The sequence below is a fragment of the Dendrobates tinctorius genome, unplaced genomic scaffold (genome assembly GCF_039654945.1).
Source record: "Dendrobates tinctorius isolate UK_male_01 unplaced genomic scaffold, ASM3965494v1 ptg000093l, whole genome shotgun sequence".
NCBI lineage: Eukaryota > Metazoa > Chordata > Amphibia > Anura > Dendrobatidae > Dendrobates > Dendrobates tinctorius.
In genome coordinates, this window is record NW_027361761.1 from 13440274 (window position 1) to 13578445 (window position 138172).

The 138172-nt window shown below is 45.0% G+C and overlaps 2 protein-coding genes across 6 annotated transcripts in view; one reads left to right on the top strand and one right to left on the bottom strand.

The window, feature by feature from the left end:
• LOC141098559 (cytochrome P450 2K1-like) overlaps positions 1-44919 on the top strand; it is a 111729-nt gene extending 66810 nt beyond the window's left edge. For all 5 annotated transcript variants that reach the window (XM_073586454.1, XM_073586453.1, XM_073586455.1 and 2 more), the window contains exons 5-10: positions 4287-4447; positions 12077-12253; positions 23044-23185; positions 32308-32492; positions 32862-33003; positions 44348-44919. In XM_073586454.1, coding sequence (XP_073442555.1) covers positions 4287-4447; positions 12077-12253; positions 23044-23185; positions 32308-32492; positions 32862-33003; positions 44348-44523 — 983 coding nt within the window. In that variant the 3' untranslated portion in view covers positions 44524-44919. The remainder of the gene's footprint in view (positions 1-4286; positions 4448-12076; positions 12254-23043; positions 23186-32307; positions 32493-32861; positions 33004-44347) is intronic.
• Positions 44920-60623: 15704 nt separating this feature from the next.
• LOC141098560 (cytochrome P450 2K4-like) lies at positions 60624-121277 on the bottom strand. The gene is made up of 10 exons (XM_073586457.1): positions 121217-121277; positions 90206-90393; positions 87659-87821; positions 78536-78685; positions 78226-78386; positions 77846-78022; positions 69527-69668; positions 67125-67309; positions 63730-63871; positions 60624-60945 (listed from the first exon to the last, which is right to left on the bottom strand). The coding sequence occupies exons 2-10, from the start codon at positions 90377-90379 to the stop codon at positions 60767-60769; spliced, it is 1473 nt and encodes a 490-aa protein (XP_073442558.1). The 5' UTR covers positions 90380-90393; positions 121217-121277; the 3' UTR covers positions 60624-60766.
• Positions 121278-138172: the final 16895 nt, after the last annotated feature.

Genomic DNA, 138172 nt, shown 5'->3' on the forward strand with positions numbered 1-138172 from the left:
CATGCTACATATATACTACATTCATACAACATACATACTACATACATACTACATTCATACAACATACATACATACTACATACATACTTCATATATACTACATCCATACAACATACATATATACTACATACTACATACATGCAACATATATACTACATTCATACAACATACATACATACTACATACATGCTACATATATACTACATTCATACAACATACATACATACATACTACATACATGCTACATTCATACAACATACATACATACTACATACATACTACATACATGCTACATTCATACAACAAACATACTACATACATACTACATTCATACAACATACATACTACATACATACTTCATATATGCTACATTCATACAACATACATACATACATGCATACAACATGCTACAGACATACAACATACATACATACATACTACATACTGCATACATACGACATACATACTGCATACAATACATTCATACATTCATACAATACATACATATAGACATACAGTACATATAACATAGAGTACATACTCACCATCACTTGTCACTTTGATCCCCGAAGCCAGTGTCATCTAAGAATAAATATGAAAATAACAAACAAGCCATATACTCCCTGATCCGCAGAAATCCACGAGAGTCCCACGCTGATCTCTCGTGGAGAACAGCAGCATCAGCTGATGCGACCGCTCTCTACGGGGCTCCAGGAATCCAGTGACGGGAGGTAGGTATCCTTCCACACTGTATTCCTCTGCCACTGTAAAAAAATAGTCCCTAGTCTCACTTTTGTCATTGCTATGTGAGAAAGTTCCCACACAGCTTTTGCCATAAAGTGAGACCAGGGACTATTTTTTTTACAGTGGCGGAGGAATACAGTGCGGAAGGATACCTATCTCCCGTCACTGGATTCCTGGTGCCCCGTAGAGCGGTTGCATCAGCTGATGCTGCTGTTCTCCACGAGAGATCAGCGTGGGACTCTCGTGGATTTCTGCGGATCAGGGAGTATATGGCTTGTTTGTTATTTTCATATTTTTTCCTAGATGACACTGGCTTCGGGGAACAATGTGACAAGTGATGGTGAGTATGTACTCTATGTTATATGTACTGTATGTCTATATGTATGTATTGTATGAATGTATTGTATGGAGTATGTATGTAGTATGTATGCAGTATGTAGTATGTATGTATGTATGTTGTATGAATGTAGTATATGTGTAGTGTGTATGTAGTATGCAGTATGTATGTATGTTGTATGAATGTAGTGTATATGTAGCATGTATGTAGTATGTATGTATGTTGTATGAATGTAGTATATATGTAGCATGTATGTAGTATGTATGTATGTTGTATGAATGTAGTATATATGTAGCATGTATGTAGTATGCAGTATGTATGTATGTTGTATGAATGTAGCATATATGTAGCATGTATGTAGTATGTATGTATGCTGTGTGAATGTAGTATATATGTAGCATGTATGTAGTATATATGTATGTTGTATGAATGTAGTATATATGTAGCACGTATGTAGTATGCAGTATGTATGTATGTTGTATGAATGTAGCATATATGTAGCATGTATGTAGTATATATGTATGTTGTATGAATGTAGTATATATGTAGCATGTATGTAGTATGCAGTATGTATGTATGTTGTATGAATGTAGTATATATGTAGCATGTATGTAGTATGAAGTATGTATGTATGTTGTATGAATGTAGTATATATGTAGCATGTATGCAGTATGTAGTATGTATGTTGTATGAATGTAGTATATATGTAGCATGTATGTAGTATATATGTATGTTGTATGAATGTAGTATATATGTAGCATGTATGTAGTATGCAGTATGTATGTATGTTGTATGAATGTAGCATGTATGTAGTATGTATGTTGTATGAATGTAGTATATGTAGCATGTATGTAATATGTATGTATGTTGTATGAATGTAGTATATATGTAGCATGTATGTAGTATGTATGTATGTTGTATGAATGTAGTATATATGCAGCATGTATGTAGTATATATGTATGTTGTATGAATGCAGTATATATGTAGTATGTATGTATGTATGTTGTATGAATGTAGTATATATGTAGCATGTATGTAGTATGTATGTTGTATGAATGTAGTATATGTAGCATGTATGTAGTATGTATGTATGCATGTTGTATGAATGTAGTATATATGTATGTTGTATGAATGTAGTATATATGTAGCATGTATGTAGTATGTATGCTGTATGAATGTAGTATATATGTAGTATGTATGTAGTATGTATGTATGCTGTATGAATGTAGTATGTATGTAGTATGTATGAAGTATGTATATATATTTTTTTACATTCAACACATTAGCTGGATGATGGGACTACTACTGTCCCTTCATTGGCTAATGTGTCAATCACTGTCATTGTAGCAGGCACACACACACACAAGACCCCCGGCATGCCCGCACAGACCACCGGCAGCCGGCACAGACCACCGGCAGCCGGCACAGGCCTCCTGCAGCTGGCACAGACCACCAACAGCCGGCACAGGCCCCCGAGAGGCCCGTACAAACCACTGACAGCCGGCACAGGTCCCCGACAGGCCTGTACAGACCCCCGAGGCCCGCACAGACCACCGGCAGCCGGCACAGGCCCCCGACAGTCGGCACAGACCCCGCCCGCACACACAAACATGCACAGTGTCCGCCCACGCACCGCCCACACTCTTCCCCCCTCCCGAACAGGATGTACAAGGCAAGAAAGGGTTTTTTTAATTCCCATATTTCTGTCCCATTGACTTGAATGGGACTTCCGGGATCGGAATCGGCGATACCCGATTCTTTTTTCATATCGGCCAATCCAATCCGATCCAATATTTTTCAATATCAGGTGGTATCGCTCAACATTAATAATGACCCCAACCTTCTGACTTTCGTCCCCAGAGGAACATGGCCTCAAACTAAAGAAGAGTTTGCACCCCTCCATGAAGACCCTGAACTCCTTTTTGTTCCCAGAAATGAAATCAGGCAGTTTAGCAGGTGGTTCTGGGGACACCAAAACAACATCACTCCCCCCAGCCCCCAGAGACCCAGCAGCTAAAGTCCACCGCACTGTCTCAGAAACCTGCTGCTGAGAACGAGCCAGAGCTTGCTGCTCCAGAGATAAACCCTGAAACATCTGACTGTATGGGATCCATATTTCTCAGCAGAGAAAGAAAAAAAATCCCCAAAAACTTAATAGTCAGTTATAATGTCAGGATCCTGTCAGCGCCGGCATGCAGCCTCCGCTGAGCAGGGACTCACCCGCACTGTAGGGGGGCCCGAGGTCAGGTACAGCCAGAAAGTACAGATACACAGGACCTGTGGACGCTGAAGTTTAGCAAGCAGTCACAGGACCTACGGTCCTGTGACTGCAAGGGGGTGGGGCTTAGCATCCTGCTTTCAGAGGTGGCAGGATACAATACAGAAATACTCAGTCAGACAAAGAGGAGGTCATACACAGAGATATCAGTAAAGTAACAGGGATGAGACAGAGCGGATAGTCAGGGCCAAGCAGAAGTCAAAACCAAACAGACATAGAAGGTACCAAGCAGAATCTAAAGCAATATCCAGAGAACAGACCAAGTCGTACACAGAGAATCAAGCAACCAGAACACAGCACAAACACACTCAAGGGTCACCACACAATGCCAAGGGCGAAAGTATAACTGATAGGGATGGGAGCGTCCTGAGGCTATAAGAAGCCTCTCCCAGAACCAGGGAGAGGCCACCATCATAGCTCCTGGTGTGCAGGTAAGCCTGCACTGGGATCACAACTTTTAACCCCAGAAATGCCAGTCATCAGCACTGGTTCCAGACATTAACCCCACCTGTGAGAGTCAAACTCGCACTGAGATCATGACAGTATGTATGTGCATTATAGTGGCCATAAAGTTTTGTAACGGCCGTACTGGAGCGGGGATCCAAAATTGGACAGGTGAGTGCTGGGTGAGTAATATTATTATTAGAGATTTTTGAAAACAAATGTTTATTATGTTCTGGGACATTAGAGAATACTTATTTCATGTAATTTAATGCAAATTAATTTAGTAAAAATCATGTAATGCGGTTTTCTGGATTTTTTTTATAAGATTCTGTCCCTCACAGTTGAAGTGTAGCTACGATAAAAATAAGAGACCTCTCTATTCTTTGCAAAATCGACAGGGTATCAATTGACAGGGTGTCACATACTTATTTTCCAAACTGTATGTCCTATTTTATCTTACAATATCTCATCTTCTATTTTTAGGAAAACCTTTCAATAACCATAAAAATGTGAATTCTGCTGTAGCCAATATAATTGTGTCCATACTGCTCAGTGAGAGATTTGATTATGAAGATCCCACCATACTAAAGCTTATAGATCTAATTAATGAAAATATGAGACTCTCCGCGAGCCCCCTGGTGCGGGTAAGAGCCAAGATTTGTATTCACCAAATTGTGTTGGAAATATGATTCATAGGGCAGTTATTAGATGAAAATTCTTAATCAGCTCTGGAGTCATGTACAGTGCCTTCCGAAAGTATTCTGCCCGCTAGAACTTTTCAACCTTTTCCCACATATCATGCTTCAAACATAAACATACCAAATGTTAATTTTTGGTGAAGAATCAACAACAAGTGGGACACAATTGTGAAGTTGAATGAAATTTATTGGCTATTTTAAATTTTTGTGGAAATTAAAAAACTGAAAAGTGGGGCGTGCAATATTATTCGGCCCCTTTATTTTCAGTGCAGCAAACTCACTCCAGAAGTTCATTGTGGATCTCTGAATGATCCAATGTTGTCCTAAATGACTAATGATGATAAATATAATCCACCTGTGTGAAATCAAGTGTATAAATGCACCTGCTCTGTGATAGTCTCAGGGTTCTGTTTGAAGCACAGAGAGCATCATGAAGACCAAGGAACACAACAGGCAGGTCCGTGATACTGTTGTGGAGAAGTTTAAATCCGGATTTGGATACAAAATGATTTCCAAAACTTTAAACATCCCAAGGAGCACTGTGCAAGTGATCATATTGAATTGGAAGGAGTATCATACCACTGCAAATCTACCAAGACCCGGCCGTCCCTCTAAACTTTCATCTCAAACAAGGAGAAGACTGATTAGAGATCTAGCCAAGAGGCCCATGATCACTCTGGATGAACTGCAGAGGTCTACAGCTGAGGTGGGACAGTCTTGACCATAGGACAACAATCAGTCGTACACGGCACAAATCTGGCCTTTATGGAAGAATGGCAATAAGATTACCATTTCACAAAGATATCCATAAAAAGTGTAATTTAAAGTTTGCAACATGCCACCTGGGAGACATACCAAAAATGTGGAAGAAGGTGCTCTGGTCAGATGAAACCAAAATCGAACTTTTTGGCAACAATGCCAAACAATATGTTTGGCGTAAAGGCAACACAGCATCACCCTGAACACACCATCCCCACTGTCAAACATGGTGGTGGCAGCATCATGGTTTGGGCCTGCTTTTCTCCAGCAGGGACAGGGAAGATGGTTAAAATTGATGGGAAGATGGATAGAGCCAAATACAGGACCATTCTTGAAGAAAACCTGTTGGAGTCTAGAAAAGACCAGAGACTGGGACAGAGATTTGTCTTCCAACAAGACAATGATCCCAAACATAAAGCAAAATCTACAATGGAATGGTTCACAAATAAATGTATCCAGGTGTTAGAATGGCCAAGTCACAGTCCAGACCTGAATCCAATCGAGAATCTGTGGAAAGAGCTGAAAACTGCTGTTCACAAACGATCTCCATCCAACCTCACTGAGCTCGAGCTGTTTGCCAAGGAAGAATGGGCAAGAATTTCAGTCTCTCAATGTACAAAACTGATAGAGACATACCCCAAGCGACTTGCAGCTGTAATCGCAGCAAAAGGTGGCGCAACAAAGTATTTGGGATTTGGGAATGTTTACTTTGCAAAAGAGAAGACTGAGAGGAGACTTAATAGCTGTCTACAAATATCTAAAGGGCTGTCACATTGTAGAAGGATCATCTTTATTCTCATTTGCACAAGGAAAGACTAGAAGCAATGGGATGAAACTGAATGGGAGGAGACACAGATTAGATATTAGAAAAAACTTTTTGACAGTTAGAGTGATCAATGAGTGGAACAGGCTGCCACGAGAAGTGGTGAGTTCTCCTTCAATGGAAGTCTTCAAACAGAGGCTTGACAGACATCTGACTGGGATGATTTAGCAAAGCCTGCTTTGAGCAGGGGGTTGGACCAGATGGCCCAGGAGGTCCCTTCCAACTCTACGATTCTATGATTCTATGATTAAATTAAAGGGGCCGAATAATATTGCACACCCCACTTTTCAGTTTTTGAATTTCCACAAAAATTTAAAATAACCAATAAATTTCGTTCAACTTCACAATTGTGTCCCACTTGTTGTTGATTATTCACCAAAAATCTACATTTGATATCTTTATGCTTGAAGCATGATATCTGGGAAAAAGTTGAAAAGTTCCAGGGAGCCGAATACTTTCACAAGGCACTGTATATAACATGAAAAAAAGACCTTAATTCTCAAATCATTGCTCACCTGTTCTGCCATCCCCACAGCCCGCCATCTGTTCTTCTGCACATATTTTTTTTCTTTTTTCCATGTCACATGCATTCTCTTCACCCTAGGCCATGGCTTCCATCACAACTAGGCGTTAGATATTACTTCCCACTATTCCGTCAAGGAGGCAATGCGTGTCCTAATGTCACAACATCACAAAATGCGCCACAAATGTATGACATGCAATGATGTCAGAGAACAAGTCGTGCAGTGAGCGATGGCCTGAAGCCAAGAGGTTGAAGATGTTTGCAACAGGGGAAAGGAAAAAGCTGAGGCACAGAGATCAGGATGGCTAGCTATGAGAAAAGTGGGATAAATAAGATTTTATCTAATATATAAAGCCCAATGTGGATGTGTATGTATGTCCGGGATTGGCATCCGCACCGTCGCAGCTACAGCCACAAAATTTGGCACAGTCACACGTCTGGACCCCGAGAGCGTCATAGGCTATATTGTGAGGCGAAATTTTAACCCCGCGCATTCCAATTCACCAAACAATTTTACCCCTATCTACATAATGGGGAAAAAGTGAAAGGGAAAGTGTTGGAGGTAAATTGACAGCTGCCAGATGTGAACAAGGGGGACTGAAAGAATGAGAGCGATGGCGCCAAAGAGTATATACCGTACAGCTGCTAAGGTGGGGCCCTGACATGGGATACTCACCACACACGGGGATATGAACACACAAAATGCGCCACACACTACCACGTGCTTCACCACATATACCACCCTCAGCACACATTTCACCACACATACACCAACCTCGCCACATAAAAGTCCAAACACAAAAGTCGCCACTCAAAACTCGCCACGCTGTCCCTGAGCTGTTTAAAAGATGAAAGCTGAGCTGTGATTGGTTGCTATCAGCAACAGTTTTCTTTGTAGACAGTTGTGTTAACTGAGGCCTCTTATTCTTATCATTTCTATGGTGTTATCGTCCTTCTGTAAAGCTGGAAATAACACGATTCATTAGCGTGCCAACACAGACCACCCTCTGACACAGACTGCAGGGGGAGCCCAGTATCACACAGGATAGGATTAGATACACGGCTCAGCAGTCAGTATCACACAGGATAGGATTAGATACACAGCTCAGCAGTCAGTATCACACAGGAGAGGATTAGATACACAGCTCAGCAGTCAGTATCACACAGGAGAGGATTAGATACACAGCTCAGCAGTCAGTATCACACAGGATAGGATTAGATACACAGCTCAGCAGTCAGTATCACACAGGAGAGGATTAGATACACGGCTCAGCAGTCAGCATCACACAGGATAGGATTAGATACACAGCCCAGTATCACACAGGATAGGATTAGATACACAGCTCAGCAGTCAGTATCACACAGGATAGGATTAGATACACAGCTCAGCAGTCAGTATCACACAGGATAGGATTAGATACACAGCTCAGCAGTCAGTATCACACAGGATAGGATTAGATACACAGCTCAGCAGTCAGTATCACACAGGAGAGGATTAGATACACGGCTGAGCAGTCAGTATCACACAGGATAGGATTAGATACACAGCTCAGCAGTCAGTATCACAAAGGATAGGATTAGATACACAGCTCAGCAGACAGTATCACACAGGATAGGATTCGATACACAGCTCAGCAGTCAGTATCACAAGGATAGGATTAGATACACAGCTAAGCAGTCAGTATCACACAGAATAGGATTAGATACACAGCTCAGCAGTCAGTATCACACAGAATAGGATTAGATACACGACTCAGCAGTCAGTATCACACAGGATAGGATTAGATACACGGCTCAGCAGTCAGTATCACATAAGATAGGATTAGATGCACAGCTCAGCAGTCAGTATCACACAGGAGAGGTTTAGATACACAGCTCAGCAGTCAGTATCTCACAGGAGAGGATAAGATACACGGCTGAGCAGTCAATATCACACAGGATAGGATTAGATACACAGTTGAGCAGTCAGTATCACACAGGATAGGATTAGATACACAGCTCAGCAGTCAGTATCACACAGGATAGGATTAGATACACGGCTCAGCAGTCAGTATCACACAGGAGAGGATTAGATACACGGCTGAGCAGTCAGTATCACACAGGATAGGATTAGATACACAGCTCAGCAGTCAGTATCACAAAGGAGAGGATTAGATACACAGCTCAGCAGACAGTATCACACAGGATAGGATTCGATACACAGCTCAGCAGTCAGTATCACAAAGGAGAGGATTAGATACACAGCTCAGCAGACAGTATCACACAGGATAGGATTCGATACACAGCTCAGCAGTCAGTATCACAAGGATAGGATTAGATACACAGCTAAGCAGTCAGTATCACACAGAATAGGATTAGATACACAGCTCAGCAGTCAGTATCACACAGAATAGGATTAGATACACGACTCAGCAGTCAGTATCACACAGGATAGGATTAGATACACGGCTCAGCAGTCAGTATCACATAAGATAGGATTAGATACACAGCTCAGCAGTCAGTATCACACAGGAGAGGTTTAGATACACAGCTCAGCAGTCAGTATCACACAGGAGAGGATTAGATACACGGCTGAGCAGTCAATATCACACAGGATAGGATTAGATACACAGTTGAGCAGTCAGTATCACACAGAATAGGATTAGATATACAGCTCAGCAGTCAGTATCACACAGGATAGGATTAGATACACAGCTCAGCAGTCAGTATCACACATGATAGGATTAGATACATGGCTCAGCAGACAGTATCACACAGGAGAGGATTAGATACACGGCTGAGCAGTCAGTATCACACAGGATAGGATTAGTTACACGGCTGAGCAGTCAGTATCACACAGGATAGGATTAGATACACAGCTCAGAAGTCAGTATCACACAGGATAGGATTAGATACACGGCTGAGCAGTCAGTATCACACAGGATAGGATTAGATACACAGCTCAGCAGTCAGTATTACACATGATAGGATTAGATACATGGCTCAGCAGACAGTATCACACAGGAGAGGATTAGATACACGGCTGAGCAGTCAGTATCTCACAGGATAGGATTAGATACACAGCTCAGCAGTCAGTATCACAAAGGAGAGGATTAGATACACAGCTCAGCAGACAGTATCACACAGGATAGGATTCGATACACAGCTCAGCAGTCAGTATCACAAAGGAGAGGATTAGATACACAGCTCAGCAGACAGTATCACACAGGATAGGATTCGATACACAGCTCAGCAGTCAGTATCACAAGGATAGGATTAGATACACAGCTAAGCAGTCAGTATCACACAGAATAGGATTAGATACACAGCTCAGCAGTCAGTATCACACAGAATAGGATTAGATACACGACTCAGCAGTCAGTATCACACAGGATAGGATTAGATACACGGCTCAGCAGTCAGTATCACATAAGATAGGATTAGATACACAGCTCAGCAGTCAGTATCACACAGGAGAGGTTTAGATACACAGCTCAGCAGTCAGTATCACACAGGAGAGGATTAGATACACGGCTGAGCAGTCAATATCACACAGGATAGGATTAGATACACAGTTGAGCAGTCAGTATCACACAGAATAGGATTAGATATACAGCTCAGCAGTCAGTATCACACAGGATAGGATTAGATACACAGCTCAGCAGTCAGTATCACACATGATAGGATTAGATACATGGCTCAGCAGACAGTATCACACAGGAGAGGATTAGATACACGGCTGAGCAGTCAGTATCACACAGGATAGGATTAGTTACACGGCTGAGCAGTCAGTATCACACAGGATAGGATTAGATACACAGCTCAGAAGTCAGTATCACACAGGATAGGATTAGATACACGGCTGAGCAGTCAGTATCACACAGGATAGGATTAGATACACAGCTCAGCAGTCAGTATTACACATGATAGGATTAGATACATGGCTCAGCAGACAGTATCACACAGGAGAGGATTAGATACACGGCTGAGCAGTCAGTATCACACATGATAGGATTAGATACACGGCTGAGCAGTCAGTATCACACAGGATAGGATTAGATACACAGCTCAGCAGTCAGTATTACACATGATAGGATTAGATACATGGCTCAGCAGACAGTATCACACAGGAGAGGATTAGATACACGGCTGAGCAGTCAGTATCTCACAGGATAGGATTAGATACACAGCTCAGCAGTCAGTATCACAAAGGAGAGGATTAGATACACAGCTCAGCAGACAGTATCACACAGGATAGGATTCGATACACAGCTCAGCAGTCAGTATCACAAAGGAGAGGATTAGATACACAGCTCAGCAGACAGTATCACACAGGATAGGATTCGATACACAGCTCAGCAGTCAGTATCACAAGGATAGGATTAGATACACAGCTAAGCAGTCAGTATCACACAGAATAGGATTAGATACACAGCTCAGCAGTCAGTATCACACAGAATAGGATTAGATACACGACTCAGCAGTCAGTATCACACAGGATAGGATTAGATACACGGCTCAGCAGTCAGTATCACATAAGATAGGATTAGATACACAGCTCAGCAGTCAGTATCACACAGGAGAGGTTTAGATACACAGCTCAGCAGTCAGTATCACACAGGAGAGGATTAGATACACGGCTGAGCAGTCAATATCACACAGGATAGGATTAGATACACAGTTGAGCAGTCAGTATCACACAGAATAGGATTAGATATACAGCTCAGCAGTCAGTATCACACAGGATAGGATTAGATACACAGCTCAGCAGTCAGTATCACACATGATAGGATTAGATACATGGCTCAGCAGACAGTATCACACAGGAGAGGATTAGATACACGGCTGAGCAGTCAGTATCACACAGGATAGGATTAGTTACACGGCTGAGCAGTCAGTATCACACAGGATAGGATTAGATACACAGCTCAGAAGTCAGTATCACACAGGATAGGATTAGATACACGGCTGAGCAGTCAGTATCACACAGGATAGGATTAGATACACAGCTCAGCAGTCAGTATTACACATGATAGGATTAGATACATGGCTCAGCAGACAGTATCACACAGGAGAGGATTAGATACACGGCTGAGCAGTCAGTATCACACATGATAGGATTAGATACACGGCTGAGCAGTCAGTATCACACAGGATAGGATTAGATACACAGCTCAGAAGTCAGTATCGCACAGGAGAGGATTAGATACATGGCTGAGCAGTCAGTCGTCACAGGTAGTAATGTAACAAAATAAGTAATAAACCCAGGTGGTGAATAGTTTCGCAAGCCACTGTATTTGTAGTTAGGTGGTCGAATGTTCTTTTTTGTAGCTTTATATTATTTTCCTTTACTAAAATATTATTATTATTTATGCATTTAAATAATCATTAATTAAATATTAATTACCGTATTATTAATTAAATGTTTGGGTTTTATATGCATCTAATTATATTATTTATTTTTGTATTACTTTTTTTTTCCATCTTAAAGCTGTATAACACTTTTCCCCGGCTGATACACTGGCTTCCAGGAGCTCACCACAAAATTTTTTCAAACTTCAGAGAGTTTCACGCCTTTTTAGAGTCAACATTTACTAAACAGAGAAAAGAACTGGATGTGAATGACCAGCGCAATCTAATCGATGCCTACCTAACCAAGCAGCAAGAGGTATTTTAATCGATCAACTCTTAATTAGTGTTGAGCATTCCGATACTGAGTTCTGATACTTTTAGTATATTTCGAATACCGGAATCGGAAGTTCCCATAATGCAATGAGGCAGTTTGATTTTATTCAGCCAATGAGGATCCTAAGAAGTGTGGGCACATCCTGTTAGAGCATGTTAGGCATGTTAACTACTGGCATGGCTGTGATTGGCTGCTGAAATGATGTCATGATGCACTATAAAAGCCCCCGCCGCCATTTTGGGTTCATTCTGCTGTGAATTCAGTTAGGGATAGGACGCTGCTGTTCTGAGGGACAGTGTGACCTAGCGATTTGCTATATAATATTGTGCATTACCCAGGCTACTTTATCAACTGCTGTAGCTTCCTTTGCTTTGCAGCGCTGTTCACGGTTGTCTGCGAGGTCTCTGTGTGTGAGTGCAGCTCACGCTGTAGTGTGTTCCGCAGCCAGCCACCTCCGGTTGTAGTCCGCTCAGCGTGCGTCACTGCCTCATACATTGTCCTTTTTTGCATTAGTGCAGTTCATTTTTCTAGATTTCTCCTATTAGTGTGGTTCCATCTGTATCCAGCTAGATTGCTTGAAAACACTATATAGGAGTAGATAGAGGAGCTTTTCTGCAGACTTGCACTGCTGTTCACGGCTGTCTGCGAGGTCTCTGTGTGTGAGTGCAGCCACCTCTGGTTGTAGTCCCCTCAGCGTGCGTCACTGCCTCATACATTGTCCTTTTTTGCATTAGTGCTGCTCATTTTTCCAGATTTCTCCTATTAGTGTGGTTAGATCTGTATCCAGCTAGAATATTTGCAAACACTACATAGAGTAGATAGAGGAGCCTTTTTTTCTGGCTTGTGCCCTGCAGCCCCAGCCAGATTAGTATTAGCCTATTTTTTGGAGCCTCATCTATTGCATTGTAGGTTACCTTCCTGCATTGTAATAGCTACAAAAAGTTTGTGATACTATCGGTTTTACATCTTTGGGCACATCCAATGTCTTTTTGTGAAAAAAAAAAAAAGTTAATAAAGTTCACCAAGCTCTCCACTTTACAGTTGTGTAGGCCACATTAGCTCATATTAAAGTCTAGTCCACACTTTATAAAATTAGTGCTTCTTATACTTGTTAGCAGCTGTTCAGGAGTAAGCACACTAAGCCCTTAGTACTTTTCTGCCTATCTTTATCAGTCTACCAAGATGAAGAAGGCAGGGAGTAAGACATGTGGTCGTGGGCGTGGAGTTTCTGCAGGGAGAGGACGTGGGGATTCTGTGCCTGCTGTGGGCACCAGTGACTTAGCATCCCCCAGTTTTACCAGGGAACAGTCCTTTATGCGCAGCTTTGTAGGAGCTCGCCGTACCCCACTGCTGCGGGACGATCAAATTGAAGCCGTTGCCGGATGGATGGCAGCTAACGCATCAACTTCAATTAGTTCCAGGTCCTCCTAGGTCCAGAGCACTGAAGGACATCCATCTGTCTCTTCACCACCTGCCAAATTGCCCAGGCAGTCAGAGAGCCCTGGACAGGAGCCATCTCTACTTCTGTTCTCTGAATCTGTTAGCTTGGAAAGAGGGGGCCAGCCTAGCAGCATTCGAGAATTTGAAGAAGAGGTAGTATGCAGCAATGCACAACAGCTTTGTCTCTCTGAATCTGAAGAGGCGGGTGGGCCAGTGCCTATGGTCAGCACACCTCAGTATGCATCTGATGATGAGACTCAGGTGCCACTTTCTGGTGCGTTCTGTGCTGTCGAGACTACCCAGGAGAAGCAGTCGTTTGAAGAGGGTAGTGTAGATGATGAGGTCCTTGACCCATCATGGCGTGAGGTACAGAAAGGTGGTGGGAGCAGCTCTGAGGAAGAGATTCTCCGATCGGCCAAAAAAGGAGGGAGAGGGAGGGGGCAGACTCGGTTGCCTGTAGCCTCCACTTCGGCACCCATGAGGAGCATGCCTCTTCCAAAACCCAAAACGGGCGCTCCCAAGACTTGCAGTGCCTAGTCTTTTTGACACAGTTGCAGATGACATTTGCTTTGTCAAATGCAAGCTGTGTAATCAGAAAGTGAAAAGATGGAAAAGTGTCAGCAACATCAATACCACAAATATGTGGAAACATGTGCGGACCAAGCACGTGATGGAGTTACAAAGACACACTGAAGACCTAGGCCAACCTACAGCGCCACCTACCACCTCTTCAGCTCGTGTTGTAGCCTCTTCCTCCAGCTCACACACAGCTGGTTCAGCTTCCTCACAGGATCACCATGGAAGAACCTCTGGCACTGTTGTACAGAGACACAGTGTCATTCCACCCACAGCACCACGTTCCCTGTCATCCTCACACTCCCAGGCCAGTCTACAGCCATCGGTAGCACAGGCATGGGAGAAAAGGCAACATACGTATAAATCCAGGTCACCAGGCGAAGCATTCCAACATCGGCGCACGAGACCGCTGTGTCCAAGTGTCCAATCCAAGGTAATAAAGATAAATGTCCAGCTCCACGATATAGTGAAAATGCAATTCTTTATTCACTTAGTCCATACACAATGTGTATGGACTAAGTGAATAAAGAATTGCATTTTCACTATATCGTGGAGCTGGACATTTATCTTTATTAAATGGGAGAAAAGGCGCCTATACTCGGCAAACCACCCCCGAGCACAGGCTCTGAATGCTGGCATTGCAAAACTACTGTCCCTTGAAATGCTCTCATTCAGGCTGGTGGAGACTGACACCTTCCGTAACTTCATGGCATTGGCAGTCCCACAATACAACGTGCCCAGCCGCTTTTATTTCAGCAGGCAAGCTGTCCCTGCCCTGCAAAAGCATGTGGAGGGAAAAATTAAACATGCGCTACTAAACACCGTCAGCAGCAAGGTCCACCTGACCACCGATGCGTGGACCAGTAACCATGGACAGGGACAATATCTTTCCCTCACTGCCCATTGGGTAAATGTTGTGGAGCCGGGTACAGATCTGGAGAGTGGCGCTGTACGTGTTCTGCCAACTCCAAGGATTGCAAGAATCCAGTCTGTACACATAGACTCCTCCTCCTACTCAAGTTCCTCTGAATCAGCGCTGCAGGAGCCGTCACAGTCTACCTCCACGTGGACCCGTGAACGCTTACCTGTTACGACAGATATGAGCACAGCCGTGGCCAAACGTCAACAGGCTGTATTGAAATTAATTTCTTTGGGGAATCGAAGCCACACAGCGCAGGAGCTCTGGAATGCCATCAAGCAGGAGAGCGACGTGTGGTTTTTGCCAGCGAATCTCCAGCCAGGCATGGTAGTGTGTGACAAGGGCCGAAATCTGGTGGCAGCTCTGGGCCTAGGCAACCTCACTCACATCCCATGTCTGGCACATGTGCTCAGCTTGGTTGTGCTGTGTTTTTTGAGGGAAAATCCGGATCTTGATGCACTGCTGCACAAGGTCCGCTTAGAGTGCGCTCACTTGCCGCATTCCAGCATGGCAAGATTGCGCATTGCTGCTCTGCAGCGCCGATTCCGCCTTCCGGAACATCGCATCATATGTGACCTACCCACCAGGTGGAATTCAACGTTACATATGTTGGAGAGGTTGCATGAGCAGCAGGCAGCAGTAATGGAGTACCAGCTGCATCAGGCGCAATCAAGTCTCTCTTCACCACCACTGAGTGGGCCTCTATGAAGGACATCTGCCACGTTTTGTGTGCCTTCGATGATTCCACGCGGATAGCGAGTGCAGATGATGCACTAGTCAGCATGACAGTCCCCCTTATCTGCCTGCTTCAAAAAACACTGCAAGCACTAATGGAGGAGGTTGTGGAAGAGGTGGAGGATGAGGAGTCACAAATGTCATCTGCTTCTTGACAGTCTGCGCAACGTGGTTCCTCATAAAGGCCTAGGCAGGGGACACTTTGTGAGGAGGATGAGGGGGAGTCAATGGAGGAGGAAGACATCTGTCCAGAGGAGGGAGGTACACAATGCTCTAGTAGTCAGCATGTAGAGCGAGGGTGGCGTGATGCAGAGCAGGCAGAGATGACTCCTCAAGCAGGGGACAGCGTTTTTTGGCCAGTTGGCAGTCCGCAGCACATGGTTGATTTCATGCTGCAGTGCCTGAGAAATGACCGCCGCATTACCCGCATTCTCAACACGGCTGATTATTGGGAGTACACCCTCCTAGATCCTCGCTACCGGGACAACTTACAAAGCTTCATAACACCGTTGCATCGAGAGCTTAAATTGCGAGAGTACCAAGACACATTGGTGCATTCCATCATGTTCTCCATTCCACCCGAGAGCAGTGCTGCTAGTGCTTTACAAAGCAGCTCAGAGCGTTGAGGCAGTGGAGGAAGCTCTGCGCAAAGAGGGAGCAGAAGCAGCACCTCAGCACAAGGCAAGACCAGTATGGCCCAAGTGTGGCAAAGTTTTGTGTCCCCGCCACAAATGTCTACACCATCACAGACGGCTCCAGTCAGCAGGAGGCAACTTTTCCGTCAGATGGTGACAGACTACATGTCTTGCCCTCTCAGTGTTCTCCTACACGGCTCTTCCCCCTTCAAGTTTTGGGTCTCTATGCTGGATACATGGCCAGAGCTTAGCCTGTATGCATTGGAGGTGCTGGCTTGCCCTGCTGCTAGTGTATTATCTGCATTGTTGGGTCTGGTGTCTCTCATCTTCCTCTTGACAATACCCCATAGATTCTGTATGGGGTTACGGTCAGACAATGATTGTTTATGGAATACATATCTTCTGCTGGTGTAGGTCCACTGTGTTTTATCAAGACCAAAGTCAGCGCAGCCGTCTCCCAGGAAATTTTAGAGCACTTCATGCTTCCCTCTGCTAACAAGCTTTTTGGAAATGGGAATTTAATTCTCCAGCAGGAATTGACACCTGTCCACACTGCCAAACTATAGTATCACTGTGTTTGATTGGCCAGCAAACTCACCAATAGAGAATCTATGGGATATTGTCAAGAGGAAGATGAGAGATAATCATTGCTAACTCCACGATAACCCCACACTCTTTGCTGCCACCAACAATTATGTTTTTTAAAAAATGTATAAATATAGGCCCATTGGACTCCATTCATCTTTGGAGCTCCACAACATCCTCTCTCCCTCTGAGTAGCTGTCATATACCATCCCTCAGACTCACCCACTCACTACCTTAACCACTTTTCTGCCTTGCTGTCACACTTTCTGTCCTCTGAATTGCCAACCCTTATCCTGGGAGACTTCAACATCCTCACCTCCCCAACTGCATCCCAGCTTCTATCTTTAGACATATCTCGTGGCCTCTCACAACTTTCAACCTCTGAGACATGCAAAAATGGTAGCACCCCTGATCTGGTCTTTTTTCACCTCTTACCCTTTCTCCCCCATGAAATTAGGAGTATAACCACAACTTACACATTTTTCGGTGCTCCCTAAAAACACATGTGTTTAGGGCAGTCTATCACATTTCCTAATCAAAGTCGTTTTTATATGTAGCCTATTCTCTACTTCTCTGAACATAATTTGCCATCAAACACAACTGTGCCCAAAAGCCTAATGCAGCCTTTATCTATCCACCTTTCCCTCAAGATGATTGGACCATCATTGTAAATAAGCACCTGTGCTTTGTGTCACCCCCACCTCATTGTAGATTGTAAGCTCTGAAGAGCAGGGCCATCATTAATTTAGCTTTGTTTGATTATTGTAAACTTAGTAACTTTTGACTGTTTTAGGGGCAGCACGGTGGCTCAATGGATAGCACTGCAGCCTTGCAGCACTGGAGTCCTGGGTTTGAATCCCACCAAGGACAACATCTGCAAGGAGTTTGTATGTTCTCCCCGTGTTTGCGTGGGTTTCCTCCGGGTACACCGGTTTCTTCCCACATTCCAAAGACATACTGATAGGGAATTTAGATTGTAAGCCCCATCGGGGACAGTGATGAAAATGTGTGCAAACTGTAAAGCGCTGCAAAATATGTTAGCGCTATATAAACATAAAGATTAGTATAAAGATTATTAACTGCTGACTTGTAAAGTACTGCGGAATCTGTTAGTGCTCTATAAATAAAGGTTGTTATTATTATTAGTAAATTGAAGATGGCGAAATTCAAGTTCTTAGCTTTGCCATGTGTAGAAGGAAACAATCTTTTATGTGAGCACAACTGCACAAACGAGGGATGGCTGCTGTGCTGACACAGGTGAAAATCGACAAGGTGAAATCGACAAGCTGTTGGACTGTGAGAGAGAGATGTAGGAAGAGATGTTACGGTGGATTGAGAAAGATGGGTTGTGCTTGTTATCTAAAATCAGTAAACAAACAGCAGGAACGGCCACTTCTGCATCAGATGACAGGCTCTCACTCACCCCGACTGTAGCGCGTAAACAAGTGGAGGTTCTGCAGCCAGAGACCTATGTGATATCACTTGCAACGATGAATGAGGGAGGAGGAAGAATCGGAAGATGCAGTTGATGGCATTTACAGTGTTTGGTGAGGCACGCTAGTCTGCATTTGAGTTTCCCAGATTAACACATGTTGATTGCACATGTGCCAGTTCATGTATGCAGTAGTCAAATTATTCTATTTTTTCACTGTACTCTGTCGTTTTTAACAAAGTTGGCAGATAACGTAATTTTTGTTGGTCTGAAAAAAATACTCAAGCTGGCTAACTGTAGACTCAAAAACACTGAAGGCCACTGATAGAGTTGGGGCTGAGGATGCTTGCTTGTCGTGGTTGCATAACTGTCTTCGGGAGGCTGCAACGTAACCTCCTCGTTTTCCTCCTCCTCCTCTGCTGAGCTACTCATCTGCATGCCACTGCGTTTACACAAAGTGTGATCTACTACCTCATCGTCATCCTCTCTGTTCTGTCACTCCTTGCCATGAGAGTCATCCTTCTCCTATTCCTGCCCTGACAGCACAGAACAGTCCGTGTGAGCCTCAAGTATCTAAGTCTTATCAGGAATGGATCACCTCCACCCCACTACGTCGTCCGGCCGTGGATCAAACTGTAAAAAAAAATTTGGGCATCAGTGCAGAAGATTTCCTCCTCTTGACTCTGTGAAACTTTGGAGTACACTTCCGATAGCCAAGGCATAAAATGTGTGAACAGATCTGCAAACTCAGCCATCTGTGGTTTCCAACAGTCAGTTGGGTAATTGAAGAGTTGTTGAAGTAGGGGGAAAACAAGGGTAATTGGGGTGCCACCTCTGAGGACTGTACTGTGTGTGATGTTAAGGTGGAGGAAGAGGAGCAGATGACACTTGATGCAGTGCTTGTCTTCTACTGGAGCACATGTTCTTTCTGGCCCTCATCTACAAAGAGTACCAGCCCGTCCAGTAGCAGAAGTTGTAAAAATGCTGCTCAATAGCTCACTGCATCAAAACAAACCTGCTTCTCATCTATCATATCATACCTGTCTCATAACCCTAAACAGCTTTTCAGTACTTTCAATTCTCTCCTCCATCCACCAGCTCCCCCTCCCTCTCCTGTCATCCCAGCTGAAGATTTTGCCTCACCACCTGTGAACTTGATCCAATACTGTCCCACCTCATTCCAAACCTTACCACAGTCTCCATCGCAAGTCTAACCCATCTCTTCAACCTGTCACTAACAACTGTTGTCTTCCCTTCCTGATTGAAACATACCTCAATCACACCCATCCTCAAAAAGTCCTCCCTTGACCTATTCTCTGTGTCTAGTTATCGCTCCATCTCATTTCTCCCCTATGCCTCCAAACTACTGGAACAACACGTCCATTTTGAAGGGACCTCCTATTTTTCCTCTTGCTCCCTTTTTGACTGCTTGTAATATGGCTTCTGACCACACCATTCCACTGAAACTACTCTGCTTAAAGTCACCAATGACCTACTAACCACCAAATCAAAGCGAGACTTGTTTGTCCGCTTACTTCTCCTGGATCTGGCATCTGCCTTTGACACAGTGGGCCATTCCTTCTTACTACATACTTTCTGATCTCTTGTCATTACAGACTTCGCCCTTTGTTGGACCTCCTCGTACCTAACAGACAGGACATTTAGTGTCTCCCACTCACATCTCACCCCTATTTGCTGGTGTCCCCCAAGTTTCAGTTGCACTATGTTTAAGGTGCGCATGCTCCCTCCCTATTAAAGGGACTGCCCACATTGACCTAAGGCGTTCCCAGGAAATAGCTGGGCAACACCTTCTATTTAAGGCTCATCCTCCGATATGGAGGTGATTCACCTAGGCAATCTTGCCTTGCATGCCTGCTAGTTGTCAGGTTCCCCAGATCTGCCAGTCTGCTTGTCTACCCTGTACTCGTCTGCTCGTACCTGTCTGTGCTCTTCTGCCCATCAGCAGGTCCAGATCGCACCTGCCATTTCCCATCTGTCTAACACTCGGTCCAGCCCTCACCTGCCAGTGCTTTTCTGTTCCTCAGCTGGCCCCATCTGCACCCGTGCTTCCAGTGTCCTTATAGTGCCTGCCTACATTCTTCATCACTCCTTCGGGCTGTAGCAGCCTACCCGCTCTAGGGTGTCAGCTGCAACCCTCTGTAGGTCAGCCCTGAAGTAGCACCTGGTGCCACCTCCTTGTCTCTCTTTGGGTCAGAATTTTCACCTGCTGCCACTTATCCGAATTGGGATTTGGTAGGTCACCTAGTTATGCCCCTCCAGGCTTTTCAAGAGATATGGCACAGTAGTACCACCACCTTGCCCGTTACAGTCTCCATCTGCTGGGTTGACTGTAGTAAAAAAAGGGGGAGACAGAAGCGCACAATAGGGTCTTATCCAATGATATAAACGTTTCACAGATATGGATCCACTCACCTGGTTCAGTTGTGTGGAACACAACAACCATAAGCACAAATGGGTAGGATCCGATGAACTGCAGCAATCAGCCGGTCACTAGAATTGCATATATAGGAAGAAGAGAAGTCCGGCTTTCAGGGTTGACTGTAGTGGAAGAGATGTTGGTCCCCATTGTACTAGTTCTACTCTGTTGCAGCAGTCTACAAAATTGATATTTGTGCCACCTGAGTGTGGCTGAGCATCTGATGCATGTAGTATCAGGGCTCCTAGCACAGCAGGCCTACCCCAATCCCTCACCCACCTTGTCTTACTTTAACAATCAATTCAAAGCTGTAAATGCTGGCTCAGACCCCAATACCTCATGCATTGTTGATTGCTGCCTGGTCATGCTACAATTTGTACTGTGGGTGAATTGAGGCCACTTTCCTGGTGTCTGTCCCATTTGATGTGTTTTGGCAGCTTTTGAGCCCATTTGAAGGTATGTGTATGCTTTGTATTTTTGCCTCTCAATGACTTTAATGGCGTTCGGTTATATATGACGAATATTCAGCAAGCAAATTCGGCGATCGTAATCAAAACCGATCATTGAAATATTCGCTCATCTCTACAAATGAATACCACTTCAGGAAACACGCCTTCTAAGGGAAGTTTTTGCAGGAGGTTTTCATTTCCTGAAGCAGTTTTAGGCTGTGTGCCCACGATGCTATTTTTAAGCGTTTTTGCCGCGATTTTCGGCACGAAAACGCTGCGAAAACGTTTAAAAATCGTGTACAGAACGCCCCCCATGCATTCCTATGGCATTCCGCATATGCTGTGCTAATGCTGCGCTTTTTTCCGCGGCGGAATCGCATCGCGGAAAAAATCGCAGCATGATCATTCTTTTGTGCGGAATCGCAAAGAATTGCCGCGATTCCGCACCCATAGGAATGCATGAGAATCGCTTACTTCCCGCATGTAGCTATGCCCACCATGCGGGAAGTTAAGCGTCTCATGTGCGGTTGGTACCCACGGTGTGCAGGAGAGGAGACTGTCCTCCAGGCCCTGGGTACCATACCCCTGTAAAAAAAAGAATAAAAAATAAAAAATCGGGGTATATTTACCTTCCAACATCCCGCGCTGCCATCCCGGGCCTCAGCGTTCCCAGTAATGCCTTGCGGCAATGTCCTGTGATGACTTAGTCTCGCGTGACTCTAGTGGTCTCACGAGATCGCTATAGTAACGCGAGACCAACGTCATCACAGGTCTCGCAAGGCATTACTGGGAACGCTGAGGCCCGGGATGGCAGCGCGGGACATCGGAAGGTATACACCGATTTTTTATTTTTAACATTTTATCTTTTACTATTGAGGCCGCATAGGCGGCCTCAATAGTAAAAAGCTGTTCACACTTGTCAAACACTATGTATGACGAGTGTGACCAACCTGTCAATCACTTTCCAAGCGATGCTTCAAATCGCTTGGAAAGTGCTTGAGAAAATCGCGGCAAAATCGCAAACAGAATCGCGGTGAATTCGCGCGGAAAAAAACGCGCGATTTCTGGGAAGGAGTCCGGTTTTCATTGTGGGTTTTAGAATGCTACGTGGGCCCATAGCCTTAAAGATTTTTTTTGCAGCCTTCTGAAAGATATTTTTTTCCTGGAGTGTTTTTTGACACCTTTTGATTGGACAATGCTGAGTTTAGCATAGATTCAATCTGGAAATTCTGCAAAGATTTGTCATGCACTTTATTTTTCCCAATAAGCAATTTTCATAAGCTAAAGAGGAAAAAAATACTTTCAAACTTCTCATTTGAGCAGAAAAAGTGATTAACATTGAAATGAAGAGGAGGAGCCTTTCACGTGTTTTTCAAGATATTTTTATGATGGTTTTTGGAGAAAATCTGTGCAAAATATCTTGGTTTGCAAATAGTCTTAGACCTCTCCTTGGTTTAGCTAGCGCCAATCATATTAAGACATACAGGTTCTATCAACATCCATGCCCTGACCTACTTTATTTATACCATTTGCACTAAGGTAATGACTTGATCATCATTTATAGGGAAAACCGGAGTCAACTCAATATTACCACAACGGGAATCTGATTGCTCTGGTGGCCGATCTGTTCATTGCTGGAATGGAAACCACATCAACCACATTGAGATGGGGTCTTCTGCTCATGATGAAATATCCAGAAGTTCAAGGTAAGATGAGAGGCCACACCAGTCATCAAATCAAGGGTTTATTGAGTAACTTTTTCGGTGTGTCGAAACTCAAGATCTGATTTAGAATCATTACTAATCTCTCTTTTTTTGTGTTTTTTTAGAATCATGTATTTTACACAAAACTTTCTTAAAAAAATATTATCATTTGTTTATATTTTAGTAAAATATTAAAAATAATTTTAAAAGGTATGATATTTCCACTATTAAACACCAGGGGGAGCAGCTACTGAAATTTGACAAAATCCTAGTGTACAACTAGCTCACATTACTGCCCTGCAGTAAATATGGGCTGAGTCTGCTGACATGGGTGTGTTGTCCCTCCTCTCCTCCCCTTCTGGGTGTTTGCTAAGGGATAAGAGAGCATGAGATTTAGGAACACAGTGAGCAGCCATTTTGCTGGTGACTGCAAAGTTATACTGACAAGTAGACAGTCACCGAGGATGGCAGGCATCAAGGATTCTGGGAGCTATATGGTGGAGGGAGCTGAGTGATGGTAGCACAGAGTATTTCAAGAGAGCAGTGTGCTGGTCTATGGGGGGCACCCTATTCGGTGAGCAGAGCAGCCAGGGATTGTACATAGAGCGCTGTGTTTTATACACATGGATGGACTGTCTGCTTGTCTGCTCCACAGAAATCCAGGAAACATTTCTGCTGATTGATGGCCTGTTCTGATCCAGACTTTGCCTGCAAAGACCCCATTCCCCTCCTCAGATCCTGTCTTCTCCATCCTGTCCTGGTGATGTGTGAAAGCGAGGTGACAAGTGCAGTCCGGGGTGATGCTGGGAAGCAGGCTGGGGGAAATGTAGCTTTATAGTAACGATAAAAATGAGACCTTTCTCTTCAGCTGCCTCACCAGCCCTCCCCTGACTGCACCTAACTGGATGGCATGCTGCCTCCTCTATTACCCCAGAACAGTGTGCAGGTGCTTAGCCAGAACCCAATGGGTTCCCTTTCTACAGATAATACTGCATAGTGTTCCCACATAATACCACCATATAGATTACAAATAATACCGTCATATAGTTCTCATATAATACGACCATATAGATCACACATAATGCTGCCCAAGTGTTCTCACATAATACCACCATACAGATCACACATAATACCGTCATATAGTTCTTACATAATACCACCATATAGATAACACATAATGCCACCATACAGATCACACATAATAACGCCATATAGATCACACAACACAGCCATATAGATCACACACAATACCACTATATAGATCTCACATAATACTGTCATATAGATAACACATAATACCACCATGGATCTTCGAGGTGCCTATAATCTGATCCGTATACGCACCGGAGATGAGTGGAAGACCGCCTTTAACACACGGGACAGACATTATAAATACCTGGTCATGCCCTTTGGTCTCTGCAATGCTCCGGCGGTGTTTCAGGAGTTTGTTAATTAAATCTTCCAGGACCTTCTATACTCTTGTGTCGTGGTGTATTTGGATGACATCCTCGTCTTCCCTTCAGACCTTCCTTCCCATAGAAGAAGTGTTCGCCTGGTACTGCAGAGTTTACGGGAGAGTCGACTTTATGCCAAGACTGAAAAGAGTTTTTTTGAACAAACCTCGTTGCCTTTCTTGGGGTATATTATCTCTGACACTGGATTGAAGATGGATCCTGAGAAATTGTCCGCTATTCTCAAATGGCCTCATCCCATAGGGGTCAGGTCCATCCAGCAGTTCCTTGGCTTTGCTAACTACCACAGGCAGTTTATTCCTTGTTTCTCCTCGCTGACCAAGCCTATCTCTGCTCTTACCCGAAAGGGAGCTAACCCCAATACTTGGACTTCGACTTGGACTTCGGAGGTCGAAGATGCATTTCTAACTCTAAAACGGGCATTTGCAAAAGCTTCGGTCTTCCATCGTCCAGAGGTTAGCTGGCCCTTCATTCTCGATTGGAGACCGGGAATTGTTGACTATAAAGCTAGCGCTGGAGGAATGGCAATATCTTCTGGAAGGGGCTGTTCACCCCATTATAATCATCACCGACCATAAAAATCTGGGTTATATCCATTCAGCCCAGAGACTTAACCCCCGGCAGGCCAGATGGTCCCTGTTTTTTGCCCGCTTTGACTTTGAGCTCCACTTCCGACCCGGTAACAAGAACATCAAGGCTGATGCACTGTCCAGGTCCCCTCAGTCAACTGAGGCGGAGGAGGTCCCTAGACACATTATTGACTCTGCCAAAATCCTCACAGTGCCTCTCGTGAATCTTGTTACTCCACGAGGGGGATGTAATGTATAATAATTAGATCTGTCTCTTTAAGCAAGCCAGACTTATGGGACTTGGGGGGGTGGAGACAAGAGGGATGAGAAGGGAAGTTTCAGTTTCACTTCTGGTAGCATGGGAATGAAACTGTTATGCTGTGTGCTGGAGGACGAAGAATAAAACATATCTAAAGTTTAATACCTTGAATTCTTCTAACGTGTGGATATTACAACTGGCGACGAGGATGGGATATAATCACCTACTGCTGTGAGTACAGACTATATTTTACCGCTTCACACGCCAGCACCACTGAGAGACTCTATCATGGCTGACTACTTGCACACATTCCCACAATTTGATATGACTGATGTCATTAATCTCTCCCATAACTGGAGAAAATGGCTAAACAGATTTGAGAATTTCCTAGAAGCCATGGACATAATGGAGGAGAAACGAAAGAGAGCTTTGCTCCTACATTGTGCAGGCACAGGAGTTTATGACATATACAGTACGTTACCTGCAGCAGAAACAGACACATACAGCAACTGCACTAAAGCTCTCACTGGCTACTTCAACCCCAAACAGAACATCAGATATGAAAGATATAAATTCAGGATTGCCAAGCAGCTTCCAGAAGAGTCCATAGACACTTATGTCACACGGCTGAAAGAGTTAGCACATGGATGTGCCTTTACAGATGTAGATGATGAAATCCTAACTCAAATAATTGTCACCTGCTCGTCTAATAACCTAAGGCGTAAGGCTCTGCAGCAGGATATCTCTCTACATGATTTGCTCAAAATGGCCCGTGCTATAGAAATAGCAGATCATCAGGCTACTGTAATGGAGAATGAGGATAAATTACATGTGCATAATCTCAAACAGAAAAATTTACCAGACAAACAAGCCCAGAAACAAAAGAAATGTTATAGATGTGGACAGGATTTCCCTCACCACCAGAACAAATGTCCAGCTATGGGACAAACCTGCAGTAAATGTGGAAAAGGGAATCATTTTGCAGCTGTTTGCAAATCAGCGCACTACAAGCCTCCGCTGCCTATGACAAAATCTGCAGATGTAAATGTAATAAATCAGGACACAGAAGAAATGTCTGCGACTGAGAACTATGTGTTCACTACCTCTGTCACTGGTTCAGTACAGTCTCCCTGTGTTACACTCTCAATCTGCAACACTGACATTACCTTTACAATAGATACAGGAGCTTCAGTGGATATCATAGATGGCACTACATATGAACAATTGAAAACAAGGCCAGTCTTACAACAAGTGCAGACTAAAATCTTTCCTTATGGATCTAAAACACCTCTAGCTATAATGGGACAATTTGATGCTGAAATTAGATATAAAGAAAACAGGCAGAAAACCACTTTCCACACATTACAAGGATCGGGAGGCTGTCTTCTCAGCTATCACACTGCCTTGGAGCTAGGGCTCATCCAGATTATTCATACCATAACTGACCCTGCGGATATGGATGTACAAACTATGGTGAACAGCTTTCCCTCCCTATTTAGTGGTTTGGGAAAACTAAAGGACTCTCAAGTACACCTTCATGTGGATGACAATGTTCGTCCAGTAGCCCAGCCTCACAGGCGTATTCCATTTCACCTGAGACAGAAGGTAGAAAAGGAACTCCAATTGCTCATGGATGAGGACGTTATTGAAACTGTTACTGGTCCCACTCCGTGGGTCTCTCCACTTGTGGTAGTTCCAAAACCAAAGACTCCTGATCAAGTGAGACTGTGTGTTGACATGTGCCTGCCCAACACCGCTATCCAGAGGGAAAGACATATCTCACCTACGATTGATGACATCATTCATTTATTAAATGGAGCCACCGTCTTCTCAAAGCTCGACCTCAATAAGGGATATCATCAATTAGAACTGAGTCCAGAGTCCCGATACTTGACCACATTTTCCACCCATGTGGGCCTCAGAAGATACAAAAGATTGACTTTTGGAGTCTGCTCAGCAGCAGAAATTTTTCAGGATGCAATAAGGAGTGTCATTCAACACATCCCAAATGCCTTTAATTACAGTGATGACATATTGGTTTTTTGTAAAACTCAAGCTGAGCATAATCGTGCTCTATATGCTATCTTCGAATGTCTGCTTTCTGCTGGACTCACTTTAAACAAAGAGAAGTGCGAGTTTGACAAGGGTTCATTAGAATTCTATGGTCACATCTTCTCGGCAAAAGGAGTACAACCAGACCCCAAGAAAGTGGAAGCTATCAGAACAGCCTCAATTCCACAGGATGCCAGTGAAGTGCGTTCTTTCCTTGGAATGGCAAGTTACTGTGCTAGATATATTCCGAATTTTTAAACAATCAGCAATCCACTACGGGAACTTACAAAACAAAGTTGTATTTTTCAATGGTCCCAAGACTGTCAGACCTCTTTTGAAACAATTAAAAATGAACTCTGCTCGACAACTACTATGGCTTATTTTGATCCAGCTCTTCGAACTGAACTGATTGTGGACGCCAGTCCCGTGGGACTGGGTGCTATTCTAGCGCAGTACAAGGATAACAATCAAAATCCTCACATCATTTCTTATGCAATTAAGAGTTTAACAAGCACTGAAAGAAAATATTCTCAACCTGAAAAAGAAAGCTTGGCAGTTGTCTGGGGATGTGAACACTTTCACTTATTTCTCTATGGAGCTCCCTTCACCATTGTCACAGATCATCAAGCACTTCTTACAATTTTTGGAAATCCCAGAGCTAAAGTGCCTGCACGAATTGAACGATGGGGCCTACGTCTACAGGACTACAACTATAACATTGTTCGCAAACCTGGAAAATACAGCAATCCGGCTGATTATCTTTCAAGACATCCTACTAATGATGATATACCTGTGCATTCCTCCATTGAAGAATACCTATGTTTTGTTACAGATCATGCCGTGCCAAAAGCACTTTCTCTTGATCAATTTATAAATGAAACAACAAAAGACAAGACACTCTGTGACCTAATACAAATCATCCAAAATCGAAGGTGGCATGAAATTCAAAAGGAAAAATTTCCTGATTCTGAGATTGATCTGAAAGAGTTAAAACTATTCTCAAACGTACGTGAGGAATTATCAGTCACTGAAGAACACCTCATTCTTCGAGGTACCAAACTAGTTGTACCTAAGACTTTGCGTAACTTAGTCATACAGATAGCACATGAATGTCATTTAGGAATTGTTGGCACAAAGAAGTTACTCAGAGAAAAAGTGTGGTTCCCAAATATGGATCATTTGGTGGAAGAAAAGATTAGACGCTGTTCTACTTGTCAATTAATCACTCCATCATCAACCTTAGAGCCATTACAAATGTCTCCGCTACCCACTGCTGTCTGGGAGGAAGTGGCAGTCGATATATATGGACCATTGCCAAATGGCCAATACATTCTCGTAACAATTGATGAATATTCTCGATACCCTGTCATTTAATTTATCTCTTCAACATCTGCTAATAATGTTATACCAGAGCTGGATGACATTTTCTCGGCATATGGTATTCCAAGAGTGGTCAAAACAGACAATGGACCTCCATTCAATGGACATGTGTTTACACAATTTTCTGAATACTTGGGATTCAATCACAGGAAAATCACACCTTGCTGGCCGCAAGCCAATGGAATTGTGGAATGTTTTATGCGCACTTTGGGGAAACGTATCAGGGCAGCGAGTCTGGAGCACATCCCACTGAAACAGTCATTATACAAATTCATGCGTAATTACCGCAATACGCCACACTCCACTACTAATGCTGCTCCAGCTCATTTAATGTTCAGCAGAACCCTGCGTATACGTCTCCCTGATGTGGCCAGCCATCCCCGACCTAGTGACTCCTCAGTGAGATCCACAGATTTCTCCAACAAACAAGCCATGAAACGTTATGCAGACAGAAGGCGAAGGACACAGTCAAGTGCCATCGAAAGAGGGGATGTCGTGGTGGTACGTCAAAGATCAACCAACAAGACCTCACCAGTATATGGTCCTGCAAAATATTATGTTACTAAAAGGAAAGGCAGCATGATCACAGCTGAACGAGATGGACACTCCATAACGCGAAATTCTTCATATTTTAAAGTCATACCGCAGAATGATGACAATGAACTCTCTTTGGTGGAAGATTTGGTATCCAATGGTGGAGAGGACCAACAAGAGGTAGCTGGTCCATCAATAATGAACCCTCTCAATGAACCCAGACGTTATCCTACACGAGAGAGAAGAGCTCCATCGAGGCTTATTGAAGAAGTGTAATTACAGTTTTGTTGTGTTTTTTTTTTTGTTTGTTTTCTCTGGTTTTGGAATTGAACAAATAAGACAAAACGGACATATGATTTCTTTGGACGTTTTCATGTTGTTGCATTTATCAGTAATATGGGTTATTTATAGAAAAAAAAAAAAAAAAAAAAAGGGGGATGATGTAATGTATAATAATTAGATCTGTCTCTTTAAGCAAGCCAGACTTATGGGACTTGGGGGGTGGAGACAAGAGGGATGACAAGGGAAGTTTCAGTTTCACTTCTGGTAGCATGGGAATGCAAGTGTTATGCTGTGTGCTGGAGGACGAAGAATAAAACATATCTAAAGTTTAATACCTTGAATTCTTCATAACGTGTGGATATTACAGGGGACTTTCGTGTTTGAAGGGGATAGAGGAGAGGTGTTACGTTGGGGACACTCCTCCAAAATTGCTGGACACGCCGAGACTAAAAAGACTCTCACCCTCACCTCTCACTATTATTGGTGGCCATACCTCCATTGAAATGTGGTAGACTTTGTGGCTTCCTGCCCTTCATGTGCCAAGGACAAGGTCCCAAGACGGTTACCCTCCGGTCTTCTACTTCCTTTGCCAGTTCCTTGGCAACACATTACCATGGACTTCATCACTGACCTGCCTCGTTCCTCTTGGTGTATGGCTATCCTGGTGGTTGTGGAACGTTTCTCCAAAATGGCTCATTTTGCTCCCCTACCCAGGCTACTGTCGGCTCCTGAGTTAGCCAAGATCTTTATTCATCCAATTTTCAGACTCAGTGGATTCTCTCAGTGCATCATGTCTGAGTGAGATGTTCAGCTTACCTCCCGGCTCTCGAGAGCTCTTTGCAAGCTCATGGACATGTCTCTGGACTTCTCTTCTGCTTACCATCTGCAGACCAATGGGCAGGTGAAACAAACTAACCAGGTTTAGACATCTTACCTGCATCGTTTTTCCAACGCGCATCAAGACGACTGGGTCAGCCTTCTTCCCTGGGCAGAATTTGCTTATAACAACCATCCCAGTGAGTCTTCAACCAATTCTCCATCTTTTGTTGTCTTTGGACAGCACCCTGGTGAACCCCTCCCAGTGACCTCAGGCGTGCCTGCAGCAGATGCCATATCTGTGGAGATCTCTGAAATCTGGAAGGAGACCAAGGAAGTACTCAAGAGAGCTGGGGGTGGGATGAAGAGACATGCTGATAAGAGGCGGCTGGATCTCCCACCATATTGGCCTGGCGATAAGGTCTGGCTCTCGTCTAAATATATTCTACTTAAGATCCCTTCGTACAAGCTGGGTTCCCGGTACATTGGTCCCTTTGAGATCATTGGACGTATCAATGATGCGGCCTATTAATTGAAGTTGTCTGCATTGCTCCTGATCCCAAACACCTTCTATGTCTCTCTCCTAAAACCAGTAGTACTTAATCGGTTTCATTCTGCACTCGCCTCTGCCTCCCAGGCGGTTAGTACTGACAATGTCTTTGAGGTAAGAGATATACTGACCATGAAGAGAGTCAGGGGGAAGACATTCTTTCCTATTGAGTGGGAGGGTTTTGGGCCTGAGGAGAGATTATGGGAGCCATGGGAGAACATTGATGCACACTATATTCTAGGGAAATTTTTGGCCAATCTCAGGAGGGGGAGGCTTAAGGGGGGGCGTACTGTTATGACCGCGGCCTCCCCGCTACCCGATACTCACCTCTCCCCTCCGGTACCTCGGTGTCTCGCTGGTCAGGGGTCGCGGCATGTCCCTGTTGGTCTTGCGGCTGGCAGCGGATCTGCATCCTGCACACATGCACCTTAGGCTGCGGCCACACGCTTTGCCGGCTCTTTAACCATTTGCGGTGCCTGACGCGGAAGCGCCGCTGGCTAGTGGGCTTCTATTGCCGGGTATATCAGGCCACCCTTCCTTAGCGGAGGAGCCTGATTATTGTGTTGCTTTTATGTATCTATTCTTAGGCTCCTCTTTCTGTACATATCTGCCTGTTATTTGTGTTAACCCCTTACCTGTTTGTGTCTTTCTCAGTCCCAGGTCTCATCTTCCTGGCCTCTGGGCTCCTAGATCCTGTCCCGCTCTGCTGGTTCCATGACTCCGGTTCCTGCTCTGTGCTCCATGTCCCACTTCAGTCCTGGTGCCATTTCCCGGTGCCTAACGGTTCTTCTCCCTGCTTCTCCTGTCTGATCCTCTGTTCAAGCGCAGCATTCCTGGTTCCAGTTTCATTGTGCCCAGCCTGCGGTTGTCCTTTTGGCACTATCTCGGTCCTGTCTCTGTTTGTTTCTCTCCAACGACTTCACTAGGAGCCACCCCTCTTGGTACCAGCTGTCGGGGTATCTGAATCCCCTAGGGCTGCCCCTAAAGATCCCTGTATAGGGGTCGGGTTCACCTGGTTACCTTACCCAGGGAGGGTTCAGCGCCATGACCCAGAGGGTCCAGTCCAGGAAGCTCGCCTCTCCTAGTCATCACAGTACAAAAGTACATAATTGAGCTTGGGTCCATTAGGATCTTGTGGTTTCCTTCAATCTGCTTATGTAGGAAGTCCATCTCATGTGCAAAGAACCTTTTTGTTTTTCCTTCTCTAACAGAAAAAGTCCAAAAAGAAATTGAGCAAGTGATCGGATCAGCTCAACCTCATGTAGAACATAGGAAACAAATGCCGTATACGGATGCCGTCATTCATGAGATTCAGAGGTTTGGTGATATTTTGCCGCGCAATGTCCCTCATGTTGCTTCTGAAGATGTCAGATTTAGAGGGTATTTTATACCAAAGGTGAGACTTAGATATACTAACATTTAAATTGTGCTCATCAATATACCATGTGTCCGGGTTTTGCCTTTTAAAGGTTCTATTCAAATATGATTTCATAGTCACCGCTATAGTTTCTGGCAAGCATTATGCATCATATAGTGTAGTGTTATTCCTGCCATCACAATGATTTTACCTAAAGTGGCACCATTGAGGTCAATGGATGGGGTCTCCAGATGAGAATTTGGATCCATCTTACTGATACCGAAATTCCCTGCTGGTCTTCTGAGTAAGACTTGGATTTCCATGGTGCTACATTTGTTTTAAAAGACATTGCAATGTTGAAGTTGTAAATTCATTTTCTCTGATATATTGCATGACTTTTCCTCACAGGGCACTATTGTTATCCCATTACTGCATTCCGTACTGAAAGATAAAACTTGTTTTGAGAAAGCTGATGAGTTTTATCCAGAACACTTTCTTGACTCCAGTGGAAACTTTCTGAAGAATGAGGCCTTCATACCATTCTCACTAGGTAAGGTAGGACAATCCGAGGTCAGGATGATAAATACATTTAAATCAATTTAGGGACTTTTGCTGTGTGAAGCTGCAATAGATGGGAGACAGTTAGGGATGAGCGAGCATATTCGTGGGTACTCGGTGAGTAATGCTGTACTCGCGGTACTCGGAACATCGCGAGTATTTCACTACTCTCCTGGCTATTCGGTTCTCCCGCCCAGCAGTTGCCAATCACAGTAATGGCGCACCCTTCTTGGTTGTGGGCGACATTACTATGATTGGCTGGCCGCCCAGCATCCTATGAGTCATCATAGCCTGGCACTAAGCCCTGCCTCCACCATTTTCTGCACATTGCAGGCAGAACACAGCTAGTGTAGGGAGAGTGTGAGCAGCTGCTAGAGAGAGTTGTGTTTTTTGGTGCAAATCACCCAGAAATCCTCTGTAAAACCCAAAAAAAGCTCTTTTCCCCAACATCTGCATCTGAACATCTGCAACTATGGCAGAAAAATCCAAAATTCCTAAAAAGGCTGTTGTGAAGGGACAGGGACGTGGACGTTGGACGTGGGGTCATTGGTGCCCAACAAGGCACAGAGTCTGGGAGACTGAAGAAGGTTGATGCATCTAGGTTCCTGGCGAAATTTCCCCGTCTGGAACATAAACGGGCCTGGAAGCCAGAAGAACAAGAGCAGATACTGTCTTGGATGGCTGATAAGGCCTCAACGAAATGTTCTAGCAGCACCCAATTGTCCATGACAAAACAGTCTACTGTCCATACAGATAACGCTGGGTCATCCTATTCTCAACCTATTCCTAGTTCATTACCCAGTCAGGAGTCACAGGAAACATTTTTCCACGACCTTGGTCACTCCGAGGATCTGTTTGATCCATTTCCTTGCATTGCCACTGGCCTCTCACCACACGACATTGAAGAGGAACTTGAGGGGGATCGTCTGTGTTAGGAGTCAGATTTCTGCCTCTCCTATGCTGAAATCTAGATCCTCACATTCTGCAGTCTCCTGATCTTCAGCTGCTGCAGAGGAGATTGCAGAGGAGATTGCCATGCGGCAACTTTCTCCAGAGGCTGTTCTTTATTCCTGCATCTGAGCATGCTCATGGGACGAACTCCCATTGGAGTTCGGGAGTCAGGTGTGCAGGTCCTGTGTCGGATCCCATTGGCTCCTCTTGCAGACCTGGAGATTTCCGGAAGGTCCCATTTGCTATAAAAAGCGCGCATGGCTGTTCCGCCATGCGCTAGTATAGTCATACTGCTGCTCTATGTTTGTTGATGGATGCATGGACTGGTGAATGACTCATTGGAAACCCCTACCCTCTGATACTACGTCTGTGAGAGTGTTTGAGTTAGTGCCAGTATCAGCACCAGCGCGCTATTGCACCATTACCACAGCAGCTTAGCGTCAGCATTGCGCCTGCTAGTTAGCAGTGTCTTTGCAGCGGCTCTGTTCTCGCCGCGCTGCAGTTGCAGCTCTATTTGCATTCGCGGTTGCGACGCTCTACACCCGATCCTCTTCGGTAGGTCTAGACGGAGTAAGTACCGCCATCTAGTGCTACTCCTGTGATCATGTACCGCGGGTGTACCGCTGACTGTCTGTGCTCATAACAGACTCAGCGTTTTTGTGTTTTGTGTTCTGTGACTCTGTGAGTTCAACAGAGTCTGTGCAGTGCACTTTGGGTGCAGTTAAACCCTGTGCACACTACCGCCAGATAGTTCTGTCTTCATCTAGCTGCGGTTTTTCCATCCTCCGCACGGTGGACCCCGAGTGGCGAAGGCACTTTATTTATATTTTTATTTAGTGCCTTCTGCCACTCCTAACATTATACTAGTGCCAGGGTCTGGCTGGTGATGGCAGATCAGCAGCAACTCATGCAGTGCATATGGCAGCTTGAGAACTGCTTAGTTACTCTTGAGAAGGTTCTCGCCGCTGCACAAGCTACTGATGCTGCTGTACAGGCTCTAACTGATGCGGTAGGCCGTATGTCCGTGTCCACCCTCGCACCGACAGTCACCCGCCTCCCGTTACCCGATAAGTTTTCCGGGAATGGCGCCTCCTGTAGGGGCTTCATCAGCCAGTGCTCAATCCACCTGGAGCTGCTGGCCGCGCAATTCCCTACGGAACGGGCCAAGGTGGCATTCGTTATTTCCCTACTGTCGGGCAAAGGCCTTGGAATGGGCTACGCCTTTGTGGGAGCGCGGTGATCCTGATATTCGGACCGCAGGGCACCTGTTAATGGCCATCAAGCAGGTTTTCCTCGGCCCACGGGTCACGCACAATACGTCTCTGCAGTTACTCGCACTTACTCAGGGATCCCTCTCGGTTAGCCAGTATGCCGTCCTTTTTCAGACACTGGCATCCGAGTTGGAATGGTCTGATAAGGCCCTTATTCCCGTTTTTTGGCGAGGTCTAGCGGAGCATGTCAAGGATGCTCTCTCTACTAGAGAGATCCCCACTAGCTTGGAGGAGCTAATTTCTGTCTCCTCACGTATTGACCTCCGTTTTTCGGAGCGCGGTATGGAGCGTGCTCACTCCAAGCGGAGAGCTAGTCCGGCTCTCAAATTTTTTGAGCCTCTTGAGCTGCCTGAGCCAGAGGTTCTACCCCCCTGAGCCCATGGAGGTGTCTTGCACCAGTTTTGATACAGCTCCGGCTCCAGTGTCCATTTGCGGTTGTCATCATCTGTGTACTGCTTCTCAGGAAGCCAGCTCCCCGTAATGGCCGGAATCTGAGCCGGTCGGCGAGACCTTTGTCCCTCCTCATCTTAGGGCTCAGGTTCTCGCCTGGGCACATGCGCCCAATGCGCACAACCATCGGGGCTATATGCAAACCACGAAGCTGTTGGCCGGAGCGTATTGGTGGCCCCACAGGGCTCGGGACATCAAAAAATGTATTCAGGCCTGCACCTCATGTGCTCAGGATAGCCTTCCAAGCGGAGAGTGGTGACGACCGCCGACTCACGGTGGCGCTCTGTAGCATCGTCCACTCCCGCTATTTCCCAGGTGTCCCTTCTGAAACCTGGCGACCTGGCCTCCACTGACGCCTTCCATGTGTCCCGGTTTACTGTATCACCTACCAGGACACCAAGCTCGCCTTTGGGCGAGTTTTAGCCCTATGCCACTGTAGGGCACGGGCTGATGGTCCGGAAGGCTCAGGGAGGAGGGGGCCCTAGGAGGGGGGGTAATGTTAGGAGTCAGATTTCTGCCTCTCCTATGCTGAAATCTAGATCCTCACATTCTGCAGTCTCCTGCTCTTCAGCTGCTGCAGAGGAGATTGCAGAGGAGATTGCTCTGCGGCAACTTTCTCCAGAGGCTGTCCTTTACTCCTGCATCTGAGCATGCTCATGGGACGAACTCCCATTGGAGTTCGGGAGTCAGGTGTGCAGGTCCTGTGTCGGATCCCTTTGGCTTCTCTTGGAGACCTGGAGATTTCCGGAAGGTCCCGTTTGCTATAAAAAGCATGCATGGCTGTTCCGCCATGCGCTAGTATAGTCATACTGCTGCTGTATGTTTGTTGATGGATGCATGGACTGGTGAATGACTCATTGGAAACCCCTACCCTCTGATACTACGTCTGTGAGAGTGTTTGAGTTAGTGCCAGTATAGCGCCAGCTATTGCACCATTACCACAGCAGCTTAGCGTCAGCATTGCGCCTGCTAGTTAGCAGTGTCTTTGCAGCGGCTCTGTTCTCGCTGCGCTGCAGTTGCAGCTCTATTTGCGTTCGCGGTTGCAACACTCTACACCCGATCCTCTTCGGTAGGTCTAAAAGGAGTAAGTACCGCCATCTAGTGCTACTCCTGTGATCATATACCGCGGGTGTACCGCTGACTGTCTGTGCTCATAACAGACTCTAGACGCTAGATAGCTCTGTCTTCACCTAGCTGCGGTTTTTCCATCCTCCGCACGGTGGACCCCGAGTGGCGAAGGCACTTTATTTATATTTTTATTTAGTGCCTTCCGCCACTCCTAACGGTCTGTTGAAGATGGCCAAATATTTGAAACCCCACGTCTAGAAGAAAGTCACTTTCATCCACGTGATATATGGGGTGAAGAGGTGGAGGCTGATAGTGATGACACACAGTTGCCATCTGTCCAGTCGTCAATATCAACACGGAAGGAGGATGACATGGACAACGAGGTGGTCGATGATGAGACCACCGATCCGACTTGGGCCGTTGGCACGCATAGCCAGCACAGCAGCACAGAGGATGAAGGTGGATACGTAGCACCAACAAAGGCACCAAGGGCTATTGGTTTGAGCAGAATGCGAAGTGTGTCAACTGTTGCCAAGAGCAATCCCTCTGTGCCCCAAGTCAAGGCAAGGGTGCGTTCAGCCGCTGTCTGGAAAAATTTTTCCGATAGTCCTTCTGAACCAAATGTTGTCATCTGTAGCATCTGCCATAGGAAGCTGAGCAGAGGCCAGGGCAAAGGCAACCAAAGCACCACCAGTATGTGGAAACACATGGCAGCCATGTAAGGGGGGCAAGGACTTTGCTCTGCGAATGTTGATGTTGTTGTGTGCAGTGTACATGTTGTGTGTGTTAGATAAGTTTGGTGTAGTATTAGCAAAGGGCCACTATATGGGGGCACTGAGCTCAACTAGTGAGGAGACGTTAAAAGGGTTATCATAGGGGAGTGGCTAGACAGGGAGAAAGGAGATAGATTTCCCTCCAAGTGTTAGCTGAGCTGGGGGTAGCGAACAGTACAGGACAAGAGTGAAGAACAGCGGAGTGCCTACAGCAGTAGCCAGCACGTAGTGGTGCTGGAGGCCTTGCAGTCAGAGACTGGGGACTGTAAGGGACAGAAGGAGTCTCGTCAGTAAGTCAACTAGCAAGGAAGAGCTGAAGTGACAACCCAAGCCAGTCTATTGAGTCCAGCCCGTGTCTGGAGAATTGCAAGCCAGGGAGGTCCGTGGAAGAGTCCCTGTGGGAGTAACAGCTGGAGTACAGGAGCTTTGTGAAGTGTTTAGTGAGCTGTGAATCTAGAACACGAACAGGAGCAACAGTGCCTTAAGGGGGTGAGCTTTAACGGAAAAGTCTGGTACCTTCGTGGGCCGAAGTCGGGCTCTGGAAGAAGAGAAGTGTTCCGTGTTCATCGTGCTCCGTGTGACGTGTCACCTTGCCTGTGTGGTGCATATATGTGAAGTGAAGGAAGAAGTGACGTACTGCAGTAGATGAAGATGTATTGCTGTTACCAAGTAAAGAGTCCTGTTACTGTATTGGACGTGCTGTGCCCTGAAGAGAATAAGCTGAGTTTTTAAAGTTGATTCTAGCCTCTGTCTGCAGTCAATTGGGTCCCCAAAGTGAACAACATATGGGTGATAAAACAGCCTCCAGCACTTTGAGTACTGGAGCGGCCGCACAAGCTACCCCCCGGCGGCCATGGTATTACAGCCAAGCACCCTAGTTGGTGGGCTGACCAACAGGGTACCAAATCAGTGTCTACGACCACGGGTCAAACCACTGCCATGTCGCCTGTGATACGTCCTTTCCAATCTGCTGGGCAGGAAGCAGGTGATCATCATACCTCTTGCTCACAAGCTGCAATTGCGCAGACACAGGCCACAACAAGCTCATCCACTTGTTTGTCCCAGGAAAGCGTCCAATTGTCCGTGCCCCAGATGTATGAAAGGACGCGGAAATACCAAGCCACACACCCACAGGCACAAATACTGAACACGCACATTGCCAAGTTGCTAGCCATGGAGATGTTGCCGTTTAGGCTTGTGGGGACACAGTCTTTCCATGATCTTTTGGTTGAGGCTGCCCCACGATACTCGATTCCCAGCCGGCACTATTTTTCCCGGTGTGCCGTCCCCGCGTTACACCAGCACATCTTAAAAAATCTAAAGCATGCTCTCACTAACACTGTAACCGATAAGGTCCATCTTACAACAGACACGTGTACTTGTGGCCAGGGACAATATACTTCTGTCATGGCACACTGGCTCAACCTGGTGGAGGGTGGGACAAAGTCTCAAACTGGACCATCAACATATATCCTACCCACACCACTAATAGCGAGCCCAACCTCAATCAGGATTTACACCTCATCATATGCGTCCAGTCTCCCCTCTTCCTCCTCCTCCACCTTGTCATCCTATGCTGAATTACACTCCACATCACTCCCAAGTTGGGAGCTGTGCAACAGCGAATCTTCAAGGCGGCAAAACATTCTGCTGAAGCTGATCTGCTTAGGTGAAACACCACACACTGCAGCAGAGCTGTGGCAAGGAATTAAGCAACAGACCGATCAGTGGCTCTCCCCACTGCAACTCCAACCTGGTCTGGTTGTCTGCGACAATGTACGTAAACTGGTGGCGGCTTTAAAGCTCTGTAAGCTGGTACACGTGCCATGCATGGCTCATGTGCTGAACCTGGTGGTGCAGAAAGTTATAAAAACATACCCTGACTTGCAGTACCTACTTGAGAAGGTGCGTCGTATTTGCACCCATTTCCGCCCCTCCTCAACCACTGTTGACGGTCTTGCAGTGCTTCAAAAGCAATTTAATTTGCCAAACCACAGACTCATTTGCGACCTGCCAACACGATGGAACTCAACATATCATATGTTGGCAAGGGTAAGTGAACAGCAGCGGGCACTTTCTGAATACCAGCTTAAACATGCCCATCACACTGAGACTCAGCCAAGACACATAACAACTGTCAAGTGGGTGTGGATCGCTGATATTTGTGAGGTGCTTGATAACTTTCAGTACTGCACCAAGCTTGTGACCGGTGATCAGGCTATTATCAGCATAACCATCCCTATGCTATGTCTGCTGAAAAAATTGCTGCAGAATCAAAAAATGGAATCTTTGCATGCCCAGCAGCTGGGTATGGAGCAAGATTTCACAATTGGTGATCCTACCCAGCCCAGCCAATATCATCAGGTAACATTGAGGGATGAAGATGATGAGGAAAATGAGGAGGGAGAGGATTTCTTTCTTAGTGGTACCGAGGTGAAACCTCAAGCTACAGAGGGGAATCCCAACCCCAGCTTGATGTCTGTCCAGCATGAGTGGGCTGAAGAGGAGGAGGTGGAGGAGGAGAGTCAGTGTCAGGAGAGGATGGGTATTGTTCCTCCCTCAGGGGTCACAGAACATTTGCCTCTTTGCAGCTTGGCACACATGACACACTTCATATCTGACTGTCTGTGCCAAGACCCTCACGTAATCCACATTTTCAAGAGCAACCTATACTGGTTGGCCACCTTTCTAGACCCACGGTACAAGGACAAATTTCCTTCGCTACTGTTGCAGTCACCAAGAGGTTTCACAATGGAATTCTTCAAGAAGGCCGTTTTCGATCATTTGATGGCAACAGCACCCTCAGACACCACTGCTAGCAGAGATACCAGCTCTGTGCAACAGCATGCATTAATGGGGAGAGATACGCCAAGCAGGTCCAAAAGAGGTGGTGGTAAAATGCCCACAAACTGGGCCATCTTCAATAAACCGGCTCATCACCAAGGACTAGCTGGAACAGTAGCAATGTCAAGGAGGGAGAAGTTGAATAAGATGGTCAACGACTATCTAAGTGACCATACCTGCGTCCTTCCTGAAGCTTCTGTACCGTTTAATTACTGAGTATCCAAGCTGCATAGTTGGCCCGACCTCTCCTTCTATGCCTTGGAGGTGCTGGCCTGCCCTGCTGCTAGTGTGATGTCAGAGCGTGTTTTCAGTGCCGCTGGGGCAATCATCACAGATACAGGCACACAGTTGACTACAGAGAATGCAGACAGGCTGACTCTGATAAAATTTAACAAGGACTGGATTTCGCAACAGTATTTAAGCCCTCCAGATGACAGTATCCCAACCTAAAGTCACCCAACATGTTTTTTTTTTAAATTGGTGATCACATCCATTCCTTCCCATACAAGCCCCTTTTTTTCTTCTTCTTACATATGTTTTCAAAACCTGCTTCTGACACATGCACCTCATGTTACGTTAATTAATATTTCCCATCGGAGGCACTTATGATGAGAGTGAGAACCTTCATCCTTCATCAACCATATTTTTGGAGACACTATGGCTATGCCTGGACACTGGGCACAGCCACCTCTATGCAAGTAGTCCTGGCTTTATCATAATTGTTTGGCCCTTCAGACCTGCCTTGCTTCCTTCATCAACCATGATACAGCCCCTAGGGCTAATGTTTTGAAGACACTATGTCTATGCCTACACATTGGGCAGTGGCACAACAAGGACAGTCCAAGCTTTATTATTGTGAATCCCTTGTGATGATGATGATGGGTGGCTTCTTCCTGCGTTAACCATAACACAGCCCCTAGGGCAGATTGCTCCCCTTACACCACTTACACACTTAGCTGTCAGATCGCCTCCATCATCACTCGCTCTTACGGCACTTCTGATATATCACTGGCACTGCGTAAGTGGCGTACGAGTCCCACTCTGCCGGCAAAAAAACACAGGACTTCAAATAGTGTTTGTACATTCTAGTGAAGCAGTGGTGTAAAAACAATCATGCAGCCCCTGACCAGGTGCCCCCATGTTATATACATTTGTTTACAGAACACATTTTTTTTAACATTTACACATTTTTTAGCCTTTTCCTCAACCCCCAGACAGCAGACAATTACTCGCATTTTCCATTGACTATCATTGGACTCACTATTCGTACCAAATACCCGAGTATAAGGGTATACTCGGTACGAGTATGGCGAGTTCGAATACTTCAGTACTCGCTCATCCCTAGAGACAGTCATTAGATAAATGTCATGGACTTTTCCACCAGATATTAATGGAGTGCAGTCTCTGCTCCCTGAGACTGGGAGAGCTGCATGCTGAGCTTTATCTGTGTGTAAGGTCCTTCTGCACAGGTTAATCAACAAAAATTACTTACTTGACATCTTATGGCCTTTATTATGCAGTCTAAATGTTCTGTCCTCACTAAATAAGCCAGACTTTATTTGCAGCTTATACAGGTAGCTAAACCGCTCTACCGGAGTCCAATAAGGAGACTGTAGGTTGAGTCTGTGCTTTTATTGAACTTGATATATTGGCGCGGTGAAACTACAATACAAACATAATATACAATACAATCAGTACAGGGGCATAGTAGAAGTACACGTTATACATAGCATACGTTATGAATGAACATTTGCACACTAATAGCTGACCGGGGCGCAGGACTGATTAAACCATGCTAAATAAGACATGTTACAGAAAGCATGAGTACATATCGGTGATGCAATCACAAGGGGAGATGAAAGATGAGATGCTTCCAGGATGCAGGCTGAGAGAAAATGGGGGAAAGTGGAGGGAGATGGAGGCTGAGCTAACCATAATGCTTTGCAAACTACCATCATGCATTGCAAAAGGAGGGAAAAGATTCAGACATGAAAGTGAAAGAAAAACCGATAAGACTGCGGTTATGGCTCTGGTCACTAGAGGGAGCCAAAACACTGCAAACAAATACAGTCTATTTACATGTAAATTTCTCCATATTCTCACCAGTAAAATATTGCAAATATTTACAAACAAATAATCAGAGATTAGATGTCGGAGACAGAACACTATACTGTACATCATCATTTTCAGCAGCACATTTTCCCACTTAAAGAGGGGATATGCTGCCAACAAAGTTAAAGATTATTAAGAATGAGTAAATTAATACTAAGGATTGTTCGATCCCCATAGAGTATCTATTGGTCTGAGGGCCTCTAGTGAGGGTTGGTTGACTTTTTTTTCCATAATATCCATGTAAACTTGCCTTAACAATACTGCTTTAACTAGATCTCAAGCAGTATGATAACTCTGTTATTAGCTTGCGTACTCTCTAAGGATATTAATGACTCTGCTCTTCCTGTTCCATTCTACACAGCAAAGCTGATAATTGAGCTACAGAAAACAGGAAACAACAGTTAATTTGAAATGAATTTGGGCAAGCAAGTTCCAGAATAGGGGGGAAGCAGGGGATATATCTTGTATCTACTGTGGGTAGAGGAGATAACGGGAGACTAGAGAAGGAGATCTTGTGAGGATCTTGTGAGGATATTGATGTAAGTACCGGGAGCCTAAGTCACAGATGTATGGAGAAGACAGGCTGTGGATAGCTTTGTATGCCATGGTTAGGGTTTCGAACTTTGTTGCAAATAAGTTTTGTGTAACTGCATATAACTCTCTATTGATGCTCATATTAGAAGATAATTCTCTGCCATATGAATCAATACAATGGCATTTGCAGTTTCACATCACTAGTCTCTAAGCATCAACAAACACAGCTCAACTAATCTCAGTCTCTGTATACAGTCCTCTCTTGCATGGAGCATATCTCTCCACTCAGCCCCCTGTATACAGAACACGAACTTGAAGTATATCTCTCCACTCAGCCCCTAAATACAGATTCCCACCCTATATCTCTTTTTTCAGCCCTCTGTATGCAGAGTCTCATTCTGCAGTATATCTTTCTTCTCAGATCTCGGCATACAGAGCTCCATCCTGCAGTATATCTCTCCTCTCGTCCCCCTGTATACAGAGCTCCATCCTGCAGTATATCTCTCCTCTCATCCCCCTGTATACAGAGGCTCATCCTGCAGTATTTTGCTCGTCCCAGCTTCCTGTATACAGTCACCTCCTCTTAATTACCAGCACACCCACACACTACTGCATACTGCTATGAGGTCTCTGCACTGTAATGAAGGAGGCATCTCTCCTTTCCATGACCTTATCGCTCACATTAAAAGATTTGATCTAGACAAATCCTGAAGCAGAGCTATGCTGTCAGGAAGCCAGCTGAGAAACACTGCACTTATGCATGATCGTCCAGGGCCACAAGAAATACTGTGCAAAAGTGTCAGTGGCAACTGGAGAGTAAGGAGAGCATGGAGCATCATACATAGGGGGTGATATATAGAAAGGGTAGATTTAAAAATGTCTTATATTGGCAAAAATGAATATATAAGTACATTATTTTAACTCTTTAAAGAATGAGTCAGATTCTATGGAAATAAAAGAATATGGTAAAACAGTATTAGAAATTATGGGCTGTTTGTAAAAACAATGTAAAAATACCAAAAAATTGTGTTACATTTTGTCTAAGCAACATAGATTTCCTCCAAGAGGAGGATATCTCTAATATATCCGAGTTCACAATTTTTATGTAACTCAGACTGTTGAGTTTATCTCAAGAGACTCATGGCTGACCCACACATCGCACTCCATACACGGACTGAAACCAGCCTAAGTTAGTGCTATCTGCTAGAATTCCACAAGAAAGATCATTTCTTTCCAAGATCTAAATTTTGAGGCCTCCTTAAAAATTTATTTTTTTTTATTTCAAAAACAATGTTATTCTCTCTAAACATTTTCTTCTTTTATCTATTTCTAGGAAAGAGAAGTTGTGCTGGAGAAACATTGGCTAAAATGGAGCTCTTCCTCTTCTTCACAACGTTATTGCAAAACTTTACTTTCCAGGCCCCGGCTGGGGCAATATTGGACCTCACACCTTGGCAGGGGACTACAAACGCTCCTCAAACACATGAAATCTGTGCCATACCTCGTTGATACATTTTCCTTATTAAACAGTTTGTCTCAGTAATTTCAAAATTTATAAAATCTTCCTCCGCTGCATCGAAGCCGAAGGAAACAACCAACAGTGATGATTTGTCCTTGGGATAATCCATCACTGTTGGAAATTGGGGTCTGTCATCTGGCAAATTCACATTTCAGTAGAATGTATCTAATGTCTTTGTGCCAACCCCTCCTTTGTTCTTGGATGAACACTACAGGAGCCAATGGAGCACAATCGCCTATTTGTTCTGTTACTCGACATGGTCCCAGGTCTTGTAACCCCATCAATTGTAGACGGACGGCTCATCTTCCCAGATATCGCTTAAATTGTTTAATGGCAATGTGAACATGGCAAATTACCTATGGAATAAAGCAGATTTTTGCACCTTTCACTTTTATGTGTTTGAAATATGTGCTGAAAATAGTTTTGGCTATGAAGTGGCCGGGTCTTTTCTAAAGATCGTATGATTATCTCCATGTGATACAAAATTCACTTTTAGGGTATGTTCACACTAGGCATTTTTGCTGCTTTTTTTATGCTAATTTTCAGCTGCTTTTTAGTACCAGCAAAGCCTGTGAGATTTCAGAAATCTCATGCACACACTTTGGTTTTTTTTGGACATAGAGCCTGTTCACTTCTTTCAGCAATTTGCAGCATTTTTCACCCATTGGTTTGAATAGCTGTTGAAAAACGCTGCAAAAACACTGCAAAAACTCAGGTATCATTATTTGCAGCGTTTTTGCTGCTGAAAAGTCAAGGACATTAGCATGAAGAAAGAGAGAAAAAAAACGCACCAAATCTGCACCAAAAAACGCACCAAGAACGCACCTAAACCTGTGTTTTTGCCGCAGCTTCTTTCCTGCCAAGGTCAGGTTTTTACTGCAGAAAAAAAGCAGCAAAAATACCCTGTGTGAACTCACCTTAAAGGACTATCCTTAGGATGTCCATCAATAAGGAATTGGTGACTGAGGATCTGAGATCCATCATCCCTGCTGACCAGCTACACAAGGGAGCCCATGGATCTTTTACCCTTTCCAAGCTCTATATATACTCTTGTGGTTGTGTCGAGTACTATAAATGACCACTGATTAGTGATGAGCGATTATACTCGTTGATTGGGTTTTCCAGAGCATGCTCGGGTGATCTCTGAGTATTTTAGTGTGCTCAGAGATTTAGTGTTTGTCAACTGCAGCTGCATTATTTGCGGCTGCCAGACAGCCTGAATACATGTGTGGAATTACTAATAAACAGTCATTCCTCACTTGTATTGAGACTGTTCAGCAGCCACAAATCATGCAGCTGTTTCGACAAACACTAAATCTTCGAGCACGCCAAAATACTTGGAGATCACCTGAGCATGCTCAGGAAATCCCGAGCAATGAGTATACTCGCTCATCACTGTGGGACCCCAGGAGTTCGGTTGCCACAGTGGCATTGCCTCTCTCACAGGGAGGAATGTCACGCCTGGAAGCAAGGAGGGGTCCCCTTACCAGGTGTCAGTAGGAGTGAAGTCAAGCAGAACTTGGGGAGTGGAGCTGTGATTAAATTTGCCCCAGAGCTGAGTGCTAGGAACCGGATACCAGAGTCCGTGGTTGCGTGGGTACTGAAGTCCCGACAGCTAAATCCGGAGGGCAGGGGACTGCAGGTCTCCTGGCCCGATCTACTGTAATACCTTGTGGCACAGCAGCATACCAGAGCCTGGAGACGACACAAAGGAGCGGCACCTGTAATAGGCTCGAGCTGCCTGCCATGTGGGCAACAGTTTGTTTTTAAAACAGAAAGAGACAGTTGGCAGCAGAAGGGTGAGCTATTAGGTAGCAAGGAAAGAGGGAGGAAAGCGCAGAAGGAAGGCCTCCGTACCTACCTTGCCGGGTGTATCCAAAATTGCTTCCAGGCTGCCCGGCTCTCCATTACAATCTATTACCAGTGCACTGGTCTGTACTATCAACCATCAAGTAAAGGAAAAGAAAACTACAGCCCTTGTGTCCTCTAGTAATCTCTTGCGCCCTGAGTCCTGCACCACAAGGTACATGAAGCCTGACATATATGGAGCTGGTAGCCCTGGGGTCCTGCTCCACCTGTGGGGGGCAGAACCATCCCAGCTGCGTCACCATCAGCCCCAGCGGTCTCCTTTAGCAGCGTCGGTCATCCGTTGCCAAACACCCCAGGTGGCGTCTTGTTAAATCCCATATACATATTCCCCATTTACGGCAGAGCCAGGGCCACGGAGTCGGGTCATGGCCCCGTGACTTCCCCCAAAGAACTGTTTGACCCGGTTCTGAGTACCCCACGGCCCTGGTGGGCGTTTCACCACTACCACTGATACATCCCATTTGTATGCACACACCTGTGAAGCAATTTGAGACACAGCCACATTGTTATGCATGGTGCTGTCTGGGGGTGAAAAATGATGGAGGTCCTTCATTCCATTGATCATCTGGGACTTTAACTGGTAAAACTCCCACAAAGCAAACAGTGATGGTCTATCATAAGAATAAAACAGCACATGAGTGACTCAATTCACACCAAATCAAATTCATTAGAAATTTACCCCAAAATTTAGATTTGCATTAATCTGATTTGAGTAGCACAAATTCCAGTAAAATAGGGGACAGCCAGTAAGGGTTGGAAAGGAGTAAAAATATATCTTATATACATGTCTCCTAAGCTCTCTGCACACCTGCCCCGCTGCTACCCAACCTTTGATCAGCTCCTGAATCTTCTCTTTTTTATCTTCTTCTGTTTCTGTGCCTCCAGTGCTGATGTTCTTCACTAGACCCTACTTGATCATGCAGGATGTGCAACAACAGCATGCATTTCACAACATGTGGGGCACAATATGTCATTGATATTAATAATATACTGTACATCACACCCTGCATGATGACATGCAGCCTAGTGAAGAATGACAACATTCGAGGTTGGGAATCAGAACAAGAGAGAAGACAATAGAGATTAGAAAGGAGACGATTAGAGGACCAGTGAAAGAGATAGGTGATAATGAGGGTCATATTGGCAAAGGAAATAATAACCTCATATATGGTATTTTCGTTTGCTTGTCGGTTGGTTTCACATCTATCTTTTAGGTGCACCATAGTGACCTAAATTAATGTATTCTGTAAGTTATTAGCTAGTATCATTACTTAAAAATTGCTTTAACATGGGATTGTCTCTTTGGAGCTTTCACGTTTCAGTATGTGGCCCCAGAGCCAGGGAACTAATTCCATTTGTTTCTGCTTACGGCAACCCCAAGCAGAGTAGGACTTAATCTTGGTCCATGATGTTCATTTACTTTTTGAAAGTGAAGTTATTAGCGCCAGTTACTTAAAGCGCCACTCCAGTGTTTTCTTGATTTTTTTTTTTATTTTACCACTGGAGTGGTGCCACTAAATTAAGATCTCTGTCCCTAGTGTTACATTAACCAGCTGCCATCTTTATCTGTTCTCAGCACTGCTCTGGTCATCTCCAGCAGTTTATGACCTGTTGTATTAATGCAGTGTCTGCTGGGCCAGCTGGAAGTCATAACTTAATGTAAGACTATGAGAGCCAGAAGAAGGCCAGAACAAGGCTCTCGTAGACTTACATTGAGAGCTTGTGACCATTACCTCTGGCTTCTGGTCAGTCAGAACCTGCAGTCACAAGATGTTGGATTGGGACTAGAGTGGTACTGAAAATTGGTGAACACAGAGGCTGGTAAATATAAGTGCTCAGTCACATTTGTGATTTTCACATTTGAGTGCTATCTGTGGTTTTCACTTATAGAACTCGATCCTGGGATAGTGCATGGAGCTATTTACATTGCCATGCTTCTTTTGTGGACTGAGAGATCTGCCGAAAATCACAGAAACATTTCCAATTTTGATCCAAGAGTTGGATCAAAGTCATCAACGCAAGTCAATTGGTCCACAGAAAAATTCGGACCGCCCTCGGATGACATCGATTTTGACGGGCTGTCAGAATGGACAGAATAGAGATGGTGAAGAAACTTTTTTTCAACTTGTTCAAGTAGGACAAGAACAGAGGACACTCTCACCAAACTGTGATTAAAGTCTGATAGGAATAATACGTCCATTTTTCTTGTACGTGGAAAAATTGGACCTATGAATGAGCCTTAATACTATGAGCAGGGAACTTACATTAGCTTCATTACTCCAGTGCTAAAATCTAAAAAAAACAATCTGGAGTGTTGCCTTGAAGGGTAGCATATTACAGAGACAGCTCTGTAGTGAAAATGGCACAAACAATTTTGTGTCCTTTGGCTCAAAGGAAAACTGAATTATTACAGCAGATTGATAGTTTCTGTACAAGTCCCATGGATGACCATGAGAAGAATGCTCCACCTGTCACTCCTGCCTTTTCCCTTTGCTCATGGCTCATTGAGTCATTGATAAGCAGAGGTACGTATTTTTACTTTTGTTGTCTTGCAGCCCGTGGACATGCTGTGTTTAACGGGGGGGTATGTGGCGCCTTTGAGGCTTCAGTCGCCACAGAGGTACTGCACCTTCTCCTAAGGTGTGATGCCCCACCATCCAGGTAAGGTGGCAACTCCTTGCTACACTCCAACACCTGCATCCCACACACAGGATAGTTCAGTAGGGCCGCATTGCAGCTATAGGCTCAGGGTGTAGCAGAAGCACCTTTCATGGAACCCTGCTTCGTAACATGAGATGTGCTGGGAGGTGGGTGGAGTTAGTATAAAAGAAGGAGAAAGGCAGGAAGCAAGTCAGGTTAGTCTCAGAGGAGGCTGGGAGAGGAAGACAGACAGTCAGTCAGGAGAGTCTGAGGACTGGTCTGAGGAGAAGGAGGGCTGCAGCTGCCTCGGTGATCGGAGTCAGCTGGCACGGGAAGAAAGAGAGAAGGAGAGAGAGACGTAGACGGTGACCTGCATTTCCATAAGAGAGAAGTAAAGTACGGAACGAAGGAGAAGAGAACAGAGAGGAGAAGTGGGTTGAGAGAGTACCCTGCCTATAGGTTCTCAGCGCAAGGCCGGGGCCCGGTCCCCGAGGTTGTATGGACACTTATGGTTCTACAGCAGACACCTGTGGAGTAGTTGGCTGTAAATGCACTACTCCCACCCAAGACTTCGGACACAACAGCAACTGAATAGAGAGCCGGGATCCAGGAGGTCCCCGAGCAGGCTACAGCTGTCTGTCATACAAGTAGAGACTAGGAACACCTAGAGAGAGGCATTCCAGGGTAACTAAGTACTGGAGTGCTTCGCACCTAAAGGCGCATTGGAGGAGTCGTTCAGGAAGGTACATGTTGGCGGAGTGTTGGAGGGGAGAATCCCATCTTGCCTGGAGGTTGGCTGGAGCCCGGACCTGGAGAGCACGGCGTGGAGGCAGGCATTTGTGTGAACTGCAAACAGTGAGTACAGCTTTGGAACCGCACACTCTGGTGTCCTCCAGTTATTCCAGCACCGCTACACCTGGGTACCTGCACCTACACCATCTGCGCCTCCCCGCCATTGCTTCGCCTACACTGCCCTGGCACTACAGCTCTGCTTGTGGAGAGCTTTACCATCTATGCTTCACACACCATCAGTCCCAGAGGATCTGCATGCAGCGTTGGCCTAACATCATATTTGCCGAACACCACAGGTGGCGTCACGAATAGAGTTGAGCGACTTTTGTTTTTTTATGGTCGCGTTTCGTTTCGTGAACCCGACTTTTCCAAAAGTCGGGTCGAGCAAGATCGTCCGATTATAGGGAAAAGTCGGGGTCGTCCCGAAACACGAAACCCAATGTAAGTCAATGGGGAATAAAAGTCGGCAGTGAGAGGAGGACAGGAAACACACCTACAGTGCCCATTTGAATGCCAAAAGCATCAATTCTTCTTACTTATGCTTGTCAACCTTAATTAACTTCATAATACAAGTTATGCACTGAAAAATGAGGGTTATTTGGCTAAAGTTGTGGGGGGGGGGAGGGCTGGCTGCAGGTTTTCATGTGCCCTGGGCGAAAGAGCGCCCCTTTAACACATACCACAACTCATCATGCTCCGGCAGAGAAATAGCAGTATAGTACAATGAAAAATACCTCACTTTTTACATCTCATGATGAGGCCCATCTATTTCTCCACACAGAATCATTGGTCCCATATAATGTTTGAAACAGTATATGATGAGCTCCACATAATGCTACAGTATATGTTGGTCCCCATGGATGAAGCCCCACTGTCTTATGGGCCCAAATAATGCTCCAAACATAATGGGCCCCATTTCTAATGCTCTAGTGTATAATGGGCCCTGTAAATGCTGCTCCAGTGTCTGATGTCCACCTTTGGAATGTTCCAGTGTATGGTGGGCCCCATCTATCATTCTCCAGAGTATAGTGCTCCCCAAAAATTGCTGTCCCAACATTGAAAACAATCAAATAAGTCTCCTCGCTAGGGAATCCCTGTACTTGTCTGGATTCCTCGTCGTCCCCATCTTCCATCTCACTGCACAGTATTTCAACTTTGCAAGTGCTGTGATCCTGAGCAAGCAGGTGGGGCCCACTCGTTGGCGACGGCACTGGCACAGGGCCCCTGATAGTACGGTGGTGTGTCTGATGGCGGGTGGGCCGAACCTGCACTTTCATCTGCAGCTTCCTCTTTGTCACCGTGTAAGATGGAACTGTATATGGGAAGGGTAACCTGAGTTTCATCAGGGTCAGATTCAGGTCGTGTAGCGTGTGAGGGGAATGTAGTGGTCTGGGTCAATGTACCAGCAGATTCATCGAGCAGTGGCTGGGCATCAGTGCACTTGTGTCGCCCCCAGGAGTACGGTCGCCACAGTGGCATTACCTTCTTCCTAGGGAGTGTGATGTCATGCTTGGGAGCAACGAACGATCTCTCTAGCAGGTTAACTGATTGGGCGGCGTTATTCCCACGAGTCATGACCCTCCAAACAGCGTTCATGAAGGCAAAGTGTTTGTTTTACGTGGGCAGTATGGTTGCAAAGCTGAACCTTAAAGGAATGTCCAGAAGGGCACCACCAGTAGTGGAGCCTACGGTTAAATTCGACTCCACCTGGGAAACCTCAACCATGCCAGCTACAGAACAGATGCACACATTGCAAGCTTAATTCCGTTAACGAACGAGACTCCGTCATGCCCCGCGGTCCGAGTCCGGCTTACTAGAGAGACACGTAAGGCTCTGGCACATGAGATTGGCCAATAACTGGTGTGTCATGCCCTTACATGTCCGTGGCTGCATGTGCGCTACACTGAAAAGGCCAGCGTTTGTCGCTTACAGGTGCAGATAACTCGCTGAACAACGTTAGTGATGGGGATCACTGATTACAATTATTACCCGCGAACAATGATTTCCCAGTAAGTGCAGGTCAACCGCAGTTCCGGAATTAGGCCTAACCGTCATTCCTGAAAAAATGAAAAACTTACGTGTGCAAACCACAGGTGCTGTAGCTTGCTTAACAGCTCGCCAGCCGTTCTCACGCCCAGTATGGATTACACGTGATTGCACAAAGGTGAGAAAGGGTACCGTATCCCCAGATAACATGTATGGATAGCGTACACATTCAAAATATATGTCTATACATCAGGAGGCAGGCTCAGACGGTGTTAGGCCCAGTATGGATTGCACGTGATTGCACAAAGGTTAGAAAGGGTACCGTATCCCCAGATAACATGTATGGATAACGTACACATTCAAAACATATGTATATACATCAGGAGGCAGGCTCAGACGGTGTTAGGCCCAGTATGGATTGCACGTGATTGCACAAAGGTTAGAAAGGGTACCGTTTCCCCGGATAACATGTATGGATAGCGTACACATTCAAAATATATGTCTATACATCAGGAGGCAGGCTCAGACGGTGTTAGGCCCAGTATGGATTGCACGTGATTGCACAAAGGTTAGAAAGGGTACCGTATCCCCAGATAACATGTATGGATAGCGTACACATTCAAAATATATGTCTATACATCAGGAGGCAGGCTCAGACGGTGTCAGGCACAGTATGGATTTGACGGCCCAGACTACACAGCGGAGGAGCAGGGAGATGTAAAGATTGCAAATGCTGGGGCCCTGCCCAAGCAAGGGGGGCCCACTCATGGGTGTCGGTACTGGCACTGGGCCCCTCAGAGTACGGCGGTGTGTCTGACGGCGGGTGTGCACCACCACCGTCAGAGACACTTGATTGCACTGTGAAGGACCCTGTACCAGTGCCCGCGCCCAAGAGTCGGCCTACCCACCTGTCCAGGGCAACGGCACTTGCACGGTGTCGTGCGCTAGGTGGTGACCCCGGCCATGGGGGGGGGAGGCAGCACAGTTAGGGAGTTTTAGAAAGTGGCATATGTTGATGTTGGACATTCAGCTGATGCAAAAGGTGAAATAGGTCAAGTCCCAGGAAGAGGTGGACCAAAGCAAGCCATTTTTCTGTCACCCTATGTGTCATCAGGGGAAGGTGGGACAAAATCCTTGGAAACCCATGCGTGGTTCATTTTAATGAAGGTTAGATCATCCACATTTTGGGTTGATAGACAGGTCCTTTTTTCTGTCAGGATTGATCCAGCTGCACTGAAGACTCTTTCCGATAGCACACTTGCAGCTGGGCAAGCGAGCTCCTGTAAGGCATATTGTGCCAATTCAGGCCAGGTGTCCAGTTTAGCGGCCCAATAGTCAAAGGGGAATGACCTGTGTGGGAGAACATTGATATGGGAGGAAAAGTAGTTTGTAACTTTCCATCGATGCAGTATTACCAGTTGTGTGAGCGGTACTTGAAAAATCAGTCCACAACATTGTCATGAAACCCCTGTCTCCAACGCCACTTCTGCTGTGTGCACCACGAACACCTCTGCCAAGCTGCCCCTGGCCCGTGCGGCTCGTGTGAGAACCATCACCGCTGCTGTGTGCTGGGAATGCCTCAAGCAACCGATTTACCAGAGTTGCTTGTTTATTAGCCAATATTAGGTCAAGGTTCTCCTGTGGCATGATGTTTTGTAATTTGCCTTTATAGCGTGGATCCAGGATGCTGGCCAACCAGTAGTCGTCATCGTTCATCATTTTGGCAATGCGTGGGTCCCTTTTTAGGATCTGCAAGGCATAATCTGACATGTGGGCCAATGTTCCCGGTGTCAATGATGCACTGCGAGTGCTGGTTGGAGGAGCACTTTCTGGCAAATCCACATCCCTCCAGTCACGCACAAACCCTGTACCAGACCTTGCCACGCCAACATTTTCACTTGCCCCACGAGATGCATCCTCCTCCCCTAAGTAATCATCCCCATCATCCTCCTCCTCCTCCTCTTCTTCCTCCACCTCGTCCAGGAGAGGTCCCTGAGCAGACAATGGCTGAATGTCATCAAGGATTCCCTCCTCCTCTTCCTCCTCATCAACATTGGCTGCAGACGCCTGCTCCTTAAGGTGCGTCAAAGTTTGCATGAGCAGACGCATAAGTGGGATGCTCATGCTTAGGATGGCGTCGTCTGCGCTTACCAGCCGTGTGCATTCCTCAAAACACTGAAGGACTTTACAGAGGTCTTTCAGCTTCGACCACTGCACACCTGTCAACTCCATGTCTGCTCTCAAAGTGCCTGGCCGTGTATCCTCCCTCAAATGCATTATGGCCTGCCTCTGCTCGCACAGCCGCTCCACCATGTGCAGGGTGGAGTTCCACCTTGTTGCAATGTCGATAATGAGGCGGTGGTTGGGAAGGTGGAGCAATCGCTGCAGCTTCTGCATACGAACGGAGTGTACAGGCGACCGGCGGATGTGCGCGCACAGTCTTCGCACCTTCTGGAGCAGGGCTGTTAACTCCGGATAATTTTTGAGGAAGCACTGCACCACCAGGTTCAAGGTGTGAGCCAAGCAAGGTATATGGCTGAGTTTTGAAAGGGCTATGGCTGCCACAAAATTACGGCCGTTATCACAAACTACCTTGCCTGCCTCAAGATGTACACTGCCCAGCCATGACTCAGTTTGTCGCTTCAAGTACTCGGCCAGCACCTCGGCGGTGTGTCTGTTGCCCAAACACATCATCTGCAACACAGCCTGCTGACGCTTTCCACTAGCTGCTCGATAGGGGGACACATCGTGTGCAACAGTGGCAGCTGCAGATGGAGTGCTCGTACGACTGCGCTCTGTGGACGAGCTTTCGCTTCAGGAGGAGGAGGAGGAGGGTCGAACGCCTACAGCCAACTGTTTCCTATACCGTGGGCTAGGCAGCACTGTCCCACCACCACTGTCCCCTGTGGACCCTGCATCCACCACATTAACCCAGTGCGCAGTGATGGACACGTAACGGCCCTGGCCATGCCGACTGGACCATGCATCAGTTGTGAGGTGCACCTTTCCGCTCACTGACTGCTTGAGTGCATGGACAATGCGGTCTTTCACATGATGGTGGAGGGCTGGGATGGCTTTGCGAGAGAAGAAGTGGCGACTGGGTAGGTCATAGCGTGGTACTGCAAAGGCCATGAGTTCGCGGAAAGCTGTGCTTTCCACCAACCGAAAGGGCATCATCTCAAACGAGATTAGTTTGGCAATGTGGGCGTTCAAACCCAGTGTACGCGGATGAGAGACTGAGTACTTTCTTGACCTACTCATAGTGTCTGGGAGGGTGAGCTGGACTTGAGAGCTGCATATGGTGGAAGTAGCGGTGGACAGGGCGGACTGAGAGAGGGTTGATGATGGTGATGGAGTTGGTGTTCTTTCTGATGGCCTAGAATCAGTCTTTCGTTGATATAACAGTGGGATTCCCTGACTGCTGTGGCCTTGCAACGACACCTCAACATTTGCTGCTGTGCTAACCGGTGGGCTTACAGTGGGGGAAACAATGTAGCGTTGCTGACTACCTTCGTTGTGATCAGTTGCACATGTGGCACTTGAGGTTTGGTGTTGTGTCCACGCTTGCAAGTGCATGCTGGTTAAATGTCTAAGCATGGAACTGGTATTCAAATTTTTCAGATTTTTCCCTCGGCTAAAGGTCTTTGCGCACTTCTTACAGATAACCTTGGCCTGATCATGAGGATTTTGGTCAAAAAAGTGAGACACTGCACTCTTCCTACTTTGGCAGACATTTTGCGGCCTAGCACGCTGTGATCTTTTGACCCTCTGGACAAGCTGTCCAGCAACTCTTTTGATGTTTGGAACCTGTCTTTGGAGTGCTCCGGGCCTGCCAGATAACAGCTGTTGCGATGTCGATGTCTGCTGTGGATGCTCCTCATCTGAGCTATTGGAAGCAGCACCCTCTTCCCCCAATGGATGCCAATCTGGGTCAACAACTGGGTCATCCATCACCTCCTCTTCTATGTCATGTGCACCTTCCTCTGTGTCACCGTGTATGGTGGTATAGTGTGCGGGAAGGGGCACCTGAGTCTCATCAGGGTCAGAATCTGGCTCTGTACACTGCGAGGACAATGTAGTGCTCTGAGTGAATGTACCAGCAGAATCATCCATCAGCGGCTGTGCATCAGTGCACTCCATGTCAGATTCATCTTGGCCTGGGTAATTCACCATTTGACTTGATAATCCAGGCATGGTATGTGAAAACAGCTCCATGGAGTAATCAGTAGTATGGCCTGCGTCATCCTTCAATCTTAGTTGGGGTGAAGGACACAAGGAAAGGTGTGGTTCATGAACATGAGCCTCCAATGACGACTCAGTGCTTTTACTTTTTACAACTGAAGAAGAGGAGGCGATAGAGCTGGAGGCTGAGTCAGCAATGTAAGACAAAACTTTTTCCTGATGATCTGGCTTTTAAAGCGGTTTGCCAACTCCTAGAAAACTAAGCGTTCGAGGCCTTATGTAGCCAGACGATGACGCAGGCTCAACACCTCCTGCATTCGGTTCTATTTTGCTCTTGCCACTACCATCAGATCCACCACCAACACCATCATTACCAGCTGCCAACCCCCGCCCAATTCCACGGCCTCTTCCACCAGCCTTCCTCATTTTTGGTAGAAATGTAGACAAAATCCAACAAACTATATAGTAATGTAAAACAAGGTACAAGGTGTCTATAGGACAGGGGAGATTTTGAATTTCTGCAGACACTTGTGGACACTGGACACTTTTGGATTGTGTGAGGCACACTGATATCTGAGCGCTATGTCACAGGCTCGATGGCACAGCTCTGACAAAAGTGACGAGAGGATAAGGGAGATTTTGAATTTTTTCAGACACTTGTGGACACTGGACACTTTTGGATTGTGTGAGGGCCACTGATATCTGAGCGCTATGTCACAGGCTCGATGGCACAGCTGTGACAAAAGTGACGAGAGGATAAGGGAGATTTTGAATTTCTGCACACACTTGTGGACACTGGACACTTTTGGATTGTTTGAGACCCAATGAATATCTGAGCGCTATGTGACAGGCTCGATGGCACAGCTGTGACCAAAGTGACTAGAGGATAAGGTAGATTTTGAATTTCTGCACACACTTGTGGACACTGGACACTTTTGGATTGTGTGAGGCCCAAGGAATATCTGAGCGCTATGTGACAGGCTCGATGGCACAGCTGTGACCAAAGTGACTAGAGGATAAGGGATATTTTGAATTTCTGCACACACTTGTGGACACTGGACACTTTTGGATTGTGTGAGGCCCAATGAATATCTGAGCGCTATGTGACAGGCTCGATGGCACAGCTGTGACCAAAGTGACTAGAGGATAAGGGAGATTTTGAATTTCTGCAGACACTTGTGGACACTGGACACTTTTGGATTGTGTGAGGCCCAATGAATATCTGAGCGCTATGTGACAGGCTCGATGGCACAGCTGTGACCAAAGTGACTAGAGGATAAGGGAGATTTTGAATTTCTGCACACACTTGTGGACACTGGACACTTTTGGATTGTGTGAGGCCCAATGAATATCTGAGCGCTATGTGACAGGCTCGATGGCACAGCTGTGACCAAAGTGACTAGAGGATAAGGGAGATTTTGAATTTCTGCACACACTTGTGGACACTGGACACTTTTGGATTGTGTGAGGCCCAATGAATATCTGAGCGCTATGTGACAGGCTCGATGGCACAGCTGTGACCAAAGTGACTAGAGGATAAGGGAGATTTTGAATTTCTGCAGACACTTCTGGACACTTTTGGATTGTGTGAGGGCCACTGATATCTGAGCGCTATGTGACAGGCTCGATGGCACAGCTGTGACAAAAGTGACTAGAGGATAAGGGAGATTGGATTGCTTTTAAAAAAGCAGTTTGCAGAGCAGTGGGTAAACAGCAATGCCAGCCTGTCAGGAAGCCTTAAAAGGCAGCCCAACAACCAACACCACTGATACACCACAATATAGCCTCCCCTTGCACTGCACACACAGTGACTGGTGTGTTGTGCAGGCCAAATTGCTATCAGCAGCAGAAGCAGTTTTTTTTTCTTCTTCCCTGCCGAACGCTCTCCCTAAAGAATCAGCAGCAACCTCTCCCTATACTGAGATCGGCAGAAGTAAGATGGCGGTCGGCGTGCACGCCCTTTTATACCCCCTGTGATGACCACCAAAGCAAGCCAATCACTTGCATGCCCTTCTGAAAGATGGTGGTGACCCCTGCCTATGTCATTACGTTGCCCACAGTGTCCGTGGATCCTGATTGGCTGAAAAAGAGCGCAAAACAAACTTTTGAAACGCGACTTTGGCGCGTAAGTCGCCGACCTCGTGGCCGACCTCATCCTAGGGTCGGGTTTCGTTTCATGAAACCCGACTTTGCCAAAAGTCGGCGACTTTTGAAATTTTTCGACCCGTTTCGCTCAACTCTAGTCACGAACTAACCCTATAAACTACATTATAAATCACCATTGATTTGGGCGCCCAGGGCCATGGACTGGGTCACCGCTGCTGTGACACATCCATCTGACACCGGCCCGTTACAGAGTACCCCACAGCCCTGGGAGGGTGACCCAATTTTGGAGTCACGAACAGATGACGAGACCCGATGCCATCGGGTTCTGTGTGCCTTGGATTTACAATTTTTGAAAATGTGCAAAAGACCAAATTTAATAGACTGTGACATGAATCTCAAAAATGGCCGCTAGCGCAGAGAAGAAGGGCGTGAAGAAATGGGAGGTCCTAAGAACAGACCGCGAAGAGTATTGGGCCTTCCCTGCCTGATAAAAATGCTGGGTGGAAATCCGAGTTCATGCCGAGTATTCCCGGAAATGCTCGGTGATTGCCGACTACAGTGATACTCGGCGAGTAACGAGTAGTGTCGAGCACGTTCATTCATCACTGCGGAAGAGCAGCAAGGAGTACAAGAGGTGCCTTGGTGGTGGATGCAGCAGAACTGGTAAGGAAAGGTGAGTAAATATTTTTTTTATATTTTACCTGGAATCCTTGAAAAAGGCAGAGGGAATTGCTCCTTTTTTGATGAATTCATGTAGGTCGAATCTCAAGACATCTACCATCTGTCAAATCCAAATTTATAGGGAAATTTGTATCAAATGTGATTAGCTATGAATCCATATGCTCACAACTATTAGAGCTTCTTGAGCCTACATTGGAAATTATTCTGAGGGTTATTATCCATTTGTACAAAACATATGATGACGCTACCATAGTACACACTGGACATATCATCAGTAATGTCAGATACGGTATTTGTGAATAATTTTTTAGGTTTACTTTTGGAAAAAATGGCAGCAAATAGGTTCCATCACCCATACTTTCATATGTATCTGGTAAATGTTTAGAAATAGGGGGGCATTCAAACATTTTGAAATCCAATATTTCTAGATATGAAGCCAAACAAGCTGCATAAGACTGTTAGTAAATCAACGCATGCTCCTCTTACATACTGTGAGAATAAAATCTGGCTTCTGTGCAGTAACAAAAATGGTGGCCAACTATTAGACCCTATAGACTGAGGACCAGTAGATCTCTACCTTGGGATGATTTTCTGATAGCCTTGGCTCAGAAGTAGAAGAGCTACTTATTGGAAATGTCATGTTTCGTTAGATCTGTATCCAGTCCTACGGAATAAAATGTTCCTTTGGGAATTATATGAGGATTCACTGAATGTGCTATTAGCAGATCTCACAATTCATGATGTCTCATATAGATCAATAAAGAGCAGGTCAGACAGAGGGTGCCATCGCCCCAGGCGCCACGTTCACAGGTTCCCACCCAGAGCTACAGATATTCTACACTGTAATGGTGCAGTTAAACTCTGCTGAAGAGCAGGGAGACACAATGTGCCGGCACTGCTGCCCAGCCTCCACTATCTGTAGACCACAGGTCAATTTAAGCATGTGGTGTACAGAAAAGCAGGAAGATGCACAAATGAGGCGGGGAGGTGGGATGATGGTAATGGGACTCTGGATGCCCTGACGCAATGACATCACCTCGTTCCTCTACCCACGCTTTTCTCCTGTCTGCCAGTGGACTCCTCAACATCCATGGTTAGGTGAGTATAAGATGTTTTTATTTTATATTAATAGTGCTTGTTTAGGGACTACTGGGGGCCATGCATATAATGCGGGATGGCCACTGGAATGCTAGGAGCCATGCTTATAGTGTGGGGGGAAACTGAGGGCTATGAAGACAATTTGAGAGAGCTCCTGTGTATCCACACATACAATGTGGGGGACTACTGGGGGCCATGCATACAGTGTGAGATGGCTACTGGAATACTAGGGGCCATGCATACAGTGTGGGGGGAAACTGGGGGCTATGTATACAACTTGGGAGGGCTCCTGTGGGTCCACACATACTTGGCTACTGGGGGCCATGCATACAATGTGGAGGTCTACTGTGGCCCTGTGAACAGTGTTGGGGCTACTGGAGGTCATGCATGCAGTGTGGGGGAAATACTGGCGGTTATGCATACAGTGTTGGAGGGCTACTGGGGGACATACATACCTTTTTGGGGACTACTAGAATATTGGGGGCCATGCATACAGTGTGGGAGGGACTACTAGTGGCTATCCATACAGGGTGGGAGGACCACTTGACTACTGAGAGCAAAGCTTACAGTGTAGGGGGACTATTTAGGCCTTGCATACTGTGTGTGGGTACTACTGGGGTCCAAACACAATGTTGAGTGACTACTGGGAGCCATCTTACAGTGTGCACAAAAGAACTGTGGCTCTATCATAAATATGGGGGAAGGGACATACAAAAAAAAAACCCAGAAACTCCTCTGTCCATCAAATGTCCATGTTACTGATATCCTGGTAGATTACAAAATTTAGATCCCAAACTGCGGTTGTTGAAACAGTTACAATTATTTTTTTTTCCATTGACGTGACATATCCTTCACATTAGGACAGACGGTGATCACAGTCTATCTGCGAGATACAGCACAGATTTCATGAGATTGGGGGGCATTTGTTGACCCCATGGCAGGAGTAAGGTCCAGTTTTGCTCCAGGTGGTGGATGGAATGTGAAATTTTGCAACAATGATGTAAAGAAGAGAAATATCTCCATTTTAGCTAAGGTCTCCCCAGCACAACTTCTTTTTCCTAGAAAGGAAAAACATAAATACATGAATGAATTCAGACGTAAATTGTCTTTTTTTAATCAGTTACACTTAAAATGATTGGATTGGAGCTACCACGGAATCTAAGTGGTGAGACCACATTTGCTCCATTGAATGGTACAGATTGCAAACTTATGTACATACCAACATTTCTTTCACCACTAATGGGCATACCTTCAGAATAACTGAGGATGATCACTTTTGGATATGCTTGCATAATAAACTTCATCGCTTTTATAGTCTGGTTTGCAGGTTAGTCCTTGGAAAATCAATGCTTTTGTCAAGCACTGTATGCAATATATCTATTAATGGCCTGTGGGTCTGCTACTTATGAAAACTTATTAAGCCTTACTAGGCAAGGATTACCCAATTTCTGTATATGGATTTATTGATTTTTCTCCAGACAAGCCGGCACTCGCCATTATCTCTTCACGACTTTGCAAATTTCCATTATTTCCTTTTTGCTTTCTGCTCTCCTCCCCCCTTCTCCCAAGAGCTTTAACTTTTTTTTTATTTTTATTTTTTCCATCCGCATAGCCATATGAGGGCTTGTTTTTTGCAAGATGAGTTGTACTTTTGAATAACACCATTCGTTTTATCATGTGACGCACTTGAAAGCGGGAAAAAAAAATTCCAAGTGCGTTGAAATTGCAAAAAAGTGAAATTCCACACTTGTTTTTTTTTTTTGCGTATTTGATATACAAGGTTCATTAAATGGTAAAACTGACGGTGCAATATGATTTTGCAGGTCAGTATCAGTATGCAGGTACCACACATGTAAAGTTTTTTTTAGCATTTAAGTGAAGAAAAAAAAGGTATTTTGTAATCAAAAACTGTTTGCCTAATTTGCCATTTTCCAAGAACTGTAAAGTTTTCATGTGATGGGATATGAGGCCATGTGAGGACTTATTTTTTCCGATCTGAGCAGTCATTTTTACTGATATCATTTTTTGTAGTGTTGCGATGGCCAAAAAAAAACCATACGGTAATTCTGATGTTTTGATTTGCTTTTCTCATTACATCGTTTACCGATTGGATTAATTTTATTTTATATTTTGCTAAATCTGACTTTTTTGAACGTAGCGATACAAAATATGTGTATTATTCTTTTGTTTTGTTTTAGTGGTGCAACAAAAGGTGATTTGAACTTTTGTGTTTTTTATTTTTTTCATGGTTTTAAAAACGTTTTTTTTTTCACTTTTTATTGTGTATAATATGACGCTACCCTTCCGTGCTGAAAACCAGGACACAATAAGATGCCCTGAGCCCAGCTTCAGGGACGAGAGGTGACATCATAGAGGTAAACACCAGTCACTGAATCCGTGCTCCCACCAGCACTTCATTGTGAGCCGAGACAATGAACTGTGGTGACCTCCATGAGATCACAGCGAGCACCGTGAGAAAATTCTCATGTGCTCCCGATGATCTCATTGAGGTCACCGCAGTTTATCATCTCGGCTCACAGTTACGTGAGCCTGAGAACACACCTTGATTGATCGGCGGTTACCTCTGTGACGTCACTGCCCGTCGATGAAGCTGCGCTCAAAGCACCTTATTGTGTCCTGGTTTTCAGCCTGGACAATTGCATCATGGCAAATTGCATCATGGCACCGTTCAGATCGTAAACCAGTTATTTCAGAGATGGATTAAGGCATGGGACAGTATTGCTAATCTTTGCTTTGTACAGGTGAGGAATATGGGGGACAAGGGCTTGGGGTGAGGTCTCTTCTATTTTTGATAACCGGGGCAGGCAAACCCACAACTTGTGCTAAAAATAAATAAATAAAAAAGGCTTGGGACCACTCTATTCTTGATAACCAAGATAAAACTGACAGCTGAGGGTTAGTTTTGCCTGCGCTGCCTATCAAATATAGAAGACACCCCACGCCATTTTAAAAAAAAAAAAAATATTTTTGGCACAGGCCCTGACGACGCCTGTTCTCCCTGTTATCTCTGACAGCTGGCGCAGAATAATGGGAGTAGAACTCTCTTATCAGTGGATGGGTGTGAACGGAGGTTACTTTTTTACCACCAGTCATAGCTGCTGGATCACGCTGTCATCTGTCAGAGTGGGAACTGTGGCTTTCTGACCGGTGGTTATGATCTTACCGTTGATCAGAGCCACCTGGGTTTCTCGTGCTTTCACGCTGATGACAGCATGGGAAACACCTGATGTTTGGGGTGCCTAACCCGATCTGTAACAGGACATCCTGGAAAAGTCAAAGTTCGGGGTCTGTGCCTGAATGCTAGGTATTTGGTACTGTCCCCGAACTTTACTGTTCGAGTTTGCCCATCTTTACTTAAGTGATGTCATCCAGGAGTTGAAGAGGGGTTGCTTCCATCTTCAGCCTCTTATGAAGTTCAGCAGCAAAATATTATAATTGCCATTTTCTATAACCCTATTCCCCCCAAAAATGCAATAAAAAATAATCAAAACAATGCATGTAGCCCAGCAATTAAAGCTACCGCTCACCACACAAAAAAGCAAATCTTCTCACAGCTCGATCAATAGAAGAATAAAAATGTTATAGGTCTGGCAACAGAAACCAATTTTTTTTTTTACAAATTCCTGACTATTTTTACATCACTAAACTATAGAAAGAAAAATACAAGTTTAATATCTTGACAAGTTTTGTTTTTGTGGACGGAATTGACCTCACATTGTACAGTGCTCACAAATCCCCATATTTGCATTGTTATTAATGATTATATTATTAATACACTGACCTGATCCCTCCAAAAATAAGTCATTTATTATTAATGTTACCTATGGAGAACGGTATGAAGGCTTCGTTCTTCGTAAAGTTTCCAGCAGAGTCAAGAAAATGTTCCGGATAAAATTCTTCTGGTTTTTCAAAGTAATCCTTATCTCTGAGAGCGGAATGAATCAGTGTGATTACAGTGGCTCCCTGGAAGAAAAAAAAGTCAGCTAATCTGTACAATATGTAGGTTCATGGTTAAGAAGTTAAAAACTAAATCAATTACAGTTGGAAAGAGCTTAGAGTAACTATCAAGCGGAATTATTATTTCAAAAATTAATATTACATATGAAAATAAGTAACATTGTGATATACACTCACTGGCCACTTTATTAGGTACACCTGTCCAACTGTGTGTTAAGACTTAATTTCTAATCAGCCAATCACATGGCGGCAACTCAGTGCATTTAGGCATGTAGACATGGTCAAGACAATCTCCTGCAGTTCAAACCGAGCATCAGTATGGGGAAGAAAGGTGATTTGAGTGCCTTTGAACGTGGCATGATTGTTGGTGCCAGAAGGGCTGGTCTGAGAATTTCAGAAACTGCTGATCTACTGGGATTTTCACGCACAACCATCTCTAGGGTTTACAGAGAATGGTCCGAAAAAGAAAAAAAATCCAGTGAGCGGCAGTTCTGTGGCCGGAAATGCCATGTTGATGCCAGAGGTCAGAGGAGAATGGGCAGACTGGTTCGAGCTGATAGAAAGGCAACAGTGACTCAAATTGCCACCCGTTACAACCAAGGTAGGCAGAAGAGCATCTCTGAACGCACAGTGCGTCGAACTTTGAGGCAGATGGGCTACAGCAGCAGAAGACCACACTGGGTACCACTCCTCTCAGCTAAGAACAGGAAACTGAGGCTACAATTTGCACAAGCTCATCGAAATTGGACAGTAGAAGATTGGAAAAACGTTGCCTGGTCTGATGAGTCTCGATTTCTGCTGCGACATTCGGATGGTAGGGTCAGAATTTGGCGTAAACAACATGAAAGCATGGATCCATCCTGCCTTGTATCAACGGTTCAGGCTGGTGGTGGTGGTGTCATGGTGTGGGGAATTTTTTCTGGGCACTCTTTGGGCCCCTTGGTACCAATTGAGCATCGTTGCAACGCCACAGCCTACCTGAGTATTGTTGCTGACCATGTCCATCCCTTTATGACCACAATGTACCCAACATCTGATGGCTACTTTCAGCAGGATAATGTGCCATGTCATAAAGCTCGAATCATCTCAGATTGGTTTCTTGAACATGACAATGAGTTTACTGTACTCAAATGGCCTCCTCAGTCACTAGATCTCAATCCAATAGAGCATCTTTGGGATGTGGTGGAACGGGAGATTCGCATCAGGGATGTGCAGCCGACAAATCTGCGCCAACTGTGTGATGCCATCATGTCAATATGGTCCAAAATCTCTGAGGAATGCTTCCAGCACCTTGTTGAATCTCTGCCACGAAGAATTGAGGCAGTTCTGAAGGCAAAAGGGGGTCCAACCCCTTACTAGCATGGTGTACCTAATAAAGTGGCCAGTGAGTGTATATGAGTCTGCTTCTTTCTCCTCCTCGATGCAATTTGTGGGTTAAATATGTATTTAGTGTAGTCAGATTTTCCAAATACTAGAGTAGGAGATTATAGTTGGTGCTTTTAAATTTCTATCGAAAGAAGAAGAGCTAGGGGTCGTCACAGACAGAAGAAAATTATGAGCACTGTGATGTAGTGAGGCCTGTGACAGCTAGGGGGCGCTGTATAGGACATGCATGCAAGCGTTCCTTCATTGTAATAGGGAAAATGGTGAGGTGGGTGAGACCAGTCACCTACAAACCCACCCAGGGGCGTGTGTCTGAACGCTCAGGATGAAGCCTGTGTGTGTGTGGCTGTGTGAAATAGAACTTTAGTGAGGTCATAACTATGTGATCCATACATCACCGGTGGGTGTGGTTATCGACCATATAATGTGCCTGAGGTCAGGTCACATGGGGAGAGTGTATGGACCTGATTGGTTCATGTGGAAGGTCCTGGAAGGCCTATGTGTTGGAAGGTGTGCTACCTCCCTGAAGAGCACATGGAGGCTTTGGACCTGCTGGCCTGTGTGTTGGACGGTTCCAAGTGGAGACAGAAGTCCTGATCAGCACACAGAGAGGCCGTGTTTCCAGAGTCAGTGACGGCTCTGCATTGGGAAGGTACTTCCTGGCTGAGGATCTGAAACTGTTAGGCGGCCTAGTGAGCAAGGCATTGTCTGGGATGGTGATCCTAGTTCGGCAGCTTGTGCGAACATATAAATCCCTTAAAACGAATTATTTATTTTATACATTAAAAAACACCTATCCCAGTGAAAAATGGCCAATGAGAAAAATAACCAGACCTACGCTGGGATGCTACATAGCCCTACTTTAAGGCTCACTGATACCTTCCTAGCCATGGAGGTTGGCACCCTAAAAACGAGAATTGGCGCCCCCACTCAACGTGGACTATCCCTCACTCCCCTACCAGTCCCTATTCAGACAGGAGGGAAAACAATAATCTGAAATGAAACTTCAGAATGCCCTAAGCTCAAGCAAACCTCAAACAATTGATGTTGTCCTGATAGAATCCCTGACAAACGTGAGTGATACTGACGGAGGTCCGAAAGAGACAGAGTTTAGACTATGGAGCCGGCATCTGGAGCAGGAGCTCCTAAGAGGTAACCCCGGAAAGGGGGAAATAACTATGTTGAGGCAATAGAGCCTGTTTACTGGACATGGCACAGCCTGTGTGGCCACAGGGCTGAGAGAGTGGAGCCCTAAAATGAACACTGACCTGTCTGAGGTAAGACTGTTGTGTTTTATGGTTTATGCTGTATAATAAACCACATAGATTGTTTAAATGGAAAGTGTTCCTGTGTGCTGTGAATCCGCTGCCAAGTGAGTGTTCCCCAACACTAACAATAAGCAATAAGCGATATCTTACAACACCAACTGTCATCTCTTGTCTCAGTAAAGGGAAAATCTCTCTGAAAATCTTCATTTTAGACCAAAGAATTGAGATTTTTGAGAATGAAAGTTCAGACCAGGTGTAGAAAAAGATAGATTTCGCTGATAAGAAATGTATTTTGATCATCATATCAGGGGTAAAGAGGGGGATCTCTTTCCCTACACAGAAAAATTGGCAATTACTTCAAAAAAGATTTTCTTGATAGGAATACAGGATGGACTTCAGCCACTATTTTGCCACATTATCCAATAATATAGTTTACAAATAAAAGTTGTGTTTGGCCCCATCTATAAAAGAAAGATATTTGATGTACTGCACTACGTGTGCCTTTATGAATAGTCTTAATGTTAGGGTTTAGGTCAATGGCAGGTTCTCATGTCACCATTTTATAAAATGGTCCAACCAGATAAAACAGATGACAGCTCTTATAGTACCTTTGGAATAAAATATCCTCTGAAGGTGACATCTTGAGAAGTTGCATGTGGAACAGCAGTCGGTGCAATGTCTCCAAACCTCTGAATCTCATGAATGACGGCGTCTGTATACGGCATTTCTTTCCGATGCTCCATTTGAGGTTGGGCGGATCCAATTACTCGCTCAATTTCACTTTGAACTTTCTCTGTCATGATAGAGACCTACATATATACTCGCTGAAGAGCCCGGCGCTGCCCGTGCATAGTAACTAACTGTGGTTAGTTATAACACATTATAATGATTATATTGCACATAAAAATATTTCTCATCAGATATTCAACTCTACAGATTTGCAACACAAATTAACTAAATGCGTAACCAAGTATTGATACACCTCATGCTTCTGCTTTTTACACAGCCTCCTCCTGCACCTCAAGCTCCTCCTTTAAGTATCAGCCACAGGGGATATATAATATAGTAGTATAAGCCACAGCGGATATATACCGTCCAGCTCCCTCCCTCCACAGCCCCGCTCTCTACTCGCCGTCCCGCTCTCTCCCTCTGAAACCCAGCTCTCCACCAGCCTTTCCGCATTCTCCCTCAGCGGCCCCGCTCTCCATCCACCGTACCACTCTCTTCCTCCACAGCACCTGTCTCCACTGGCCATCCCACTCTCTTCTTCAGCAGCCCCGCTTTCGCTCCGCAGCCCCGCTGTCTCTCTCCACAGCCCAGCTCTCCATCCACCATCATGCTCTCTCCTTCCGAAGTCCCACTCTCCCGCATTCTTCCTCCACAGCCCCATTCTCTCCCTCAGCAGCCCCTGTCTCCACTGGCCATCCCGCTTTCTCCTTCTGCAGCCCCACTCTCCACTCGCCGTCCCTCTCTTTTCCTCTGCAGCCCCAGTCTCCACTGGCCGTCCTGTGCTCTCCCTCAGCAGCCCAGCTCTCCACCCAGATCCCGCTCTCTGCCTTAACATCCCCGCTCTCCGCCCTTCATCACGCTCTCTCCTTCTGCAACCTTGTTTTCCACCCACAGTCCCGCTCTCTCCCTCTGCAGCCCCGCTTTCCATGTGCCGTCCTTTCTATCCCTCCGCAGTCCCACTCTCCATCCATGTCCCGCTCTCCCTCCACAGCCCCGCTCTCTCCCTCCACATCCCCGCTCTCTTCCTCTACAGCCCTACTCTCCACACGCTGTCCCGATTTATCCCTCCACAGCCCTGCTCTCCATCCATGTTCCGCTCTCTCCCTTGCAACTCCGCTCTCCACCCGTGTCCCACACTTTCCCAACCTCACTCTCCAACAGCAAGTAGGCGGCACTATGTGGAGTGGGCATGGCTTGATACATACACACACATGCATACACTCAGCTTTATATATATATAAATAAAAAAGTTAGCAACCTGCACAATAATTACAGACCATTATTGCATATTTCCAAATATACCTCAAATATATCTTAAATATATTTTTATGGTCTATCCCACCTCAAAGTCTCCATTATCTTTAATACTATTGTCTGATAATCGAGAACTAAAAATTAGCAAATATACTAATGGGACACTCTAGGATCCAGAGTCTTGTTACTACAGTCACGATTGCTATGCTCTTGCCCAAAAGATGTTTGGTTTATGTTATAGGAAGATAAATGTTCACGCATTTCATATACAGTTGTGCTCAAAAGTTTATATACCCCACAGAATGTTTGCTTTCTTGGCTTTTTTTCAGAGAATATGAATGATAACACCGAAACTTTTTCTCCACACATGGTCAGTGGTTGGGTAAAGCCATTTATTGTCAAACTACTGTGTTTTCTCTTTTTAAATCATAATGACAACCCAAAACAAAAAAAATTGTGACAACTTCTGTGCATGTTATCAGGCCAAAATCACCAGGGTATGTCAACTTTTGACCAGGGTCATTTGGATGTTTAGGGTTGTCATTATGATTTTAAAAGAGAAAACAAAGTAGTTTGACAATAAATGGCTTCACCCAACCACTAACCATGAGTGGAGAAGAAGTTTTGATGAAATCATTCATATTTTCTGAAAAAAGGCCAAGAAAGCAAAAATTCTGCCGGGTATGTAAACTTTGAGCACAGCTGTGACATAAATCAAACACCTTTTGGGCAAGAGCATAGCAATCGGGACTGTAGCAACAAGACTCTGGATTCTAGAGTGTCCCAAAGACCTCATTGCAATAAATAAAACCAGGGAGTGAATTTTAATAGATTTTACATTTGGGATTTCACATTTTGCCTCTGCATCTACTTTTGCTCTCTAGCAAAATGTGGGCCTATATGTCTTAGCAAATGTTTTAAGACAAAAGGATTCTATCTAGCCTGTGGTTTCTTCTACATTTCTTAATGGCATGTTTGAAAAATTATATAGTAAAAATGTCTACATGTTTGAAATGATAGATCTTACTTTGAATTTCAGGATATTTCATCATGAGCAGAATCCCCCATCTCAATGTGGTTGACGTAGTCTCCATTCCAGCCCCAAACAAATCTGCCACCAGAGAAATCAAATTCTCATTGTTGAAATATTTAATGTCTTCAGCTTTTCCCTGGAAACAACGTTTAAATATCAAATATCAATTTTCTATTCATCGGTTTCTAGACTGTTCATTTGTATAATAGAAATTAATTTGAGAAACGACCGTCATACCGGGGTAGGAAAAATGAGTCCTCCCCAAGCCTTGTCTTAAAACTCAAACTTGGAATTGTAAAAGAAGCAATGATTATTGGTGTGTGCCACGTTTATTTTCATCTTTATATAAAGACTAGCTGAAGAGCCCGCTGCTGCCCGGGTACAGTAACTAACTATGGTTAGTTATAACAAATTATAATGATTATATCTATATATATAAAGCTGAGTGTAGAGCCCCGCCCACGCCGCATATCCACATTCACTATAATATCCCACATCATCCCATCAACCAGAGCTACCAGGCTACCACCTCTAATATCTGACATCGTCCCGTCAACCAGGGCCACCGGACTACTAATATCCCACATCATCCCGTCAAAGCCATCGGACTACTATCCCTAATATCCCTCATCATTTCGTCAGCCATAGCAACCGGACAATTACCCCTAATATCCCACATCATCCTGTCAGCCTGGGGTCAGAACCAGAGTGCTGAATGGATTTGCCCTGACTTCAATACCAATGATCCCCTTAATGGAAGCCTAGGGTGAGAATCAGAGCACTGAGGGATTTACCCTAACTTTCATAACGGAGATCCCTTTAAGAGAGGTCTGCGGTCAGTGCCAAAGTGCAGAATGGATTTGCCCTCACTTCCATTCCAGGGATCCCTTTAAGAGGGGCCTGGGGTCAGAACCAGAGTACTGAGTAGAATTGCCCTAACTTCCATATCAATGATCCATTTAAGAGAGACTTGGGTCAGAACACAAGTGCTGAGTGGAATTGCTCTCACTTCCATACTGGGGATCCCTTTAAGGGAGCCTGGGATTAGAACCAGAGCGCTGAGGGATTTGCCCTAACTTCCATACAGGAGATCCCTTTAAGAGAGCCTGGGGTCAGAACCAGATTGCTGAGTGGAATTGCCCTTACTTCCATACCGGAGATCCCTTTAAGAGAGGCCTTGGGTTAGAAACAAAGCGCTGGATGATTTTGCTCTTACTTCCATACCAATGATCCCTTTAATAGAAGCATGGGGTCAGAATCAGAGCACTGAGGGATTTACCCTAACTTCTCTACAGGAGATCCCTTTAGGAGAGCCTGGGGTCAGTACCAAAGCGCAGAGTGGATTTGCCCTCACTTCCGTACCGGGGATCCCTTTAAGAGGGGCCTGAGGTCAGAACCAGAGCACTTAGTGGAATTGCTCTAACTTCCATACCTATGATCCCTTTAACCCCTTAAGCCCCAAGGGTGGTTTGCACGTTCATGACCCGGACAATTTTTACAATTCTGACCACTGTCCTTTTATGAGGTAATAACTCTGAAACGCTTACATGGATCCCGGTGATTCTGACACTGTTTTCTCATGACATATTGTACTTCATGTTAGTGGTAAAATTTCATTCAAATAACTTGCGTTTATTTGTGAAAAAAATGGAAATTTGGTGAAAATTTTGAAAATTTCGCAATTTTCCAACTTTGAATTTGTATGCCCTTAAATCACAGAGATACAGCACACAAACAACGGATAAGTAACATTTCCCACATGTTTACTTTACATCAGCACAATTTTGGAACCAAAATTTTTTTTTGTCAGGAAGTTATAAGGGTTAAAAATTGACCAGCGATTTCTCATTTTTGCAACACCATTTTATTTTTACGGACCACATCACATTTGAAACCACTTTGCGGGGTCTATATGATAGAAAATACCCAAAAGTGACACCATTCTAAAAACTGCACCCCTTAAGGTGCTCAACCACATTCAAGAAGTTTATTAACCCTTTAGGTGCGTCACAGGAATTTTTTGAATATTTAAAAAAAAATGAACATTTAACTTTTTTTCACAAAAAAAATACTTCAGGTTCAATTTTTTTTATTTTACCAAGGGTGACAGGAGAAATTGGACTACAAAAGTTATTGTGCAGTTTGCCCTGAGTACGCTGATACCTGATATGTGGGGGGAACCACTGTTTCGGCGCATGGCAGAGCTCAGAAGGGAAGGAGCGCCCTTTGACTTTTTCAATGCAAAATTGGCTGGAATTCAGATCGGACGCCATGTCGCTTTTGGAGAGCCCCTGATGTACCTAAACAGTGGAAACCCCCCACAAATGACCCCATTTTGGAAACTAGACCCCCCAAGGAACTTATCTAGATATGTAGTGAGAACTTTGAACCCACAAGGGCTTCACAGAAGTTTATAACGTACAGCGGTGCAATTAAAATCATATTTTTCCGCAAAAATGATCTTTTCACCCCCAATTTTTATTTTCCCAAGGGTAACAGGACCCTAAAAGTTATTCTGCAATTTGTCCTGAGTACGCTGATACCCCATATGTGGGGGTAAACTACTATTTGGGCGCATGACAGAGCTCGGAAGGGAAGCAGCGCCATTTGACGTTTTTGGCTGGAATTGAGACCGGACACCATGTTGCGATTGGAAAACCCCTGATGTACCAAAACAGTGGAAACCCCCACAAATGACAACATTTTGGAAACTAGACCCCCCAAGGAACTTATCTAGATGTGTGGTGAGAATTTTGAACCCCCCAGTGCTTCACAGAAGTTTATAATGCCTGTGCGTGAAAATAAAAAAATCATAATTTTTCCACAAACATGATCTTTTAGTCACCAATTTTTTTATTTTCCCAAGGGTACCAAGAGAAATTGGACCCCAAAGGTTGTTGTCCAATTTATCCTGAGTACGTTGATACCTCATATGTGGAAGAAAACTACTGTATGGGCACACGACAGGGCTCGGAAGGGAAGTGGTGATGTTTTGGAATGCAGACTTTGATGGAATGGTCTGCGGGTGTCATGTTGCTTTTGGAGAGCCCCTGATGTACATAAACAGTGGAAACCCCCCACAAGTGACCCTATTTTGGAAACTAGACCCCCTACGGAACTTATCTAGATGTGTGGTGAGCACTTTGAACCCCCAAGAGCTTCACAGAAGTTTATAATGCCCGGGCATGAAAATAAAATAATCGTATTTTTTCCACAAACATGATCAATTAGTCCCCAATTTTTTTATTTTCCCAAGGGTAACAGGAGAAATTGGACCCCAAATGTTGTTGTCCAATTTGTCTTGAGTATGCTGATACCTCATATGTGGGAGAAAACTACTGTATGGGCACACGTCGGGACTCGGAAGGGAAGTAGTGACGTTTTGGAATGCAGACTTTGATGGAATAGTCTGCGGGTGTCATGTGCGTTTGGAGAGCCCCTGATGTATCTAAACTATTGAAACTCCCCACAAGTGACCCCATTTTGGAAACTAGATCCCCCACGGAAGTTATCTAGATGTGTGGTGAGCACTTTGAACCCCCAAGTGATTCACAGAAGATTATAACGCCCAGGCGTGAAAATAAAAAAATCATTTTTTTCCACAAAAATGATATTTTTGCCCCCAATTTTTTATTTTCCTAAGGGTAACAGGAGAAATTGGACCCCAAAAGTTGTTTTGCAATTTGTTCTGAGTAGGCTGATACCCTATATGTGGGGGTAAAACACTGTTTGGGTGCATGGCAGAGCTTGCAAGGGAAGGAGCACCATTTGACTTCTTCAATGCAGAATTGGCTGGAATTGAGATCCGATGCCATGTTGCATTTGGAGAGCACCTGATGTGCCCAAACGGTGGAAACACCCCAATTATAACTCCAACCCTAACCCCAACACACCCCTAACCCTAATCTCAGCCCTAACCCTAGCCCTAACCCTAGCCCTAACCCTAGCCCTAACCCTAACCCTAATGGAAAAATGGAAATATATACATTTTCTTTAAATTTTATTATTTTTCCCTAACTAAGGGGGTGATAACGGGGGGTTTGATTTACTATTTATAGCGGGTTTTTATGTTTGGCAGCTGTCGCACGCTAAAAGACGCTTTTTATTGTAAAAATAGTTTGTGCATCACCACATATTGAGAGCTATAATTTTTCCATATTTTGACCCACCGAGTCATGTGAGGTCTTATTTTTTGCAGGACGAGTTGACGTTTTTATTGGTGCCATTTTCAAGCACATTACATTTTTTTATCGCTTTTTATTCCGATTTTTGGGACGCAGAAAGAACAAAAACCAGCTTTTCATGAATTTCTTTTGGGGGGGTGCGTTTACACCGTTCCACGTATGGTAAAATTGATAAAGTACTTTTATTCTTAGGGTCAGTACGGTTACAGCAATACCTCATTTATGTCTTTTTTTATGTTTTGGCGGTTTTATGCAATGAAAACTATTTTATATAAAAAATAATTATTTTTGCATCACTTTATTCTGCGAGCTATAACTTTTTTAATTTTTGGTGATGACTCTGTATGGTAGCTCGAATTTTGCAGGACAAGATGACGTTCTCAGCGGTACCATGGATATTTATATGCGTCTTTTTGATCGTGCGTTATTGCACTGTTTTTTTGGCGGTGTGATAATAAATCATAATTTTTTGCTTCGTTTTTTATTTTTATTTTTTAAGGGGTTTGCTAAAGGTGTTAACTAATGGGACAGTTTTATAGGGCGGGTCGTTACGGACGCGGCGATACCAAATATGTGTACTTCTATAGTTTTTTTCTTTTTTTATTTCCAAAAAATGAATTTATTGGGGAATATTTTTTTTTTCTAATTTATTTAGCGATTTTTTTAAAGTTATTTTTACACTTATTTTTTTTTAACTTTATTAGGTTGTCCTAGGGTGGACATCACTGTCCTGTGACAGATCGCTGATCTGTCACATCACAGATCACTGTGACAGATCAGCGATCTGTTACAGGCATAGACGCAGACTTCCTCATGCCTGCGATTTGCAGGCACTGAGGAAGTCAGCTCTCTACAGGCGCCCGAAGGTCCCCGTCGTCATCTTGGATCCGGGGACCTGTAGGGAAAGAGACCCCCGCAGCAGCGCTGCACATTGCTCTGCGGTGGGGGGCTCAGGGAAGTGTGGAGGGAGCCCCCTCCCTGCCGATGCTTCCCTTTAACCCCCGGTACACCGCGATCATGTTTGATCGCGGTGTGCAAGGGGTTAACGTGTCAGGGGCGGTCCGTGACCGCCCCTGACACATTGTGCCGGGTGTCAGCTGTGATAATCAGCTGACACCCGGCCGCGATCAGCGGCGCTCACCACGTGGGCGCCGCTGATCGCTGTGACGTACTATCCCGTCCCTGGGAATTAAGTCCCAGGGCACATGGACGGGATAGTACATCACATGGGATTAAGGGGTTAAGAGACCCTGGGGTAAAATCCAAAGCGCTAGATGGATTTGCCCTGACTTCCATACCGGAGATCCATTTAAGAGGGAAGATGTGCCTATGGGGTGGAGGATGTGTGATGTGTATATGGGCAGGGAGGGGGATTCATTTCTGTCATGTTCTCTCTGCTCCTTTCTGGGGGGCAGACAATGGCTGGGAGCTTATGTCCCAAGGGATGCTAGATTTCTCCCACCCAGTCAGTGTCTGCTGAGGTGTTTTCTGGAGTGGGAAAACTGTTGCTCATAGCAACCACTCACAGCTCAGCTTAATTTAAACAGCTCTGGTGAAATGAAAGATGCTTCGTGATTGGTTGGTGACACACACATACATTCAATTATATATATGTACACTCACTGGCCACTTTATTAGGTACACCTGTCCAACTGTGTGTTAAGACTTAATTTCTAATCAGCCAATCACATGGCGGCAACTCAGTGCATTTAGGCATGTAGACATGGTCAAGACAATCTCCTGCAGTTCAAACCGAGCATCAGTATGGGGAAGAAAAGTGATTTGAGTGCCTTTGAACGTGGCATGATTGTTGGTGCCAGAAGGGCTGGTCTGAGTATTTCAGAAACTGCTGATCTACTGGGATTTTCACGCACAACCATCTCTAGGGTTTACAGAGAATGGTCCGAAAAAGAAAAAAAATCCAGTGAGCGGCAGTTCTGTGGCCGGAAATGCCTTGTTGATGCCAGAGGTCAGAGGAGAATGGGCAGACTGGTTCGAGCTGATAGAAAGGCAACAGTGACTCAAATTGCCACCCGTTACAACCAAGGTAGGCAGAAGAGCATCTCTGAACGCACAGTGCGTCGAACTTTGAGGCAGATGGGCTACAGCAGCAGAAGACCACACTGGGTACCACTCCTCTCAGCTAAGAACAGGCATCTGATGGCTACTTTCAGCAGGATAATGCGCCATGTCATAAAGCTCGAATCATCTCAGATTGGTTTCTTGAACATGACAATGAGTTTACTGTACTCAAATGGCCTCCTCAGTCACCAGATCTCAATCCAATAGAGCATCTTTGGGATGTGGTGGAACGGGAGATTCGCATCAGGGATGTGCAGCCGACAAATCTGCGCCAACTGTGTGATGCCATCATGTCAATATGGTCCAAAATCTCTGAGGAATGCTTCCAGCACCTTGTTGAATCTCTGCCACGAAGAATTGAGGCAGTTCTGAAGGCAAAAGGGGGTCCAACCCGTTACTAGCATGGTGTACCTAATAAAGTGGCCAGTGAGTGTATATATATATATAATTTATGACATACCTGTGCACAAAAAATAAAGGACAATTTTCTTTGGAACACGGTGAGTCTGCCATTTTTAGATATCCAAGTATATGTAAAATAGGAAAACAAGCCCACTTGTCACCTCTACCACTTGTGGAAGATGCTTTAGGCTGGCAACTAGAGATGAGCTGATTGATCAGTTTAGGATTCCGTTTCTGAAATTCACGGTTCCATTCAAATGTGAACACTTTGCAATTTGATTCACAAAAAAAAAAGGTTGGCTGCCATTTTTTTTAACCATTTAGCACCTGTTAAATGTAAAAAACTAATACTCACGTCACTGCTCTCCTCTCTGGATGCTCCTCTGCTTATTAAGAAGCACAAAAAAGGCCAATGATAACCAAAAACAGAGATCAGATGGTGTAGGTCAAGGGTCACCGTTTAAGAACAGAACATACTTCTACATGGACCCATAACACGGGCAAGAAATCCCCACCCAGAGATGTAATTACATATGATACGTTCACATCTTATATAATGCTAGTGCCATGTTGAACAGAGTAAAGGGAAGTAAAGGGGATATAGACGATCTGATGGTCAGTTACCTGTGCTAGAGTCCATGACTGAGTACGCGCCCCTATGCGCGTTTCGCGGTTGCTTCTTTGGGGGGAAGGGAAACCGGATGTCCCTTTTTTCACTGTGGTTATTTTCAGCAGTAGAAATACCTGATGGAAGTTGACATACTGTTACAAGTTGCAGGATGGAATCACTGTGGTAGGGATTTAGTATGGCGTGGTCCCCCCTTTTCCCCTCCCCCCTTCCCCTCCTCTGTTCATTCAGTGATGTTCAACATGGCACTAGCATTATATAAGATGTGAACGTATCACAATGTAATTACATCTCTGGGTGGGGATTTCTTGCCCGTGTTATGGGTCCATATAGAAGTACGCTTTGTTCTTAACCGGTGTACCTTGACCTACACCATCTGATCTCTGTTTTTGGTTATCACATGTATTAAATAATTGTTGTTTGCTTATTTATATTTATATAATTAAAAATACTTTCATACTTTATATAATCATGCAGACTCTTTATTATGGATTATTGGCTCCATTGGCATTTTTTGTGTTTCTTAGTTAGGAGGAGCTCCATAGAGTATTTACCCAATCCTAGGTAGTGAATACTAGGAATTTGCCATTTATCATGTGTTCTGTGCTCGGGTCATTGTTTGCTCCTCTGCTTATTGTCTGCCATTTGGTTCTTTTCTTTCCACCTTAGCACACCATATCTATGACCTCTGCATGGTAGGTCAGAGACTTCCAGTCACAATTAGGCTTTGGGGGTCTTTGCACTTGGTAAGATTGCAACATCGTGACACCTTGACATCATGATGTGCACTGTGACCTCACCATACTTAGTGACTCGGCCACAGGTCCTGGTTTATAGTGAAGAGGATGGTGATGTGGAGTGCAATGCCAGAAAGAAGAATGCAAGCGAGAAGGCAGTAAGTAGCTAGGAGATGGAGAGTGACAGATTAGATGAGTATTAGCTTTTATTTGCTTTTTACATCTCACACTTATTATGCTCTGGGGTCTCGAAAGATAACTGGTAACACATTGACCATACCTCTTGTTGCTTGGCCAAGTAGGCATCGATGAGGTTCCTCTGGTCATTTACATCCAGCTCTTTCTTATGTTTCGTAAATGTTCTTGTTATAAAGTTATCAAACTCTTTAACATTTTCTAAAATGGTTTTGTGAGCTCCGGGAAGCAAATTTGCAAGAAATGGAAAACTGTTGTACAGCTACAGCATACATGCAATAAAAAAAGGAAAAAATATATATTTACACGATGAACTTCAAGAATGATAAAATGTGCTTTGTCCTTATTCACAACTTAAAATATAACATGTTATTTTATTGCATAGACAGAAGGACAAAAAAGACAAACAGACCAATTGGTTGGTCGATGGAAGTCATATGAAAGACCATTAAATAAATCACTTACTACGACCCAGGGGCTGTTTAGAAGTTTCACATTTTCATTGACTAAGCCCATAAGCCTCAGTATGGTCAGATCCTCGTAGTCAAATCTTTTACTCAGGAGGATGGACACGATTATATTAGTTACAGCAGCATAAATACTGGTAACATTATCAAAGGGCTTACCTGAAAGCAAACAATTATTTTTACATTGTTAAAGAAATATTAATAAAATTTAAAATAAACTATTGATTTATTCATTACATGATTTTGATGTCCTGAATGTATTTATCAGGGTGAGGAATTGCTAAGGAAAGGATAAATTTATTTCTCACCTTCATAGGACCTTAACTTCTCAATTAAGTATTCCGATTCCTCAGTGATCTTGTCTTCTATGGTTCTTCTCCCCATTCCATAATCTCGTAGGGTTGAGAGTGTAAATCTTCTCATCGCTTTCCAGTTTTCTCCAGTGGCAAGAACGATACCTTAATGGAGTGAATACACAGTATGTGATGAGTGTTGTCTATATGTAGGGTTGAACAATGTAAATTTTTGTTAACTTGTGGGTCCTCCAGAAACAACAGAATCCAACTGTATGAACACATTAAATTTTGCCATGAAATTCGATTTGAATCAAATTTATATGATGCAAATTAAAAGTGGATATAGAGATCCGTTAACACCGAACTTCAGCACCACAAAAAGATAAAATTAGCACCTAACTTTTACTGTCAATTTTAAAAACATAATGTAAAGGTACAAAAAAAATAAAAAATAAGAATCCATAATCTGATTCATTTTGGGTTAACGACCCTTAATCATAGCTGTCAGTTATGTAACCTCAAAGATCCTTTTCTTTTTAACTTTTATGCACCTTAGCACCATGTTTTTAAAATTCAACCTTTAATTTTCTGTTTTTTGATCTGGTAGTCATCCAAGCCAAAGACTGTCCTTTCTAAGGCTTGTTATGTAGAACTCCTATTGATCTCTTTGTTGCCACTGAATCTATCAGAGGGTGAGCAAAATACAACACATATTGCAAATTTAAAGTATATTCTCAGACCAAATAAAACATCGGTGAAACAAAATAGATATATATTTTTTGTTCTCAATACGATTGTCTTCTTTGATCCGTGCATTTCTTCTTTACTCTGTCACAAATTGTTCTTCTGACTTCAGGCATCTTTAGCACTTCTGGCACCCAAACTAGCCTTTGCAATGTCATAATATCATGGAACAATGCACATCTTAACATCATGTGAGGACTCATGCAACACAAAGACATGATGACATGGAGGAAGACTAGTGAGCGTCGACGCTAGCGATGATATCATTTGCTGGAGGAAGAGTCCATACCAGACTGAATTTAAAACACACCCAATGCAAAGAGGAATACGGGACTGTAGAAGGTGACCATACTGCGGGATAAGTTGCACCGAACTGAATGGACCGAAAAAGACAACCGGACTGGAGCAATGCTGCGCATCAAGGCAAGCAAAGGCTGGGGAAGCCTAAAGAAACATTTTCGGATTTTTTGGCAACATTCAATGCAAAATTCACCTTGAATCAAATCTCTCATCTCTAGTAGAATGGTATTATTTGGGAATTCACTTGCAATATTATTTAAAAACTACAGTAGAGGAAATAAAGGATTTAATCCTGCTCTCCCATTCTGGTAAAATATGTGGATACTTTATTCAAACTAAAACATATTAAAAGAAACCTGATGCAATTCTGGCTCAAAAGTTGCGCCCTTAGCCAAAGAATGTCACATCGCGGGATGGCACATGTGCTACAGAGGCCGAGGATTGCGGTCCCTATTTCCATCAGGGTCTCCTCCACCTTCCACACCAGCCCCTTCAATCTCTCCTCCTCCTTATCCTCTATCTACAAATTGTCATCTCGGAACATTTGTTCATTTCAGTAGCAAACTGGAAGCGCTGCAGCACTGCCTTTGTGAAGCAGAAAAGGCTCTGCTGAAAATAATTTGTTAAAGAGACAAACACCACACTGCTGCAGAGTTATTGAAAGCTATGACAGAATAGAAAGATCTGAGCCTCTTGCCACTGAACCTTGTAATCTAGTGGCGGTTCTGAAGCTTGGCAGGCTCGAACACGTACCATGTCTGGACCACGTGCTTAACTTAGTGGCTTAGCACTTTCGGAAGACTTACCCAAATTTGTCAGAGCTACTTGTGAAGGTACGTCATGAGTGCACCTATTTTCGCAAGATAGCTATAATTGCCGCTGGTCTGGCGGTGCTGTAGTAGCACTTGCATGCACCAGCTCACTAACTGGTGTGCCATGTGACCACATGCTGGAACTCCACATTACATATGTTGGCAAGGCTTTGTGACCAGCATAGAGCAGTATTTGAATACCAGCTGCAACATGCCTGTCGGTATTCCAGTCAGCCTCCGCACATAACAACTGACTAGTGAGCATGAATGTCTGACAACTGTGAGGTTCTACAAAACTTTGAGGAATTAACCAAGATGGTGAGTGGCAATGAGGCCACAATCAATGCAAATATTTCGCTTCTGTGTTTACTCAAAAACTCACTACTCACAATTAAAGAGGAAGCTTTGCACATGGACCAGGTGGACACGGAGGAATAAAGTAAACAGGGTGATATTACTCAAGCCAGCATGGATTGGGTGATAATGAGGAGGAGGCTGCTGAAAAGGAAGAGGAGGAGAAGGAGGAAATGATTGCCTGTGCTAAAGTGTCTACTACTCACACCAGCTTCATCCCATCTGTTTAGCAGGGATGGGCTAAAGAGAAAGAGAAGCCGCAGACTGAAGAGACGAAAAGGAGAGTCATCCTCCTGATGGGGACAGGGAAGTCTTGCCTGTTGGGAGTCTGACAAACATAGCTGACTTTATGTCTAGCTGCCTTTCTCATGACCCATGTGTTATACGCATTTTGGCCAACACTGATTACTGGATGTTCACCCTACTTGACTCACACTACTTTCCAATTCTATTTCCTGCGATGGAGAGGGTTAGTAAAATGGTCCAATACCATTAGGCCCAAGTCAAACATTTAGGAAAAAAAATTGACATCTGAAATGCTGGAGGCAGAAGTCATAGATCCTTGGGCAACCATGGAGGAGAGATAAGAGAGACACACAGCAGGTCTAACAGTAGCAGTGGAACACTATTGAAGATCTGAAACCGTTTCACTAGACCCTCTCAATGCCCAGGCCCTGTTGCATGGGTTAGTCCAACAAGGAGGGAAAAGTTTTTAAAGATAGTGAAGAAGAGAGACTTCTGTGTTTCCTCTATGCTGTACAACTATTGGTTATCCAATATCCACGCACCCTCCAACTTTGAATATTGCAGCAAGCATGGCCGCCACATTGCTCGGGACCTTCCCTTTTGGCCATGCCTTTGGGCCTGGTGACGTCAGGTCACATGACATGGTAATCGTTGTTCCTCGACGCTGTGGTTTGCTATGCGTTTAACCACGCCCCCTTCTCTACCATCGGCAGACCCGCACACACCCTTGCCCTTTCAGACTGGCATCAATTCGCATTTAAACCCTCAACCTTCCTGATGAGTGTACTCCCTAACAAAGGCAGATTGCCAAAACATGTGTCGGGGTGGATACCATCTAGTAGAGGAAGCCTTGTTGTATAATTGTAAGCATCCCATTATCATTTGAGCTGTTTTATACTATGATGGGCTATGCCTTTTTTTGAACACTTGGCGAAAATGTTTTTGCACTATATTCATATTCTACTCTCTAGTTCTATGACTGTATATGCTAATATTCTGGATCTATAGAGACAACTACTTGAGTTGTTTTGCACTAGCACTTTATAACTACTTGTTCTACCTCTATTTAGCCCTCTTTATTAATTTCATATGTGTGACAGCTTCTTTGTATATTTCAGTGCATAGTTCTCAGCATTATGACTTACCATTCATTTAATATATAGCCTCTCGCTTCCTCTTGACTTCATTCTTTTGTATGTCTGGGTGTCCAGCCCTGTTCTTAACACATTTATCTTTTCATGTACTGTACATTGATTTGTTTAACCGTTGTCACCTGATGTAATTCAATAAACTACTACTTTTTTCACCACATGTTGTACACGGACTCTATGGTCTGCTTTTCTCCCTCATCTCACTCTCACATGTGCCTAGAGATAGGAGAAATAAAAAGAAAGGAAGACGCCTCTATGTGCTCTAAAATTCTACGCCTGAACTGACGCCCAGTTTTCCCAACATAAAGTTTATGACAGTCACATTTCGCTAGATAAACTATCCCCTCTGATTGACGCTACTAGCCAGATCTTTTGCAAAAATGGGTATCCATTGCTTCCAATCACAATGTTCTCCGCATCCCGTGGATCCTGGAAGCTGATGAAGGATTGATGGTATGGATCCTCCTATACTGTTGGAACAACTTCTCCAACTTGCTTTCCGTATATTGGCTGGAAAATGCGCCCATTCCGCAAGTGCTGACCCCCTGCCCTGGAGAAAGCCACTTGGTGGATGGTTAAATGGTGTTCTGGTGTGACAATATCTGGGCTAGTTAGGGTGATGGAAGACCCAGTGGTCTGAGATCCCTGGGCCTTGATATCACTGATCTTGACTAGCTGGAGGTGGCTATGGAGGATGGCTGGTGTAGGGTGGTCAATCTGCCGTATTGTGTGAACAGGGTATATCACTTATCCTTTGCTGATGTATCCCAGGGGTAGTGCCCCTTAGACCCTGATGCCTCGTCTTGGCAAACATTGACTTGATTGGCCGGCAGACAGGCTCCAGTCATGGGGCCCTGACTCTGTAGACAATCTTTGGTCATGTGTACAAGATAACTGCACGTGTAACTGGTGGGGTTTCTGCTGGGTAGTTAGAGAGTCCTGCACAAATGGCTGGTGTCCACTTAATTCTTTGGCTGAGTGGTCTCTTGGGATTGATGGGCAAAGCGGGTCACCAGTGGGATCTATTGCCTATAAATTCGTAGGCCTATCAGGCTGCTTGTTCTGGGGTTTTGGGCTTCCTGTCAGCTACCTACTCTTATATTTCTGGGGCCATGTTCTCCATAAGTTCCTCGAACACAATAAGGTCCCGGAGAGCATGAGCGGAGAAGGAAGTCTAACCATTGAGCCAACGGTGTCATGGATAACTGCCAAATTCTACATATGAGACCCCCTAGGGAGACATTGTCCAGAACTTAGTGCAATATATTTCCGGGTGATGGCAAAAAGGGATAACAGGGTGTCCTTAAAAGTCCAATAGTCCATACAGTCCTGAGACCCAAGAGACTGAACAGCAGGCTATGCCTGGCCAGTCAAGCTAGTCCACAAGTATTTGGCCCAATCAGCTGTTTGCACCTGATGCATCATCATTAGGGTCTCAAAGCTTTGTGGATGTTCATCAACCTCTGTGTTGGACTCACTAAATATTGGCACGTCTCAATAGCGAAGACGATTTCTTTGGTGGTGGCATATCATGAAAATAGGGTCCGGTGTTGGTGGTAGGGGTACTAGAACTCCTAAAACTGATTCAATACCACAATCTCTCTCCTCACTTGAGGCTCCGGGTCCCAATGCAATCAACAATTCCTGGATTTTGGCTGCTGGTGCCTGGGTATTTGTTTCCATACTACCACTGGATCCTGGATTTGGCAAGCAGCTTAATTCCTCTGGGTCCAATTCAGCGGAGTTTTCATCATCCTCCATGATGTTATGGGTATCCTAACTGACCAATTCCTTGATTAAATCCGACTGAGTGTCAATGGGCTGGTATTCAATCCATCAAAGCTGGCAGAGCTCCTGTAGTTGTCATTTCTTGTTGCGACTATACAATAACTCTGGTCCTCTTCCCAAAGCCTAGTTGGTGGGCTTGGATATGGTGGCATCTGAAAACTACTCTGTATGTTTCAGCTATGATTTGCTTGGTCTTTCTGCATGCCTACCTGGTTGTGAAGCCCTAAATGATGTCTGAGAACTCCAGTCCCTTGCAGTTCCACAAGTTCCGCTGGGCTGAGTCCCACTGCTGCCACCATATGTAGAGGCACAGGGTTAGTGGGTTCTCTCATCTGTATGGACCAGGGCTCATACCACTGAACACCTGCACTTTCTCCCCAGGGTTAGAGCTGCTTCCAGAGCAGACTACCACCACCACCAGTGGCTCCCTGCTTTTGGCGGATCCCCAAAGAAGCTGACAGTCCATTGATGTCCAAGGCAAGGTCACTTGATTGTCCCAACTTGGATTCTCTTTCGTCTTTGAGGGTTCAGTGCTGGTCAATGAAGTAGCTCGGTAATTCATCAGTTGGAGCTATGATGTCATGGCTACTGTAATGTAGAGTCTCTCTAAACACAGGCAGATCCTCTTTATTAAGGGTCACAGCTTGTCATTCAGTCATTCCTCTACAGACTTGGAGGAAGGTGTAAGGAGGCCATCCCTCACTGCTGGAGTGTTCAAACAACATGCATATATTGTCCTTCATATATGCAGAGCACCAATGGGTCATGAACTTATTGACACACATTGTGCCTTTGCTTCCCAAGTATTGTAGAACAATACTAGGACTGCAATACTAGGACAGATACAATAGCTAATTAGCAGGTAAACAAATGGCAGCCATTGAACATTAATTCAATGACAATAAGAGTCAACATTCATCCTCACATGAACTCTAGCTCTTGTCCATGGGCCTACTGAAATAGTACTTCTGAATAATTCCAATTAAATGCTGTGTCACCTCACCTCACATTAGGGTCTTCTGGAAAAATTTTTGAGTTTCCCATTGACTTCCATTATATTCTTTACTCGAGTCGAGCCAGTCCGAGAGTCTCACCTGCTCAATTCAAGTAACGAGCACTCAAGCATTTCAGTGCTTGATCATGACTATTTAAAACATTGGTGCTTTAGTGAACCCAGAGATCAGACTACTACATAAGAAATGACACATAATTAGAGTTGAGCGATACCGTACGATACTTCAAAGTATCGGATCGGAATGGATCGGCCGATCTTAAAAAAAAGTATCGGTATCGCCGATTCCGATACCGGAAGTCCCATTCAAGTCTATGGGACTTCCGTTATCGGAATAAGAAAAATCCTGTTTTTCCTTTGTACAGCCTCTCTGGGAAATTCCCACGCAGCAATGGCATAAAGTGAGACTAGGGACTTTTTTTTTTTTTAAGTGGCGGAGGAATACAGTGCGGAAGGATACCTACTTTCCGTCATTGGATTCCTGCAGCCCGTAGAGAACGGCAGCAACAGCTGATGCTGCAGTTCTCTACCCAAGATCGTCGTGGGACACACTCGTGGACTGCTTCGGATCGTGGGTGAGTATTTTTGTGGTTTGTTATGTTAATATTTATTCCGTAAAAGACAATGGCTTCGGGGAACAATGTGACAAGTATTGGTAAGTATGTTACTCTATGTTATATGTACTGTATGTCTATGTATGTATTGTATGAATGTATTGTATGTAGTATGTATGTAGTATATATGTGGTATGTATGTAGCATGTAGTATGTATGTAGCATGCATGTAGCATGCAGTATGTATGTAGCATGCATGTAGTATATATGTAGTATGTATGTAGCATGCATGTAGTATGTATGTAGTATGTATGTCGTATATATGTAGTATGTATGTAGCATGTAGTATGTATGTAGCATGCATGTAGTATATATGTAGTATGTATGTAGCATGTAGTATGTATGTAGCATGCATGTAGTATGTATGTAGTATGTATGTAGCATGTAGTATGTATGTAGCATGCATGTAGTATGTATGTAGTATGTATGTAGTATGTATGTAGCATGTAGTATGTATGTAGCATGCATGTAGCATGTAGTATGTATGTAGCATGCATGTAGCATGTAGTATGTATGTAGCATGCATGTAGTATATATGTAGTATGTATGTAGCATGCATGTAGTATGTATGTAGTATGTATGTAGTATATATGTAGTATGTATGTAGCATGTAGTATGTATGTAGCATGCATGTAGCATGTAGTATGTATGTAGCATGCATGTAGCATGTAGTATGTATGTAGCATGCATGTAGTATATATGTAGTATGTATGTAGCATGCATGTAGTATGTATGTAGTATGTATGTAGTATATATGTAGTATGTATGTAGCATGTAGTATGTATGTAGCATGCATGTAGTATATATGTAGTATGTATGTAGCATGTAGAATGTATGTAGCATGCATGTAGTATGTATGTAGTATGTATGTAGCATGCATGTAGTATGTATGTAGTATGTATGTAGTATATATGTAGTATGTATGTAGCATGTAGTATGTATGTAGCATGCATGTAGTATATATGTAGTATGTATGTAGCATGTAGAATGTATGTAGCATGCATGTAGTATGTATGTAGTATGTATGTAGCATGCATGTAGTATGTATGTAGTATGTATGTGTTATGTATGTGGTATGTATGTAGTATATATGTGGTATGTATGTAGTATGTATGTAGCATGTAGTATGTATGTAGCATGCATGTAGTATATATGTAGTATGTATGTAGCATATATGTAGTATGTATGTAGTATGTATGTAGTATATATGTGTTATGTATGTAGTATGTATGTAGTATGTATGTGGTATGTATGTAGTATGTATGTAGCATGTAGTATGTATGTAGCATGCATGTAGTATGTATGTAGTATTTTTTTTTTTTTTTTTTAACATTTAACACATTAGCCGGATGATGGGACTACTACTGTCCCATCATTGGCTAATGTGTCAATCACTGTCATGGTAGCAGGCATCGCCAGATGGGACTTGTAGTCCCATCGGACGATGCTTGCACAGACCCCCGGACATCAGCACAGCCCCCCGGCAGGCCGGCACAGCCCCCCGGCAGGCCGGTACAGACCCCCACAGGGTGCACAGACCACCGGCAGGCCGGCACAGCCCCCCGGCAGGCGGGTACAGATCCCGGGCAGTCCACACAGCCCCCCGGCAGGCCGGCACAGCCCCCCGGCAGGCCGGCAGAGACCCCCGGAAGGCCCGAAATGACGGCGCATCATGATGCGCACACACCGCGCATCATGATGACGTCAGGCTGTCAATCAACTTTGAACTTCCGATTCCGATGCCGACTTCCGATATTGAAAAAATATCGGAAGTCGGTATCGGAATTCCGATACAGCAAGTATCGGCCGATACCCGATACTTGCGGTATCGGAATGCTCAACACTACACATAATAGATATGTTATAGATTTTGCATAGGCACCGATACATTTTATGGGACATTTCTCGTAAAGTCAAAAATCACTTATCCATAAAACATCCAGTTTACGTATACGCTCTAGATGTTATCCAAATTTCTCCATAGCCAGATACATTCTTTATTATAGCACTTCTCTCCTGCTGCTTGATCACAGCCCTGGACCATAGACTCATCCTATAACAGCGTTTTCCCTTTAATAAAAAAGAAAAATGTTACAACCAATACAAAGACTCACCATGTCCTTTAACCGCTTCTGAAAATAACGGTATATTTGGCCTTTCTGAAAATAATTCCGCGTGGTTAATTAGAGCATCTTTAATAGTCTCATAACCACAGAGGACGATGGATTTTGACATTCCTATCTGAAAACTGAAGACTGTGCCGTACTTCTTGGCCAACTGTAAATACAAGAAGGATCATAAAAGTCACAAAATGTCCTAAAATTTCCTTAACATTCTCTCCATAAACATCTATAACTAGTGACCAGTTATGACTACAAGAATTAAATAATTCCTCAATTTCAATAAAGTTCAACCAACAATATCCTTACAACAGAAAATATAAAGCCGAACTTTTTCCAAACCAAAAACTCCATTAGCTGATGTTGACTTCTACATTGTGATTTCCATTTATTATAGAAACAAACTCAATATGTTACCAAATCCATCAGAATATGGATACCACTTGGATCCTAAATATGAGTAGGTCTGTCAAAGGTTATGCAGAAAATATTGGGCAATGCCAAGAATTAATGTACAAAATACTATGCAACAGCACTCTGCAATTCAAGAGAACCTGTCACTCAATTCATGCTGTCCAAACCACAGTAGTACAGTTGGAAGATTTGACCTGGTACCTTAATCAGAGATGAGACTAGTTCATTGCTGTTTCAGATATTGAATGATCTATTAATCAAGCACTGTGAAGAGCCGGTGTCATGGAGATACTGCGGCAGAAACATGCTGGAGGATGTCGGTGTCTGGTTCCATGAACTCCTGCTTCACTATCCTATTAAACAGTGTAGATTTTCCTTGCTCCATCCCGGCAAGGATTAATAAGTTCATTCAATCTCCTGGATCTCTCCATCCTAAAATGTCTCAGGTTTTCTGTGGTGGCCACTCCCCTCCATTATATATGCTCATAACTGGCACTTGGGAGTTTCCAGTGATAGTTCTATGTTCTGGTTTCGTAGTGAAAGAGAGTGCTCAGTGTTTGGAGCTGGTGGTTGGAGAGTTTTTCTGGATATTGCTGCATTGAGTTGGTTTGTGTGTTTATTCTTACATTTGGTTTCCCCTTCCTGTACCTCCCCTTTTCCACACTCAAAAAATATATTGCTTCTTCTGAACCATTTCCACCCCCACCTGCCCAAGTTATCATTGATGGGATTCTGGAATTGCAGATTCTTGATTCATGCTTGGTACATCATTCTCTTCAATATTTGGTTCATTGAAAGGATTACGTTTTTGAGGAGAAAATGTGGGTATTAGCATCTGACGCTCATGCAATCTGGTGGATCCAGTGTTTTCTTGCTTCACATCCAGATAAACCTAATTCTGAGGCTCAGGAGGTCCCTCTTAGGAGGGAGGGTACTGTCATGGGTATGCCGTGACAGAGAGGGGGCCAGAAGATTTTGATGTCTGGTTACATGAACTCCTGCACTTTTTAGAAATGCTTCACCATCCTATGTGCAGGTTTTCCTTACTTTTCAAGGCAAGGGTTAGTCAATTCAGTTGAACTCCTGGAGCTCCTCATCCTGAATGGTCTCAGCTGTTCTGTCTTGGCCACTCCACACTGAAATTTATGCTCTTTACTGGCACTTGGAAGTTGCTAATGATAGTTCTACTTCCTGGTTTGGTGGAGAAGGAGAAAGTTCAGCATTTTAAGTTGGTGATTGAGGAGTTTCTCTGGAGATTGCTAAGTGGAGTTGGTTTGCGTGTTTATCCTTATCTTCTCACATTTGGCTTCCACTTCCTATACCTCCCCTGTTTCCCACTCTGTTGTTTTGTGTGAGTGTATTTGTATGATTGTAGTTTTCTTTTATCCCTGTCTGCTAACCCCTGCCGATCTGGTTAGTGTTTTCCTATACCCTTCGGCTCCTCACCTCCCTGGATAAGGGAAGAATCAGATAAGGGTTAAGTTATGAAACCCCTGTGTCTCCACCATTGGAGGTGATCCGGGGGACAGGGATAGACTAATGTGCCTCTAGTTCGAGAGTTTGAGTAGGTGCCCAGAGTCCCTTGTCACTATGTAGCAGCTGACCTGATGTGGTGCTGGACTAGTCTCATCTCCTGCTTTAGTCTTAGGCCAGAACATCTACATATATTTCCTCTGAAACATATGAGTAATTTAGAGAAAAATATAGCTGGCTGCATTCATGATCAGATAGCAGCCAGGCTCTGATAAATGCTGCTTTGCTTGAATAAGATGACAGGTTACCATTAATGAATGCATTAATTCCACGATTACTACACACGTAAAAAAAGTTAGAGTTTTGATGCAAATTGCGTAAGCCATCCTCCAGCGACAAGGAGACCTTAATGTATGAAGCCCAACTCTACTGAGCCATCTCTTTATGCGCCTTGTGCCTATTCACAGTAAACTTCCCAGATTAAATCATTATGATACTACAATATTTCTAGAACTCCTGGTAGTGACTTTTCCATTGATTGTAAACCATTTACTGCCTATTTACACAACTGAAATAGCCTTCTCTTCAGGATATTAGTTCTTTCATTTTCTTTGTACATAACACCCTAAAAGCAAGGTGGTTAATCAATGTTACCTGCATAAATGTATTATGGGGTTTTCCTATGTCCATTATGTGGATGTTTCCAATGATCGGTAAAGGTTTTGGTCCAGGTGGGAAATTTTTATCATATCCTTGTTTTTGTTTCCTGAATGTGTTCAGCAAAAATAAGATGACAACGATGGAGAGGAGAAGAGTGACCAGGTCCATGGTGAAAGGGAGTTCTGTAAAATTTTGAAGTGATACAGAAAGATAAGAGATTGCTTGAAAATAATATGTGGTCACAAAGACTGTTTCATTACTGCGGAAAAATGAACAATAAACAATTGAGTTGTAAGAGTAACTACAAGAAAAAATAAAACTGACCAGAGTGAGTCTATCTGCAAAATCTCTAGCATGATATGCAAAAAAGGTATAAATAGATAGATAATAGATAGATAATAGATAATAGCTATGACATTAATTGAACACTGCATTATTGTCATGTACACTATGCTTATAAAACTGACTAAAGGCTCCGTTACACATAACGATGTCCCAGCGATCCCACAAACGATCCGACATGGATGGGATCGCTGGGACATCGTTAGGCTGATCGTTGGTGAGCTGTCACATAGACAGCCCCTCCAGCGATCAGGACCAGCGAGCAAGCTGGTTTCTAATGTAAACATCGGGTATCCAGGAGACGCGGCTCCTGAATACCCGATGTTTACATTAGAAACCAGCGTCGCTAATCGCTGGTCTCTCGCTGCCATGCGATGCGTGCTGGCCAGCGGGAGACCAGCGATCAAAAAACGGCCCAGGCCGATCGGCAGGGGGGCCGGTCGCTGATCCCCGTCACACACAGCGATCTCACTGACGAGATCGCTGTGGCGTCACAAAATCAGCGATCTCGCTAGCAAGATCGCTGTGTGTGACGGGGCCTTTACTCCGAGCATAAATTTGTTAATTTGTATGTGCCCACCAGCCATGATAATTCATAGAATCATAGAATCGTAGAGTTGGAAGGGACCTCCTGGGCCATCTGGTCCAACCCCCTGCTCAAAGCAGGATTTGCTAAATCATCCCAGTCAGATGTCTGTCCAGCCTCTGTTTGAAGACTTCCATTGAAGGAGAACTCACCACTTCTCGTGGCAGCCTCTTCCACTCATTGAGCACTCTAACTGTCAAAAAGTTTTTTCTAATATCTAATCTGTGTCTCCTCCCATTCAGTTTCATCCCATTGCTTCTAGTCTTTCCTTGTGCAAATGAGAATAAAGATGATCCTTCTACAATGTGACAGCCCTTTAGATATTTGTAGACAGCTATTAAGTCTCCTCTCAGTCTTCTCTTTTGCAAACTAAACATTCCCAAATCCTGCAACCTTTCCTCATAAGACAGGGTTTGCAGACCGGTCACCATTCTGGTCGCTCTTTTCTGAACTTGCTCCAGTTTGTTGATGTCTTTTTTAAAATGTGGTGCCCAAAATTGGACACAATATTCCAGATGAGGTCTGACCAAAGAGGAGTAGAGGGAAATAATGACTTCACGTGATCTAGACTGTATGCTTCTGTTAATACATCCTAGAATTGCATTTGCCTTTTTTGCTGCTGCATCACACTGTTGACTCATATTCAGTCTGTGATCTATTAGTATACCCAAGTCTTTTTCACATGTGCTGTCACTTAGCCCTATTCCTCCCATTCTATATATGCTTTTTTCATTTTTATTGCCCAGATGTAGTACTTTGCATTTCTCCCTGTTAAAAACCATTCTGTTAGTTGCTGCCCACTTCTCCAGTTTATTTAAATCTTTTTGAATCCTCTCTCTCTCTTCTCTAGTATTAGCTATCCCTCCTAGCTTTGTGTCATCAGCAAATTTAATCAGTTTACCCTCAATTCCTTCATCTAAATCGTTGATAAAGATGTTGAACAATACAGGGCCCAGGACAGAGCCCTGTGGTACCCCACTTGAGACATTCTTCCAACTGGATGTGCAGCCATTTACGACCACTCTTTGGGTCCGATCACTAAGCCAGTTATGAATCCACCTAACAGTTGCCTTGTCCATTCCATACTTAGTCATTTTTTCAATAAGGATTGTATGAGAGACTTTGTCAAATGCTTTGCTGAAGTCAAGATATACTATATCTACAGCATTTCCTTGATCCACCCAATCAGTGATACCGTCATAGAAGGAAATTAAGTTAGTCTGACATGACTTATTAGCTACAAACCCATGCTGACTCTGTTTAATCACTTCATTCTTATCCAGGTATTGACATACATGTTGTTTAATAATTTGTTCAAAGATCTTTCCTGGTATAGAAGTCAGACTCACCGGCCTATAGTTGCCTGGGTCCACCTTCTTCCCCTTTTTGAAGATAGGAACAACATTTGCTCTTCTCCAGTCTTCTGGCACTTCTCCTGTTCTCCAAGAATTTTCAAAGATTATGGAGAGGGGTTCAAAAATTTCTTCTGCTATCTCCTTCAGTACTCTGGGGTGTAATTCATCTGGACCTGGAGACTTGAATTCATTTAGGTTAGCTAAGTGTTTCCTCACTGTCTTTCTGTTTATAGATATCCTGGATTTTTCTATTCCCTTAATAGGACAGTGAATAACAGTTGATGTTACATTTCCTTTCTGAGAGAAAACAGATGCAAAATAGGAATTTAAAAGTTCAGCCTTCTCAACATCCTGTCTTACCATTTCATCATTTTCATCCTGTAAAAATCCTATAGCATCTTTGACTTTTCTTTTACTTTTGACATATCCCCAAAATCCTTTATTATTGCTTTTGACATCTCTTGCAAGCCTCAATTCATTTTCAGCTTTAGATAATCAGATTTGTGCCCTGCAGGTTCTGCAGACAGCATTATATTCTTCTTTAGATATGCCTCCCTCTTTCCATTTTATAAACATTTTTTTCTTCCTTTTTAGCATGTGCTTAAGTTCTGTGTTCATCCATCCTGGTTTCCTTAAATGCTTCCTATTCTTCCCTCTTTTTGGAATTGTTAACAACTGTGCTTTGAGAATTTCATTTTTCAAGATTTCCCATCCTTCCTGGACATTTTTGTCTTTAAGGATATCCAGCCATTGGATCCCTCCAATTCTCTTTCTGAATCCCTTAAAATCTGCCTTTCTGAAATCTAATCTTGACGTCTGAGTCTTCACAGGTCTTCCGCCTCTAGTTATCCAAAATTCTAAAATAGCATGGTCGCTACCTCCTAGGGTCCCAGCCACTTTTACCTCCTCAACCATTTCCTCCCTGTTTATAAGGATTAGATCCAAGGTAGCAGTTCCCCTTGTTTTCTCCCTTACCTTTCTTTATTGGAACCCTAATTCTATCAGACCCACCTCTTTAGGCTGAGGCATGAGAGAAATATTCAACCCCGTAAGGAAGCAGTCACCAAATACTCTTCACATTTTTGGCCTTTTGGCCAGAAAGTCTGATAGAAAAGGTTAGGATGTGTGAGCCAGAAGAGAAAGGCTACAGCTGTCTGCCTAACGAGGGAGTTCTAAAGAGGATAAGCAGGAGGAACTTCAGTGTAACACAGTACTGCAAGTACCTAAAACTAAGCGCTAGGAAGGAGACTACACAACCCATCTGATAGAGAGATTCCTAAGTTGCTTCCAGGCTAGCCAGCTCCTGTGCCATCTGTAATCTGGACCCTGGACTGCATTTGCCAAGCAAAGTAAAGGTAAAGAAACTGCACCCTGTTGTGTCCTTGCCTTCTTCCTGCAAACTTTCCAGCACTGCTACATCTCTGTGCTAAACACTACACCCTCTTCCTCAACACCTTCCTTCTTCATCTACTCTGCCCTGGGACTACAGCCCTGCCTGTGGAGGGCTACACCATCATTGCTGTACCACACCATCTGTCCCAGAGGATCTGTCTGCAGAGTCGGCTTAACACCTTCATTGCCGAACACCACAGGTGGCATCATGAATCATTCACTCATAAACTTTATTCCGTCACATTCCCCTTTTACATGGGTGCCCAGGGCCATGGACCAGGTCACCTCTGCTGTGACATTCCCCTCTGAGGGACCAGCCCGGTACCGAGTACCCCACAGCCTTTGGAGGGTGACCCATTTTGGCGTCACAAACAGGATTAACGGAGCCCGGTGTCCCCGGGCCCTGTGTGCCAGAGACTGTGTTTTGTGCCATAGACTATTTGTGCAATTGCCGCCATTACCGAGCTGCTTGGCGCGCATGGGCAGCCGAAGAGTGCGAAAAAGTGAAGTGCCGTGAGGGAAGAGGCCAGCATGCGAGAAGTGAGAAGTTGATGCCTTCAGTCTCGGCGTCCCCTGATTGTCCAGCCGTTGGAGCGGTAACCGGTAAGCCAGCGCAACCCAGGGCCTGGCGAAAGTTAACTGGGGGGGAAGAGAATGTCTGAAGCAAGAGCAGACGCAGCGTCGGACGCCACTGCAAACCCCACAGTGCCGCAAGCTGCAGGGCCCAGCGCAGCTGCGGCTCCTATAGCGCCACTGCCTCCAGCAGCCAGCGCTGCCTCCACAGCGGCCACCGCAGCAGTCCCCATAATGCCGCTGTCCATGCCCTATATACTTGGAGCGTCCTGGCTACCGCAGTATTCAGGGGAGTCACATACACTGAGTGAATTTAAAGAGAGACTGTGCAGTTTGTTTGAGGTGTATCCTCTGTCTGAAAGCCAGAAAGTGAACATCCTTATTGGGCAGCTAACTGGTGCAGCACAAAGGGAAGTAAAAGCCTGACAGGACACTGATAAAGAGACTGTTAAAAAAAATCCTGGCAAAGCTAAAAAGCACCTTCGACACCTGCACTGCAGCTGAAATAAAGATGAGATTCTTTGGGTGTAAGCAAAGAGTGCAGGACAGTATACGGAACTATGCTCTTCACCTGCAGGAGGCGCTGCAAGCCATAAAGCAGATTGATCCTGACAGGGTGCAAGATGGAGACAGACTGCTAAAGGAGCAATTTATTGAGGGCCTCCTATCCAGTAGCCACAGAGCATAGCTGCGCATCATAGCCCTACAAAACCCTGACCTTGACTTTGCAGACTTCAAAGACAGGGCTATTTGGGTGCTGCATGAACCAAATGTCAGCCGTCCAGCGCCCCCTAGGTGCCCAGCGATCACATACCATCAAGAAGCAGCATCTTTCCCTCTCAGCCCTATGGAGACTGATGCACAGACTCTGGACAAAGACCCATCTGCCGAACTGCGTCTTCAGGTCCAGGAGCTGACCAAAAATATGGCTGCACTTGCCAAAACTGTGCAGTCCCTGCAGGTGTCATCCAAGGAGAAGATCCAGCTGGCCTCCAGTCCAGAGGATGTCCCATGGCTACGGAAGAAGAGGATCCCGCCACGCCGAGGGAGAGACCACGATCGCTATGACCTGGACGGACGTCCCATCTGTCGTCACTGCCACAAGGCCGGCCACACTGCAAGGTTCTGTTATTTAAACGAGCAACCCCTGGGGCAGAGGGCCATCCCCCAGGAGTAGGACCACAAGGCCCAAGGAACTGGCGAGCCAAGTATGTTGGAGGGCGACCGGTCCTCCCAGTGGTGATTGACGGCATCCCCATGAATGCTTTGCTGGACACTGGCTCTCAGGTGACAACTATGTCATATATCCTTTACAAGCGGTATTGGGCTGACTCTGAACTTACCCATGGCCCAAGTGATGAACTGACAGTAGTTGCCAGCAATGGTCAGTCTTTGCCGCAAGTAGGATGTAAAGAGATAACCATTAAAGTGGGGCGAATAGAGTTAAAATCTCAAGGTCTGATAGTTGTAGACATTGATCGATGAGAATATAATCCAATGATGATCCTTGGTACTAATGTGATTGAAAATTGTCTTTCCGAGGTTATTGTTTTGTTGCAACAGGTGGCCGAGGCTGCTGGTTGCAGTGAACAATGAGTCCTGCAGAAGGAGATCAAGGCCCTGATGCAAAGACAGCAGGTAGAACTGTCTGGCGGAGAAATTGGCAGCGTCAGAGAGTGATTCTTTCCCCATTGCGATACCCCCCAGATGTGAAATGTTAATTTTGTGTTTTGTTCAGCCATCGGCCTCAGAGGAAAAGATTACCAAGCATTGGTAGAGCCTGTGTACTCTGATAGCCAGCCCACTGTCCTGACAGCCAGAGGGGTAGTTGATGTCCGCAAAGGGAGAGTACCTGTACACCTCTTGAATTGTGGGGAAGAGGAGGCCACAATGCCTCGGTATGCCACAGTTGCTAAGCTGCTTACTGTGAGTAACAATGCAATATGGGCAGCAGAGCCCTTGATCTCATCCGACCAGGTGGAGGACACTGGCTCTGTAAAGCAGCTGGAGGAGTGGTGTCAGCAGCTGCAGGTGGGAACTGACTCCTCCCCTTCGCACCAAAAGAGTGGGGTTTACCGAGTGACTCAGGAATATGAGCGGGTATTCAGTAAACACCCTCTAGACTTTGGGAAGGCAAAAGGGGTTCAACACCATATCCCCACTGGAGATCATTCACCCATTAAAGAAAGTTACCGGCCTACACCCCCAACACTATATCAATGTGCCAAAAGTATGTTGCGGGAAATGAAGGAGGCTGGGGTGATCAGAGCCAGTTGTAGCCCCTGGGCAGCTCCAATAGTCTTTGTGAAAAAGAAAGATGGTACCATGAGAATGTGTGTTAATTACAGAAAAATTATCAGCATTACACATAAGGATGCCTACCCATTATCCAGAATTGAGGAGTCATTAGCTGCACTTAAAACTGCAAACTGTTTTTCCACCTTAGATCTCACTAGCGGGTATTGGCAGGTTCCCGTGGCAGAGGCAGATAAGGAGAAAACAGCGTTTACCACACCAATGGGTCTCTGCGAGTTCAACTACATGCCATTCGGGCTCTGCACTGCCCCAGGGACATTTCAACGGCTAATGGACTGCTGTCTTGGACATAAGAACTTTGAGACAGTTCTGTTATACCTTGATGATGTCATTGTTTTCTCCAAGACTTATGAAGACCATCTGAAGCACCTAGCTGAGGTGTTTGAAGCCTTGTCCAACTTTGGCCTGAAAGTGAAGCCATCCAAATTCCACCTCCTGAAGCCAAAGGTACAGTACCTCGGTCACGTAGTGAGTGCAGAAGGTGTGGCACCAGATCCTGACAAAGTCACTGTCATCCGAGACTGGCAGAAGCCCAGCAACCTCCATGAAGTACGTCAGTTCCTCGGGTTGGTAGGATACTACCGAAGGTTCAGCAAGGGCTTCACTGAGATAGCCACACCTATGCAAAATCTTCTGGTGGGCCTGCTGTTGTGAGTTCATTTTCCCCTCCGTCACTGAGGCCTGGTGAACTCCCTATTCTAGTGAAGGAAGGTAGTGAGCCTGATTATCAGGCACCTGGGACTAATGAAGACGATTGGCTGAGTGGAGTCACTGACTGGATTTAAGGCAGCCTACGCCCTTTCTGCCCTGTGGGTGATTTCTCTGTGGACTCTTGGACACCAGTCTGATTCCTGCTCTCCTAAAGCTAAGTTTTCTGTTTTGCCTTTTTGCATTTAAGATTTGTTTTTGTTTTTCTTGCTTTTTGGATTCTGCCACTCCCTGCTGGAGTGTGCAGTGTTCCGTTAGCTCTGTCTTCTGAAAGTTCCTGAGTGCTGATTTAGTTTTTGAAGCTTAGTTGCTTCAGGGCCATTTTTATATCAGCTTGTTGGCTTTTGTCTCTGATAGGGTTTTGGCAGATTGCAGACAGCAGCCTTCCTATCCGTTGCTATCTAGGTAGTTTTTGGGCCCCGTCTTTGCTCAGCCTGTCTTTCTGTCTGTGTAAGTGTTTTCATCTTGCTTCACCGTCATTATATGTGGGGGGCTGCCTATTGCTTTGGGGTCTGCTCTGGGGCAGTTAGATTTCCCCTTTCCTTCTTTAGGCCTATGTATCTCTCCGGCTGTGATCGAGAGGTCTAGGTCATCGTAGGAACCACCCACGGCTACTGCTAGTTGTGTTGATAGGTTCAGGGGTCTGCAATCTGATAGTTGCCAACTTCTCTGGTTTTCTGGACTTAGCTAGCATTTCTATTTTTGCCTCCTACAGTGACTCAATCATAACAGAATCACCCGCCAAACCGCAGATCCTGGGGTACTCAATAGCAGGAAAGAATATTGTTTAAAAAAAAAAAAAAAAAAAAAAAAGAGCAGTGTGTATAATTTTTCCTCTATATCTCTGAGGCCGTAGGGGGAATTTTTTTTTCTCTCAATGGAGATAAAGCAAGTGTCTGATCGTGTGGAGCAGCTCGCTGCTGAAGTGCGAGGAATTTCCGCCTATCTTGCACGTTCACATGCTGTTGAACCAAAGATCCCCACACCTGGCGTATTTTTTGGGGATCGATCTAAATTTTTGAGTTTCAAAAATAATTGTAAATTATTTTTTGCTTTGAAGCCCAACTCGTCAGGGAGCCCCGCGCAGCAGGTTAAAATTGTCATCTCTTTGCTGCGCGGCAATCCCCAGGATTGGGCGTTTTCTTTGAAACCAGATGACCCTATTCTGACTAATGTGAACGCATTTTTTCAAGCCTTGGGGTTGCTGTACGACGAACCTAATGCTATTGATCAGGCTGAAAAGACCCTGTTAGCATTGAACCAGGGTCGAGAATCTGCAGAGTTGTACTGTCAAAAGTTCCGAAAGTGGGCGGTCCTTACTACCTGGAATGATAGTGCCTTGGCTGCTCTATTTCGGAAGGGCTTGTCAGAAGCCGTAAAAGATACTATGGTGGGATTTCCTGTTCCCTCTGGTCTGGACGATTCTATGTCTTTAGCCATTCAGGTTGATCGGCGTTTACGTGAACGCAGGATTACACGAGAGGTGTTGCCACCGGTTGAACAGACGTCTGAACCTATGCAATATGATAGAGTTTTGTCTAAGGCGCAACGTCAGGAATTCAGAAGGCGCAATAAGCTGTGTTTTTTCTGTGGAGATGCCTCACATATTATTTCTGTTTGTCCTAAACGTGAGAAACGCTTTGCACACACGTTTTCTGTTGGTGGAGTTCAGCCTAAGTTTCTTTTGGCAATTACTCTGATCTGTTCCCTGTCCACATTTTCCGCCAAGGCTTTTGTGGATTCGGGAGCAGCGCTAAACCTAATGGACTTGGATTTTGCTAAACGTTGTGGATTTCCGTTGACACCTCTGCAGACGCCTATCCCTTTGAGGGGGATTGATGCTACCCCTCTGGCTAAAAATAAACCTCAGTTTTGGACCCAGTTGGTCATGAGGGTCGCCCCAGACCACCAAGAAAATTGCAGATTTTTGGTGTTGCATGGTCTGCATGATGCCGTTGTTCTGGGGTTTCCCTGGTTGCAGATTCATAATCCAGTTTTGGATTGGAAGTCTGTGTCTGTGGTGATTTGGGGTTGCCGGTGTACCTTTAGTGAGGCTCCGGTTTTTTCTACCTCTCCTCAGTCGCATGAGGTTCCTGACTATTTGGCGGACTTCTATGATGTATTTAGTGAGAATGAGTCTGCGTCCTTGCCTCCTCATAGGAGTTATGACTGTGCAATTGAACTAAGCCCGGGGTGTAAATTTCCTAAGGGTCGGCTCTTCAATTTATCTGTACCCGAGCACGAGGCTATGCGGTCCTATATTAAGGAGGCGTTGGGGAAGGGTCATATTAGACCATCCTCTTCACCCTTAGGTGCAGGTTTTTTTTTGTGGCCAAGAAGCATGGTTCTTTAAGGCCTTGTATTGATTATCGTGCCCTCAATAAAATTACTATTAAATATCAGTATCCGTTACCCCTGATTTCGGATCTATTCTCTAGAGTCAGAGGTGCTTGCTGGTTTACCAAGCTTGACCTCAGGGGGCGTATAATCTTATCCGCATTAAGCAGGGGGATGAATGGAAGACGGCGTTTAATACTCCGGAGGGACATTTTGAGTACCTGGTGATGCCTTTTGGGCTCACTAATGCCCCTTCTGTCTTCCAGTGCTTCATGAACGATATTTTCCGAGACTTTGTCGATAAATTTTTGATCATCTATCTGGATGATATTTTGATCTTCTCCAAGGATTGGGATGCTCATGTGGAACATATTCGGACTGTGTTCCGGATCTTGAGAGAGAATTCTCTGTGTGTCAAAGGATCAAAATGCCTTTTTGGAGTACAGAGGATTTCTTTTTTGGGATTTATTTTGTCTCCGTCAACTATTGAAATGGACCCGGCCAAGGTACAGGCCATTTATGATTGAGTTCAGCCCACTTCTTTGAAGGCCCTCCAGAAGTTTTTGGGTTTTGCTAATTTTTATCGGAAATTTATAGCAAAATTTTCTAGTATTGCCAAACCATTGACTGACCTGACCAGGAAGGGTGCGGATGTGTTGAATTGGTCTCCGGAGGCGGTTGCTTCCTTTCAGGAGCTGAAGCGTAGATTTACCTCCGCCCCGGTTCTGCGGCAACCTGATGTCTCACTCCCGTTTCAGGGAGAGGTGGATGCTTCTAAGATTGGTGCAGGAGCAGTGTTGTCTCAAAAGGATCCGGTAACATCTAAAATGAATCCCTGTGCTTTCTTTTCCCGAAAGTTCTCTTCATCTGAACGTAACTATGATGTGGGGAATCGGGAACTGTTGGCCATGAAATGGGCATTTGAGTAGTGGAGACCTTGGTTGGAGGGAGCCAAACATCAAGTTGTGGTCCTCACTGACCACAAAAATTTGATTTACCTAGAGTCGGCTAAACGCTTGAACCCTAGACAGGCTAGGTGGGCCTTGTTTTTTACACGTTTTGATTTTGTGGTCTCTTTCCTTCCTGGAACTAAGAATGTCAAGGCAGACGCCCTCTCTAGGAGTTTCTTTGCTGATTCCCCTGTGGTGACCAAGCCTGCTACCATCTTAGGCGAAGGGGTAGTTCTTTCTGCCATCTCGCCCGATTTGAGACTTGCTCTGCAAGAGTTCCAGGAGGACAAACCTGAGCATTGCCCCAGTGGAAAGTTGTATGTTCCTGACCAGTGGACGAAGAGAGTGATGTCTGAAGTTCATTGCTCTGCATTGGCTGGTCATCCGGGTATTTTTGGTACTAGAGATCTGGTGAGTCGCTCTTTTTGGTGGCCTACCTTGTCTCATGATGTCAGGAATTTTGTGCAGTCCTGTGGGACTTGCTCCCGGTCTAAATCTTGTTCTCGCTCTAGTGGGTTGTTGATGCCTTTGCCGGTCCCCAGGAGGCCATGGACCCATATTTCAATGGATTTCATCTCTGATATGCCGGTCTCTCAAAGAATGACTGTTATTTGGGTGATTTGTGATAGGTTCTCTAAGATGGTTCATCTTGTACCACTCCCTAAGTTGCCATCTTCCTCTGAGTTGGTGCCCCTGTTTTTGCAACAGGTGGTTCGCTTGCACGGGATTCCTGAGAACATTGTATCTGACAGAGGAGTTCAATTTGTGTCTAAATTTTGGAGGACGTTCTGTTCCAAGTTGGGAATTCAGTTGTCCTTCTCCTCTGCTTTTCACCCTCAGACCAATGGGCAGACAGAGAGAACAAACCAGACCTTGGAGTCGTATTTGAGATGTTTTATTTCCGCTGATCAGGATGATTGGGTTTCATTTTTGCCCTTGGCCGAATTTGCTTTAAATAATAGAGCTAGTTCTGCTACTTTGATGTCGCCTTTTTTTTGTAACTTTGGGTTTCATCCTCGATTTTCTTCAGGGCAGGTGGAGCCCTCTGCCTGCCCAGGTGTTGACACTGTGGTGGAGAGAATGCACCAGATCTGGGACCAAGTGGTGGATAAGTTATCTCTCTCCCAGGAAAAGGCCCAGCGGTTTTCCAATCGACATAGGACCATTGGTCCCCAGTTTAAGATTGGTGATATGGTGTGGTTATCATCAAAAAATATTGCTATGAAGGTGGCTTCTCCTACGTTTAAGCCTAGATTTATTGGACCTTACAAGATTTTGGAGATTATTAATCCGGTCTCTTTTCGTTTGGCTCTTCCTGTCACATTTAAGATCCATAATGTGTTCCATAAGTCCTTGTTGAAGAGGTTTGTTGAGCCAGTTGTGCCTGAGGTGGTACCTCTGGACCCTGTATTGGTTGAAGGTAACTTGGAATATGAGGTAGAGAAAATCCTGGATTCCCGTCTGGCTAGACGGAGACTCCAGTATTTGGTTAAGTGGAAGGGTTATGGTCAGGAGGATAATTCCTGGGTCTCTGCCTCTGATATTCATGCCAAAAGATAGGTGCGTGCCTTTCATCGGGCTCACCCTGATCACCCTGGTAGCGTTGTTGAGGGTTCGGTGACCCCTCCTCAAGGGGGGGGTACTGTTGTGAGTTCATTTTCCCCTCCGTCACTGAGGCCTGGTGAACGCCCTATTCTAGTGAAGGAAGGTAGTGAGCCTGATTATCAGGCACCTGGGACTAATGAAGACGATTGGCTGAGTGGAGTCACTGACTGGATTTAAGGCAGCCTACGCCCTTTCTGCCCTGCGGGTGATTTCTCTGTGGACTCTTGGACACCAGTCTGATTCCTGCTCTCCTAAAGCTAAGTTTTCTGTTTTGCCTTTTTGCATTTAAGATTTGTTTTTGTTTTTCTTGCTTTTTGGATTCTGCCACTCCCTGCTGGAGTGTGCAGTGTTCCGTTAGCTCTGTCTTCTGAAAGTTCCTGAGTGCTGATTTAGTTTTTGAAGCTTAGTTCCTTCAGGGCCATTTTTATATCAGCTTGTTGGCTTTTGTCTCTGATAGGGTTTTGGCAGATTGCAGACAGCAGCCTTCCTATCCGTTCCTATCTAGGTAGTTTTTGGGCCCCGTCTTTGCTCAGCCTGTCTTTCTGTCTGTGTAAGTGTTTTCATCTTGCTTCACCGTCATTATATGTGGGGGGCTGCCTATTGCTTTGGGGTCTGCTCTGGGGCAGTTAGATTTCCCCTTTCCTTCTTTAGGCCTATGTATCTCTCCGGCTGTGATCGAGGGGTCTAGGTCATCGTAGGAACCCCCCACAGCTACTGCTAGTTGTGTTGATAGGTTCAGGGGTCTGCAATCTGATAGTTGCCAACTTCTCTGGTTTTCTGGACTTAGCTAGCATTTCTATTTTTGCCTCCTACGGTGACTCAATCATAACAGCCTGCCAATGAAAGCCAGGAAGAAGAGTCCTACATTTGAATGGAATGAGGAACTGGAGAGGTCTTTCACTCGACTGAAGATGGCTCTCACAGGAGATGACGTTCTGGCCTACCCAGATTATGACCAACCATTTGTTCTGTATACTGATGCCAGCAACGTGGGACTGGGAGCAGTACTGTCACAGGTACAGAATGGCAAAGAAAGAGTGATCTCCTACGCCAGCAGGAAGCTTCAGCCCACTGAAAGCAACCCTGACAACTACAGTTCCTTCAAGCTGGAGTTCCTCGCCATAGTCTGGGCTGTGACTGAACGATTCAAGCATTACCTAGCTTCAGCCAAGTTTACCATCTTCACGGACAACAACCCATTGACTCACTTGGAAACTGCCAAACTAGGTGCATTGGAGCAGCGATGGATGGCCCGGCTGTCTAACTATGAATTCACCATCAAGTACCGAGCAGGGCACAAGAATGCCAATGCTGATGCGCTGTCCAGAATGCCTAATCTGCCAGATGCAGGAGAAGACCCTGAGGCACTCAAAGAAATAGAGTTACCTGCCTTCCACCGGCCAATTGCGGCCCAACGTGCCCAAGGAGTGAGAAACAGACGGTCTGTCATGAAAGAGGCCACCCTAAATCCATTGCCTCATCTTGACTGGGCAGAAACCCAGGATAGCGACCCCGCAGTCCGCCTGGTAAAGGAGCTACTGTCACAAGCTGACTCACGCCCAGATCCAGATGCTCCTGAAGAAATCCAGCAGTTGTGGAAGGAAAGAGGCCGGCTGTTCATCTATGAGGGAAAGCTGTGTCGGAGGAGTATCAAGCCCGCACTCATGAGCTGGTCTGGCAGGTGATAGTCCCAAAAAGGGAGGCATCAATGGTCTTGGAAGCATACCACAATGGAGATGGACACTTCGGATGGAAGAAGTTGGAGGCCTTGCTCTGAGAGAGATTCTACTGGGCTGGTATGAGGAAGGCTATTGAAAATTGGTACTGGGAGTGTGGACAATGCAACCTGCGCAGGAAGGACCGTAACAGCCAGCGAGCTCCTTTGCAGCCAATAATAACCAAACAACCACTTGAGTTGGTCGCCCTGGACCATGTGAAGCTGGTCCCAAGCCGTTCAGGCTACATTTATGCTCTTACCATCGTTGACCACTACTCGAGATTCCTGGTAGTCGTGCCTGTCAAGAATCAAACATCAAGGACATCAGCCAGAGCATTCCAGCAGCACTTTTGTCGACCACATGGATATCCCGAGCGAGTGTTTACAGATCAAGGTTCAGCCTTTGAGGTGGAAGTGTTTCAGGAATTCTGTAACGTGTATGGTTGTAAGAAGATCAGGACAACACCGTACCATCCACAGACCAATGGCATGTGTGAAAAGATGAATCAAGTGGTAATCGATCTACTGAAGACCTTGCCTTTGGAGGAGAGGAATCTGTGGCCAGAGAAGTTGCCAGATCTGGTAGACCTCTACAATCACATTCCTGTGAATTCTACCAACTGCACTCCAGCCTACCTAATGAGAGCGAGGCCTGACAAGTTGCCTATTGATTTGGATATGGGAGTCCTGACACCTGAGGTGACATCACCAGATGCTCACTGGGATACAGAACGGCAGCAGCAATATCGAAGAGTACAAGAGTGTGTAGAAAAGAGTCTAGCTCAGGCGAGACAAAAACAGGAAAAGATCTACAATCAACATGCACCTGCAGTTCCCTTGTCACCAGGAGAACAAGTCCTAAAGAGGAAAAGAAGGATGCATAAATTGGATGACCAATGGGAAGCTGAACCCTACACCATCTTACCATCAAACTTCAACAACACCAAAGTGTGCCTTATCAGTAAGGATGGAGGAGAAACATCATCAGCAGTATCGAGGGATCATCCAAAACTGTGCCCAGACCAACTAAAGGACAGAATGGAAGAGCAAAACAACCTTCCGCCCATAGAGGAAGAGGAAGAAGAAACGGTCAGCACTATACTCGGAGAATTTCCTGCAAATTGGACTAGAGCGAATCAAGCCATAGTGGTGCCAGTTTTGACCTTTCCCCAACTGGTAGTGCAAGAGGAAGTGACTCAAGACCACTCTGAAAACCAGCAAGTACAAGCAGCGGATGCCAAACCAGCAGTGGGACAAGAGAATTCTCACCCTTCCAGTGGTGAATCTGTCATGCCCACAGTGAGTAGAAGTGGTCCTAGGAAATCTAGCATCCCTGTGCTACGCAGAACCAACAGTCATGTAGCCAGTACAACTCACACTACACCCTTAGTAGTTAGCACAAGGCATCCAATAAGGTCCCCAACAACACCAGTGCCACGTAGGTCTGTCCATAGTACCCAAGGTATTCCACCCTTAAGGTTCCGCATACAGATAAGTTTTGTAATTGTTAATCTGTAAATATGCAACGTTTCAAGCTTATGTGCCTACAGAGACTCTGTAAGAACTTTTGAACAATTTTATTTTGTTTCAATGGACAGCTGGAGCACAGGACTATGTGTGGTCAAAACTCTGCTTGTAAGTAGTTTACCAACTTGCTCAGGAATTGGACCATGGACATTGACGCTTGGACTAATCATCATCAGGACTATTTTTGAGCTTTGGTTTTTGTATTTTTCATTTTTGGAAATCTTGTTATATTTATAATTGTCAATATGTTTTCATGTTTTACCTTCAGTCCGGGAGTACTGAATTGCACTAGGGGGGAATGTGGCGCCCCCAGGAGTATGGTCGCCACAGTGTCATTGCCTTCCTCCTAGGGAGTGTGATGTGGTGGATATTCTCTCCACATTGTGGATTTTCAATTTACATTGACTGTTAGACATCTTTATATAATCATTGCATTGTTCCTTATATGTAATGTATAGCATGTCATGCTATGTTGGGAGCGCTTTCTGTATAGTGTGCTGACTCGTCGCCATGAATACGTGTCCTCCACCAGCGCTGCAGACTTTATCTTGGATTAATCTTAAATCTCCTATGGGCGGTTAATCTTTCCTCATCGAGGATTTTCTGTTTATTTTGACCGCTTGTCACCTTTACACAATCATTGTATTGTTTTCTTATATACAATGGATGTCATGTCACGTAATGTGGGGAGCGCTTCCTGTACAGGGTGCTGACTCGTCGCCATCGACACGCGTCCTCTACCAATGCTGCAGACTTTACCGCCGCCTAGCATTGACGTCCTGCTGGCGTAGGTGTGTCTGTGACGTCGGACGCTGGGCTCATTGCCTTTGACTCACCATTGCCTGACCGAAGCACTGCACTCCTGCCGCCCTGATAGACTACCAGCATATAAAAACCAGCTGATTAGACTCTGACATCACGCCCCCCGATGAAACAAGAAGCGAAACGTGCGTAGGGGTCCCGCTGTCCACATATTATATAGGTTGGTACTTCTTATTTTGAACTTTAAGCATTTGTTTATAAATCTGGCTATCTCTCCCCCTCACTTATTTATGCTATTCTTATACCAGTTGATAGTCTTTCATACTGGTGGTTATTAGACCTCTATTTGATGATTATAATATATTTTGTATCATATGCACTATGCACTTTATGGGAGATGTTATTTACTGTTGCATTTATAAGATAATTAAGAGAAAGCATATGCACTATGCACTTTATGGGAGATATTACTTACTAATGTTTTTTTTTTTTTACATAATCAAGAGAAAGCCGATTATGTCACTGCTATCTGCCTGTATGTATAGATTAATATTAGTCCCATGACCCTTATTCACATGTGGTAATTGGATGTCACTGATTCCCTTATTTGTATTTTTTGATACCTTTCTATCTACATATTGTATTTTATTCTACTGAGTATAAATAAAAAATCTTATATTTTATTCATTGCTCTTGATTCCATTTTTTCTTTGGTTTGGTTATAGCTTTAATGGATGAGCTCTATTATTGACAGCCTTTTTGTGGTATATATTTTACCTTCAGTCCGGGAGTACTGAATTGCACTAGGGGGGAATATGGCGCCCCCAGGAGTATGGTCGCCACAGTGTCATTGCCTTCCTCCTAGGGAGTGTGATGTCATGCTTGGAAGCAATAGAAGATCTCTCTGGCAGTTAACCACAGCACACAACACAGTTCCACTCCAGGCCAGCAGAGGGAGCTCTGAACCCAAAACTGGGGAAGAGCTACTCTCTGGGGGCCAGGAAGAAAGAATGAGGAGTTCGTGTGAGGAGGGCAATGAGTGTGGACGTGAGGAGAAGATCTGGGAGATTGAGCAGAGAGTTCAGGCTCATTCCCAGCTATAGATCTGGAGCCCGATCTCCAAGGTTGTATGGATACTGATGTTCCTGCAACAGAAATCGGAGGAATAGGAAGCTGTAAATGCTTTATTCCCACATAAGACTCGGAGGCACAACAGCGTCGTGTGATCCAGAAGAGAAAGGCTACAGCTGTCTGCCATGCGAGGGAGTTCTAAAGAGGATAAGCAAGTGGAACTTCAGTGTAACACAGTACTGCAAGTACCTAAAACTAAGCGCTAGGAAGAAGACTACACAACCCATCTTCCTAGAGAGATTCCTAAGTTGCTTCTAGGCTAGCCAGCTCCTGTGCCATCTGTAATCTGGACCCTGGACTGCATTTGCCAAGCAAAGTAAAGGTAAAGAAACTGCACCCTGTTGTGTCCTTGCCTTCTTCCTGCAAACTCTCCAGCACTGCTACATCTCTGTGCCAAACACTACACCCTCTTCCTCAACACCTTCCCTCTTCATCTACTCTGCCCTGGGACTACAGCCATGCCTGTGGAGGGCTACACCATCATTGCTGCACCACACCATCTGTCCCAGAGTATCTGTCTGCAGCGTCGGCTTAACACCTTCATTGCCAAACACCACAGGTGGCGTCATGAATCTTTCACTCATAAACTTTATTCCGTCACATTCCCCTTTTACATGGGCGCCCAGGGCCACGGACCGGGTCACTGCTGCTGTGACATTCTCCTCTGAGAGACCGGCCCGGTACCGAGTACCCCACAGCCCTGGGAGGGCGACCCACATGCGCTTGCTATTTCCTCCCCAGCCAATGGCTGTGGGGCAGTATGTGTATATTGCTTCCTCCCCACTGGGGAGGTGCCTGAGCAACCTTCCTGTTCTGCATAAAGTTGCGTACCAATCCTTGCTGCATTTTGGTGCAGATCCTGCCTGCTGCACTCTGATGCAAATTCTGCCTGCTGCACTCTGTTATGAACTCTACCTGCCGCACCTTCCAGTCTGTCCTTCTGGGTCCAGCTGCTCAGCGTCCGTTGGTCTCTCCTGGAGTGGCAGCTGCCGTGCATTGGGAGCCAAGCCTAATCTCACCATCAGAGGCTTTATTGAACAGTTCGGTGCATGCTTAGTCACGCCCATCTAGGCTCTCCGCAGTCTGAGGCACAGTTGTTCCACACCACTTCCGTGACATGGCCTAACAGTAATTTCTGATGACATGTTGGGCAGTGCCATGTTCAGAAGAAATTGCACAAGAAATTATAGGATCGAGTTTCATCTACGTATGTACCTGACAAATTTTCAGGAAATGGAAAAATTGCATTTTTACTACTAAAATGTCATATTTCCACAGCTCAATTTTATAAAATTCTGTGAGGCACCTATGGGTTCAAAATACTCACTACACCCCTTGATGAATTCTGTAGGCAGTGAAGTTTCCAATATGGGGTCACAAATTTTTAATGGAGCCCACAATCTTTTCAAATGGAATCGGTTGTTAGGGCTGCGGCTGCGGATGCGGCTCAACCAACACCTCCACGTCGCCAGACCACAACTTCATAAAGTTTACTTAAACAAAGTCACAGTACATAAACAGAACATAACAATGCCAGGCTCCTGATTCTTCATATCAGGGAAGGGTGCATGTCTCAGGTTAACAGACAAAGGCAGGAGGTCATCATGGGTAGATGCAGTCCAGGGTCATCTGGCATGGGCATACTAGGAGGACCTCTCTCTCGTACCTCAGGCTTAGCACAGGCACAGCAGGAGAACATCAGACACCGACCTCGGAAAGATGTCAGACGATGGCAGAGGGTCATCACAGGTTAATGCAGTCCCGGGTCATCTGGCATACTAGGAGGGCCTCTCTCTCAGGCGTAGCACAGGCTCAGCAGGAGAACATCAGACACCGACCTTGGACAGACATCTGAAGATGGCAGGGGGTCATCATGGGTTGATGCAGTTGAGGGTCATCTGGCATGGGCATTCTAGGATGGCCTCTCTCTCAGGCGTAGCACAGGCTCAGCAGGAGAACATCATACACTGACCTCGGACTGATGGCAGGGGGTCATCACGTGTTGATGCAGTCCAGGATCATCTGGCATGGGCATACTAGGATGGCCTCTCCCTCAGGCGTAGCACAGGCTCTGCAGAAGAACATCAGACACCGACCTTGGACAGACATCTGAAGATGGCAGGGGGTCATCACCGGTTGATGCAGTCGAGGGTCATCTGGCACGGGCATACTAGGAGGACCTCTCTCTCAGGCCTCAGGCGTAGGACAGGCTCAGCAGGAGATTATCAGACACTGACCTAGGACAGACTTCATCGCAGGGTAGACCCTAGGGAACTGGCAAAACATCGGAACACAGGCAGGACATGGACAGCACAGTATCAGGAACACTGGCATGGCAAGTCAAGTCATCGGCTGGTCAGATCTCGGCAGAGCCATCACCGGAAACAAGGCTGGAGATTCTCCAGGAACACGGAAGAGGAGTCCTATCAGGAACACAGGCGAAACCCACTCTGGAACACAGACAGGACCGACAGGACCACGGACCCGATGTCTGGACACAGGCAGGACAATCAGGACCATAGGCTGGGCATCAGGACACGGGCAGGACATCTGAACACAGGCAGGACATGGGGACACATGCAGGACATTGGGACACAGGCTGGACATTGGGACACAGGCTGGACATCGGGACACAGGCTGCACTTCGGATACAAGCTGGACATTGGGACACAAGCTGGACATCGGGACACAAGCTGGACATAGGAACACAGGCTGGACATCAGGGACATCGGCAGCACATAGGGAAGCGGTCCTCAGATTCCGGACATAGTTACAACCCTCAGTCACCAGTCAGCGATCATCAGGTTCCTGGCACCAGACAGCGGATGCCAGACTCCTGACATTGGACACAACTTTCAGTCACCAGGCAACAGTAGTCAGGCTCCGGGCAACAGACAGCTGTTGCCGGACTCCAGACATCGGACTCAATCTCCAGGCACCAGGTAGCGATTGTCAGGCTCCAGGCACCAGGCAGCGATCGTCAGGCTCCAGGCTGCAGTCGTCAGGCTCCAGACATGGGGCCTAGAAAGGAACTCAAGCGGGATGGTGCTAGCAGCGCCAGATTGGACAGGAGCAGGACAGAGCTAGCACCGCATAGCAAGCTGAGCACAGCGTAGCAGATGCTCAGCAAAAACACTGGACACCATCTTCAAAAGATGAACCCAGGTTTGTTCACAGGGCACCAGTTACAGGGAACTCACAGTCACTGGGTACATGGTTCCAAACAGAGAAGGACTTTAGGAACATAACACAGCAGGAATCAAGACAAAGACTTTGGTACAAACGCATAGACAGGACAGGTCCAGGGACAAAAGACATCAACTTTCCTAGAACTAATCGCAAGCAGAACAGGAGCTGAACACAAAACACACATGGGAAGGTTCAGGAACTTAAAGCGAAGCTCTGGCAACACCCAACAGGAAAAGGGAACTTTATATAGGAACTGGCCTTCAGCAATAGGCTGGGGACAGCAATTCAAATGCACACACTAACCCTAATAAAAGCAGGGAAGGTGTGGCCACGTGAACCTAAAACACAGACAGAAACCATTACAGTAAAATCAGCACAGGAACTGAGGCTTAAGGAACCTGGCAGTGGCTGCAAGCCTGGACACATGTGAAAAGTCATGCACCAGCTGCAGTGGACCTTGCAACCCGTGGATAGCTTCCACAGAGGTAGCCAGAGACCGCACATGCAGCGGAGCAAAGACATCACAACACATGTATGGCTATGCAGCAAAGCAGGGAACTGAGCAGCATCGTACAGGTAACAGATAACAGTATCCCAGCTAATTAGGGGAAAGGAGCAAAGGGTTAAAGCAGAGACATGCAAAGTAATGCCGGAGAAACAAAGTACAAACACACTGGCATTACATCGGCATTTTAAAAACCAAGTTTCCTCCAAGCCGATCCCTGCTGTGTGCTCAAACAGGAGTGTACAACCACATATCGGATACTGCCACATTCGAGAAAAATGGCATAATAAATTGTTGAATACAATTTCTACCATTACTCCTTGACTAAATTATATATTTACTGCTAAAACAGTGTTTCAATGGAAAAAAAAATATTTTTTTGTTCTCATATCTAAATATTATAAAGTTTTCAGAAAAACCTGTGGGTTAAAAATGCTCAGTACACCCCTAGATGAATTCCTTTTCGGATCTAGTTTACAAAATGGGGTCATTAGCCCCAAATTTGTAATTTTCACAATGGATTATAGATGAAAATGGACATGATAATTCGTTAACCAATTTCTTACGAACATGATGATACCTCATATGTGCTCAAAAACAAATGTTTGGGAACATGGCAGGGCTAGGAAGGAAAGATGGCTATTTGTGTGGAATAGATTGTGAATGCTATGTCGCATTTGGAGAGCCCTTGACATGCGAAAACAGCAGAAATCCTCCCCAAGTGACTCCATTTACCACCGATCAGAAGCAATGCTTGATGCACTGTCATGCACATGACAGTATGGCAAACACTGTATGTTTGGCCGAATTCGCTGGACCCAAACATCCAGGGGTCCACCCACCTCTACCAGCTGACCTCATTGACCTCATTGATGTCACCACAGTTCATCGCAGCAGCTTATTGTCTTTTGGCTTTCAGCCTAAATGATCGCATCATGTCACCATTCATACTGAAAACCACATCTCAAAGAGATGGATTATGTCAAAGAGATGGATTACCGTATGGGACACTATGAATTATCTTCTCATCGGACAGATGAGGGATATGGTTTATTATTATTTTTTTTTTTTTTTACAGGGCACATGGATTTCAATGGTAATGTGTAAAGGTGAGTATAACTGTGTTTTTTATTTTTTAATAAATGTGTAAAACAGGGTGTAGAGTTTTATTTCAAATAACAAATTTTATTTTGCCATATGTTTTTTTTCAAAACTTACTATGTGGTTAGTAATGGGGACTGTGATGGTGTGATATGTTATGTGGGTATCATTTTGTGTATATTTAGATTTTACGGATTTTCATAGTGTTTTCTTGTTGCCCTGTATCATTCTGTGTGTTCCCCAAATTGTCTAGAGTCTTAAGGTACTGTCACACTTAGCGATGAACCAGCGATCCCGACCAGCGATATGACGTGGTCAGGATCGCTGGTACATTGCTAAGTGGTCACTAGTGAGCTGCCACACAGGCAGATCTCACCAGCGACATCGCTGGGGACGGGGGTCGCTACTTACCTGTCAGACGCGGCGATCCTGCGTCCTCCCGCCCGGCTCCATGCGTCGCTCGTCGTCACAGCAGGAAGCGCCGCAGGAAGCTGACGACGAGAAACAGTCCTGGACGTTCTCGCGTGATCAGCGATTACCAGCGGGGGAGCCGGTCGTAGGTAAGTATCACACATAGCGATATCGCTAGCAATATCGCTATAACGTCACTAGTTATAGTGATATTGCTAGCGATATCTCTTAGTGTGACATGCCCTTTAGTTACCTTCCAAAAGTTGGATAATTGAATTAGCTTACTTACTATCTGCAGCCTGACTTATCTATGCCCCTTGCTGATAGTGCTGTAGTGCTTTAATCCCCAAGGCACCTTTATCAGGTCTGGGAGGCCTGAAAACCGCCCCAACCTTTCTGACTACCACTGGACATGAGGAGGGGGCTGGGAAGGACAGGAGCTGTTCAAGTCAGACCCTGTGTGGTGATGATCATGTGAAGACAGTACGTCAGAGAGAATATCCTCTGTCTGCTGGATTATAGGACTCTCATCTCCTTATACATTCATCCTGTTACTGAACTGCTTTCGTGTTGTGGACTATTGTATCCTCAGTGTGGTGGATTGTTTATGGACCTTTTAGTTTTGCCTATAATAAAGGTTTTGGGATTGTTCGCACTTACCACCCTCTGTGGATTGTGTGGTATTGGAGAAGGAGCCCGTGACAACTGGTGGCAGTGGTGGGATCAACAGAGTGTAACACAATGGAGAACCACCCACAGAGTGAGTACAGAAATTGGACTGTATCCAGTTTATAGGAGAGAGCCAGAGACCTGGTCCTGAACTACCAGGGACTGACTAAAGAAGCCTTAATTGCCCTACTGGTGGGGGCTAGCCTGACCACCTCCTCCCAGATGTCTGAAGGACAAGCACTGGAGACAGGGATCCCCACCCCAAAAAGCCAGTGGTTGGTGTGGTACGAAGAAGAGATGGCGGTTCTAGGCCCCGGCGTCTCTTAGGAGTACAAGGAAGAGGCTGCCAGCTGGGCACAGCAGAGACAAGAAGCAATGGAGCTTGAGAGGGAGTAATGCAATGTGGAGTGTAAACCCAACGATACTGGAGCCTGTTTGGATCACCCGGACAGAGTTTAAGCCATTTGATGAGGCTTCCGGAGATGTGGAGGGGTTCTCCAAGGACTTTGAGCAGCAGTGTGCTATGATGGAGGTGCCCCACTCTGGCTGGATGCGTTTTTTAGTGGGACTCCTGAACGGAAGCATGGCGGAGGCTTACCAAACCATTGACTCACGGCAGAATCGGGATTATAACACTGTAAAGCGGACTATCCTGGATTACCATGCTATCACCGCAGACTCATATAGGGCCAAGTTCTGAGACCTCCCATGTACCACAGGGGGATCGTTTAGGATGTATGCACATAAGATGTCCCAGGCATGTCAGAGATGGCTGTAAGCAGAAAACGCCTTTACTGTGGAAGATGTTGTACAGGCATTACTTACAGAACAATTTCTTGCCAAGTGTCCCGCAGAGGTACGGGAATGGGTCGAGAGCGCACGCCGTGTACCATGGATAGAGCTTCAGCCCTGGCCCATGAAGCCCTTACTATCTGACCGCAATGGAGGAGGCTTCTGGACAATGAACCACGGCCTGCTCCTGCGCCCCATCCCCCTCCGATTATATCTGCCCTTCCACCTAGTCGCAAGCTGATGACAATCACACCTCACCATCCTGAGGCCCAACAGTTCTGACCATGACCTAGGTGTATCACAGAGAGGAGATGTTATGGGTGTGGGCAGCCTGGACATTTGCAGTTTGGCTGTCCCTCAAGGATTCGGAGGGAGCCCCACACTGCTCCACCTCATCCAGTGCATCTTGTGCACTCCATCCCGCCTGAAGAAGAGCTACCACCACCCCCACCAGAGTGGATCACCGACCACGGCACCATAGATACTCCTCCTGGAGTGTATGGACTCCGGCCTTTGTCCTTTAGCTACCCAGAGCAATGGCAATGCCACCTGCAGGATGTCTTGATTGATGGATTCAAAGTGCCAGGATTTAGAGACACGGGGGCATTCATGACTATCACTGACCCCCATGTGGTTCGACCCGAGGCAATTCACCAGGGTCCCGGAATTCCCATTTTCCTGGTGGGGGGTGCCCGCAAATATATACAGCAAGATTCTGTGCATTTGGATTTTGGTTGTGGAGAAACACTGTGTTGGATTGGAGTTATGGGAGGACTTCCTGCAGATAGCCTCCTTGCGAACGACATTGTGGCGTTACAGCGCCAATTTGTGGGAGCAGTCGCTCGACTACAGGCCCTTCAAGCACTACGTCATCCGGACCTGACTGGGGAGCAATCACCACGAACTGCATCAGAGTTGGTAAGCAATACGTTCGCTGCTACTACATTTGTAGAGTCTTGGGACAGAGAGGCGTTTAGGAGAGAAATAGAGGGTGACACTACCTTAGCAGCCCTTAGGCGAAAGGCAGAAACTGGGCTCATGGGAGATAATGGGGATAGCTTCACTCGAGAAAACGGACTGTATTATCGTGTAACAAAGGTCAGTGACAAGGGTAACCCTGATGCAACGACCAGGCAACTCATTGTCCCTAAGAAGTACAGGACACAGCTAGTCCAACTGGCCCATGACATCCCTTTGGCTGGACATCAAGGGAGGAAAAGGACTGAAAAGTTTTTACTGGCCTGGCATCTCGCAGTCAGAAGCCCATTATTGCCACACCTGCGATGTGTGCCAGAGAATGCGGCATCCAGGAGCTCGATATAAGGTACCCCTGCAATCCCTGCCCATAATTGAAGAACCATTTCAACGTGTAGCTGTCGACATCATAGGTCCTTTGGCCCACCCCAGCTGGTTGGGGAAAAAATATATCCTGACAGTGGTGGACTATGCCACTCGATATCCTGAAGCTGTGGCCCTGTCCAGTATTACAGCAGTAAAGGTGGCCAAGGCCCTTGTTATCATCTTTACCCGGGTAGGGTTTCCTAGTGATATATTATCGGATCAAGGCACTCAGTTTATGTCAGATCTGGTCCAGCCCCTATGGCATACCTGTGGTGTTCGAGCCATTCGCACCACTCCATACCACTCGCAGACCAACGGACTATGTGAACACTTTAATGGAACCCTAAAAAATATGCTGAGGGCTTTTGCTGATGTTGAAAAAGACTGGGAAAAATACCTGCCACATCTCCTCATCGCCTATCGGGAGATTCCCCAAGAGTCCACAGGGTTCTCTCCCTTCGAACTACTGTTTAGCCAGAAGGTCCGGGGGCCTCTCATTCTTCTGAAAGAACATTTGGAGGGAGACATCTCAGATACCTGAATGCCAATTGTTCCCTGTGTTCTAGAGTTCAGAGACTGTCTCGCCCAGCTAGCTACCTTTGCTTAAGAACATCAGCGAATGGCCCAGTCCAGACAAAAAACCTGATATGACCATAATGCCAGGACTAGGGAATTTATGGAAGGACAACAAGTGCTCATGATTACTGCTTCCCCTGCCAACAAGATTCAAGCAGTGTGGGAAGGCCCTTATCAGGTTGTCAAGAAAATTAATGACACTAATTACGTTATTGCCCTGGACTCTAATGGTCGACGACAGAAAACCATCCACATTAACATGCTGAAAGAATACAACGACCGATCTCTGCCTGTTCTAGCCGCCTGCCCCCCCTAGTGATACTGCCAACAACGAGTGTCTCCCCGATCTTTTCCAGGTCGCCCAAGCGGGAGAATCACTGGAACAAGTGCCCCTGGGCTCCCATTTATCGGATATACAAAAGGACAATATTTTGCCGCACAAAGGCTGAGAGCTGCTGCATTCTTCTCAAAGCCGGGGAAGACTACTCTCACCAGCCACCATGTGGAAACCCCCGGACAATGCCTCATCGAGCAGGCTGCCTACCGGGTTCCAGAGGCTGTTCAAGGCATGATAAAGGACGAACTGGAGGAGATGAAGCGACTGGGAGTTGTTCAGCCATCTTAAATGATGCCACCAAGAGTGATGCTTACACCATGCCCAGGATTGATGATCTATTGGATCGTCTGGCCTGTGCCCAATTTGTGACTACGTTAGACTTGAACAAGGGGTACTGGCAGATACCCCCAACGGAGGACGATCGGGAGCGCTCAGCCTTCATTTCTCCATTTGGGCTTTTTGAGTTCCTGGGAATGAACTTTGGGATGAAAACTTCCCCCACTACTTTCCAGAGACTGGTAGGTCAACTGTTAGAACAATGTCAGGACTCTGCCTGTGCTTACTTGGATGACATTGCCACTTTTAGCACAACCTGGGAGGAACATCTTAAACACTTGGGCATAGTGCTAGACTGTATCCTTACTGCAGGACTGACCATTCGCCCTGATAAGTGCCAAATAGGGATGGCCGAGGTGCAGTACCTCTAGCATAGAGTAGGGGGTGGTACCCTAAGGCCTTAGCCTGCCAAGGTGGAAGCCATTAACAACTGGTGTAGACCCAGACTAAAAAGCAGGTACTTGCATTTTTAGGAACTGCTGGTTACTATCAAAAATTTGTTACTAACTTCAGCACCTTGGCGAAGCCACTAACCGACCTGACCCGCAAGAACATGCCTAGGAATGTTAGGTGGACGACTGCATGTGAGGATGCCTTTTCAGCATTAAAGACCGCCCTCATCACTACTCCTGTCTTGGCTGCCCCTGATTATAAGCGCAGGTTCCTTGTGCAGACAGATGCATCCACCTTTGGGATTGGGACAGTACTTAGCCAAGTGAATGCTGCCGGAGAAGAACATCCTGTTGCTTTTGCCTATTGGAAACTACTGGATCGGGAAGTTGCCTATGCCACTATTGAAAAAAAGTGCCTTGCCATCGTATGGGCGCTAAAAAAACTGCAGCCATATTTGTATGGCAGAGACTTTACAATTGTTACAGACCACAAACCCCTCATATGGCTGAACCGCGTATCGTGGTTACCTGACAAAGGTAATCTTCCAGAACGCGCGTCGGGGCGCATTCTACAGGCACACCGTGCTACCCACCCTCACAGGTATTATGCCTTATAAGATAATCCTTTAATCGTCCCACCATGGGGAAATTCAGAATTTATTAACCTATTATTGGCATTATGTCTTAACTATTTGGCCCACATGTTCAGCTGTTGCTTAGCACATTTGACGTGCACGGAATTATATATTGCACACTTATCTTTATTTGTATTCTTATACGCTGCAACAGTTTGAATATTGCAGCACTGAGTTTCACTTTTTGCGCAATCTGCAACTTTGCACAACTTCAGTGTGAGCAATCACTTTCTGCAATATTTTTGCACTTTTTATATATATTATGTATATTTTTCAAGCCAAATTATTGGTTAATTACACAAGGTTTTGCAATTAGGCCTGAGGTGTTTGGGTATATATGATACATGAGCATATTGTTGTTTGGGCCGATATTTCACATTATTTACAGTATGGTCCTACATAAACAGATAAACATATGCTCAATTTATTACAGCAGTTGAAATTGCCTTTTTTATGCACTAATTTTATAATAATTGTTGTTGTGCCATTCTCACAATAAAGGCTATTTTATCTAGCAATTTTATCCTTTTCACATTTATTTCATACTCACGGCTTCTACCAGGTTTTTTCTTTCACCATTCTCAGTTGGTTCTTTTATCGTGGGTCAATGGAAGATTGCTGCGGTGAAGCGATTCCTTACAATCCTACAGCTTCTCCATCCAATGCAAGCGGGGAAGTCAACACCAGAACGCCGATGGACTGTCTCGACAAGAAGAACCATAGGCTCCCCATGCTGACCTATCCCTGCCACTGTGCACGGAACTATAAACAATTGAGCAATGTGGACTAAAGTGAGCAGGCCAGAGGTCTGTGTAGACCTCATGGCGTGCTCACTTATTATAAGGGGGAGAGGTTGCGATGCTGTGATGTTATGTGGGTATCATTTTGTGTATATTTATATTTTACAGATTTCCATAGTGTTTTCTTGTTGCCCTGTATCATTCTGTGTAATCCCCATATTGTCTAGTCTCAATTACCTTCCAAAAGTCGGATAATTGAATTAGCTCACTTACTGTCTGCAGCCTGACTGTATCTATGCCTCTTGATTAACCTCCGGTAGTGCCTTAATCCCCAAGGCACCTTTGTCAGGTCTGGAAGGCCTGAAAACCACCCCAACCTGTCTGACTACTGCTGGACATGAGGAGGGGGTTGGGGAGGACAGGAGCTACTGAGGGCCCGGAGCATAAAGGCTATGCCCCCCGCAGCTACAGGGGAGAAGGCTTCTCAACCGCAACAGGCCCCATTTCTCTCAGACCAGGGCCTGTTTGGGTGTTTGCGGGCAGGTAACCTGCCCGGAGGGTCCATGGAGGGGTCCCGTGCCAGTGCGGGGCCTATGAAGCACATCGGGGACAAGTGCTCTGGAGGCCATACACGCCGGGAGCGCCGCTCGTCTGCGATGACCACCGGGACTTCCCCGCTGTCTCCTCCAATAATCTTGGACACTTGGGCCTTCAGCCACCTGGGCGGCTGATTAATTGCAGCCAACCGCAGCCACTCAAGCACCTCCTTGAAGGATTAATGCTGGCCTTTGCTAACGCCGCATTGAGGGAAGGGGCGGCTTGCTTCGGCTTGTCCTTTCTGTCATCAGAAAGGACGTTACAGTATGACTTTGAAAAATATGGCACTTGGCTAAAAACTGCAGAAGCGCCCCCAGCACGAGCATCTTTCTCTTGGCTAGTTCTAAATACGTACGGAAGTTTGTGCTTAGATTTAACCCTAAGTTAACTACAGTTGTGGCCAAAAGTATTGACACCCCTGCAATTCTGTCAGATAATACTCAGTTTCTTCCTGAAAATGATTGCAAACACAAATTCTTTGGTATTATTATCTTCATTTAATTTGTCTTAAATGAAAAAACGCAAAAAGAATTGTCCTAAAGCCAAATTGGATATAATTCCACACCAAACATAAAAAAGAGGGTGGACAAAAGTATTGGCACTGTTCGAAAAATCATGTGATGCTTCTCTAATTTGTGTAATTAACAGCACCTGTAACTTACATGTGGCACCTAACAGGTGTTGGCAATAACTAAATCACACTTGCAGCCAGTTGACATGGATTAAAGTTGACTCAACCTCTGTCCTGTGTCCTTGTGTGTACCACATTGAACATGGAGAAAAGAAAGAAGACCAAAGAACTGTCTGAGGACTTGAGAAACCAAATTGTGAGGAAGCATGAGCAATCTCAAGGCTACAAGTCCATCTCCAAAGACCTGAATGTTCCTGTGTCTACCGAGCGCAGTGTCATCAAGAAGTTTAAAGCCCATGGCACTGTGACTAACCTCCCTAGATGTGGACGGAAAAGAAAACTTGACAAGAGATTTCAACGCAAGATTGTGCGGATGTTGGATAAAGAACCTCGACTAACATCCAAACAAGTTCAAGCTGCCCTGCAGTCCGAGGGTACAACAGTGTCAACCCAAACTATCGTCAGTGTCTGAATGAAAAGGGACAGTATGGTAGGAGACCCAGGAAGACGCCACTTCTTACCCCGAGACATAAAAAAGCCAGGCTGGAGTTTGCCAAAACTTACCTGAAAAAGCCTAAAACGTTTTGGAAGAATGTTCTCTGGTCAGATGAGACAAAAGTAGAGCTTTTTGGGCAAAGGCATCAACATAGAGTTTACAGGAGAAAAAAAAGAGGCATTCAAAGAAAAGAACACGGTCCCTACAGTCAAACATGGCGGAGGCTCCCTGATGTTTTGGGGTTGCTTTGCTGCCTCTGGCACTGGACTGCTTGACCGTGTGCATGGCATTATGAAGTCTGAAGACTACCAACAAATTTTGCAGCATAATGTAGGGCCCAGTGTGAGAAAGCTGGGTCTTCCTCAGAGGTCATGGGTCTTCTAGCAGGACAATGACCCAAAACACACTTCAAAAAGCACTAGAAAATGGTTTGAGAGAAAGCACTGGAGACTTCTCAGGTGGCCAGCAATGAGTCCAGACCTGAATCCCATAGAACACCTGTGGAGAGATCTAAAAATGGCAGTTTGGAGAAGGCACCCTTCAAATATCAGGGACCTGGAGCAGTTTGCCAAAGGAGAATGGTCTAAAATTCCAGCAGAGCATTGTAAGAAACTCATTGATGGTTACCGGAAGTGGTTGGTCGCAGTTATTTTGGCTAAAGGTTGTGCAACCAAGTATTAGGCTGAGGGTGCCAATACTTTTGTCTCGCCCATTTTTAGAGTTTTGTGTGAAATGATCTATGTTTTGCTTTTTGCTTCATTCTCTTTTGTGTTTTTTCATTTAAGACAAATTAAATGAAGATAATAATACCAAAGAATTTGTGTTTGCAATCATTTTCAGGAAGAAACTGAGTATTATCTGACAGAATTGCAGGGGTGTCAATACATTTGGCCACAACTGTAGTTATCTATGAATAACGGGCTGAATAGAGCAGGAAACATTAAATTCCAGCTTACCTGGAGTCCTGTGGTGAGGAATGCACAGTCTTCTCTCTTCTAACTCCTAAACTCAGAAAACTTTTATATCAGTGATGGATGTCATACTATCTGTAGCTCCACCCCGTTCTTAACCCCTAGGAAGCGTGAGAAATTGAGCCAGCAGTTTTCATTGACCTATCTACATTTTAAATACAGCGGAGTTCCCTGTATAAAATATTAAATGGAACCAGGCAGTAAGTTTTTAAATATTGAAGTATTTGTATGGCTAAATAAGTGATTGTCCCCTAATAATAATCATACATTTTTGGAGAGCTTTGATGTACCAGTCAAGAGAAATTATGCTTAGAAGGCATATGCTAATCAAGTAGGCAGTACACCAAAGATTGACACATAATAGCTGCGAGCTCCCGGGTAGATTTTGCTTTGACTCAGATTTTTAAAAATTATATTAAGACCTCTCTCCATGAGTCCCATAGCAGCAGCATGTTTGGCTGCCTTTATAATATTTGGTCATTGACTGTTTTTAGGTATACTGATAGTAAAATAGCATATTGGATAATTTAATATCATATTCTTACTACTGTTATTAACAGACTTTACACAAGCTTTGCTTAGTGTTCCTTTACGACTGCAAGTTTTGTGTTTCATGCAGAGAAAAACTCATTTCACCTTTTGTTCTGTTTGCATCCTGCTTATCCTCTATGTTACTTGGCAACTCTCCAATTTGGCCATAAATGCTCATACTGTAGTTGCATAACAGGGTTGTAAAGTTACCCATAGAGGTTGTCCCATGAACAAAGTACATTTTCAGTAATAGGTCTTGGAGTAATAATAAATTATTGGATGTGTTCAATAATAGATGTTCCTGTGCTGATATGTTCGGGAAACATGAGTTACACTTACTTATGATAACTGAGTGTACAGACAACACAAACATAGAAGGGGCTTACAGCTAATGTAATACATTTCCCTGCCTGTTTTATCACAGGAGCGATTGTTTCTGCCACATCACTGGTTCTGTGATCTCATCATAAATCAATTAGGAAGGAGCTGTGGTAGCCACTGGCTTAGAAAAAAATAACAACCTCTTGCATTACAGCAATACTTCTAGCTGTTGAAGCAAATTGAATAACGTGCATGTACAATACATGACAAACAGTATAGCAATCTGGTTTAGGTTTTTGGTCGGGGATATTATTGTGTAAAAATAAAAAATGGGAATAATAAATGTTCCTGTGCTGATATGTTCGGGAAACATGAGTTACACTTGATAACTGAGTGTACAGACAACACAAACATAGAAGGGGCTTACAGCTAATGTAATACATTTCCTTGCCTGTTTTATCACAGGAGCGATTGTTTCTGCCACATCACTGGTTCTGTGATCTCATCATAAATCAATTAGGAAGGAGCTGTGGTAGCCACTGGCTTGGAAAAAAAATAACAACCTCTTGCATTACAGCAATACTTCTAGCTGTTGAAGCAAATTGAATAACGTGCATGTACAATACATGACAAACAGTATAGCATTCTGGTTTAGGTTTTTGGTCAGGGGGATATTATTGTGTAAAAATAAAAAATGGGAATTTGAAAATATTACACACGCAATTAATTTTTTGCATGCTTGTTTGACTATTCCAATTTGGCAATCACATTTGGCTCCATATATTTTGTCTGTGAATAGTGTTCACTTTACTGCTCTTCACAGATGCCGGAGAAAGAGTCAGGGAACGTGGAATACATCGGACTCATGTGGTTACATTTTGGGCAACATATTGTTGATCGAGAGACTATCTATTGACTTTATTTCTGTCTTTTTATGTCTTTCAGGTAACTTTTTCTGGACTACTTCGGATTTGTTGTATTACTTTGGACCTGAATGGGATTTTTTTTTTAATTTATTTTTTATTAATAAAATGGTGTATGAGGGAGGATAGTGTGGGGTAGTCTTTATTCAAATAAAGTTTTTTTCTGTGTGCACATTCTTATTTTTTATTACTGGGTTAGTATTGGAGGTATCTGATAGACACCTCTCCATTATTAACTCCAGAGGTTGATGGCAGCCAGGTACGGACTGGGGCTGAAATTCAGCCCTGGGATCTGAAATCACACAGGCCCATGCTGTCCCCGTCCCCATGAACCAGATGGGATATGTTACTAATATTACCCTGGATAGAGGAAAGGAATATTTACTACAAGACCAATATTTCTAATGATACCTGTGGCCTGCTGAAGTAAATGATGGAGTCAGCAACTTTGTGCTCCATCACAACTCTTAATAATATGGGTGTCTTGAGAACACTGATTCTGTTAACAACATAGCAGACAATGCAGCCCATGACCAGACAGGCCCTTCTGGCATTTTCCAGAATTGATGGCCAGTGCAGCCCTGATGGCAGCTGTGCTTTATGACAAATCACAGCTGTCATAAACCAAAACTACCATTACTGAGATTGCCTCCATACCAGGGAAAGAGTGAAAAGCCAGGCAAGGTGCATCTATTTTGATTCTGGGAACGGCTCAAACACCATGGACCTTTCGAGCCTGAGAATATAAGCATGCAACTTTCTGCTTTACCTTGGCTAGTTATCTAAAATAGGGAAAACTCCACATCATTTTTTAGAGTTATTTATTTAATAGGATAAACCAGGCTAAAATCACCCGTGTAAATGAATTTACAACACAAGAGCTTTTTTTTTTTATAGCTGAGGATTAACCTCACACAATATAAGTCCATGACGAAATTCCACACAGAAGATTGAGCATTATCATTAGAGAAATTGACATTAAGCCTAAAAATTATGACACAACCAAAAAATTATCAATCTAAATTTTTTTGCAATAATACTTAACATTAAAAAGCAGTAGGGAAAAGTTTCCACAAGTCAAATAAAAGTGGACTGAGCTTCGTATTGTAAGGCACAAATATTTAAATTTTGTAATAGACGCAGTTTCACAAAAACAAAGATATTTTTTGAATTCATGTAATATAATGTACTCTAAATAGGCTGGACAGGAGTACCCTCCCACGATTGTAAAAATGATTACAAATATTATAGAGAGAAAGGAACACCAAATATAATATATATTAGTACTAATATCATCAGTTGTTCTCAGTGCATCATATAGTTTAGTATTATGAACAGGCTGTGGGATTAGGAGGAAATAGGGAGGGTTTCATTTACTACCATAATATACAAATCAGCTCTTTTTAGAGGCAAATAATATTAGGTAGTACCAGCATATACAAATCCAATTTCTGGTGCTATATAATATTCCTGTATAGCAACCTATAAAAATTATTTTTTTGCATATAAATAATATTCCTCAGTGCAAGCATATAGTAAAATCCATTTTAAAATCTAATTGCTAAATAATATTCCACATCTATTGTTTAAGTAGCTAATATGTATCTAGCAGCTGTGCGACTGGCGCAAAACCTCTTGAGCTATGGCAACGTCACTATTTATCATGAATTTCCCTGAGTCTGCTGTTGGCGTGTCTCATAAAGGTAATCTAAAAAGTCCCCCAAAATATCTATTGGTTAAATAAACAGCATATTTTTATCTAGCAGTTGTGCGACTGGTGCAATCCGAGCAGAGATAAACAAATGTCACAATTTAGCAGTGGCAATAATTTTCATTAGTCTGCTGTTGCAGCGTGTCAGCAAGGTGATATACAAATAAAATTAATTTTCTATTGGTTTAGTAAATAGTGTATCTTTATCTAGCAGTTGTGCAACTGGCGCAAAGCCTGCTGTGCTTCACAAATGTGACTATTTACCTCTAACTTTAAAGAGTCTGCTGTTGCCATGTGTAATAAAGCGGATATCTTTAAAAAATTGATACATATTTCTAGATAAAGTGAATTTGTACATAACACCGCTGTGAGGGTACTTGTTAAAAATAAAGTCAGGATTTTTTTTTCAGGAGCATAGTGCATTCTGTTGTGAGTTCATTTTCCCATTCACCATTGAGGTCTGATGAACTCCCTCTTCTGGTGAAGGAAGGTAGTGAGGCTGATTACCAAGCATCTGGGCAGGATGATGATGACTGGGTGACGGGAATTGCTGACTGGTTCTAATCCAGCCGACACCCTTCTGCCTTGCTGGTGATCTCTCTGAGGGATTCTAGGAGAGCAGTCTGATTCCTGCTCCTCATAAGCTAAGTTTACTGCTCTGCCTTTTGCATTTGTGTTTTGGTTTTGTTTTTCCTTGTTTTTCTGGATTTCTGCCATTCCCTGCTGGGGTGTGCTGAATTCCTTTTTGCTCTGTCTTCAGAAGTTACCTGAGTGCTGATATAGTCTTTCGAAGCTTAGCATCTTCAGGGCTTTTTTCCCTATCAGCTGTTGGCTCTTGTTTTGATAGGGTTTTGGCGGATTACAGACAGCAGCTTTTCTATCCTGTCCTATGTAGTTAGCTTGGGCCCCATCTTTTGCTCAGCCTATCTTTCTATCTGTGTGAGTGTTTTTTCATCTTTCTTCACCGTCATTATATGTTGGGGGCTGCCTATTGCTTTGGGGTCTTCTCTGGGGCAGTTTAGATTTCTCTTTCTGTCTTTAGGCTAGGTAGTTCTCCGGCTGTGATCGAGGGGTCTAGGGCACCGTAGGAACCCCCCACGGCTATGGCTAGTTGTTGTTGATAGGCTCAGGGGTCTGTAATCCGATAGCTGCCAACTTCTCTGGTTTTCTGCACTTAGCTAGTATTTCTGTTTTTGCCTCCTATGGTGACTCATTCATAACAGAATCACCAGCCATACCGCAGATCCTAGGGTACTCAATAGCAGGAAAGAATTGTAAAAAAAAAAAAAAGTGTATATTTTTTCCTCTACATCTCTGAGGCCGTAGGGGGAATTTTTTTTTCTCTCAATGGAGATAAAGCAATTGTCTGATCGTGTGGAGCAGCTCGCTGCGGAAGTGCGGGGAATTTCCGCCTACCTTGCTCATTCACATGCTGTTGAACCAAAGATCCCTACTCCTGATGTGTTTTTTGGGGATCGGTCTAAATTTTTGAATTTCAAGAATAATTGTAAATTATTTTTTGCCTTGAAGCCTAACTTGTCAGGGAGCTCCGCGCAGCAGGTTAAAATTGTCATCTCTTTGCTGCGTGGCGATCCCCAGGAATGGGCGTTTTCTTTGAAACCAGATGATCCTGTTCTGACTAATGTGAACGCATTTTTTCAAGCCTTGGGGTTGTTGTTTGACAAACCTAATGCCATTGATCAGGCTGAAAAGACCTTGTTGGCATTGAGCCAGGGTCGAGATTCTGCAGAATTGTACTGTCAAAAATTCCAAAAGTGGGCGGTCCTTACTACCTGGAATGATAATGCCTTGGCAGCTCTCTTTCGGAAGGGTTTGTCAGAAGCCATAAAAGATACTATGGTGGGATTTCCTGTTCCCTCTGGTCTTGACGATTCTATGTCATTAGCCATTCAGGTTGATCGGCGTTTACGTGAACGCAGGACTGCACGAGAGGTGCTGCCACCTGTTGAACAAGTGTCTGAACCTATGCAATGTGATAGAGTTTTGTCCAGGGAGCAACGTCAGGAGTTCAGAAGGCGTAATAAGCTGTGTTTTTTTTGTGGAGATGCCTCGCATATTATTTCTGTCTGTCCTAAATGAGAGAAACCTTTTGCACACACGTTTTCTGTGGGTGGTGTTCAACCTAAGTTTCTTCTGGCAATTACTCTGATCTGCTCCCTGTCTACATTTTCTGCCAAGGCTTTTGTGGATTCAGGAGCAGCCCTGAACCTAATGGACTTGGATTTTGCTAAACGTTGTGGATTTCCTATGACACCTCTGCGGACGCCTATCCCTTTGAGGGGGATTGATGCTACTCCTTTGGCGAAAAATAGACCTCAGTTTTGGACCCAGGTGGTAATGCCCCAGACCATCAAGAAAATTGCAGATTTTTGGTGTTGCATAATTTGCATGATACCATTGTTCTGGGGTTTCCACTGGTTGCAAATTCATAATCCAGTTTTGGATTGGAAATCTGTGTCTGTGGTGAGTTGGGGTTGTCGGTGTGCCCTTAGTGAGGCTCCGTTTTTTTCCACCTCTCCTCAGTCGCATGATGTTCCTGACTATTTGGCAGACTTTTATGATGTATTTAGTGAGAATGAGTCTGCGTCTTTGCCTCCTCTTAGGAGTTATGACTGTGCAATTGAACTGATCCCCGGGTGTAAATTTCCCAAGGGTCGGCTCTTCAATTTATCTGTACCCGAGCACGAGACTATGCGATCCTATATTAAGGAGGCATTGGAGAAGGGTCATATTAGACCATCCTCTTCACCCTTAGGTGCCGGGTTTTTTTTCGTGGCCAAAAAGGATGGTTCATTAAGGCCTTGTATTGATTATCGTGCCCTCAACAAAATTACTATTAAATATCAGTATCCGTTACCCCTGATTTCGCATCTATTCTCCAGAGTTAAAGGTGCTTGCTGGTTTACCAAGCTTGACCTCAGGGGGGCGTATAATCTTATCCGCATTAAGCATGGGGATGAATGGAAGACGGTGATTAATACTCCAGAGGGACATTTTGAGTACCTGGTGATGCCTTTTGGGCTCACTGATGCCCCTTCTGTCTTCCAGTGCTTCATGAACGACATTTTCCGAGACTTTGTGGATACATTTTTGATTATTTATCTGGATGATATTTTGATCTTCTCCAAGGATTGGGATTCTCATGTGGAACATGTTCGGACTGTGTTCCGGATCTTGAGGGAGAATTCCCTGTATGTCAAAGGATCGAAATGCCTTTTTGGGGTACAGAGGATTTCATTTTTGGGGTTTATTTTGTCTCCGTCAACTATTGAAATGGACCCGGCCAAGGTACAGGCCATTTATGATTGGGTTCAGCCCACTTCTTTGAAGGCCCTCCCGAAGTTTTTGGGTTTTGCTAATTTTTATCGGAAATTTATAGCAAAATTTTCTAGTATTGCCAAGCCATTGACTTATCTGACTAAGAAGGGTGCTGATGTGTTGAATTGGTCTCCGGAGGCTGTTTCTTCCTTTCAGGAGCTGAAGCGAAGGTTCACTTCTGCTCCGGTTTTGCAGCAACCTGATGTCTCACTCCCGTTCCAGGTAGAGGTGGACGCTTCTAAGAATGGTGCAGGAGCTGTTTTGTCCCAAAAGGATCCTGTAACATCTAAAATGAATCCCTGCGCTTTCTTTTCCCGAAAGTTCTCTCCATCTGAACGTAACTATGATGTGGGGAATCGGGAACTGTTAGCCATGAAATGGGCATTTGAGGAGTGGAGACATTGGTTGGAGGGAGCTAAACATCAAGTCGTAGTCCTCACTGACCACAAGAATTTGATTTACCTGGAGTCGGCCAAACGCTTGAACCCTAGACAGGCTAGGAGGGCCTTGTTTTTTACACGTTTTGATTGTGTGGTCTCTTTTCTTCCTGGCACTAAGAATGTCAAGGCTGACACTCTCTCTAGGAGCTTCTTTTCTGATTCTCCTGTGGTGACCAAGCCTGCTACCATCTTAGGTGAAGGGGTAGTTCTTTCTGCCATCTCGCCTGATTTGAGACATGCTCTGGAAGAGTTCCAGGAGGACAAACCTGAGCGTTGTCCCAGTGGGAAGTTGTATGTTCCTGACCAGTGGAAGAAGAGAGTGAGGTCTGAAGTTCATTGCTCTGCATTGGCTGGTCATCCAGGTATTTTTGGTACTAGAGATCTGGTGAGTCGGTCGTTTTGGTGGCCCGCCTTGTCTCGTGATATCAGGAATTTTGTGCAGTCCTGTGGGACTTGCTCCCGGTCTAAACCTTTTTCTTGCTCTAGTGGGTTGTTGATGCCTTTGCCGGTCCCCAGGAGGCCATGGACCCATATTTCAATGGATTTCATCTCTAATATGCCTGTCTCTCAGAGAATGACTGTTATTTGGGTGATTTGTGATAGGTTCTCTAAGATGGTTCATCTTGTACCACTCCCTAAGTTGCCATCTTCCTCTGAGTTGGTGCCCCTGTTTTTGCAACAGGTGGTTCGCTTGCACGGGATTCCTGAGAACATTGTATCTGACAGAGGAGTTCAGTTTGTGTCTAGATTTTGGAGGACTTTCTGTTCCAAGCTGGAAATTCAGTTGTCCTTCTCCTGTGCGTTTCACCCTCAGACCAGTGGGCAGACGGAGAGAACAAACCAGACCTTGGAGTCGTATTTGAGATGTTTCATTTCCGCTGATCAGGATGATTGGGTTTCATTTTTGCCCTTGGCCGAATTTGCTTTAAATAATAGAGTTAGTTCTGCCACTTTGATGTCACCTTTTTTTGTAACTTTGGGTTTCATCCTCGATTTTCTTCAGGGCAGGTGGAGCCTTCTGCCTGCCCAGGTGTTGACACTGTGGTGGAGAGAATGCACCAGATCTGGGACCAAGTGATGGATAAGTTATCTCTCTCCCAGGAAAAGGCCCAGAGGTTTTCCAACCGACATAGGACCATTGGTCCCCAGTTTAAGGTTGGTGATATGGTTTAGTTATCATCAAAAAATATCGCTATGAAGGTGGCTTCTCCTAAGTTTAAGCCTAGATTTATTGGACCTTACAAGATTTTGGAGATTATTAATCCTGTCTCTTTTCGTTTGGCTCTTCCTGTCACATTTAAAATCCATGATGTGTTTCATAAGTCCTTGTTGAAGAGGTTTGTTGAACCAGTAGTTCCTGGGGTGGCACCTCCGGACCCTGTATTGGTTGAAGGTAACATGGAATATGAGGTAGAGAAGATACTGGATTCCCGTCTGGCTAGACGGAGACTCCAGTATTTGGTTAAGTGGAAGGGTTATGGTCAGGAGGATAATTCCTGGGTCTCTGCTTCTGATATTCATGCCAAAAGATTGGTGCGTGCCTTTCATCGGGCTCATGCTGATCGCCCTGGTGGCGTGGATGAGGGTTCGGTGACCCCTCCTCAAGGGGGAGGTACTGTTGTGAGTTCATTTTCCCCTTCACCATTGAGGTCTGATGAACTCCCTCTCCTGGTGAAGGAAGGTAGTGAGGCTGATTACCAAGCATCTGGGCAGGATGATGATGACTGGGTGACGGGAATTTCCGACTGGATATAAGGCAGCCGACGCCCTTCTGCCTTGCTGGTGATCTCTCTGAGGGATTCTAGGAAACCAGTCTGATTCCTGCTCCTTAAAAGCTAAGTTTTCTGCTCTGCCTTTTGCATTTGTGTTTTGGTTTTGTTTTTCCTTGTTTTTCTGGATTTCTGCCATTCCCTGCTGGGGTGTGCTGAATTCCTTTGTGCTCTGTCTTCAGAAGTTACCTGAGTGCTGATATAGTCTTTTGAAGCCTAGCGTCTTCAGGGCTTTTTTCCCTATCAGCTGTTGGCTCTTGTTTTGATAGGGTTTTGGCAGATTACAGACAGCAGCTTTTCTATCCTGTCCTATGTAGTTAGCTTGGGCCCCATCTTTTGCTCAGCCTATCTTTCTATCTGTGTGAGTGTTTTTTCATCTTGCTTCACCGTCATTATATGTTGGGGGCTGCCTATTGCTTTGGGGTCTGCTCTGGGGCAGTTTAGATTTGCCTTTCTATCTTTAGGCTATGTAGTTCTCCGGCTGTGATCGAGGGGTCTAGGGCACTGTAGGAACCCACCACGGCTACTGCTAGTTGTTGTTGATAGGTTCATGGGTCTGTAATCCGATAGCTGCCAACTTCTCTGGTTTTCTGGACTTAACTAGTATTTCTGTTTTTGCCTCCTACGGTGACTCATTCATAACAGCATTCAATATGAGAAAGGGTTAAGTTAAGGGATGTGAATGTGGTGGTGCCTGCCAAGGCCATGTGACAGATCAGAAGGCGATTGTATCTCATTCTATGTTCCTGTCCAAATTTTGGAAGCGCACTACACCACTGACGAGCTCAGACAAGTGAGAGGATGTCGTGGGTTGGATGGCATACAAGAGATCCAGTGTGTTGACAAGCAGCACCAAGATGTCTTCCTCATGGTCCAGTCTAAGTAGCCAAGAGGCTGGGCCTCTGAATCTTCAACCTGGTCCTCCTTTCTCCCACCATCAAGAGTCCCAGGAGACATATGACCCCAATGCTGGCTCTGAGGAACTGTTTACACTTCATTGTAATTTGTCAGGCCTCTCAGCGTGCACCATTAATGAACGTCATGAGGAGATGGAGTGCAGTGATGCCCAAACACTTGAGCACCCACAGTCGGGGGAAAGTCACGTTGGAGAAGGTCAATTCATGTCTGAAGAGGTAGAGGATAATCATGATACACAGTTGCCATCAGGTCAGCCTAAAAACGCAACTCAGAAGAAGGATCAGATTGAGGAATTGGAAGATGACATGGTCAATGATGACGCCAATGATCCAAAGTGGCAGGGTGGCATGCCTAGCGAGCACAGGGATGGATCCATAGCTTGAAAACAGGCAAGAAGAGGTATAGGTTTGACTAGAGGGAGAACTCGTTCAACTGTCCTCAGAGAGTCCCCCCCACTCGGCTGGATATCAGAGGTGCATTGTTTTTTTCCCAGAAAATTCCTTCAGACAAAACAACTGTAATTTGCAGCATCTGTCAAACCAAGCTAAGAAGAGGCAAGAACACGGCCAACCTGATCACCACCAGTATGCAAAAGCACATGGCAGCCAAGCACCCCAGTTGGTGGACGGAATACCTTGGTACAAAATCTGTGTCTGAGGGTGAAAACACTGCCCCTTCCCGTGTGCTATGCCCTTCCCAATCTGCTGTCCATATAGCAGGCGCTGATGCCTTCTGCCCACAACCTGCAGTTGCACAGTCAAAACAGTCAGCAACCACATCAAGTTCATTGTCGCAGTGCAGCGTTCAGTTGTCCCTGCCTCAGACTTTTAACAGAAAACAGAAATATCCACCCACCCACAGGCCCAAACTCTAAACACCCACATTGCCATATTGCTAGCTCTGGAAATGTTGCCATTTCGACAGAACTGAGTCTTTCTGTGACCTTTTAGCAGTGGCAGCCCCACGGTTCTTGATTCCCAGCCACCACTATTTTTTCCGATGTACCATCCACGCTTTACATAAGCACGTGTTACACAATGTCAGATGTGATCTGGCCAACGCAGTCACAGGGAAGGTCCATCTAAAAACAGACACGTGGACAAGGACATTTCACTGATGGCACACTGGGTTAACCTGGTGGAGTCTGGGAGAGAGTCAGATGATGGGACATCACACATCTTGCTCACATCAAGAATAGCAGTCCCAACTTCCATAAGGTTTTCAGTTTCCTCGTATTCCAGTTCCTGTCTCTTCTACTTCTCATTTTCATCCTCAGTGGAACTTGCCTCCCCATCACTCCCCAAAGGGGAAGTCTGTAGCACTGCCTTGGCGAAGCTGCAGCACGCTCTGCTGAAGCTCATCTGCTTACGTGATAAAGGTTACAATGCATCCAAGCTGTTGAAAGGGATAAAAGAACAGTCCATGTCAATGGCTCTCCCCGCTGAACCTCCAATCAGGTCTAGTTGTGTGCGATAATGGGCATAACTTTGTGGTGGCTTTAAAGCTCAGCAAGCTGGTACAAGTTCCATTCATGGCCCACATGCTGAACTTGGTTGTACAGCGGATTTTAAAAACATACCCTGACTTGCCTGACATACAGTACTTGCCAAGGTATGCCGTGTCAGCGCACATTTCCAAAAGTCATCTCAGGCTTTCACTGATCCAGCTTTGCTGCAGCAGTGCTTTAATTTGCCATGTCACTGACTGATTTGTGACCTGCCCACATGCTGGAGTTCAACCTTTCATATGTTGGCAAGGCGTTGTTAGCAGCAGAGGTCAGTGTCTGAATTCCAGCTTCTCAATGCACGTCAGAATAACACTCAGCCCCCATACATAACAACTGCTGAGTGGATGTGGATTGCTGACATATCTGAGGTTCTTCAAACTTTTGAGGACTGCACCAAGATGGTGAGCGCTGATGGCGCTATTATCAATGTAACCATCCCGCTGCTCTGTCTATTAAAACGTTCGCTGCAGAATCTCAAAGAAGAAGCTTTGAATGCTAAGCAGGTGGCTATGGAGCAAGATTTTACAGTGGCTAATACCACACAGCCAAGCCTCACACAATATTCTCAGGCCACATTGGGTGATGACAAGGAACAGGAGGAAGAGGAGGAACATGAGTTTTAGGTCGGCGCTAGATAAAGAACTCCCAATCACAGTTTTATTCCTGTCAGAGGCGTAGCTAGGGTTTTGGTTCAGGGGGGCCCCAACCAGGTAACCTTGTTTACAACTCGGTGACGCACAATAATAGTGGAGGAGAACCTCAGCAGAGGACCGCGCTGTTGCTGAATATAATTTCTAAATAAAGACCAATATTGATATTACCGCCATATAGTGAGTGGTAGATACCTGTCCTACACAACATACTGTATAAGAGATCACAGCATAGTTACAGATGGTAACTTACAGCTGACGTTCTTTCTGATGGAATCGTTCACTTTTCCATCTGGCCCAGACCAACATGACAACTTCTTCCAGCCAGGACTCGTCTGCAGAGATTACAACAAAGATTCATTTCATGTCCCATATTTTCAGCACTGTCACCAATGGGACTACTCCCTACCTGCACAAACTCCGTACCCTGCTGATACCCCAATGCTGAGCCGCTGCTGCTGTATGTGTCCCTTTAACTGTACCTGCTGTGTGGTTCTCTGTGCCCTCTAAATTCTAAAGCAACTCTCAAAAACAGTGCCCATATTTTGTCCCCTAGAAAGTAATAGCGCCATTTGTGCCCCTTTGACAGTCACAGTTACCTGAGTTCTCTATAACAATAAGTGCCCACTTTTACATTTAATAATGTCATGAGTCTCCCCCCCTGTACAGCTCCCCTATACACTGTATGATGCTCCCCTATACACAGTATGATGCTCTCTTATACACAGTCTAATCCCCCTCACTGTATATATACTGACCGCTTATTATTCCCCAAATTGTTTGATAACTCCAACACTGTAATCTCCACACTGTATGATGGCCCGCTAGATAGCCTCCATATAGTATAATGGGCCAGACAAGTTCACTATAGTCCTCAATATAGTATAATGCACTCCCCATAGGCAGACCCTATAGAATAATGCAGCCCTTTATATAATGCACCCCATAGGCAGCCTCATAAAAAATAGATCCAAAACTCACCTTTCCTCCTGGTTTCTTCACTGCTGCAAGCTCCCGCATATCTCCGGACTGTAGGCTCCGAGTAGTGACGTCATTGCGACCCCTTGTCAGTGTTGGCGTTAGTGACATCAGAAGCTGATGAGAGGGGGATGATGGGAGAGGGAGTGTAATGCTCCTTCTTTCATCAATGTAGTCAGCTGAAATGGCATCCATCCAACACAGTTGATTTTTCAATGACAGGTGGGGACCCTGCGCCAGCTCATGGGCCCCATAGCGACCGGGTAGCAGAGCAGGGAGATCGATTCTGCCTGATCTGCCGCAGAATGTAACACTATCGGCGTGCTGTGGGTGGGTCCCCTCAGAGCGCTGGTCCCGGGGTGACCTCCCTCCCCCTGTAGCTCACCACATTGTAGGATTCACTCCAACTATAAGTCACCTGCATTACTGATACTAATATATATCAGACTAGTAAAATGTCCATGCCACTAACAATCGCTGTATAGAAAAACACTATTCCACAGCTATTTGTCATCAAGCACTAACTGCTGCTGTGGCACTACTTTCAGGCTCCTCTCAGTCAGAAGCAATCAAGTGCAGAGCAGACAGTGAACTCAGCTCACAGGCAGAGGCAGAGCCCCCTGCGTCCAGGCTGCTGGACTGATGTCTTCTCTGCAGCAGGGAGCTTTCAAGGAGAGCGCGCTCAGCCAGGATTGGGTGAGTGATCTCCCCTCCCCCTCTCCTCTGCAGAAGAGCAGTCACATGACTCACTCCCTGCTACAGCATGTAATTGTACTGGCGCGAACTGCACGCCGATATAGTTACATAGCATAGCTCGGGTGGGTCCCATCAGAGCGCGGGGCCTGCGGCCACTGCCCCCTCTGCCCCCCCGGCAGCTACGCTACTGATTCCTGTCCAGCATGGATGACTTGAAGAGGAGGAGAAGGCAATGCATCATCGGGAGGAGAGGATGGCTAGTGTTTTTCCTTGCGAGGACACTGAATGTTTGATTCTCTGTAGTCTGCCACACATGGCAGAGTTCATATCCAGATGCCTTTCCCAAGACCCTCACATGAAACACATTTTGTTCAACATGAAATACTGGCTGTGTACCTTTCTTGACCAAAGGTATAAGGATATATTTGCTTCTCTCATGTAGGAGGCAGATGTGCCATTTTCAGTGCAGGTGTGCCAGAGGGTTGTTGTGGAAGATTGCTAAAAAGATTACCCTCATACAATGCTGCTGGCAGAGGTACTGGCTCTCTTCATTCACAAGAGTTACATGGGAGGTCCACGCGCACCAGGTGCAACTCGGGGGGGGGGGTAATGTCCACCAACTGGGCCATTTTCATGAAACCATCACATCAGCAAGGATTATCTGTGGTTGTAACTATGACAAGGAGGGAGAAGTTGATTGTGAAGGACTACTTAAACAGGTCGGTCAAATTCATAAGTCACCGACTTTCGCTAAAGTCGGGTTTCATGAAACAAAACCCGACCATAGCGTGAGGTCGGCGACCAGAGCGCCAAAGTCGCGTTTCAAATGATGCTTCCAGCGCCCTTTTTCAGCCAATGATGGAGGACACACACTGTGGGCAACGCGATGGCATGGGCAGCGGTCACCACCATCTTTGAGTAGGGCATGCAAAGTGATTGGCTGGCTTTGTGTGGCATCACAGGGGCTATAAAAGGGCGTGCACGCCGACCACCATCTTACTTCTGCCGATCTTAGCATAGGGAGATGTTGCTGCTGCTGATTCTGAATAAGGGAGAGCGTTAGGCAGGGAAGAAGAAAAAAAAAGCTGCTTCTGCTGGTAGCGATTTTCACTGTACAACACAACACTTTGTGTGCAGTGACAGTGGAGGATATATTTTTGTGCATCAGCTCTGTTGGTTATTAGGCTGCCTTATAAGGCTCCCTGATAGCTGCATTGCTGTTTGCACACTGCTGTGCAAACTGCTTTTTTAAAAGCAAAAATACTTTTCTTCCTCTTTTCTGCACAGTTACCAAGCGTTCATTTTTCCACACTTTTGTGTGCAGCAGTCCAGCTTATTAGGCTGCCTGCTGCCATACTTGGACTGAGAGCATCATTGTCAGCCTCCTAACATCTCTAGGGAGATTCTCCCCAATACTATATACACCTTGTACCTTGTCATACACCAGCCATTTTCAGCCTGTTACATTGAGGTGTAATCTATAGTGGGCCTGAGATAATAGTTCAGCCTCCTAAAATCTCTAGGAAGATTCAAATTCTCCCCAATACTATATACACCTTGTACCTTGTCATACACCAGCCATTTTCAGCCTGTTAAATTGAGGTGTAATCTATAGTGGGCCTGAGATAATTGTTCAGCCTCCTAAAATCTCTAGGGAGATTCAAATTCTCCCCAATACTATATATACCTTGTACCTTGTTTTACAGTACCATATAGCTGGTGGTATTTTGGGTACATTTTCCCAAAAATGTGGAAGTATGATGCAAGAGGCCATGGAAGTGGGCGGGGGTTGCCAGCTGGTACTGATGGTGGTGGTGGTGCATCTGCTGGTAGTGGCAAAAGCACAATAGCACCTAAAGCAGGAGGTGTTGAGCCTGCGTCATCGTCTGGCTCCACAAGGCCTCGAAGGCTCTCTTTTCTGGGAGTAGGTAAACCTCTTTTTAAGCCGGAGCTTCAAGAACAAGTTTTGGCTTACATTGCTGACACAGCTCCAGCTCTGTCGCCTCCTCTTCTGAAGTTTCAAAAAATAAAAGCACTGAGTCGTCAAGTGCTGGTTCCTGGTCAAGAAGAACCCCTTTCCTTGTGTCCTTCACCCCCACCAAAAGTGAATGATGCAGCAGGCCACACTTCACATTAGTCCATGTAGCTCTTTCTCACATACCATGCCTGGGTTATCAAGTCAAATCGTGAATTCCCCAGTCCAAGATGAATCTGACATGGAGAGTGGGTCGCCAGCCAGGGCAGTGGGGTTAATCGGTACCGGGCCGGTGTCTCAGAGGGATGTGTCACGGTGGTGGTGACCCTGTCCGTGGCCCTGGGCGTCCATGCAAAGGGGTGAATAATGTTTATAGGTGAACTAGCTGAAGAGCCCGGCGCTGCCCGGGCATAGTAACTAACTGTGGATAGTTATAACAAATTATAATTATCCTCCTTCCCATAGTCTCATGCCCATATACCCATCATACATATCCTCCATCCCATAGTCGAGTGCCCATATGCCCATCACACATCCTCCATCCCATAGTCCCATGCCCATATACCCATCATACATATTCGCCATCCCATAGTCCCGTGCCCATATACCCATCATACACATCCTCCATCCCATAGTCCAGTGCCCATATACCCATCACACATCCTCCATCCCATAGTCCCATGCCCATATACCCATCATACATATTCGCCATCCCATAGTCCCGTGCCCATATACCTATCACACATCCTCCATCTCATAGTCCCATGCCCATATACCCATAATACATATTCGCCATCCCATAGTCCCGTGCCCATATACCCATCATACATGTCCTCCATCCCATATTCCAGTGCCCATATACCCATCACACATCCTCCATCCCATAGTCCCATGCCCATATACCCATCATACATATTCGCCATCCCATAGTCCCGTGCCCATATACCCATCACACATCCTCCATCCCATAGTCCCATGCCCATATACCCATCATACATCTCCGCCATCCCATAGTCCCATGCCCATATACCCGTCATACATATCCTCCATCCCATAGTCCAGTGCCCATATACCCATCACACATCCTCCATCCCATAGTCCCATGCCCATATACCCATCATACATCTCCGCCATCCCATAGTCCCGTGCCCATATACCCGTCATACATATCCCCCATCCCATA

Excerpts from the sequence above, each read along its gene's own strand:
- LOC141098560 (XM_073586457.1), bottom strand. The coding sequence starts at position 90,379 with ATGGACCTGGTCACTCTTCTCCTCTCCATCGTTGTCATCTTATTTTTG. Across the intron at positions 87,822-90,205 it reads CCCATAATACATTTATGCAG|TTGGCCAAGAAGTACGGCAC; the intron begins GTAACATTGATT and ends TTGTATTTACAG. Across the intron at positions 60,946-63,729 it reads CTTCATACCGTTCTCCATAG|GAAAAAGAAGTTGTGCTGGG; the intron begins GTAACATTAATA and ends TTTCCTTTCTAG.